The sequence below is a fragment of the Martes martes genome (genome assembly GCF_963455335.1).
Source record: "Martes martes genome assembly, chromosome: 7".
In the NCBI taxonomy this organism is placed as follows: Eukaryota; Metazoa; Chordata; class Mammalia; order Carnivora; family Mustelidae; genus Martes; species Martes martes.
In genome coordinates this window covers 4805817-4949272 of record NC_137894.1, presented here as the reverse complement: position 1 = coordinate 4949272, position 143456 = coordinate 4805817, and the positions used below count along the sequence as shown (strand labels likewise).

At 49.0% G+C, this 143456-nt stretch overlaps 1 protein-coding gene across 3 annotated transcripts; it reads right to left on the bottom strand.

Moving 5' to 3' along the window:
* Positions 1–27623: 27623 nt before the first annotated feature.
* Positions 27624–123977, bottom strand: CRTC3 (CREB regulated transcription coactivator 3). 3 transcript variants are annotated; one of them, XM_080809288.1, is made up of 15 exons: positions 123732–123977; positions 113638–113736; positions 66499–66618; positions 58035–58096; positions 56587–56649; positions 54429–54529; positions 48060–48095; positions 46243–46328; positions 44182–44231; positions 40652–40869; positions 38072–38370; positions 33303–33482; positions 33134–33214; positions 31722–31824; positions 27624–31055 (listed from the first exon to the last, which is right to left on the bottom strand). In XM_080809288.1, the coding sequence occupies exons 1-15, from the start codon at positions 123861–123863 to the stop codon at positions 30847–30849; spliced, it is 1839 nt and encodes a 612-aa protein (XP_080665414.1). In that variant the 5' UTR covers positions 123864–123977; the 3' UTR covers positions 27624–30846. The 3 variants fall into 3 exon arrangements, with proteins under 3 accessions (XP_080665414.1, XP_080665416.1, XP_080665415.1); XM_080809289.1 differs by having other exon boundaries at positions 28107–31052; XM_080809290.1 differs by lacking the exon at positions 48060–48095.
* Between the last annotated feature and the right edge of the window lie 19479 nt (positions 123978–143456).

Sequence of the window (143456 nt, the reverse complement as noted above, 5' to 3'; positions counted from 1 at the left end):
GAGGCCTAGGGAGGAACCAGGAATTCTGAAGTCAATTTCTGCAGGAGATGTCTGCACAGTAGAGTGCAGGGGGAGAGGCAAGGTGTGCTTTTTCTTTTCTCAGATCAACCGAGGGGGGCCATCTGCAGGACCTGAAGGGTGGTCCCTAGAGCAGGGGACACACAGGGGTGCCTGAGGCATGCCCGGAAATCCAGGGGAGGCTGTGGCTGTGGGCTTTCACGAAGGGCTCTGTTTGAGAGGTAGGTGAAGGTTGGTCAAATGTGTGAATCAGATGTGTGCCCCGAGTGTGAGACAGAGTGACCGGTGGTTGGTCTAGATCAATGAGTCTCACCTGGGGAGACTCTACACCCCCAGGGACATTTGGCAAAGTCTGGAAACATTTCAATCATCATGACTCATGGGGGTGGGGCAGTCATCTAGTGGGCATGTAGGGGACGCAGCTACACACCCTGCGGGGCACAAGCTGGGGCAGCATGGAGGGGAAGGAGTGCAGGTTTCGTGTTGGCAAGATGAGCGAGTCCCTGTATGATGGTCTAAACTTTTTCTGTATGAGTAAAAAACTCGTCTTCTGCTAGAAGTGAAGGCAACGTGGAGGCCACGGAGGTTGGAAAGAATGGATAACGGAGACAGTCATTTTAGGAGGGGGAGGGGGAGAGCTAGGTGACACAAGGCAGGACTGTCAGACAATAGGCAGGAGAGAGCAACAGGGGACCTGTAAGAGAATGGAGGGTCCAGAGACAGAGTCAGTACAGATTCCCGGGGTGGGGGTGTGGCCAGCACAGCGCGCCTGGCCCTGGAGTGGCACCGGGGTCCTCCCTGCTAGCAGGCTCGTTTTCTCTTACTGCCCAAGGCCTCTGTCTGATGTCGGCATCCCCCACCGGCCACATCCTCAGCCCGGCATGACGTGCTAAGTGCAGGGAGGTCTCCCCCTCGGCAGCTCCCGCTTTGCCTTACAGAGGGGAGACCTCCTAACTTGCACCTTGTAAATGTCATCGAGCGCAGTTTGAGCCCCACATGCTCTTGGCGCGAGGCGCCTTTCGCAGATGGCCTCAGTGCTGTGTGGTGAGCGACAGGCACTGGCCCTGACCACGGGGGTGGGGTGGGGAGTTCACGGCAAGGACACGGCCCTCACGAAGGAGGGGGTAAGATGAAGAACCTGCTCTGGAAGGGCCAGAAAGCAGGGAGGCCTTGGGGACCCAGAGAAAGCAACAGACAGCCTCTTCTCGGCTTTTTCCTCCTTCCATTCAAGGCTCAGAGTCCCAGGAGAGAGTCTCTGGGGGCGGGTGGGGGGAGCAGTGTCCTCGGCCCGCAGGGAGGGCAGACACGGGTTCCAATGCCCACAGGCCAGCATCTGGGGAAGTAGAGGCAGGCTTTCGGGAGAGTGGTCTGGACGCTCATTTCCTGGAAGGCCCCCCACAAGCTCCCCAGAGGCCCGTCCTTCCTGACAGAGTCTCGGATGGACACAGAGCTGCTCCTGGGGGTCGCTGGACCCCCCAGTCCAGACTCGTCTCCTGCCGCAGCAGGCCTCATGCACTGTCTCGCAGGGGGACACGCACTCCCCCCTTTCACACCCATGGACACGCAGGTTGTGCAAGCGGAGCCCTAAGCCCGTTCTTGACCTCGTAAAAAAAATTTTTTTTCTTCTAAAAGGGAAAAACACTATTTTAGTCACTGTTTTGCAGAGAGGAAGAAAGTCCTGTTTGTCCTTATGATTCATGTTGGTGGTTTCTGGATGATGTTGTATTGATTCACGACGACTCCCTCGGCATCTGGTGTGAATTAAGTGGGGCTTTCTCTGGGTGACAGTAAAATGCGAGATCTGAAACAGGGCTAACATGAAAAGGAGCCTGGTGGAAGCTCAGAGAGTTTGAGCAATCCTTGGGGCTGGAGACGGTCCTGCTGGATGCTGCATGGGCTGAGCAAAGTGAGCAGAAAGCGACATGTGGCTTCAGCGTGGGGCGGCCCATGACGGAATGTCTGTTCCTCGCTTTTGCGCCGATGACTCCTTGCGGGTCAGATGGCTTCCCGTATCGTGTTGCTTTATCCTGTCGCCAGTATCCCGACTAGACCCATGGGGGGAGCAGAGGCAAGAAAGCTGTCATAGGTGTCCGATCAGGGGCCCAGGCTTTCTCTGGTTGGTCCATGACGCTTCCCGGAGAATCCTGGAGCCTATCCAGCGGTTGCGAATGGGAGATGATCTGGCCACGTGTGGAGGCATTTTTGGCTGTCGAGGCTGGAAGGGGCCTCCCAGCCTCCAGTATGTAGAGAGCTGGGAGGCTGCTGAACATCCTACAGAGCACAGGACGGTCGCCACAATGAAGAATTTTCCAGCCCCAGATGTCAACAGAGCTAAGGTTAAGAAACTGCTCTAATCCAAACCAACCCTTAAGCCCAAGTGACTTGATGGTTTCAGGTCATTAACTGACTTAATGAAAAGGCCTCGAGTTATGGTTAAAAAGAAAAAAACAACAACAACCAAACAAACAGATCTTATGAAAATCATGAAATTTCTGTGTTTAAAAACTATACAGTTGACCCTTGAAGAACATGACTTTGAACTGTGTGGGCGCCACTGATACACAGATTTTTTCCATACAGTCCAGTCCTGTAAATGTATTTTCTCTTCCTTATGATTTTCTCTTTTTTTAAGATTTTATTTATTTATTTGACAGAGAGAGACACAGCGAGAGAGGGAACACAAGCAGGGGGAGTGGGAGAGGAAGAAGCAGGGAGCTGAGCAGGGAGCCCGATGTGGGGCTCGATCCCAGGACCCTGGGATCGTGACCTGAGCTGAAGGCAGACGCTTAACGACTGAGCCACCCAGGCGCCCCCTGTATGATTTTCTTAATAATGTTTTCTTTTCTCTAGCTTACTTGATTATAGGAAAATAATATATAATACATATAACATACGAAATGTGTATAAATTGTGTTATCGGCAAGCCTTTGGTCCCCAGGAGGTTCTCAGCAGTTAAGTTTTGGGGGACTCAAGTTATGCATGGATTTTTGACAGCGCAGGGGTCCATGCCCCTAACCCCTGCATTATTTCAAGGATCAACCATATATATCTTGTCTAGATTTTAGTCTTTTTTTTTTTTAAGATTTTATTTATTTATTTTAGAGAGCGAATGAGCAGGGAAAGGAGCAGAAGGAGAAGGACAGGCAGACTCTGTGCTCAGTGTGGAGGCCAGTTCAGGGCTCAATGTCACAACCATGAGATCACGACCTGAGCGGAAGTCGAGTCGGACGCTTAACCGACTGAGCCCCCCAGGGACCCCAAGAACTTAGTCTTTAAGTACCATTCTCTGCTGAAAAAAGCCAGGGCTTCTGAGAAATGGCTCTTCCACGACTGGAACGGGCAAGCAAGGAAGATAGCAAAGACTATGATGTGGATTTAAGGACACAGGAGGCAACCTGAAGGAGCTGTCTCTGCTCGAAAGTGGGATGATTTGAGCGTCGAAAAAAAAATGCCAATATGCTGATATCCATATCTGCTATCCTGTGGCTTCTAGAATTTTCTTTTGTAATACAAAAAGAAATGGTGCTTCCATTGCCTCTCAAACCTAGGTGTTCTCAGTTTTCTTTAGCGTTATCCACAATGGCTGGAAGGAAGTTTGCCTCATCTGGGCTCTGCTCCAGAAAGGGAGCCAGAATGAGGTACATGGTAACCACACAGTCATCATCAAACAAACCAGGACTGCACACTACTCTGGGATGCTTGTAGCTCTTGTGTGGGGGAGGGCGAGAAATGTGTTAACGGGTGACTGCAGAATAGATGGGTATGTCTGTGGGAGGGTACTTTCGCTGGAATCTTCCTCTTCCAAAAACCCAACTCCAGTAAGTTTAAACAATAAAAAGAAGCTATGGGCTCATACAATCAAGACATGTAGACAGTGCTACTCAAAGCACGGTCCATGGACTGGAATGTTCCACGAACTGCTACAATCCCACAAGGGGGTACAACTATACAGCTGAAATGACCATGTGCACAATCCTCTTTGTACCAGCCTCCTTTCCTCTGTTGTTGATAATAATAAGGAATAATGAGGGGCACCTGGGTGGCTCAGTCGGTTAAGCATCTGTCTATGGCTCAGGTCATGATCCCAAGGTCCTCGGATCAAGCCCTGCATCCGGCTCCCTGCTCAGCGGGAAGCCCTCTCCCTCTGTCCCTCCCTTGTTTGTGCTCTCTCTCTCACTGTCAAATCAATAAATAAAATCGTTAAAAAAATAATAAAGAATAATGAGAACACCTAGATTTAAGAGGCAACAGAAGTGCCACTCTTCAGGAGGGAAACTTCTTGAAATCACACAGTTCATTTTTATCATATGTTACAAAGTATTTCATAAGATAACAGAAACATAAACTTGAAAATAAAAAAAAAACAAAAACAGAACTGCCTTCGTTACAGTTTGAGAAACACTAGGCGAGTGTGGTAGTGATTCACCATCCCAGCCGTCCCTTAAGCCCACCTGCTGAGTTTTGACAACTACTCATCCTGCAGCTCATTCCCAAAGATTTTGTCTTAATTGGCCTGGGGTGGGGCCCAGGCATGGGTGTTTCAGAAGTTTATAGGGCGGATCTGATGGGTAGCCAGAGCTGGGGACCAGTGGCCTCAGATGAGACTTGACCCAGGGCTCAAGTCATGGGCTGTCATCAGAGACCTGTGTCCTCACAGCACTAAATGCTTATGTTAGAAAATTAGATGGATGGGCGCCTGGGTGGCTCAGTGGGTTAAAGCCTCTGCCTTCGGCTCTGGTCATGCTCTCAGGGTCCTGGGATCGAGCCCCACATCGGGCTCTCTGCTCGGCAGGGAGCCTGCTTCCCCTTCTCTCTCTCTGCCTGCCTCTCTGCCTGCTTGTGATCTCTGTCAAATAAATAAATAAAATCTTTAAAAAAAAAAAAAAGAAAGAAAATTAGACGGATATCACATCAGTGACCCCAGCTTCTACCTTAAGAAACTAGAAAAAGGAGAATAAATTAATTTCCAAAAGGAGAAAATGAAACGAAACAGTAAAGATCAAAGAAGATATCATCAAGACAGGAAAAAGAACAATAAAGGGTATCAATGAAGCCAAGAGCTGGTTCTTTGAGAAAAATCAATGAAATTGATAAACCTCTAGTCAAACTGGCCAGGAAAAAAATAGAGAAAACACAATTCACCAATATCAAGAAGGAGAGAGGGGACACCAACACAGATTGTATGGATGTGAAAAGGCTAGTAAGACAATACTATGAACAACTTTATGTCAATAAATTCTGTAACGTAGATTATATGGACAATTTCCTTTTTTAAATAATTTTTAAATTAACATATAATGTATTATTAGCCCCAGGGGTATAGGTCTGTGAATCGCCAGGTTTACACACTTCACAGCACTCACCATAGCACATACCCTCCCCAGCCTTTTTTTAAAAAGATTTTTTATTTATTTGAGAGAGAGAGAGAGAACATGAGCAGAGGGGAGGGGCAGAGGGAGAAGCAGGCTCCCCACGGAGCAGGGAGCCCGATGTGGGGCTCAATCCCAGGACCCTGAGACTGTGACCTGAGTGGAAGGGAAATACTTAACAGACTGAGCCACCCAGGTGCCCCTAGACAAACAATTTCCTTAAAAGACTCCAACTACCAATGCCAACTCAGAAAGAAAGAGGTAACTCAAATAGTCCTATATTTATTGAAGAAATTGAATTTATAGCTAAGAAACCTTCTCAGAAAGAGAACTCCAGGCCCAGATGGCTTTACTGTTCAATTCCATCAAATCTTTCAGGAAGAAAGAATGGCAGTTCTCCACAAACTCTTCCAGAAAACCGAAAAGGAGAGAACACTTCCCAACTCACTGTTTCTGACCAGCTTTCCCTTGAGACCCAAACTAAAAACATTACGAGAAAATATATATGGAGATCCTTCAAACTTACCATTCTTGAGAAAGTCATCTCTTGTTGCCTTCTCCTCCATAGCTCTTTTGAAAATGGGTTCTTCTAACCCAGGACCTGGCCCATACGTAACTTCAAACTGTACAACATGGCTTACTTCTTTCTGCTGTAGATGTTTGGGCCCAAGGGCAGCCTTTTCACCTACATCGGGACACTGACTCAAAAAGGTGTGCTGGGACCCTTCTTGGGAGGTTGACCTAAGAGACACAAAGGGAAGGAATAGTTGATGGTAGTAGCTGAGGAGGGAGACTCATACTGACCCAACAGCTGTGGCAGCCATACTGGAAACACAAAGAGAAAAGAGAGAAAACGGGTCCAAAGACTGAAGGGGGTAGATACACCGGCATAGGCAGAAATTGCCAGAGAGAGGGGGAGACTGAGAGGGAGGTAGAGAGAGAGAGACCAAGAGGGAGAGAGAGACACAGAGAGACTGAGTTAGCAGTGAGGGAATATCCCAGTTTCTGTCCCTTGTGAGGTCTCGCTCTTCAGATTCTTTTGGATTCATGGAAGATTCTTTCTACTTGACACAGTGAGTAGACTTCCCTTTCCTATAGGCAGAACTACCCTGACAAACAAAATGCCCAATGAAAGCTAAGATCCTTCCATTCCTGCATGTTAAGGCCTTGGTGTCAATTCCTAGCCTAAGGATACCATGGGCCACCTTCTTCATTCCCAAAGTCTTCAGGGATTTAATTGGATTCTCTTCTCTGTGTGCTCATTAAAATTGAGAAAAAATTTCAAGTGTAACATACATATAGCAAAGCATACAATTCTTAGGTATATACCTCAAATAATTTATACACACACACACACCCCTGTATAACCACCACACAGATACAGAACGTTTCTAACACTTACAGAAAGTTGACTCTATTCTCTGTGGAGTTGCAGACCAGATTATGAGCAGTTCTTGGGTGTCTATGTGCAATGGACTCAGTTGTGCTCTTCCATAATGCATGTCTTAAAACCCTAACCCCATGGGACTGTATTTGGAGATACGGTCTGTAGGATGTAATTTAGATTAAATGAAATCATAAGGGGGGGGCCCTAATCTAACACAACTGATGTCCTTGTAGGAAGAAAAGGCACCAGAGCTCACTCTCTCCTTCCCCTGCCCCTCCCTTACACGCACAAAGATGAGGTCCTGTGAGCACCCTGAGATGGTGGCCCCCTACCTACACGCCAGAAGAGACCTCATGATGAAGCCAACTTGCCGGCACCTACATCTTGGCCTACCAGCCCCCAGACCTGGGAGAAATACACTTCTATTGTTTAAGCCACTGGGTCTATGGTATTTCGTTTTGGCAGTCTGAACAGATTAATGCACCATGGGACCCATACAAAGGACAAAAAGAGGAGAAAGACGTCTTGAACAGAAAACTACCCCTGATAGGAGCTCAAGCAAGTGATTTCACAAAACAGGCAGGTGGCCCGTGCCCAGCGTGGCGGGGGAGGAGAGGGCAGGCAGCACAGCCGGCAAGCCCGCAGCCCCTCTGGCCACCGGGTCTGGTCCACCTCTAGGCTGGCTTGGACAGACTGCACGGAGACATTTGATCAATTTGGAACTGTAGTTAAATGTCAACCAACAGCCTCTCATTCATCTGTCCCCTCGGAAGTGCTCCAAGACAGCCCAACAATCCAATAGGGCTTGTATTTGATTTTCCCGAGCCAAACATGAGCCTGGTGGGTAGACCCTGCTGAGCATTGACTTGTAGGAAACACGGAGCCCTCACCATGCGACGGCTGAGTGCCCTGGGCCAGCCGGACGGTACTGGGCCCCTCTGGAAACAGCTCACTCTCTGGTATGAACTGGGAACACCTCCGCCCCCCAGAACTCGGTGACACCTTACAACGGGTCACTGGGAGGGTCCATCCTGGTCCAGGTCCTGTTACTCTGTCATTGACCACTCCCAGGCTTCTGTGTCATCAGATGGCCACTCACTAAACTTGTCCCTCCTGTCGGAGCTGATTATCAGTGACAGAGAGCTTCTGGTCTCTCTCTCTTCTGCAATAACTATATTTCTTTCTTTCTCTCTCTCTTTTTTAAAAGCTTTTATTTATTTATTTGACAGAGTAGGTAGAGAGGCAGGCAGAGAGAGAGAGGAGGAAGCAGGCTCCCCAGTGAGCAGAAAGCCCTATTCAGGGCTCGATCCCAGGACCCTGGGATCATGACCTGAGCCGAAGGCAGAGGCTTTAACCCACTGAGCCACCCAGACGCCCCACTTTCTCTCTTTTTTTCAGTATTTTATTTTTAAATAATTTCTATACCCAACGTGGGGCTCGAACTCACAACCCTGAGAGTAAAAGCTGTGTGCTCCCATGATTAAGCCAGCCAGGCGCCCCATGCAATTGCTTATTTCTGTTGCTAGGGCTTTCCTGCCCCCTTGTCGCTGCCGTGATTTCTCTTCCTTCTTGTTCCTGCAATGCTGAGAGGCAGCCCCTTCCCCCACAAGACTCACCGCACGAGGCCATCCTGTCTGGGTTGCTGCAGCGGAAGGTGCTGGAAGGATACATCCCAGACTCACGGTAGCAGATGCCTCGAGGCACGGGGAAGGGATGCAGTCAGAGAGACCCGCTCTGGGGCTTCTGACTCTCTTGGTGATATTTTCTTTTCCTTACACTTGGTGATGGGACATGAGCATTCTCTATTAGTTTTAATGCCTTTTTGTATGTCATATTTCATAAAAAGCTTTGTAAAAAGATTACCACAAAGCTGAGCACCCTACTTCCCTCCCAACGGAGCCCGGAGACCAGCAGTGGTACCCCTCAGACTGGGCCCATCGATGGTGCTGGAACCTCTGTGCAGGCCGGGTCCAGGGTCCTGGGAGATGTTGCCCTTGGTTCCGAGAATGAAGCAGCATTTTGTGGGCGCTGCTCAGGCTGCAGAAAGCACAGACTCCCCCAGGAAGTGGTTGGGCTTCTCGTTCATCTGAGAGGAGGAGGCGGATTATGATGGACACGGCCAAGCGGGACAAAAACCAAACAGGCCTATGAACAAAACCGAAATCCTGACCCTTGTTTCTGGTCCTGGGGTGACTGTTGGACATTCTGCCATCATAAGAAAGGGGAGCAAGAATGGGGGGCCCCCCGCTCCCCTGGCATTCCACCCCAGTAGATCTCCCTGGGTAGTTCTTCCCCCCTTTACTCCTTTGCCCACAGCAGCTTTATAAAACTCCCTCTTGTCTTGACCTTTTGGGAAGGCGGCACAGTGCCCACAGCCAAACAGCCCGCTTCAGAGGGACGGGGTCTTCTGGACCCTTTGATAGCCTCTTTTGGGAGCAAAAATGCCTTCCAATCAAAGCACTACCTCCCTGTCAAGGCAGGCCCCTCTCTGTCCAGCAACCGGCACCCTTGGGGGATAAGAGTTTTCTTGGAATTTATGAAAACACTCCATATTCATTTTGTACCAAAGATGTAAAAGTGTGTCTTTGTGTGAAAGGAGAATGCAGATTTTGATGTTTTTTTTTTTAAGATAAAAAAAACATTTTGTTTATTTGAGAGCGCACGTGTGCGTGTGCCAGCTGGGGGGCGGGGAGGAGGAGCAGAGGGCGCAGACCCCCCACTGAGCAGGGAGCCTGACTTGGGACACAGTCCCAGGACCCTGGGATCATGACCTGAGCAGAAGGCAGATGCTTAAGAAGGCGCCCTTGGTGGGGTTTTGAATCATAAGCAGATATTTTTTTCTTTCCAGAAAGAGAAGCAAACGATACAGCTGCATGGTGGTATTACATGGTTTTTCCGCCTTCGGAGGAGAATTGGAACCACAGGGGCTCCTGGACCATCTTCAAAGCCAAGTTTCTAGGAAGCACTGTTTCTACCCTGACTATACTTTCTCACCTATCTCTCCCCGTTCTGTATTCCCACTTCTGTCATTTCCATCCACCCACCGAGGCAGCTCTCCCCCGGGACCTCACCAGCATCCTCGCCACTGTCACCCAACAGACTCCATTTGGTCCTCATCGTTCCTGGCTTCCCAGGGCCACCGGACATCTGGGGCATCTTCTTCCTTGAAACACCCGTCCTGAGTGTGTGGGACATCACCTTCCCAGGCCCTCTTCCCTTTGTGTCCCCCCATCCTGGGGGCCTTGGTCACTCCAGGTCAGCCGGGGATGTTCAGCAAGGGGCTCTCTTGAAATCTAGGTGAACCACCTACGTCACAGTTGGTAGAACTCAGAGGCCTCCCCCAGGCCGCTTCTGATCTCCAGACACCCTCGGGACTCTAATCTTGGGCTCTGGCTTCCTTGCATGTTGTCTCTCTGTCCGCACTATGTAGACACTAATGAAAAATGCAGCCTCCTCTCGGGTTTCCCATGCCGCTGTGGGGTGATTAGACTTTGCTAAAGGTTTTGGGGTGTTCCAGGTCAGGGGTCACGCTAGGCCTTGCACAGCCTCCCACCATCTTGCCCACCTGCTTTATCTTTCATTTTTCTGTGGCAAATCCCAGACCTTCCCACGTCCTGGAGTGTCTTCTGGCCTCTGAATGCTGAGGGCTGCTGACTCCTAGGCCCTCAGGAGTGGGGGTCTCACCTTCCAAAACAAATGCTTAGCACGATTTGTAACAGAAATTCTGCAGTAGACTGTTTAAGCGGGTACCTGGGTGGCTCAGTCGGTTAAGTGGCGGACTCTGGATTTCCACTCAGGTCATGTTCTCAGGGTCCTCTGCGCTCAGCTGGGAGTTCGCCGGAGACTTTCTCTCGCCTTCTGCCCCTCCCCCATTCACACGCTTTCCCTCTAAATAAATAAATAAAATCTTTTAAAAAATAATAAAATAAAAAATATATTTCTCCACCTTGTTCCAGCCTTGCTGTCTTCTCCTCACTCCAGACCCACACATCCTATGGATACCTCAGACTCAGGGTGTCCAAACCGGAGCTCATCATCTCCCTTGGAAGCCAGCTACTCCTCTCTGTGCTCCCATGATTGGTGTCCCCACCGGGTCAGGTGCCTGGGTTTCCCAGATTGCTCGGCCCAGCCCGGGGTCCAGGCCTGCACCACGCCTCCCCCAGGGAAACGGCTTCGGGCCCGCCCCTTCCATCCGTCCTCACAGGGCGGCCACAGGCGCGGTTCGATCCTTAACACTGCTCTGTGCCCAGCGCCCCCGTGGATCCCAATGTCTGCTGACACCCCGGCTTGTGTCCCACCGCCCCGCAGCCCCCCAGCCCCTTCTCCAGCCCACTGGCTCCCAGGGTCCCGTCCCTTTGCTGTCTCAGACTTGTTCCTGAACTCCCACTTTCGTCTCTTACTTCTTCCAGAGATCTTTCTGCACCCCCCACTTGCGGTTAGGTGCCCTTCCTATGATGGGGGAGGGGATTAATAGCTGCTTCGCCAGTCAGAATATCGTAAACACCGAACTCTCTGGGGAAGGTAAGGGAGGGGGAAAGGTGTGTTTATGTGTGGACGTTGGAGTGTGCAGGGGGAGAGACACAGCCTGAGGTGGAGAATCAGGAGAGGATGGTTCAAAGAGAAAAACCAATGAATAATCATGGGAGCTTATCATTGAAGATTACGGAAATAAATACCAAAAGAACTAACTTAAAGAATGTGAACTTTGCGGGGCTAGATCGGGAAGTGTTGCTGTTGAGCCAATATTTATTGTACCACTGACCAAATAAAAACTGAATTAGGAAAATAATTGAAACAGATCAACTCCAAGCCACTGAACTTGGGTGAGGAGGGCTGATCTGGTCCCAACTATCCCCGGGACTTTGACGGTACATTTGGAAACTAGACCAATCACGGTTTCAAGAAATGCCCAGGAAACAAGGAGGAGAATCTCCAAATGCCTTAGATAAGACGCAGCCACTTGAACAATGAGTCTCTCCGTGATTCAGGATGGCAGAATTTTACTCCATTTCGTTTCTGTAACGCAGACGTCTCTCTTTTGCAGTTTGCTGGGCATCCGGATCTAGAAGAGGCTGGAGTCTCCCCCCAGGCTGTTTTCCCTGAAACCTACGGACTGTCATGGCCCCACATTTAAGAAGCTGTGTTTATTGGGTGGTTTCTCCTGGCGGCACGGGTGCCTTCCCAGTCCTCTGCAGAGAGGTGAGGAGGAGGAGGGCTTGCACAAAGCGGGGGTGGGGGGGATGGGGAGCACCATTCCCAGAGCTGTCTTGGACAATATGTAGGATTTTTTTCAGATGTGATTCTGGCCGTTTTAAATCCAGGAAACCGCATGTTTTGGTTTGGTCCTTCCCAGGCCAAGTTTCTACACAGATTTTCAGCAATGTCAATGCATGATATATAATTATAGTATCTTTAAATTAGGAAGAGGCTGCGTGAAGATGCTAATACAGCTTGCTGCATTTAGAAAAGCTTTCAGCCCGAATCGTGTAGAACAGGGACCTATTTTACTATTTTATTTCATAGTCACATGTGAAATATGTCTTTTTTAAGCCTTAAAATTTGTATGTATTTCTAAAGCCTGCAAAAGGGAGCATTACCCGTGTGGCCCGCCCCAGAGATTTCCAAGAACACGTCTTCTGTGGGGTTTGTAACACAGAAGACTTCTTGGAGGTGTAGCTCCAGGGTTTGCCCCCGTATCTGAGAACTCTCACACCCACCACCGTTCCCGAGAGTGGGGTCCTGCTGTCCCCGGCCCCATGTCCAAGCATGCATGCTCCCAGAGCCCTAGGACAGTGGGGAGGGCTGGCCTGATGGAAGTGCTCCCTCTGGCCTTCAGATTCGGACCCGGGACACCTGGAGACCCCATCAGCTGGCAGAGGCACCAAATGTGTAGGGTCATGAAAAGAACCGTCATGGTTCAGCAGAGATGAGAAAGCCGCTCTGCAAAGAGAGGGACAAAGGAAAAGCAGATGCTCTGGGCAAGCAGAGAGGAGAGATCTCATGTCCTGAGAGAGGCCAGCCGGCAGACACCTACAGGGACCAGGAGACAGACAAGACAGCAAGACAGACAGACACATAGACGGAGGAAACAAAGGGACAGAAGATTGGCCTTGGCTCCCCACACATCCCCCTACCCTCCCCGCCTGGCTACTCTCCGCCAACATCCCTGGGCTGGCCCTGCCACCAAGAGGCTCATCATCCTTTCCTCTTAACCTAACAGACGGGACTCTGTCCCTTCCAGAAGAGTCCTGGGTGAGTCAGTCACCAGACAGTGCTTGGCATGGAAGGGAGCTGGGGCTGCTGTTTTGTGTCTGTTCTGGGAATCTATTTTCATCCTTTTTTGGGGGGAGGGGGAGGATGGGGGAACACTTGGTGCTTTCTTTCCCCCAGAGGGCTGGGAATTCAGTATGTCAGTCAGTATAATAAAATTCCCCAAATACGTCTCTTTGTCCAGACAATGGTATTTTTTTTCCTAGTCATTAAGTCATTGCTGCTGTAAGAGTGACACTGAAGTGACTGGGTTTTATTTTTTGTCCCCAAGGTACAAAAAGTGCTGCTTACTTTCTTACTGTGTACGGGGGGCGGGGGGGGGGGGTGATGTGTCCAAGGCGAAAGTTCCGGAGCTTCGGAGGGCTGGGAATGGTTGATCTGTGGGGAAGATCTGCCTTAGTCATGACCTCTGCGGTGTCAAAAATCCCACAACGGCATGTTGAGACGTCTGCCCACCAGCTCGTAGTGCATAGTGGGAACTCAGCAAACACACTGGAAAGCCTGGGCGAGGGACGCACACGTGAGTGCTTTGGACAGAACGTGGCCAACAGCCAGCAGGGGGGAAGGAAGGAGAGCAGGGGGCCGAGGATCTGGGCTTCAGGGGCGCAGGGGGCCGAGGATCTGGGCTTCAGGGCGCTCTCTCCATTGCCGCTCCTGCCCAGCAGGCATGCTGAGGTTGGGTCGGGGGCAAGCACCTGCTTGCCTCTGGTCTGGCTTACCTGGAAGGACATAAGGCTTTTCCAGGTCCACAGGCGCCGAGCTCTGGAGGGCGGGGCCACAGGGGTGTCCAGGAGAGGAACCGAACTGCCTGTTCCACACCACAATAAACACAAACACGCCAGCTGGCCTCCGAGGACGTCATCCCCATGAAGCCCTCCGTGGCCTCCAGCGTCCCTTCCCCAACTCTCCTGGGGGAAAGGGGTGCCCAGCCTGAGCCCACCCAGGGCACAGCGTGATCATAGGTTCTAGGAAGATGGTCTTGTGGGTTACCCTCTGGGGCCAAGAGGCCTGCAGGATCACAGAGCCGAAGCTGCCAGGGATGGGTTGGGCAGTGATCTGCCCAGCGGACTGCCAGGGAGGGTTGAGGCCAACCCTGCTCTGAGCGTGGACTCCGTCTTCCTTCCCTTGTCACTCCAGGCCTGGGAGAAAGAACAGGGTGGGCAGGGCTCAGAAGGTGCTCCAGAAGTGTTGCTGGAGGGAGGAAGTGCTCTCCCTCTGCAGGTGGCCTTTAACCTCTGCCTTCGCCAAAGGCCCCATGAGGCCAGTTGTCCTGCGTTCCCCACCAGAGATTTCCTTCCATTGTCTTCTGGGCTTCAGGAGTCCTGGGAGCCTCTCATTCCCTCAACTCTGCGGTTTTCATTCCATTGTCTCAAGACTTGACTGTTGCCCTGCGAACTTCAAAGCTGTCTGCCTTATCAAGATTTTGGAAAGTTATTTAACTTTGTATTTTCTGCCCAAAATTTGGGAGAAGTTTTTAATTTTTTTTTCCATCAAGTTTAGGGATCCCACCAAGTTGTTATCTTAGGGTTAGTGGGCTTCTCATTTTAATTAGTGCAAGATGACCCATCTCAGTTCATTATAAAGTCTTCCATTCATTTATTTGACAAATATTAAAGGCTTACTATGACCTAGGCACTGTTTTGGGTTTTGTTGGTTAGATTTTTTTTTTAAGATGTTATTTATTTATTTATGAGTGAGTGAGTGAGAGAGAGAGAACACAGGTGCAGCAGGAAAGGGCAGAGGCAGAGGGAGAAGCAGGCTCCCCACTGAGCAGAGAGCCCGATGTGGGACTTGACCCCAGGACCACGACCTGAGCCAAAGGCAGATGCTTAACCGACTGAGCCCCCTAGGTGCCCCTATTTGTTTTTTTAAAGTACGCTCTAGGCCCAACACGGAGTTTGAACTTGGCACGTGGAGATCAAGATCATGTGTTCCAGGGGCTGAGCCAGCCAGGCACTGCTGGACGAGGCACTGTTTTAAGTTCTGGCGAGACAGCCGTGAAGAAAACAGACAAGACTCTCTACCTGTGAGTGTGTGCATGTGCGTGTGTGTGTGTGACAGACAGTAGGTGGGGGGCAGAGAGAGGAGGGAAAGGAAGGAGGGAGGAAGAAAGAGGAAGAGGAGAAAAGAGGAAAAGGGAGAGGAAATATAAACTTGTTTTGATGACTGATTCTGTTCCACTTGATTTATTCTGAAATTTCAGGGACATTTTTGTCACCCTGTATGTTCACACTTTTCTTCTGGAAGTCTGGCACGGTCCCCAGCTTTCCTTTCCTCTCTCAGTGATTTCCCCCACGTGCCACACAGGTTTCCCTGTCGCTCCTCTGTTTAATCATCCAGCCTCCTGTAACCCTGTTCACCACAGCAAACAGTGACAAGTGGAGGTGACAGGCCCCCCGTTCCCCTGCCCTGTCCTTGTCTTGTCCCCCAGCCCTCCCAACAATAGGTAATAACTGTTTTCTCAAATCTTTTTTCCTTTCAGTTGAGAGATCTATTTCAGAGAACAGGATCATCAAGATTTCACTGCCTTCTCCTTTTACTTTTGTGCTGGGGCTTTCTCACTGGGATCAGATTCATTTTCTTCCTCTTATATTCAGACTTCCTAAAATTCATGTGTAAATCCAGTAAGAGCAAGTGGATATTTAAAAAAAAAAAAATCACCGAGGGGGCGCCCGGGTGGCTCAGTGGGTTAAAGCCTCTGCCTTCGGCTCAGGTCATGATCTCAGGGTCCTGGGATCAAGCCCCGCATCAGGCTCTCTGCTCAGCAGGGAGCCTGCTTCCCCCCCCCCGCCTTCTTGTGATCTCTCTGTCAAATAAATAAATAAAATCTTTAAAAAAAAAATCACCGAACCTAGCAGTATATATGTGCTCAAAAGGGAAGAGAAAGAAGAAAACAGAAAGAAGGGGGCAGGGGAGGACAATGGAGGTCGGGCTGAGGTTATGCCTTTCACACCTCACGGTGGGTGACCCTGAGGGAGCAACAGGAAGAAGGTGTGGTGGCATCTGTGGCTCTCTCAGTGGGTCGGGTCCCCTGTGCCCCTAACGCTGTGAGCGTCTCACGTGTGCTCTCCACACCGCATGACCCATAAGGCAAAATCCAGCTATGCCTGGGGCTTCACCGGAGAGACAGTCATCTGCCCCCACTTAGCAGGGAAACCGGCTGAGCTGGATTTTTCTAGGTGGTACTGGAGAGAAATTCGTGGTAACGTAAGGGACTTCCAGGAGTCACTGACCAGATGGCATAGCGTCTTACATGGAGCGTTGAGAACCCCATCCTCAGGGGAGAGGTGACCCCGCTGTACCAGACACGTCAGCACCTCACGCCCATTGGGGATCTCGCAGGCCCTTCTGACAGGCTGACATCGGCAGACACCCCTCCCCTTCACAGGCCGTCCTGACCATCGGTGGCTTGGTACAAGTAGACAAGATGACCAGCAAGATTCCTCCTGTCTGGAACCTGAAATTGGGCCTAGCCCACGGATAAGGGGCGGTTAGCTGGAAAAGAGCTGAGGTTTGGTCACGCACTGTCGTTTCTGCAGGTCAGCCTTATTCACCGTGGCAGGGGACATCGTGTATCCGGTGCATTAACTTAACATCCACGGGCTCTCAGGACGGGCCAGGCACCATTTTAGGTACGGAGGATACAGAGATAAGCCAGGTCCCAGTTCTCACAGCACTTACCCAGAGGCAAGCAGTAAATACATGAGCAAGATGGCCAGAGAAGGGCAGAAAGCCCTCAAGTGTTGGAGCAGAGCCGTGAACTCCTTTCCCAAGTAACCATTTTCCTTTTGGGAGATAGCTCTCAGCTCGCTACTGGGTTTTGCTGTTGTTTCTTTTCTTTTCTTTTTTTTTTTTTGCTGTTGTTTCTAAGTTGAAGTAGGAAAGAAGGGTTGACGGAAACCATGGATTATTCTTCCTTGGTTTTGAGAATTCCCCATCCTCTGAACTCACAGCTCCCGGGGTGGGATCTGATAAGTTCCTGGTCTCGTGTGCAGGTGGAGCAGAGCATGTGACCCAAGATGACACCAATGAGAGGCACTTGCACAACACTAAGGGACACTGAGAAGCGGGTTCCAAGGAATCTTCTCTGGAGAATCCAGCGGATCCACCTGGCTCCCAGAGGCGGCGGTAGCAGGCATTGCAATGGTGATCTTCATCCCAACGGTGGTCTCTGCCCACCCAGGCAACAGCGGTGTGTGTGTGTGCAGTGGGGCTCCTACAAGGAATGATCCCCGCAAATGACCCCCGAGCCTGGTTCTCTGCCCTCCCTGATGATTTCTGAGGTGCTTACTATCCTTTAATAAGTTCCTCTTCAGCTTAAACTAGCTGGAAAGGAGTCTGTTGCTTAGAAGTGAGGGCTTGCATCGACACGGGAAGGGAGAAGGGCAATAACCCGATACACGAGGACAAGATCGGTTCAGCTACAGGTCTGTGCTGTGCTGGGAAGAAGTGAGCACGGGGTGATGTGACGGGCCTCTCGGACGGAACCAAAGGAAAAAATGTAGCCCAACAGCATGATATTGGTACTGACTGCATGTCTAAATACATCCGATCAGAAATTATGTATCATCATTCATGCGGGATCTACACATTTGTCATAGTGGGGGGAAGAAAGCACGCAAGGTGATGTGAGACAGACACAAGCAGGGGTGGGGGCTCTTTTTGACAGGTGCTCAGGGAAGCCTGTCTGAGGAGCTGCCATTGAGCTGAGACCTGAAAGGTCAGAGGGAACCAACCATGCAAAGATCTGGAAAGAGACTTGTAGGCAGAGAGAGCAGAAATACGAAGGATGAGCTTGGGAGGTTGAGGGATGGAGGGAAGGTTGCTGGGTCTGGAGGCCAGTGCAAGTGGGCCAAGAACATGATGAGCCTGGGATGTAGGCAAGGGCCAGGTCATGCCAGGCCTCCCAGGCCAGGGGCAGGCCTTCGGGTTTTGTTCTAAGGATGGTGGAAATCCATGACAGGACTTCAAAGAGGGAGCAGCCTCCTGAACGTCCCCCACCGAGCCTCACCTCCTGGTATTTACAGCCTTGCGCAAGCCCTTCCACACGAGAGGATGGCTGGTCTGTGCACCCACCAGGACACTGCAGAAAGGGCGATGGGTGACTTTCGAGACTAGCTCAAAAAAGACCGTCTGACCCTGCCTTGCTCTTTTGGATCACTTCCTCTGGGGAAGCCAGCCACCATGTGGTGGAGACGCTCAAGCAGCCCTATGGAGAGGTCCACCGGTGGGGCCCTGGGGCCTCCTGCCCACAGTCCTGGGACGGAGACAGCTCGGAAGCGGATGCTCCAGCCCCGGTCAAGCCTTCAAATGACCACAACTTCCTGAGACAGCCTGAGCCGGAACCACCCAGCTAAGCAGCTTCAAATTCCTGACCCATAAGTGGGTGAGATCGTAAATGTTTGTTGTTCTAAGCCAGTGAATTTAGGGATAATTTGCTACCTCTTTCCATTGTTCACAACTGGTGTCTGTTTTGCCTGCGGGGGGTGGGGGGCATGCTTTCGTAGCTGTTCGGTATTTGGATTATCAGCGTGAGCAGGAGTCATCACATAGAGGGGAGTCAAGAGTGAGGTGAGACCAAATGGTAGAAGCAGAGAGAAAGGCACACTGTCGGGAGGGCTGAGTCACCTGTGCTGGCTGGAAGAGGGTAGAGCAAAGGCCTGTCACCCGCCCGGCCTGACTAGCGTCTTGGCTCTTCCTGTACCCAGGTTGTTCTCCTGGGCTCCTGAGCTATGAGACTGAGCTATGATGCCCCAGGACTTGGGGTGATAGGAGTTCCCCTCCTTGCTCTACTCAAGCAGTTTTGAACCTGACTCTGGAGGGTTGGGTTGCTGTTCTGGTTTCTTCTCCTGGGCTGGGGAGAGTCCTCAGGCCAGGCACAGGTCAGTGCCAGGAGCTGCTTCTGCCTCCATACAGTTAAGGTCACATCCTGACCTCACACCAGCCTCCCCAGCCAGGTGGATAAGGGGTTGTGCGAGGGGAATCCGCTTCGTCCTCTCTTCCCATTAGGAGGGGCTGGGTCATAAGGACCCTGCATTCTGAGCAAGGCTCCCCCTCTCTATGCTGGCTGTGTCTTAGAGTTCGTTTGGGTTGATTTCAAGGACACTCAAATGGGTTTTGGGACAGGAGGTACTGGAATTTCAGCTCACTAGAATAATTTCCGGAAAATCACACACAGCATTCCCCCCAATTGGGGCATTAATTTAAAAAATATTAAACAGAAAAACTTCTGATATGAAAACATAAAAAGGGAGCCTGTCTTCCTCTTCCACTCTCTGATTCTTTAGATCACGTCCAGTATTTCTTGAATACAAACAGTGTTGTGATGACCATACTTGCTCGCACAGGCACTACCCTGAGTGGGTTTTTCCAAAGAATAGATTCCTGCAAGTTTATCTAAACGTTTTACATGTTGGTAGGTTCTCCCAATGGCCCATCAACAGACTCTACCAGCATATAATGACCACAGCATACAAGAACACCCCTTTCCTTTTGCCAACACTAGATGTTACCAATTTTTAAATCTACATTTCTGTGACCCCTAGCGAGCGTACTTGTCCCTTCTCAACTAGCGGCCATTTGAATTCTCCTGTGAGTTGCCTGTTCTTGTCCTTTGACCATTTGTATATTGGAACATAAAGCTCTGTATTTATTATGAAGGGCCCCCCTGTATTTTAGGGTCATTATGCACATTGCACCTGTTGTCTATACTTTGTATTTTAACTTTGATGTGGTCTTTAGTGTTACAGAAGTTTAAAATTTTTGAGGCTGAATCTGTCCATTTTTCCCTTTAGACTTTCTAGATTTTTGTATCTTGCTTTAGGAAGGGTTTCCCCACTCCAAGAATGTAAAAAAAAATATATTTTATCATATTTTCTTTCTTCCGTTTGCTTGCCAATGTCAAATTGTCCTCCAGAAAGGTCGTGCTGATTTACATCACATCAGCCTGTCTGCCCACACCCTCACTAGCCCTGAGCTCCGCAGTCTTTTCAAATCTTTGATAAGAGTGAACCACCAGTAGCTCCTTATTTTAATTAGCATCTCTTTAATTATGAGTGAGGTCCAGGACCTTCTCATATGGGCATCAGTTCTCAGTATTTCATTCGCTGTGAACTGCCTGATCCTATCTTGGTCCCAGTTTTTCAGTTGGGTGTTGGCCTTTATCTTACTGATAAAAGGCTCATTGTTTACAAAGGAAATGAGCCCTGTGTCCCACCCGTCCCCCCAGTTTGTCTTCTGTCTCTGCTGTCCTGCTGTCCCTTAGAGGCATCTGTGCCAGCTGCTGGGTGCCCTGGATGGGGTTGCAAGCAAGTCCTCCCCACATGGCACCTGTCGCCTGGTGAGCTGCCTGGACCTTACTCTCCCTGCACCTGGCACACCCCTAGATCCAGCTCCCTCTCTTCCTGGCGTCTTTTCCTGAACATTTCAGGCTAGATTTTTACCTTCCACTGTCCTTTATTTCTCATCATCTCTGACACAGAAGGATATCGGCTTACAGTTTCTAGTCCTTTGGCAGAGGCTTTAAACACATACCTTCTTGGGGCTCCTGGGTGACTCAGTCGGTTAAGCCTCTGCCTTCGCCTCAGGGGATGATGCCGGGGTCCTGGGTTCGAGCCCCGCATTGGGCTCCCTGCTCAGCTGGGAGCCTGCTTCTCCCACTTCTCTTTGCTTGCGCTTGCTCTTGCTGTCTCTGTCACTCTCTCTCTAATAAAAAGATTTAAAAAAAAAAAAAAAACCAACCCAAAAAACTTTTCAGTCACGTTGAGAGGGCTGGGTTGGAGCGCAGAGGCCATACCGGGTCCTCCAGCGGCCATCTTGACGCCCTCGCTCCCCGCTAACGCCCACGCGCTCGCTTCCGTGCTCGGTCAGCCGGGTTCTCCTCCCGTTCCTCGTGGGTGTCCATTTGATGTTCTCTTGTGTGTCAGCGACCCTAAAACATGTACATACATATACTCAATGTTCTCCAGGTTTTCGGGTCTAGAATCACGTCACCTGGCAATAATGATCATTTTATCAAAAAACATCTTCATAAGCCACGCGTGCATTGGCCAGGCAGACATTCTGAATTGAAGAGAAAAAAAAAAAAAATCAACTTCTGGGCCAGAGGCTGCTGGTCGGCACGTCCGCGGGGTCCTGGGGACCGGGGCCCCCAAGTGTGTAACAGGAGTGGGGCTGGGGCCGCTCTTTACAGGCAGCGGCCCCATCTCCGCCCCGGATTCAAGTTTCCGGTGTCTCTTTTTGCTGTCACTCGTTTATATTAATGCTAGATTCATAATCATTTTCCCGATGGGTCAGGGGCATCGCTCAGGCTTTCCTGACCTTGAGCCCACAGGCACGGCGACAACTGCCTTTTCGTCCTGCTCTGCGGCTCTTTCTCTTTGGTTTGGTTTTTTAGAGCGCGTGCGCGAGAGAGAGTGCGCGTGCGCGAGCTCGTGAGGGCGGGGCCGGGGGCAGGGGTGCGGCCGGGGGAGGGGCAGAAGCTCAAGCAGGCTCCGTGCCCAGCACCCAGCCCCACACAGGGCGCTATCCCAGGACCCGGAGATCCCAACCTGAGCCAAAATCAAGAGTCAGACGCTTAACTCACTGAGCCCCCGGGCGCCCCTTTCTCGGTTTCTGATTCATCCTTTCCCCTCCCCCCTTTTTGGATCTTTTCTAAGTCCCTAAGACTCCCCGGAGCCTGCCCTCGCCCATCCCTCCCTGCTTCCCTGCCTTCCTCAGCATGTTCCACCGAACATCTCACAAGGGGGTCCCCCCAAAACCGACTTGGGGGTCCACTCTGTTTCAGAACCGCTGCCTTCCATCTCGGCCTCCGGGAAGCCGTCCAGGAGCCTGCGGGGAACTCAGTGGTGTGTCCCTCGTGAGCATTCTGCTGGCCGGTGCCTGCCAGGGAGGCGGCGAGAGGTGTGAGAGGTGTGAGAGGTGTGTGACGGTGCGACACTGGGATTCCCCAGAGCTGGGCTGGGGACAGCTATCTCCAGGAAGAGCCTGGAGCGGGAAGGGAGGTGTCTTGCCAGCTTCCACCACCACCGCCTGATCCAAGGTAGTCAGGGGAGGCGAGGACAGCCGCGGGAGCCCGGGTGGCAGGGCAGCCCCCCAGGCTGGGGACCAGACCGTGCTGCAGTGGTCCCCACAGTGCTCTGTGTGCTGAGAAAACTCTGGGCCGTGCTCCCTTCCGAGCCTGAGCTTGGTCTTCTCAGCAAATCCTTCCACTGTGTTTCTGAAGTCTAGGAAGAAAGGCCCAGTTTAATAAAATGAGTTAGAGCCAACATGACAGATAACGGGTAGGAAGCGCTTACCAGGGCGGGTGCAAGCCCGTGAGGTGGGTCTCGCCGACCCTGTTTCCCTGTTGAGGAGACTGAGACCAGCGCCTTCGCACCCAGGACGGGTGGGGACATGCGTGAAGCCAGGTGTCTGACTCCAGAGCCCATGCACTTGGCCCCAGAGCAATGCTGCCTGTAGATCTCGTCCTCGTGCACAGGCTGACCATACATCTCTGCTTGCCAGGCCCCGTTTATGCCCAGGGAGTGGGCACGCTCTGCCACCAAGCCCACATCAAGGCTTTGTCCCGGCACAGTCACTAACGGCGCCTCCTTTCACTCTCACAAAGTGTCCTGGTTTGGATGATAACTTTTAAGGAAACTAGGCTAGCTGGAACCTAGAATATCCTAGCAAGATGCTGGTGGGCAGAGCTTGGAAAACTGGGTCTGCAGCTGCCTCTCACTAGCCCAGAACTCTGGCTCCCGTGCTCAGTCTCCTGGGGCAGACCTCCATCGCTGCCCCCTGGATATCTGGGCACATTTGCAAACTGGGTTTCCATGATTTCTATGACTCCAAGCCTCTTTGTTTATATTCTCTCTGTCTCCACCCCTCTAATGCGAACTTACCAGATCTTCTCCCTGTTTTCTTTTTTTAGCTGTGAAAGAAGCTGTGTGGTCCCAATACTCCCAGGAAGGACAGCTGTGCTCTGAGTGTGTCCCCCCCACCCCAGCAGTGGATACCAAAGCTTGGGGCTTCTGAATCTTCTTGTCCAAATTTGCAGATGTGTCGTAGAAGCAGACACTCAGACCGAGTCATCCTGGAGAGGGTGCAGAGGGAAATGATGATGTTGGGTGCCATTTAGTTGGGCACTGGGTTGTCAGTACTGGTTAAGACACAGTCTTTGCCTCAAGCTTCTCATAGACCGGAGGGAAGGCAGAAGGCAGACGCTACAACAAAATCAGCCCTACAGTTGCGACAGTGAATCTGTGGGACAAAGTACAACTCAAGCCCCAAAGAGGAAACAGACCGAAAAAGTGAACTGGTCAGCTGTCACCACAGTGGTGTGTAACAAATGACCCCATCGTTCAGTGGCTTACCTTGTGAGCACTTACTTCTAACTCCCATGTCTGCAGATTGCCTGGGGCAGCCCTGCCAACTTCAGCTGGGCAGCTAGATTGGCTCCTGGGCAGGGGTTTGGTTGAGGTCTGCCTCGTCTCTTTCTTTTGGACCTGGTGGGCAATGCAGGGGAAACTGTGCCCATGGCAATGACAGCAGCCCAAGTAGTGGGCATGCTGTTCCATCAAGCCCATGTCAAGCTTTGCTCCGGGCCTGATCTCCAAACATCTTGTTGACCAAAGGGGGCTGGAGGTATACTACTCCCTCAGTGGGAGTGGAGGGAAGCACATCTTTGCCAAGTGATGATCGAAGCTTCACAGAAGGCTGCATGGAGGAGGTGTCATTTGTCCTAGATCTCGAACAAGAAGCTGGATTTTCCCAAGTGAAGGTAGGATAGGGCATGGCTGTCCAAGGGATGAAGAGTATGGGGGTGGGGTGGCGATGGGAAGCGTGGTCATGGAGGTTCCCCTGGGCTCGAAGCCTGGCATGTGCTTTCCTTGAACCCCATACTCTCCCACCCCCACCCACCCATCAGTTCCCTTATTTCCAGAGTCTGAAACTTCAGCCACGTATCAAGTTCAAGACTCGGTTTTCGACATGGAGTTACAATGGAAAGTGTAGTGGCCGTCCCCAACGGGGGAATTGTGCCAGTTCCCCCCCCCATATAAATGAGCCAATGTTATGGTCCCCTACCCCCATTATGGAGCTCAGGTCTCCAGTCCTGCAGCCCAGAAGCTCCAAGCCTGAAGCTGGGACCAACACAGCCCTCTCGGGGAAGGGACTCCTCGAAGGCCAAGTCCAGGCAGCAGGAGGAGCACCACAATAAAGCAAACTCAGCAGTGGGACTGGGAAGGCCATTTGGAAAGGGCTGGCAGGGAGCAGAGGACCCCTGCACACACGGAACTGGGCCAGACAATGGTGGGAAGGATGGTTACAGGACAGGATGCAAACAGCACAAACCTTGACCATGTAAAAATAAGAAGTCACAGCTTCTGGGAGGGGAAGGAGATAGGAAGTGGGTGAGCTCATTTCCTCCTCCTAAATCCCAGGCTGTCAAGAGATGCCATCTACAGGGAAACGTGCTTCAAGAAAGGAATCCAGCCTCTTGGTATTTTTCTTCCCTTTTTGGGAATAATTTAGAAACATAAGGAGCACAATTATTTGCGGTCCGGCCATTTCTTTGGTTACATTTAGGCTTCCTTTCCTTCTGTGAAATTTAAATACTTTTCCCAGAAGAGCATGTATTGTACGAGAACCCTCTACTCAAGAAACCTTTCTCGTTCCATCTACCTGGCCTACTTTCCGAAGATGGACGTAGAAAGGGGTCCCCGTCGGCGTTCCTGGGGGTGCTGGCTTTTGGCTCCTCCTGGACATTTTCTGTTTGTACTCCTTAGTGTGACATGAGTTTCTTATAATGAGCGGGCACGGCTATTATACAAACAAAACCTTAAAAAACACAACACATTTCCGGAAAAGAGACAATCCCACAACGGGGGCGGGGATACCCTCCGAGCTCCCCAAGGGGCCGCCTCCCCGTGTCTCCCCCTCCACGGGGTCCCCGTGGCTTCCTGAGTTCCGCAGGCACCAGCCACAGGGAGGTCCTCGCCCGGGGCTCAGAGCAGGTGACTGAGCCTCCCCAGGGCTGCGTCTTCCTCTGTAAACCTAGAAGTCACCCTTGCCTTGCCTCGCTCTCAGGTGGCAGTGAGGGACACGTGAAGAGCAGGGCCCGTCCTCCGTGGCTGAAGGGCAGCGAGACAGACTTCTTAGCGTCCTCTTCAGCAGGGGATCCAGCTGGAACCAGCACTGCCTGCAGCCGGGTCTGAGGGCTGCCTGTAGGCCGGTCAGGGGGCTCTCTGCAGCTGTTTCTGGGTCCGAACAGCCACTCTCACGGTCTCAGCTCCATCTAGTGTCCACACTGGGACACGGTCACTTGCGACAGACTTATCCTCATTTCTACACTTTCGAAGGTACAGCATTCACTGGGCAAACAGGATGTACATAAGATCAATTTAAATCATTCCTCCCTGTGCTGAGATTTGGTATTTCAAAGCAAGCTTTATACAAGTTCAGTACTACTAAAGGTTTGTGCCTCTGGTCTTTGGAAGGATAGCACATTCACGCGACAAATACTACTTATAATAATTGACATTTATTGAATGTTTACCATGTGCTGGGCACAATTCCAGGTCCTTTAATTGTGTGAGTTCATTGTGGTGGTGGGGTGCTTATTGTCCCATTTTATAGATAGGAACACCGAGGCACACAGGTAACAGTAAAATTCATCACTCTTGATTTGTGAGGGCAGGTAGAGGCCATGCCATGGGGCTGGAGATGAGGAGGGAGCCCGATGGGAAGCTCCTCCAGGCTGAGTAGAGAGAGAATGGGGGCTGAGACAGCCCTGGGACTTGGGCTAGGTCTGAGAGGTGAAGGGGGAGGAGGGTGGGGGATGGCTCACGTCCAGCATTCGTGTCAGGAAGGAGGCTGTGGTGTGAGACGGAGCACGCAGGGGTGGGCAATTAGAGAATGTTTACTGAGCACCCAAGTGCCAGGCATGGCTCCTGTCCTCGCAGGCCAGAGCCTCGTGGGGAAGGTGGGTGTCAAAGGCTGATTCTGAGTGCTTGCTGGTGCACAGACATCTACAAAGGACAAGGCCAGCCGGCGACACGGCCTGGAGTGCAGGTGAACCTGAGCTAACAGGCAGAGGGGTATGAGGCTGAAGGTGGGGGTCGTCAGCTTGGAGGACTGGACAGTTGATCTGACGAAGACGGAGGAGGGTATGCAGCGGGATGGACGTGTGAGCCGAAGGAACAAGAAGGGGGTTTACTGGAGCCAAAGAGAGGGTTTGGGGGGAAAGTGAGTGGCCATAGGGCTTGAGGGTCAGGAAAGGGGCAGGGAAGGGGCAGGAGGAGGACTGGAGGGGTCTGGGGGTGTACTGCGCAGAGGGCGCTGGGCTGTGGATGCGAAGAGAAGGGAATGAGTAAAACATGAGCAGCTCTTCCAGGAGGGAAAGCAGACAAGGCTGTGGTCCAAGGAAGGAGAAGCCGGTCGAGGAAGGGTTGTTTCCTTCTCTTTGTTCTTCGCAAGGAGGTAACAAGGCATCTGCGCGGGCTGATGGGAAGAACATGGAGAGGGATGAGGTCCGGGGTGGGCAGGACATCCTCGAAGGTCAGTCACACACGTGGTGAGCGAGGACTAGACAAGGTTGGGGGAAGGTGCCGGGAGGGACAGAGATTCGGGACCTTTTGGGAAAGGGGACAGGATGGACAGTGGGTGGGAAGCCAAGGGAGCTGCCCCCGGGGGCCTGGGATTTCTGGGCCTGAGGAGAGAAATGAGTGTGCTTCGGGACAGGCCGGAGCCCCGGGCATGGCAGGAGGGTCGGTCAGCAGACAGAGTGGGGTTGCTGGTTCTCTCCTGCGGAGCCCCCAGCAGGGAAAGGCCGAGGGTCAGAGCAGGAGGAGGGCTGTGACCCTGCTCGTGGAGGCCGCTGGCCCAGTGGACTAGGCCAGGGAGAGGAGGGAAGCCAGGAGAGGACAAGGAGGCTGAGAGCAGGCACCACGGGCGAACTCTCTGTGGGGTCAAAGGGCGGGGTGTGTGTGGACGGGAGTGGACTCGGGGGCTCGGGAAGTTGGGGTCAAAGATGGGATTTCTGAGGAAGACTTCGGAACAGTCACCTTTGTGACAACCCTGGGTGTGGCTCATGGGTCTGAAGGCAGCATGGCTGTGGGAGGGGAGGGGACAGGCCCGGGAACCCTGCGGAAGTGGGGAGGGGACAGGGCTGGGGCAGAAACAAAGCCAAAGCCCTTGGTGAAGAGGGGACGGCTGGAGGCCAGTACAGGGCGGCAGGGGCTGAGGGAAGGCGCATCCGTTGCCTGAACCTCAAAAGGGGAGGTGTGTGAGGTGCGGGCTGGAGCGGGGGTCTGCTCGTGGGCAGCAGGAAGCGAGGTGCCGCCAGGCTGCCCTCTGTCCTCGGCCTCCTTGGCTTTGAAGGAACCCTGTGCCCCAACATCTTTCTCTATAGTTTCTTGGACATGGGCGCGATAGCACGTGTATTAACAACACTTGACAGGTGGGCCCCAGGCAGGACCCGCCAAAGCCAAGGACCAGAAGCCTGCCTGTGGCCCGAGTGGCACTAGGGGTGGGGGGCGCGGGGACAGCTTTCCACCATTTCATCTCACCTGAGGCCGAAGAAAAACACCAGGTGCAGATACAACCTTATTGTGCTGCTTTTAATTACGAAAGATGTAAAACGACGTATTATAAAACCTGGGAGCTACTTTATACAAATTCCAATCTTTAAATATTTTTTTTAACAGGGGACCTGGGAGTTAGGGCACTGGCGGGAAGTCTGATTAGTTGCTGTGATGGTCCCACCGCAAAGTGAAGGAACCACCGTGCGTAACAGAGCCAACGAGCGAGTCAGAGTCGGAAGGGTCTTCAGATACGCAGGTGGGCTGGAACCCACGAGGCTTCAGCTCGGCTAATATACAGTAGACTTAGGAGAAATGAAACAGGACGGGGGAGAATTTATGGTCGTCGAGATGTGATCAAAAAAATTTTTCTCCTAACACCATGTGTCCTAAAAACCACAACTGTATGGAAAGAAAAAGTAGAACACAGGTAGGTTTTTAGTTCTATACTGTTTAACTGCTAGTAAATGAGAGTAGTACAGCCATCGCTTTCTTGTAACAAGACTAAATATTGGAAGATCGTTTATTCTGATGCATGTAGCTGCTTCAGATGCCGAGGACCACGCCTGGTTTGTTGCAAAGGCAGCAGTGAGGGCAGACTTACCCGCTGAAGGTCAGAGTGACACCCGCCCATGGGTGTCCTTGATGCCATGTGAGCAAAGTGGGTCGGATAATGCCCAAAACCTTTTCACAGGAAAAGACTGGACCGGTGGACCTAAGGACAAATTTAATTCAGTGCTAAACCTTACTGTCATCATTATATGCCCCCTGGGACACTGCACCGTTCCTTGGGAGCCTCCATTTCCATGAGTCACTGGGAGAATGCCCCAGGGCAGTGTTCTTTCTTCACTGTGTAGGTCCCGGGGCTCCTGCTGTGCAGACAGAGCTGGGACCCCCCCACGCCGCTGACCCCCCCGGGGTAAGGCACTGTGTGAAGAGTGGGTTATGCTGGGGCCTCCACTTAAAAAACAACAACAACAACAACCAAACTTCTACCATCAGCATCATTCCCTGTCTGAAAGGCCAGGTCAGATTTGGGGGGCCCCTGACCCAGGCAAGGTAGCGTGGAGCTAGCTAGCTTCATTCTCGGCACACCAGGGAGCTGTGTGCCACGAGGAAAGGGCTTGTACTTGAACAGCGAGAGTCACTCCCTCCTGAGATCCTCAGGATAACGGGATCTGAAAACTCCCCTGGGACGGGGGCTTGGCACCCAGGCGAGGACCCTGGCTGGATTTCCCAGTTCGACAGCTGAGATTCGGGGTGACTGTGAGGCTCAGGAGTTGGGCCCCACAGAGGAAGCAGCAGTGGCGCGCCATTGGGGTTCTTTGAGAGACCGGAGGTGAGGCGATCCCTCTGGAGACAGGAATGGGATGAGGTCTGGAGAGGCTGACAGCCCAGCATGCCGTTCTAGACTCTTCTTGCCATGTGGCACTGACCAGTCCGATTCAGACCTGCAGTAGAGCCTTGCTTCTTTGGGTGGGGGCAGACTAGCGAGCTTTAGCCACACTCCTGGGGTCTCCTGGAAGGGCAGTGGCTGTCCAGGCAAAAGTTGCAGCATCCTTTATCTCTTCTTCAGCACTCCTGTCCTCTCCGTCCCATTTTTCCGTGCCCACACCCCTCCCCAGAGGTGCTCTTCGAACCCAGCGGTCAGGCGTCTGGTCGGGGCTAAGCAGAGGAGGCAAGCGATGCTGGAAACCCAGTCATACTAGTTTGCGCAAAGGTACTGATAACTAAGGATGGCTTCATGAATTAGGTCTTCATTTTACTGTCGATTTTTTCTTCAACTTCAAAGAATAAATCTCCTTTAAAAGCAATTTAGAACAAAACACAGATCTGAAAGGGAAGATCTTTTCAGCTGGGGGCCTGGCTGGGATCCCCGAGGTCCCAGCCCTGAGCCCCGAGGCCTCAGCATGCCCAGCCATCCTGGCTGCGCTCCGAAGACGGTCTCCACCGGCCTGCCCTGGAGAATCCCCTTGAGGAGAACGGGGCCCCGGTATCACCGTGGAGCTGGTCTCCTAGCGTCAGAAGCACACGAAAGTGCGGGCCTTGCTTCCCTACAGGCACAAGTGTTAGAAAGGCTGAAGCTCCGGGATTTGGCAAGGAAGGGGGCGAGCTGAAGATGGGGCTGCCGGGGCACCCGGGCACGTCCGTTCACTTCTCCGTTCCTTGTTCACGCCTTCGGGGTGCAGTTCCGCAGCATCTCCCCGGGGCCCACACCTGCTTGCTGCTGGGGTTTGGAAAGAGTAAGGCACAGTCCCCGCGCTCAAGGAGCTTATGGGCTAGTGGGGTTCCAGGACCACTCCCGCTCCACAGAGAAACAGCCTCCCCCTGCCGCTGTCGTCGGCCGGACAGGCTGACTCGTCCGGCTTCCCCGCAGCCGGCGGGTGGAGAGGGCGGCCCGCACGGGTCGGGAGCTCGTCTGGAAGACATCGTGGGTCTGGAGATGCTGCCCCCGCCACCGAGAGGAAGCCCTTCTCTCTTCAGGCTCATTCATCACCGGGGGATTTTTTTTTTTTTTCAGTGACTGAATATAACAGTCCTCCTTTTCCCCTTGTCCACAGGAAAAGGTGTCCTGAAGCAGCAGAGAGATCGCATACTTGGAGAAAAGAAATGAGCACTCATTTTGCTTAACTCAAATCTGTTCTTGACATCGTGGTAAAAATTCTTCATATTAGAAGTAAGGCATCGGGGTGATTGTGGCGCGTCCGGTCCACGGCGGGCGGCTGCCGGGCCGGGCCGGCGAGAGCAGGGAAGGCGTCGTGGTGCTGCGGGGCCTCGGCTGGCAGCCGAGTCAACCCCCGAAGGCCCGCAGCCCCCCAGCGCCTCGCAGGCCGGGCCGGCTCTTCAGTGTGGACTAAGGTCAGTGGTTCTGGTGCTGCACGTGCTACCGCAGCCCGCGGCACACTTCTGTTCTGCTTCTACGCGCCGACAGACTAGACGGCCCGTAAGCTGACGTCCCGGTCCCGGTGCCACCCCGCCCGAGTCGTCGGAAGCCCCGAGGAGGCCCACCTGTGGCCGCATCACTGGGGCCGTGGGCCCGAGAGGCAGCGCGCAGCTCTGTGGTCTCAAGTGAGCCATGGGGTGTGAGACCGGGCCTCGTCGCAACGCTGGGACTCACGGAACCCGCTGCTCCCATGCCAGAAGCCCAGGACCCCTCCAGCCCAGGGGGTGTAGCTGGCTCCATGCTGTGCCATTCTAGTTCCACTCCTTCAGCAACACATTCTGGCCCATTCCATCCTGTTCACAGTCGGTCGGCTCGAAACGTCTCTTCCACAGAGGGGTCGAGCAGGCCCATGCTGGAGTCACTTAGCATGTTGAGTCCGTCCAGGCTCAGGGGTTCAATCTGGAGCTCTTCTTCCAGTGGAAACGGAGTGTCTATGTTCAGGCTGACCTCGGGCATGCCCGCCAGTGCGCTGCTGAGGTCCTTGAATAGGCTGGTACTCGAGTCTTCTGGAAGGAGCAGTGAGAGGGAAAAACAGTGCAGGTTAGGAGGCATGTACAACAGACGACAGCCCCACAAACGCTGGCCCTTTACCTTCTAGCCAAGACAGCGATGGCCTACATTCCCCCCCACTCCCAGGGTCCAGGCAGGACAGCAATGGCCCATGTGCCCCCAACACCCAGCATCGAGGCAGGACAGCGATGGCCCATGTGTCCCCCTAACTCCCAGTGTCCAGGCAGGACAGCGATGGCCCATGTGTCCCCCCCACTCCCAGTGTCCAGGCAGCACAGTGATGGCCAGCGTCTCTCTGACTCCCAGCGTCCAAGTAGGACAGCGATGGCCCACGTCCCCCCCACTCCCAGCGTCCACTCTGCTCTGGACTCTACAGTCTTTTCCCTCAGTTCCACCACTCCCCATTTTTGCAGGTTTTCTCCCTTTGAGCAGTTGTCAATCACTAAAGCTAAATTCTTGAGAACAGGCTTGGATCACTGGGCCCTTTCCCCACCGTCTCATGGTCTCCGGGGCCGGACACCTGCCTTTCGAAAAGCTAAAGTTGAGCCAGGGGACTTTCATTTCTTTGCTTTATAGCATGTTGTTTAAACTCTCTTACAATGGTGATCTGTGAAAACACAGCAAAATACAGACAGCAGAGCTGAGGGGTGGCCCGCACTCACCCGTCAGGATGGTGTTGGGGAAACTCCCGCAGTTGGAATACAGGTTTGGTCTCACATGAAATGAGTCCTGTGGTTCCCGGGGACCTTGCTGCACCAGGGGCACCTGGAAGCATCAGGGGACGCACGGTAAGGAACGACCTCTGCTTCCCAGGCGTGAAGGACACAACACGCTCCCAGAGCAAAACCAGACATGGAAACTGTCTTGGGGCCCCTTCTCTCTAGGATCCCACACAGAATAGTCCTCTCAGGCAGGCAGGTGCTGGGGTGGAGGAGAGCTCCCTGAGGCGCAGCGTGGGGGACTCGTCCCTGCTCACACACAGCCCGGCCCACGAAGCCATCCAAGGAGACACCAGCAGTCGTGGTCTCTGTGGCCCCCTGGTCTCATACACCCCTCCCTCCCAGCCACACCGAGGCCTCTGGAAACACCATCTGTGGGAACCCCTCCAAGGCTCCATCTATAACCAAGGAAGTGTTAGGACCAAGGGGCTCTTCTGCCTGCTGGTTTCTAGGAAAGTGAGGCAGCGAGACCCTTTCCCTCTTACGCTCAGAGGGAGGAACCTCGGGCCCCTCTCCCTGAGAAGGCCTCGGGGAGGCCTGGTGAGAACTGGGTCCTACCTTAGGTGCCTTTCCAGAAAGGAATATTCCAAACAATTGTTTTAAATCTTACAAAAATAGGCATTTCTATCATTTTTCAGGGAGATATTGACTCATCTAAACTCAACGGGCTTCTTCAGAAAACGAGGAGGCAGAGACTACTGGTTTATGCCATGAGTCTTCACTGTGGCCTACTCAGGAAACATCTGTCTTTATTTTACTGTTGTGATTATTATTAAGATCTGTAAAATGCTCAAAACCCTTCCTTCTCTCCTTAATCTATCCTAGGACCCAATCCATACTTAATGGACACTACAAAATCTAGAGCTATTTTAAATGGTCCACATTAGGGAGAACCTACAAAGCAAAAGTTAGGGGTCGAATGAAAGTATCTTAGGGAGGGACGTCTGGCCCCACCTGGACTGAGCTCCCCTGGGAGGCCGCACTGGGCTGGCTCCGGCAGCTAGGCCTGTGGGCTGAGCCCCTCCTGCATCTCTGTCTCCTCTGCAGGACAGACCCGTGGACTGCGGTGGCCCCTTCCTTCTGAGCCATTCTACAATTCTAGAACTGGAGTGTCACCAGAAGTCTGCTACCACTTGTTCAAACAATTCTTCTGCAGAAGCCTGACACCACATAAGGCAGCCAGCACCAGGACTCTAGGGCCAGGGGACACTGCAGGGTCCCTCAGCCACTGGGCACATCTGAAATCTGGGCCATGGGGCACCTGGTCGGTTTGGTGTCGGGGGTTCTATGCCCTGAGCAGCCTGAACGGTGCAGGTGCTGCTCCGAGGAAGAGGCCTGACTGGACGCCCGCTCACCTGTTGAGGAAAGGCCGGGCCTGGCCTCACGGACTGCTGGTCAAAGCTCACATCTGGGAAGAAGTTGGTCAAAGATGAAGCCTTCAGGGAATAAGGAAGGGAACGTTTAGCTTGGAATTTGGGGCAAAGTAAGTGTTCCCTTCTGACTGGTGTCCCTGCTAGGACCCACCTGGGCTGTGAGGAGCGGGAAGCCAGATGGAGGCAGGGATGAGGCGGCCTGGGGCTCCTGGGCAGGGGGCTGCTGTAGGAGGGGCTGGGAGAGGTCCTGGGGGGCGGGGTAAGGGGGGGGCGGGGACACTTGAGCTTCCGTGGGCAGGAAGGAAAGCGGGCTTCGATCTGAGGACACCATCTGTAAAACAAAGCCTCTAGTTAGCTTCGACTGGAGTTTCTAAGTGGTAAATCCTTTAGAATCAGGAGGTGTCAAAGTGAGGGAAAAGCGTGAGTCCTTCTTTTCTGGGGTACTCTGTGCTATGCTCCCCAAAGCTTACTTCTTACTTCTGCTCCTTCAAAGTGACCTTAAATCTCACTTCCCCAACAAACATTCCCTATTCAACAACAATTTCTATTGTCTTAAAACACAAAACACCCGTCAATTTAGCGGTGTCCTCAGCGAAAATCATGTTTTTTGGTTTTTTTTTAAAGTCATACCTTCTGTTTAAGATGGAAGATTGAAGGAAAAAGAAAAAACCAAACATAGCTCTGTCTCCCAAGTCTCGACTAAAAACATTAAACAACAGGAGACATTAATGAACAACACCTTGAAAATAATAAGACTAAATGGATAATAAACAGCACAAGGACAGAGATCGCGGCAGGGAAGGAAGTGGCAGCACAATCTGGAAAATGAAAAGCGACAGACAAGCCGCGACTGGGTCAGCAGAGCTGAGAAAGACAAGAGGAGGCCGGGAGCGGGAACAAGCCGAGAGGCAACCGGACTTCCATCACAGGGTCCCTACGGGGCCTGCGCGACAGCAGTGGGCAGGGGACAAGAGCCAGGAGGAGGCGTGGTTAGGGTTCACAGCTCTCGCCCGCGTGGAGACTGGGGGGCGGCACGCTGGAGAGGGCAGAGCTCAGGGTCTGCGGGCGGCACACAGCATGCCCGGTGGGTGAGGCGCTCTGCTGGAAAGAGAGGTTCAAGCGAGCTCACCACTCAGTCTGGAGGCCTCCACCTTTCTTTCCCACCCTGACTCTCCCCAGGCGGCAGTCCAGGGATGCCAGCATCCTCTGGGGATCGGACCAGCCGGAGAGAAAATCCTGAAACTCAGGGCGCCCGAGGCTCCCCAGGGAAATGGCCGAGCCGGGTCGGTCTACAGTGAGGACCACGCTCAACAAGCCCGCCCGTCTACGCAGCTTCTGTGTCCTGTTCTTGAAGACGAGCGGAGTGCCAAAAGTCACCAGACTGTGAAGAAAGCCTCTGAATGGAAATCAGAGACCAAGGCAGACATACAACGAACAGAAACTTGGAGAAGTCCGTGCGGGAAGAAATTGTCATGAAAAACAAAATTATCGGGTGCCTGGGTGGCTCAGTTGGTGAAGCGTGTGCTTTCAGCTCAGGTCGTGACCCCAGGGCCCTGGGATCGAGTCCTGCACCGGGCTCCCTGTTGAGGAGTTTGCTTCTCCCTCTCCCCACCTTCTGCCTGTGCTTTCTCTCTCTCTCTCTCTCGAAAAAAAAAAAAAAATCTTTAGAAAAACACCAAATTATTATTATACTATTTAAACTATAAAAATCCTTGTTAGATCTGTTAAAAATACATAAAAAATATACGATGTGTATCTCTATATACATTTTTTTTTCAAAGTGGGGATGTGGATGAAACAAGATTTCAAAAATGTTGATAATTGTTGAGGCTGGATGACAGGTATAGGAAGATTCGTTCAATTATATTCTCTACTTTTATGCAACTTGGAAAACGTACGTTACCAAAAAAAAAAATAAAAGCACAAACTAGAATGACAATTACCACTGAAAACCTCAGAGAGATGAAAAAATAATATTGCATCCATAGGACGAGTCCAACGCTATAAAAAGGAACACTCACTCGGAGGACAGAAGAGAATTCTTGGGAATTTAAAAGGATGAACTCAGAAATGAAAACTCGACGTAACAGCGGGAAGATAAAGGGGAGAAGGAAGCTCTCCCAGACAGCAGGGTGAAAAGATTAGGAGAGAGAAGAGAAGGGAAAAAAGAGGGTATGAGAGGGAAAGTATGGGCTGTCCAAGATTCAACAATAGGTGTTCCAGAAAAAGCGCACAGAGAAATCAAAGGGAAGAAACCATCCAGGAAATAATTAAGGAAGACTTCCCAGAAATGAAGGATGATAGGAGTTTCCAGATTGAGGAAACCCACCAAATATCCAGACTCATGTGACCCTGAAGCTTCAGAACTCTGGGAAATAAAAAGAAGATCCTACAAGCCTCGAGAGGGAAAAAAGGACATTTTGTTCAAAGTATTAAGAATTGGAGGGGCACCTGGGTGGCTCAGTGGGTTAAGCCTCTGCCTTCGGCTCAGATCACGATCTCAGGGTCCTGGGATCGAGCCCCGCATTGGAGCCTGCTTCCCTTCCTCTTTCTTTCTTTCTTTTTTTTTTTTTTAAAGATTTTTTTATTTATTCATTTGACAGAAAGAGATCACAAGTAGGCAGAGAGGCAGGCAGAGGGAGAGAGGATGGGAAGCAGGCTCCCTGCTGAGCAGAGAGCCCGATGTGCGGCTTGATCCCAGGACCCTGAGATCATGACGTGAGCCGAAGGCAGAGGCTTTAACCCACTGAGCCACCCAGGCGCCCCTCCCTTCCTCTTTCTCTGCCTGCCTCTCTGCCTACTTGTGATCTCTCTCTGTCAAATAAATAAGTAAAATCTTAAAAAATACATATATTTAAAAAAAAGAATTGGAATGGCACTGGGTTTCTCATTAGCAACTCTAGAAACTAAAAGGCAAAGAATTAATACCTTCAAAATTTTAAGAGAAGATTACTTCAGATTTGAATTCTGTATCTGGCCAATTAGCTAAATGACGGGTAGAAGGAGGACTTAGTTGAATCATGCCAGGCTCACACATCCTTCCTTGGAAATCTACTGGAGGGTTTATTTTTTTCCTTGTTGTTTTGTTTTGTTTTAAAGATTTTATTTATTTTTTTGAGAGACTGAGCGAGTGCACAGGCAGATGGAGAGGGAGAAGCAGATTCCCCACTTAGCAGGGAGCCCTATGCCACATGGGGCTCAATCTCACCACCCTGAGATGAACTTGAACTGAAGTCAGACGCTTAACCGACTGAGCCACCCAGGTGCCCATGGAAGGCTTGTTTTTAAATCTACTGAGAGGAGATCTACCCGACTCCAAGAGGTGGGGTTGGGATAAGAAATACATACGTAGAAAACCAGACTAACAAAAAAGTAAGACATTTATTAACTCCCAGGAGAAAAATATTTTCCATTTTGTTATTTCATGGCATATTAAGTGGTTCAACTCTGCACTATTATAACTGGGAAAACACTAAACACCGAATATTGCTCTTATCAAAAAACAAAGCACAGTGCAAATGAGGAAGAAACGTGTGGGTGGGTGGGTGGAGAGAGGTGAAAGAGAACCATGTCCTAATGGAGGATATCATCAGAAAATACCTAACACTAAAAATCCAGAACAAAACAAGCATGAAATAATATGGTTATATCAAAGAGATTAGCTAAAGTGTTGAAGGCGCCATCTCTAGGGAGTGAGAAGTACAGGGAGTCGGGGAGGGGAAGACAATGTTATTCCATAACAAGCCCTTTCTTATGAAACTATGTGCATGGATAACATTGATTTTTTAAAAAATCTTAATATTAGGCAAACAAAAAAATGGAAACATCTGGAAAAGGATGCTCTCTATGCCTATAGCTCTCCTTAAAACGTAGCTAGAAAGCAAGAGTTACATTTTTTACACCCTATAAAATAATCTTGCAAAAGAAAATTAAAGGCAATCCAATAACATAAAAAGAACCATTAAAAAAACAATTATGAAATACCCTCTCACCCTCTCCCGAAAGGGATTACTCATGTTAAGAGTGAGTAATGACTAGATCTGCTAAGTCCTTCCGTTGTGTTCCGTCAACTCTTGCTAAATCATGACTCATTTATGGCGAGGTGGGGAGTAAATGATGTCACAGTGTATCTAGGGAGGGACCAATAGGTTGAAAATATATTCATTGATGATTATAGTAAGAACCACCCTAAGTGCTCAGAATAAAAACAAAGTCAACAAGACAAAAATATGATGTTTTGACATCTGAATTTCTGTAACAGGCTTGTGATTTCAAAATGGGCCTTTCTCCTTTTCTTTTCCCCTTCCTTCTTAATTTTTGTCTTACTTTACTTTTTAATCTCTACACTCAACATGGGGCTTGAACTCACGACCCCAAGATCAAGAGTCACACACTCTACCCACTGAGCCAGCCAGGGGCCCCAAAATGTGCCTCCTTCTGAACAGACTTCTTTGGGTCCTTCTGTGGAGGACCGTGATCTCTACTATACCCCGATCATGCCGCGAGCAGTAAAAGCACGGCTTCTCACATCTGTACGCGTGACTAGGGAAGAGGTCTCACCCAATACCAAAGCTTCAGGGAGGTATTAAAGGTCTTTGGCTTTCCCCCGTGGCTTAAAATACTCACAGACTCAGTTACTGATCATTTTCCACACCAATTTTAAAGCCCGGCCTGGTCTCCCCGAGCCACATGAGACACGTCTGGAGCGCATTCTCCACGCCCTCCCGGGCCCCAAGCCCAGGGTGGTTGCTTGCCCACCAGTGATCATCACGGCAGACGCCGGGAGGACACGGGCAGGGCTTCCCGAGGTATTCACACCGGCTCCCCCCGATCTCAGGGGAGACCTCGCGGCCTCACCTGCTGAGGGGACCCCGATCAGGCCCCGCATGCCTCCCCGTCGGACCGTGGCTTGGCTCTCACCTGCGCCGCGGGATACGGGTTCAGGGGGCTGGTGGCCGAGAGCTGCCTGCCGAAGGCCGGCTGCGCCTCGGGGCCCGGAGAGAGCGTGAGTGGGCTGACCGGGGGCTGCCTCCGCCGGGCCGGGCCGCTCAGGGCCGTGGTGGACAGGGACGGGTTGCTGAGGGAGAAGAGCCGGAGGGAAGGGTGAAGGGCGGAGGCGCTGGGGGCGGACGTCTGCGGGGGGCTGTTCAGGGAGGAGGACAGGGCCGTCTTATTGAGCGTGGCCTGGATGGAGGGGTTGCTCCGCGAGCTCTGCAGACCTAGGGACAACAAAGGCACAGGTCACTTGCCGTAACGGCAGGACAAAGCTTTCATTTTCCAAAGACTCAAGAACACTTAACTTCCTTCTATCGGTATCTGATGCTGATTTTGTGAGTGGGCTGGCTCCGGGGCAGCTGTCCTCCTGTGCACACAGTGGAGAAGGGCTGGGCCCACACTGAGGGCTGGTGGCAGCGGGGTGACAGGGAGTCTGACTCACGAGGACACGTGTACACAGCCGCCTGGGCAAGAGACCCCAGGGCTGTGCACACATTCTGTTCAGAGCCCCCCAATGCCTCTGTCCCGGAACCCTGCCCGGACCCTCTGCTGCCTTCCACTGAGAGTCACGGCTCTGGGGCGCCGCCTCGGGGACCCTGAAAATACCCTGAACGCCCCAACAGTCACAGAAAGGGAGCCCCCTCTCCCGTCTCCTGTTTTCTCTGTTTTTCTGGCTCCTGAAAAATTGTCCATCACAATCTATTCCAATTCATGGAAAATGAAGGTTTTGCTGGGGCTCTGCTTTATTTGGGGGGAGGGGCTGCGATTTTTAGCACAAGTCGGAGAGTTTGGGAAAGGCATCTCCACGACATAGGCTGCCAGGGCACAAGCCCCGTGAGGCCGGGGACCACGTCCTGTGTCCTGCCAGAGCCTTGGCACCAGGCCAGGCACGGAGTGGCTTTGCTCTGTGACTTAATGATGCTTCTGTGTATCTCAGAAGGCAGTGCCTGTGTTTCAAAGTTCAGCCCATTACTCTGGGACCAGCAGTCCGGGTGCGTACAAATGTGTGTTCTTTTATGTTCATAAAAAACTAAGTGTTCGGTAAGAGTTACTGCAATGGAACAAGGACAAAATAAAGCTTTTTTTTTTTTTTTTTCTGGCAAATGATTTTTCTAAACACAGGAAAGAGGTCTCTGGTAAAACCCTGTGTAGCTCCACGGAAAGCCCAGAGGTCCGCTGACTCGAGTCCCAATCAGAGCTAAAGACGTGAGCTTTGGTTAAGAAACAAAGTCACTCATTCAGAAGGAAAGCTCAGACATGTTTGTATGACTTTGTTCATCATGCATTTTAAGGAATGCCTAGAAACTATAAAATCTTGAATCCAGTTCTGGACAAAATGATGTTTTGAGGAAAATAACACACAGTGATAAACACAGGATTTTCAGTTGAAGCAAAGCGTCAGAGGCTGCCCTGGAGAATGCCAGCTTCCCCAAGACCCCAGGGAGCTAACCGCCGATGTTGCATTATTTGTGTGACCTTGGATGTCCTTGTTCACGCAGAATTCACCAGGACACTTGGAAGAGCAGCAGATTAATAAAATGACCTAAGTGAGTAAGTAGAGGTTATCTCTAAAATCAATTCTTCAAACCTAAAATTATGTGGGACAATGGCAGCACCTTCTGCAAGCTTTAGAGAATCTTCCAGATGAGTGCTGTAACGGGGACCTCTGTCAGGTGAGTGGTGGATTCTGATTTGCATGGACAAGTCCTGTTGAACCCAGAGTGGAAACCAGCAGGCATGTCCCCCACTGGCGGACCACCACTGGGGACCCCTTCCTAAGGAAATGGTCCACACCACACACACCTCTTCGGACCTGGACAGCCAGGGGCTGGATCACAGCCCTGGGAGTAAGAGACATCGACAAGGGTGTCTGTCGAGGTTCAGGTAAACATAGACAGGTTTCAAGATGGGGTCTGGGCTGCGGGTGCTCACACATGGTGCAGGAAAACCCAGGTCACACCATGGGCAGCATCCATACAGCCTCATGCGGACCTTTAAGCGCTTCTGAAAATCTGAACCAATAAACTGGCAGATTCCTATCTACTATGCATAGCTCTGGAGTATAAAACAGTTTCATCATAGCCAGTATAAATGTTCTAAAATTCAAAATATTCTCTTCTGAAATCCGGTGGGAAATGAGAGGGTTCTAGAGAGATAGCTGTAATGATAAACCACCGTAGCATGTTCATAAGTGCCACCCATGTTGTTCAGTGAACACGGCATGGAATGGACACTTTCTTCTTGGCTTTTGCATCTTACTCTCCAAGTCCCAGGACACCTGGGCTGCTGAAGACAATGAAGCAGGAGGTCTAGCAGAGCGTTCCAGAGCTCATGGAATCCAGCAGAAATAGACCAAAGGGAAAAGTCAGTAGGGTCAAGAGCTCCAGGAACAGGTATGTCGCTATCTCTAACTCAGATGAATCATTCTCACTCACTGGGACCACCTGTGATTAAGCCACTGGTGCACATACGTGGGCACGTCCTCACTGAGCGGGGGACACTTACCAGAAGAGCTCCGTAGGCCCAGGTGAGTCATGGCAGCTGGCAGGTTGCCCACGCTATTCCCCACACTCATACTACCGAAGACGTGGTCGCCGGTGTCCAGTGAGGCTGGCACGGGCGCGGAGTAGTGGAGGTTGGTTAGATCTGGCAATGACCCCCCCGTGTTCAGGTTCCCCAGAAAGGGTGAGAGGCCTATGTTTTGACCATTGTGTGGAAAAGCACTGAAAAAAAGAGAGAGGAGTGTTACTTTCTGAAGTGCATTTGGTGGCTAGAGAATAGGAGAGACTTGTCAGGGAAAGGCTGTGGTTTCAGACACCCACGTCCTTACAGAAGCTGAGACTCCGCCGTGTTCTGAGGACCTGCCTCCTCGGCTTAACTCTCTGAAGGGCAACGGCCTTACCCGTTCAGTCAGACTAAGGATGTCATCTATGCCTACTCTGCAGGAATATTTTCCAAGACCAGATCAGACGATGGGTGTAAAAGTTCTCTGAAAACCATAAGGCCCTATATAAAACGGGAGGCACTACTTTATATTTGCATGCTTCTTTTTGCTAGATTTTAAAAGTATCTTTCCTGCACACACACACACACACACACACGTCTCTCTGCATCGAGCAGATACCCTCCAAGATATATTTAGTTACAGTTTTCATCAATTTTAAAGTGAGAAAGGGATGTTAGCATTCGCTTATCCGCTGTGTGCCAGGCGCTGGGCTGAGCTGGTGGTTCAAAGACCAAGGAGCCGAGCGTGTGGGTTCGCCGTCAGGCCCGCCCCTGACATCCACAGGCCTGCAGCGAGAGTGCACGTGGAGGCCCACGTACCATCTGTTTACACGTCTAAAAGTTATGAATCAAATTAACACACCCTTAACTGAACTATGTTCTATGTTTCTGTCCTGACAAATGACACTTCCGTAAGAGCCTGGAAGGTCAGATTCAAATTCAGAATCCTCCGGCTCCTGGAAGTTCTGCCCTGGGACATACGGGAGGTGGCTGTGGTCCTCAGCCCGCCCCAGCCTGCTCTGCAACCACAGGGACCCCACACAGCTCTCCCAGCCTACAGGCCAAGCCCTGGCCATACTCTACGTCCCCACGACTGCATCCGTCAGGCAGGTGGTGTGGTCCCCAGCGGCCCCTTGGACTCCAGACCCCATGAGAATGGGGTCTCTAAAGTGTGGGGCTCTGGGAGGGGCTGCTTAGCCCTGGTCTGAGGGGCACTGCTCTTGGGGTTCATGGGCAGACAGGAGAGACAGAACGGTGGTAAAGCAAGCACTTGCAATGTAGAAGGAAGCACAGGGCCAAGGCTGATGGGGGTGGGATGATCATTAGGGACCTGAATTGCAGGAGCTGCTGGGCTGGGAAGGGAACGCTTTACCAAGCACGTGACAGGGTGCTCAGGCATCCGGGAAGCCTGGCGTGGCCAGAGCGAGGCAGGGGTGGGTAGCAGGAGATGAGGTAGGAGGGGAGAGAAGTGAGCAAGGGTCAGACGACACGCTGTTCTCAAGAGTCTGGATCAGGGGCCGTGGGAGGTAGGGAGCCCAGTGTAAGCTGGAGAATGACACTTCAGAAATGCCACTGCGGTCACAGCTTGGAGGACGGCGTAAGGGAGCAGAGAGTGAGGCAGCGACAGCCCAGGTCTGACCCATGAGGCTGCAGAGGAGAGGAGCTGGAGGAAGGAGACGCTAGCGGGGAGCGGGGGAGGGTGATGGATTCCGCCGGGGGCGCTGCTGTCCAACAGCACCTCCCAGGGACCAGCCCCGGGCAACAGGGCCACAGGAGACTCAGACAAGGCAGGGAGACAGCCACATGATCCAAGTCTGTAGTGGCGTGAGGTGTGGAGGGGCTAACCAGCGGGCTGGGGGGCTCCCTGGAGGGCTCCGGGCTGAGTTCCAAGACCCAGAGGGTCTAGGTGGGAAAACCAGTTCAGGCAGAGTTCACGGCATGGGCAAAGCAGGGAAGCATGAAACCACACAGCGTGCCTGAGGAATTTAGATACAGCAGGAACTACGACAGGAAGGTCAAGTTCAGGAGAGGTGGTGGTGAGGGAGGCGGGGCTGCACAGGTAGGCAGAGAGCACATGAGGCTCAGACTGACAAGAAGCCGGTGGGAGGTGGGAAGCGGAAAAAGACATAATCCCACTGAGGACAAGGTGGCTAACAGATGGGGGAGGAGGACTGGCATATGGAGCAGAGCCTGGCGGCAGAGGTGAGAGGTGGCTGGTGCGGCTTGCTAGTCAAGGGAGACAGCGTGAAGACAGAGCGTGGGGACAGACTCGAGGAGACAGAAGGCACTACTGGAGAAGGACTCCCGACTTTCCAGCGTGGGGACACTGAGGTGTATGAGCAGACTGGGGTGGTGGGCGTGTGCTGTGGGGATGACAAGGAATTCTGTCTTAGACACCGAGTTTCCGCAGGACGAGAGGACGCGTACTAGGGATGGCTCCTGAGGACAGGTCCCTGGGAAGAGTGCGGCTGGAGGCCAGGCCACGGTGGGCTGCAGAGTGGACAAGCAGTCAGGGGAGAAGCCTCAGGAGTAAATACTCGTTCAAAAGTGTGGCTAAGAATTCTGGAAACGAGCAGGAAGGAAGTAACTATAAGTAACTACAAGGGAATGCAGGGCTAAGGAAGGAGTTTTTCCGTGCAGACTCCTTAGTGAGTACATTTAAACACAGAGAGAAAACCTACTAGGGCAGACAAGGCTGAACACCCAGGGGAGGGCAGGACAGGCAGGAGGGAGAGGCCTCAGAAAGGCCAACGCGGACAAGGACCAAGGAGTGGGTAAGGCGGTCAGTCTTGGCCAGGAGGACAGCTGTGTCTCTGAGACTAGGAGGAGAGAATGGCCAGGGGTATCCGGGCCAGGAGGGAAGCTGAGCCTGCCTCCCTGGGGGCCTCCCTCTTCCCGGTATAGGTAGGGGGATGGATGGAACCGGCAGGTTTGGGAGGACGTGGGGAAGAAGGAAAGGTGTCCAATTTGGCGGATGAGGAAGAAAGATTTCGGTTGTAGGAAAACTGAATGTGGTACCTTGTCTTTCCGATAGGCTGGATGTAGGGGAAAGGTGATAGGGTCAAAGGTCAAGGACTAGAAAAATGAACTTGAGAACCCAGGGTGGCTCACCCTGACAGTGGACAGGCTCTCTGACTGATGGGTGGCAGACGCTGATTTTTAAAAACTGGTAAAATCTACCTGCCGGGAGGTTTCGAACGTCTAAGTGTGAGGCTCGGCAGCCGGAAGTGCGCACAGACAGGCTGTCCATCTGCGTTGGCGTGTGTGTTCACCGACACTCGGCTGTGTTCTTCTCAAGCATATTTATGGCACTGTCGCTTGCTAGGGCTGTTCGGCCACTGAATTATTTGAAACAAATGAAATGTGACTACCGCAGGAGCTGCTGTTTTTGTGAACGTTCAGCTGGCTTCCAAGTTACACCTAACAAGGGAAGTTGCTCAGAGTTTTGGGACAAAGTCCCAAGACTTCCCTTAGGGACAACGTTGGGTACAGTCGGTCTCTGAGCCTTGAACAGGAAGAACATGACTTACTTGCTGCCTCCAACATCACAGGATCGAGGGCGCCCTGACAGGGACTGAATCTGGGGAGAGACACAAAAAACCTGGGATTACTCACTGTAAAGTCAAATTCAAGTTTTTGAAAGTGTCTTTGTAAGTGTCTTGGGCTCCCAGCACGATAAGGAGCACCACACGGGGCAGCCATTTCAGTTCGGACTGGACTTTTCCTGGCACAAGGGGGGCATGACATTAGTGAGTTTTCTTAATTTTTGCCTTGTTAATTTATCTCCTAGGTGAATACTATTTCCTTCAAAAAGGCCAACGTTTTGGGGTGCCTGGGTGGCTCAGTGGGTTAAAGCTTCTGCCTTCGGCTCGGGTCATGATCCCAGGGTCCTGGGGTTGAGCCCCGCATTCGGCTCTCTGCTCAGCGGGGAGCCTGCTCCCCACCCCCCGCCCCCCGCCTGCCTCTCTGCGTACTTGTGATCTCTGTCTGTGAAATAAATAAATAGAATCTTAAAAAAAAAAAATCCAAAAAGGCCAATGTTTTATAGAGAGAGTTTTTAAATCAACATTTTTCCAACTGGCCTCAGAGGAAAGGAAGAAAACAGAAAAAGAAAACAGGGTGAAGGAGGAGGAAATTAACGTCAGAAGGAAACACGTATTTCCGCTAGAACATAAGCTTCAGGAGGGCAGGGCTCGATAAATAGACTGTGGGTAAAAATGAATGTACCACTGACTCAACTCTTCTCCCAGAAATGGCTTACGGAGTGCGGCAAAGCCCTAAGAAGTAGGGTGAGCTCCTCCCTCCAGAGACAGCAGTCCCTGACACCTGGGGAACACTGGGTGCTACCACCCTGCCCGCTGGAGAAGAAGGTGTGTCCTCCAAAACCACCCGTGCCTCCCATGGCCACAAGGACAGTATGGCCCCTCCTCCTGTTTGGTATGTTCATTTTTTATTTAGTTTATTTAAGTCCCCTGTACACCCAACGTGGGGCTCGAGCTCCTGACCCTGAGATCAAAAGTCTCGCGTGCTCTTCTGACTGAGCCAGCCAGGTGCCCCGAAGTACGTGCATTTAGAATGATATCTACCCCTCTCCTCCCCAAAAGATGAAACATCATGTATATCTTGCTTTTATTTAAAAAAAAAATGCCCTTTCAAGCCCACCCTTAATGCCAATGGTGACTCTGGTAGATCTGGCAGAAGAAACTGGAATCTGACCATAAGGCAGTACAAGCATCACTAACGCCCTTTCTTTCAAAGGAAACACAGCTTCCCTACGGGAAGAGAAGCCACGTCAGGTCCCATGGGGCCTCGCTCCTTCCACAGCCAGTGAGGTTCACGAGGGCCGTGGTGGCAGGCAGCTGCCAAGCTGTACACGCAAATATTCAGAGGCTCCCAGAAATCACAAAACAGATGACCGACTTACTGACTCCAAGGACTCAGGTCAAACACCCTTCATTAAAGAAATGGGTATCTGGTGAACCAACCACGCACAGAAGCTGGTGATGGGGAGAAGGTTTGGCTCTAAAACGGAAAAATCTGCCTACGACTAGTCACCAGGCTTCGGAGCTTCTAGAAACACAAGTGAGGAGTGAAGGATGGATAGGACTTTCTGAATGAGTAAATTCGCATGAAAACGGTGTGAGTTGCGTGAACAGTGTCAAGAGATCCCTGTCCTGGGACACCTGGGTGGCTCAGTTGGTTAAGCAGCTGCCTTCGGCTCAGGTCATGATCCCAGCGTCCTGGGATCGAGTCCCACATCGGGCTCCTTGCTCGGCAGGGAGCCTGCTTCTCCCTCTGCCTGCCACTCTGTCTGCTTCTGCTCACTCTCGCTCCTCTCTCTCTCTCTCTCTGACAAATAAATAAATAAATAAATCTTTAAAAAAAAAAAAAAAAAGAGATCCCTGTCCTAACTCATCAACACAGTTGTGGTCAGTTTCATTTAAACCATCGTTCCCTAATACACTCTTCCATCTCTGTCCCCTGACATCTTCGCTTCCTTTTTTCTCAGTTCTTATCTCCCCCACCGCAGGATTTTAGTGACCTCGTAAGTGTAAATATTCAGTGATAACAAACACAGACGACTCCCCTACCTCCTTGGTCTCCCACAGTTGTTTTGGCAGTGGCTTGGGAACGTTTAACAGATTCTCTTCTTTCAGTGGGCCCGGGAAAGACAGCACTGAAGGGGGTAAAAAGACATATTCACCGCGTTTAGAAGGCAGCCATCCCACCCTCAGCCAAATCATCCTTACAAAAAAATGAGTGATATGGCACTGTGTATTGACCGGGGAAGAGCTGGTATGGGCCTCTGCAGCCGGGCACCCAGCAAAGGCCTTTGGAGACACAGGAAAAGGGCATTACTGTGATGGAGAGATAAGAAAAAAAGGCCTATGGCGCCTGGGTGGCTCAGTTGGTTAAGCCACTGCTTTCGGCTCAGGTCATGATTCCGGAGTCCCACATCAGGCTTCCAGCTCCACAGAGAGTCTGCTTCTCCCTCTGAACTTCTCCCCTCTCATGTTGTCTCTCTCAAATAAATAAATAAATAAAATCTTTTTAGAGAAAAAGAAAAAGGAAAAGAAAAAAAGGCCTAGAAACGAGGACGGACTAGAGGGCAGATGACTATGGAGTTGAGCTGCTCTTCCCAGTGGAGCGTGGCCTAAGTAAAGGAGTGGCAGGAGATCCAGTTTAGAAGGTCAAGGCCAGATCGATGGGCCCCCAAGCTTGGCAAGGAGATCGTGGAAGCCGATGCAATGGGGATCACACAGTGGTCCAGGAGGGATGAAATGAAGATAACCAAGACAAGAGAAACACCATAGGGAAGACAGGGCGGCCATGGGGGTGCCTGGTGACGGGCTGGGAGAGGGGAAGGGAACTGAAAACCCAGAGGGCTTGAGGCAGAGCTGTGGGATGGCCAGCTCTGTGCTGAGGGACCATCCCACGGTTTTCTGCGTTATCGCTCTCAGTCTGGCCAGGTGAAACGGGGACCATGTCATCGGATGTCAGGAAGGGGATACATCACGAGAGACACTGGTGACTGCTCGAAACTAGGGATGCTGTCAGGTCTCAGTGATGGTCACGGCTGCCCCGTCTTAGCCCCACACAGGACAGTCTCCGAACCCAAGAATAACAGACCCCAGAAAGAAGTCACTTGAAACAGAGACCAAAGTTGCAGAGGAGAGTCTGAGATGCAATGCTCTTTACTCGGCGCCAGGAAGACGACGGTCAGGTCTGCTCGGCTCCTCGGGCCTGCCCCAGCGCTCCCAGGGGTCTCTCTTAATTCTGGTATTCCAGCCACTCTCTTTTGAAGAGCTTATTTGGCCAAGTTAAATCTCGGGTTATAGAGATTCAGAGAAAGAAAACAGTGCCTGGTTCCGAATGAATAGAAGAACCGTGTCACTCTCTCCTTTGTTAGTGGCTTCGGAGGTCATCTCGGTACATCTCCGACAGCAGCTGGCTTCATGAAGCTCAGTATCTCCTGCCAGATCTGCAATTTCGTTTTGCAACCAATTTGCCTTTTTCTGGCATTATTTACTTACGTGTGTCAATTACCGACTTGCAAAACTTTCTAAGTAGGAACAGACAGCTGAGAAGGAAGGGGTCTTGGGATAATTAATGGTCCGAGTGACCGACTCATTCCTACTTTCATGTGGATACAATTTTGCTTCCCTGCACAACCTTGTGACCATGGGACTGTGAGGACTCAGATGACAGGGAGCCTTTGTGATCTAAGTACACGGTTCCTCCCCGTGCCCTTGATCGTGGCTAGCCTGGATTTTATACAGCCTCTCAGAGAAGTGAACCGAGCAGCTGCCATGGGCACTTGGGAAAGTCCTGAGAGCAGGAGTCTTGGGAGTGTGAAGGGAGCCTAGAGATGCTGTGCTCAGCGCTGGCAGGTGAAAGCAGGTCATACCTTCCCCATGTACGTCGTTCTCACCATCACAGAAACCTGGTGGGAAAGGGGAAAAAAAAACCCACACTTTTATGCGGTGCTTTCAATTTTATTTATCTAAGAATTAGTGACTCTTTCTGATTTGAAATAGAAGCGTGAAAATTCCAAGGTGATTTTGGTACACTGATGCTCATCCAAGGTGCACTAGCGTTTCTACTAAAATTAGAATAGGTATGGCCCATTTGAGTCTAGAGTTGGCTCCTTTCTACTTTCCCTTTAAAACGATCTCAGTCTTAATTTTTTTTTAAACAGCCTCTGTCTTGAAAGAACAACGTACAAAGTCTGAGAACCTCTATTCAAATCACAAAATAAAGAAGTACAGCTCAAAACTCTTGCAAGTTGCGGGGGCGGGGGAAGGGCTGATAACTCCAAAAGTGTATGTGACTGGTTCACACGTACCATGCATGTCTAGAGGGACAGACTGCAAGTCCCATGTTGTACGTTGTTATATATATATTTCTTGCAAAGAGTCAAGTTATTTTTAAAAAAATTATCTGCAGTCTCTGTCAATTTAAATAGCATATATGATAGCTATTTACAAAGCTTTAAACATTTGACTTGGAATAAATTCTGGCTGAATCAAATATTTTTAATCCATAAAATATACTGCAGATACCAACCATAGTATTTTCCATTGTTCTAAGCTAAAACCCATGAATTAGGTGACCATCCTCCTTGGAGCAAATACACTAAAAGAGTTTTCTTTCTTTTTTTTTTTTTAAGGATTTTATTTATTTACTTGACAGAGAGAGAGAGAGAGAAAATGACAGAGAGAGCATGAGACGGGGAAGGTCAGAGGGAGAAGCAGACTCCCTGCTGAGCAGGGAGTCCGGATGTGGGACTTGATCCTGGGACTCCAGGATCATGACCTGAGCAGAAGGCAGTCGCCCAACCAACTGAGCCACCCAGGCGCTCTTAAATGAGTTTTCAATATAAAATCAGGACAAAGTTTTAAGTTCTGAGCCTTTAAATATACTCAAATGCTTACTTAAAGTTTAGATAAGTTTCTGGAGAACCTGATAAGCCTCTACAGCTTCACCACCAGATCTAATGATCACTCTTTCAACATGGATTCCTCAAGTTCCTGCAAGGAGGGAGTGCTAGGCGTGGCCAGGTGGGAGAGGACCAGTGAGAAGCCGGAACGCTGAAGCAAATTCTCGAAACAGGTAGAAGACCGACTATTTCAGTAGAGCCTGGGGCAGGGGCAACACTGAGAATCCCCAGGAGCACTAACAGGCTGATAAACCCAGCACGCTCATAAAGACAGAACTTCTCTCTGCCCACGGAAGCAGAACCCAGCTTAGTAATTTAAGACTTTATTTTAGTGCACAGAAAGACTAGGGTAAAATCCTGTTAAAATGCAGCTTTGTGGGCTCAAGCCTCTAAGACTGATTCGGAGGGAGTGCGAATGGGCCCAGGAATCTGTTTTTAACGATCACCTCTGAGGACTGTCCGCAGACCATCCTTGGCCCACTTTCTGAGGGACCTGGATGAGTCTAGACCTGAATTCTGATTTGACGTCTCCGAAGAAGACAAGGTGAGGGCCGCCCGGCTGGCTCAGTGGAAGACCAGGCAACTTCTGATCTTGGGGTTGTGAGTTCGAGCGCCACAGTGGATGCAGAGATTACTTTAAAATCTTAAGGGCAGGGCGCCTGGGTGGCTCAGTTGGTTAAGCATTCCACTCTTGATCTCAGGGTCATGAGTTCAAGCCCCATGTTGGGTTCCACACCCAGCATGGAGCCCCCTTAATAAAAATAAATAAAATAAAACCTTAGACAGACGAAAAACAAAGCAAGGTGAGCAGAGCATCAGAAAACAAGGTGCAGAGAGACGGAAGGTGAAGCCCTACAATGGGAACAGTCAGCGGGATGAAAAAGAAACTTCTGATGCATCTTTTGACTTCCTTGGGGCCCTCGTCTTGGGAAGGGGCTGGGAACGTGACCATTCTGACCACTACACCGGGATTATCCCATTGCAAACAGACTGGCCTCACTCTGCAAGCTGGCGTGATATGAGGCTCTATCGCTTCATCAAGATCCCAGGCCCCCCATGCTCCCCTAGCACAGCTGCCCTGGCCTCGGAACACGAAGACCCGGCGGAGGGCTACCTGATGAAACCGGGTGGCAAGCAGACACCCCACCTGCTCTCCTGTTTGTGCCACCCCTCTCCTTCAGATGGGCACAGAAGGAGGGCTTCATGGAGGAGGTGGCACCGGAGTTAGGCCCTGAAGATAATGATGAGGATGACCACAGTGAGAGCCAGCATTACGGCTCACGTACCACGGCCCAGGCTTCACAGCACTGCGAGGCAGTCCGTGTTGTCCTCATAGCAGCCCTGAGGCACGCACCGTGAGCTGCACCGCTAGTTCCAGGACTAGAACTCTGGCCTGTGTGCCTCCAGGAAGTCCAGCTGCTGTAGTGGGAGGGATGTGGACACTGGGGAGTGAGGCTGAAGGGGACGCCCCAGTGCAGAGATGGGAGGAGGAGGACAGGGAAGGGGACGTGAGGCCGAATGTGTCTGGCAGGGGCAAGAGCGGCGTTGGGCTGGAGCAGGAGACGGGGGGGCACGGCAGATGGGGCTGGACTGAAGCAGTCTGCCGCTAGCCCAGCAGGAGGCACGGGAGGGGAGCGACAGGATTGCAGCTGAGCTCTGGACAGAGTGTTCCAGCAGCCCGGGTGAGACGGACAGAGAGGAGAAGGCCCAAAGGCAGGGAGATGGTGTGGGAAACTGGGAGGCCGGTCCGGGCAAGAAGAAAGTGGGGGCCAGGCACTGAGGACAGGACAGCGGCCGCTCGGAGGCTCGCCGCAGGGCGGGAGGGCGGGGACCCGGCTGCTGAACGGCGGCGTGAGGGCTGTGGGAGGGAGGGTGAGGCTCCCAGGTTCAGCGTCCAGGTAAGCGGAACAACGGTGGCGGTCATGACTGGTTTGTCAGAGCCAAGCTAACGCGCAGAGCCCACATATCCGCGCCCGGGTCTGTATTACTGGATGACAAAATACCAGAGGATACAACTAGAAATAAAGCACTGAGCCTAACAAGGGAACGCTTTGTGACTGGACATCTGGAAACACAGGAAACTCACTCACGCCCACCCCACAGGGCTAAGGGACGGCTGCGGCCAAGGCTGCATCTGTGTTCCGGGCACCCAGGAGGCCTCAGAGCCGCTGGGCGCTGACCTCCTGAGTGCAACACAGACCACGTGCCCTCTGCCCGCTCCCATGCCAGACGGATCGAAAGTCCTCCAGCGGCTGGATTTGCACAGCCGGGTCCCCTCACAACAAGCCTCTGGGGCTTCAGCCTCCCCATTCGGGCACTCCTGCCATCTGGGTGACGCTTTTTGCCCCTCTTTAGGTCTGAGATGTTTGTGCCCTCCCCCTCTCTGTGCAATCAGGGGTCATTAACAGGCTCACTTCCTTCTGGGTTGTTTGCATTTTAGATCTTCTTAACTGTGCAGGTCACAGTGTTTGCCTGCGGACAGGGGATCATTAAAACACAGAGGTCCAAGACATGCCTCCTTCCAGGAGGAGGAGGTCGGGGCTATGGTTCCCAAACTGGTACAACTCAGCATCTATCTACAAGCTGTGGGTGCAGAGAAGACCATTCTCCCACACTCTTTGGTCCTGAGCTCCAGACTGCTCCTGGGAAGGACAGGGACCACTCCAGTCCCCATGTCCATGACCACGTGGGAGCAGGGGGCAGTTAGGGGACAGGCCAGGGCTACAGGACACAGCCAGGGTCCCAGTGAGCCCTAATGCTTGCCCAGCAGTGTGCATGTGAAATGGCGAAGCACCCCGGCCGCCAGGGAAATCTGGTCATGGCTTCTCTTCGTAGATTCTGAATAATGAAAAGAGAAGAAACTAAAAATCTCATCTGGTTGTAGACGCTTATTCCTGTCATTTACATCACCCATTTACCACTGACGCCCAATTGTCACACAACTCAATAACCATTGTGAAAATTACTAAGCATGCAGGGTGCCTGGGTGGCTCAGTGGGTTAAGCCTCTGCCTTCAGCTCGGGTCATGATCTCAAGGTCCTGCTCCCTGCGGGGAGCCTGCTTCCCCACCCCCCCGTCTGCCTCTCTGCCTACTTGTCACCTCTGTCTGTCAAATAAATGAATAAAATCTTAAAAAAAAAAGAAAGAAAGAAAGAAAGAAAATTACTAAGCATGAACAGACCAATGGCTTCATTCTCTGGGGATACACAGTCCTGCTCACGGATGTACCAGTTTATTGCTCATGTGGCTAAGTTAGGAGCAGGTGCTCCCTCATCACCGGCTTGCAAACAGACAGACAGACAGTGGGGACATGGTGGCTGCATCACTGAGCTCAGGAAGGATTCCCAGGGAAAGAGCGGTTACTGCTACTTCTGCTACAGAGCCTGAATCCTGGGCTTCAACTGCATTTTCCCATCACTTTTTAAATCCTTACTTTATTTGGTTGGTTCTATAATAAATACCTTTTTGCCAAGCTAGCTGGTATTTTTAAAATCCAAAGGGAAAGAAAATGAAAAACTTTTAATGAATTACAGGGGGAAAATACACAGAACTCTTTAAAATAGCTCCCACCGACAAATATAATTCTCCAGAAATAATCCCCACCCTTGGAGACTTGAATAATATTTTAAACACACTGGCTTTCCCATGTAAACACATCCATATTTGGCCGTGTTTCTGAGTTGTGCTGTCCTCGCACGGCAAGTGTGCACAAGCAGGCCCACAGCTCGGACGCTGGGGCTGGAGGCCCCCCCCCCACGCCCCCCCATGCCCGACAGACGCTGTGGCCCCACAATCTCCAGCCGCTGACTTGACAAGGAGTGACCACCTCGATTCTCGAGTCAGCCCAGGAATTCTGCTCCCGGATTTCTTTCTTGCTCCGTCTGCCAAGAGCAGCTCTGACACAGTTCTGCCTGATTCCTTCTCACTCACCCCCTCTGACATCTCTCATCTCTCCCCTCACAGGCCCGGCGGCTCCCGGTATGAAGACTTCACCTAGTCACTCCCTTTCTGTGCTTTCTCTCTCTGCGTGCAGGCCTCAAAGGATCTTTATTTAAATTATCTGCAGTTGCCTTCTGGTCTCTAGGCCTCTGGCCCTTTCTGCAGAAGCATAAACTTTGCAGAGAAGACAGGAGACACGAAGGAACAGCAGAGGCCGAAAGGCGGCTCTTGATCGGGGGCTCTGGGGTCAAACCCCATCCATCTGGTTCCCTCCCAGTCCAGGGAGACCAGGATGTTGCTGTACTTCCTGGCACCTCCACTGATCACAGCCGCTGCCTTTCTGGCCGTTGTGTATGTGGTCCCATCTCTGCCTCTCCTGGAGCTAAACTCACGCGTCTCCCCATAGACCCTGCTCCTCTGAGCAGTGAGCGGCGGGCTCCCGTCCAGTTCCCACATTCCTGCCAGCCTGACGCTCCCATTCCCATGGATGGAAACATGGCTAGATGGCCCAGACCGACTCTCAAAGATCTCGTGCTTGAAACGTAAGGGAATGTTTAGGCCAAGGCAGTCATCTATGAGTGAGACCAACGGAACAAACACAGCAAAGTCATCACTAATCCCACCTCTACTATGTGCAAGGAAGGAAGACCTTGAACAGTCTCCAAACAGAGGCTATTTGGGGTTCAAATGGTCTGAAAAATAAAGAAAACCAGAAAGGCTGGGATTATCTTGACCAAGATTTATTTTTTCCCCTGTTTTAAGACCGAACACCTAGCCCTAAGTGTTGTGGATAAGAGTCAACCTGCATGGGAAGGAGATAATGCAAGACCATTGTTCCCATTAGATTATCACCCCCGGAAGGAAAGGCAGGCTTGCAGTGTGTCTTAGTGAAGCAGGCTGGGTTCCTGGCAGATGAGATGTCAGCCCCTAGAGTGTTCTAGCAAGGGCTCTGTGCTTGCAAGCCACTATGTAATTTCTCCATCACTGAAGGTCACTCCTCTGTGCCATGCACCATGCTGGAGATAAGACCATCAGGATGCTGACTTTTCAAGAAATCTACACCAAGCAGAGGGAAAGAAGGCAGAAGGCAACCAAGTGGCACAGGTGCCAAGATAGGCCTGAGCCCAGAGGAACTCCGGGCTGTGACAAGGACACGGGTAGTTCTGGGTTGGCAAAGGGAGGAAGGTTAAGGATGGCCCCAAGGAAATGACAACATAGCCAAGGGTGTTGGTCGGGTAGGCTGGGGTAGATCAGAGAGGAAAAGACGGGGGCAGGAAGACACATCAAGAGTGGTTGTTGTGGCCGACAGAGGTGACTGAGGGCCAAATCCCGGAGCTGGAGTCGCTCCAAACAGAATGAGAAAGCAGATGCTGTGAGCAGTGGGCCTGTGTGTCTTACCCATGTATGGGGCAGGCCAGGTGGACTGGCCCCCTCCTCCGTAGGGGTCCTGGGGCTTGGCGCTCAGAGCACTCGTGTGAAGCGCAGAATCAGAATTGGTCCTAAGGGGAGGAGGAGAGAGTCTGACTGAAAATCCATTTTTCCTTAGGAAGAATGCAATATCCTTTGCTCAAAGTTATCAACAGGAGAGAAGTCAAGCACCCGTAAGATGAGGAGTCAGAACCTACCTGAAGTCCCTCACCGCGGTAACAGCCTCTGAGGGTCGCACACACCCAACAAGATCTTAATCTGTACGTGTATAGTCTCATGCTTCAAAGCTAATGGCATAATGCTCTGTTTCAACAACGCAGAGCTTGGATTCATGGCCTCCCCCAAGGGGCTCCCCATTCTCCCTGCGACACAGAAGACGGCTGGGACCAGTGCATTCTTTGCTCCAGATTCTCTCCACGTGAGAGTTAAGTCCTCCTGTGTGAAAGGTTCCCCACAGCCGTGGCTCAGGGGGCATGCAAGGTCGAGACGACTCTGAAAATAATACTAAATGTTCTTTCCCTTCTGCTCTCATTCTCTTATGAGCACAGCAGTTTCCAGCAGCGGCCTGTGAGGTCACTACGGACGGAATGCATGAACCGAGAACCCAGCTACCTTCAAGAGGGTCGTGAAAGGTATAACAGCACCCCCTTTTCGGTAAATTCTTCTTTGTTTTAGAAAATATAACGCAATTCCTAAAAGAAGGCATCTTTTATGTTGACATGTAATGAGTCTATTATTGCTATTCTTTAATTTTTAAATTAACAAGTATCTTTTATAAACAGATAAATATCAACAGACCCAGCCATATATGCAAACACTCTTTGAGGGCCTCAGTGGCTTTTAAGACTGTAAAGGGGTCCTAAGACAAAAAGGTTGGGAGCCCCGATCTACAGCAAATTTTGGAAATTGCCCCCAATGGCTCCAATTTCTACATAATCTTAAGTCTAAGGGATGGTTATTTACTTTTTCTCATCCACGGGTCAAACTATCTGCCATGAAAAGAACTTGTGAGAGATGTCAGATGAGCGGAAAATGTTTCCTGTGGTCTCTTCTAGGTGACAGCCTCAGGTGGCCATTAAGCTGCGTGGCCTGACTGTGCCCCGTGGCGGTGCCGCGTTCAGACAAGGGTATGGGGTGGGAGTGGGGGCGGGGAGGGCAGGTGGGAAGCTGCATGAGGCAGCAGAAAGAGCATGGACCCTGGGATCTGAGACCCCTGGGTGTGGATTCCAGCTCCTTCACAGATGCAAAGAGGCACAAGAGAATATCAATCAAACGCAGAGAGACAACTGGGAATATCCGTATACAGCCCGGCTTTGGCTAATATGAAGGACTCGCTATTAATTTTGTTACGTGTAATAATGGCATTGTGGTTGTGTTTTCTTTAAAAGAAGTTCTTATCAACCTTTCCTGTTAGAGACATTTACAGGGGCAGTAGTCTATCTGGCAGGGGTGGGATGGGGGTGGGGGTATACGGCAGGACATGGATGAGGACCAAAGCTGAGGGGTGGGCACAGGGACTTCTGGTCATGCTTTTCTCTTCTGTGTATGTTTTATATTTTACACTATAAATGGTTTAAAAAAAATAAGTCTCAGTTCCATCCCATGCTAGCTACATTGCCTTGGACAAGTCCTTTAGTCTCTTAAAACAGAACGTAATATTCGTTCTTGAGGGCAGCTGTCAGGATCGAAAACACTGACCTCCACAAAACACTCAACCCTGGCACTGGGCCGAGCGTGATCATGACAGGAGGGAATGCTGGCTGGATGCTAACACTATCCCTGTTTCTCACAGATCTTATTTGATTCTCACACCACCCCCTTGAGAGAGGTATGATTATCTGCCTTTTCCAGATGGGTAAACTGGGGGGCAGAGAAGTTATACAACTTACTCAAAGTCACCCAGTAAGACCCAACCCTGCAGTCCCTCCAGGACCCATTCTATGGATTTGGTACTGTTTGTGCAGACTTTCAATAAATGATGGGAGATTTAGGCTTTTTAAAAATACTTCCTACAAACACATGTGACAGGCATATCCTCTAGTAACTGGATAATACATAAAGAACATCAGGAAAATCAAATCAATTGGTCTTTTTAAAATTTCTTTCTACGAGTGACCAACCCAGGTACCTGTTAAGAGCAGATGTCAGCCTGAATCCAGGGTGCTTCTCTTCTTTCCAAGGATGCTGCTGCCTTTAAAAACCAGAATGACAGAAAAAGTAAAGACGTTCAATTCACAGGAGCAAAGGGGAGCCTCGGGGCCAAGTTTGAGAACTGGCTCTTCTACTCACCCAGGGAAAGTCACCCCGCATGCTTCATGCCTCGTTTACTTTGCTCGACATTGTTAAAATGAGGTCAGACTGAGGGATCTCTCCGATTCCTATGATTCCTGATTTCCATGATTAAAAACCACCACAAATCCATAAGCACAGGATTAGCTAGTGGGGCATATATGGAGGTTTGGTTTGGTTTTGTCTTAAAAAGGGCCAATAAGCACCTTTGAAATAGTTCAAAATCCATGACCGTCTCCTCTCTAGGGGATATGAGGTCTCCGTCCAGATGTGGAAAAAGTCACCGCTCAGCACACACCCCAAGAGTGCGTGTGGGGGGCACCCTGACAACCCTACAGGTGGAAACCGTCTTCCCTCGGAGACACTGTGAGAAGGAACACAACTGGCACGGGGGTTGCACTCACAGAAACGCTTCTCACACTGCTCGCACTGCTCTGGGCAGCCGTGGACATTTCTTCCTTGGACACTAACTTTCAAAATATCGGTCTGGAGATGTCTTTCTCTGACTGAAAATACAATATTGTATTTATCCCATGACCCTGGAGCCCGGGATTCTTGAGGGCAACTGAAAACCGCCTGGAGGCAGGAGCCCCTGTCACCCATACGGACGTCGCGGGTCCTGACTGTGTTAATCACCATAAGTGCTCAGTCAGGATTTCCCCAAAGAACAGACAGAGAGTCAGCCTCAAAGCCGAGAGCACTCTGAATGCCTCTTTTCTGATGCGTACACTTCAGTGTCTCCTGATTCTGACTTGGTGATCTGGGAACGTACCATACAAGCAATGGGTACACCCGTCTTTGCAGCTGGTTTTAGATTCCATCACTCTCTAGACCCCCAAACACTCAATTTTGGGGGGCACATATCCTCTGTATACAAAAATACTCAGAGACCCTAAATCGAACCCACTAAGCAAATCACATTTTGAGAAGCTTATTAAATCTTTCACTCCTTCCAACAGCTTACTAAGACACCCCGAGCAAAGGTGGTTATTTTCCCATGTCTCAAACACAAGGACACCGCACCAGGGTATCCTCTTGGTGGGTGTAGTCTGAGTGTGTTTCCATTTGATTTTAAATATGAAGATCTAGATTTTTTTTTTAATGATTTTTCATCTTAGACTTCCAGATCAGCCTAGGATCCTACCTGAAAGACCTAAGTCTTCTAAGAGAAAACAAGATTCTATGATTTATGTCAGAAATTTCTAAAACAATACTCGAGGTGGATAAAATAAAGTGAAATCATTGACAAACACCACGTGCCCGCTTTTTAAAACACGGCTCGCTTACCTTGGCCAGCTCTCATCCAGGGGCTGTGAGGAGTAATTGGCTCCGAAAGTACTACCATCGAAGTGAAATTTTTTAATAAAGGAAAAATAAAATTAATGGGAAGTAGAAACCGAATGAAGGCGGCAGAATTCAGAGTTAAACACCTGAGTTTCTGGTTCTTATCCCCCTACACCGACAGCTCTTCCTCCACGCTTTCTCTGAAAAGCCTATTGGAAAATTGCCCCTGGAAAGCCTATTGCTCTCGCCAGTGCCCTCTTCGTGTCATTCTTGTGGGGTCTTTTGCTTTTTGGTTTTGTTTTTTTTTTTTTTTTTGCCTGCGTAGCATCTTTTGATTTCGAGAACTGCCCTGCCCTTCACCCCCAACTCGGTAAGGCCGTCCTTCTGTGCAGGCCCCTCTGTCCCATGGGATAGGTCAGGCTCAGTATTTCCGGTCAAGGTACCTTATAGCCTCGGAAACAGTGACTGGCTCAGGGACGGGCTCACGACACAAGCCCGAAGAGTGCGTCGGAGGAGAAAAGGGAGTGCCGTCAGCTGGTGAGCCTGAGAGTCCTGTAAAGTTCTGCAAGAAGAGAAAGCCTGTCCACATGGGAAGTCAGCAGAGATGTGGCACCTCGCAGACAGTCTCGATGCTATCGGATGAACCCCCGGATCGAGCCCTTGGGCTTCCAGTGACATAAGCCAGTGAGCGTCCTTTTCTCAAGCTGAGGATTCCCATTACTTACAGCCAAAAGAGAGCTGCGTTAGATTTGTGGAGAAACGCTAAGCTCCTGGGGTTGTCAGGGGCTCCACTGTATAAATTCCGTGTTCTTCTGGGGGTCTAGCATGCCTTGGAACACATTCCAGAGGCACAGAGAAACAGACGTGATGCTATCTATCCGTGTGGAGGGCAGGAGAGCTGTCTGGTTAATTAAATTAATTAACCACATAGAATAGTCTTCTTAAAACAATTTCCATCATGGGGCACCACCCGGGAGGCGCAGTCGTTTAATTGAGCGACTCTTGGGTTTTGGCTCAGGTCGTGAGCTCAGGGTCGGGAGACTGAGCCCCACGTCAGGCTCCACACTTAGTGTGGAGTCTGCTTGGGTTTCCCTCTCCCTCTGTCCCTCCCCCTGTTCTTTCTCTCTCTCCAAATAAATCAATAAATCTTAAAACAAATCTTTTTTAATCATAATATTCTCCTGCTAAAAAATCTTTAATGATTCTCTGTAGAAGCTGTCATGTGCTTGGGCTCAGGATGGAGGGGAGGGGCCTATCCTGCAGGCCTGGGCTCGGCGTCCCAGAAATGCGGCACTCGTGTAAGGTGGCACTCAGAGCTTCCCAGTGATCTGGTGTGAGCGGCCTCCTTTGTGAGGAGAGGCGTCATGAGCCCAGTTTCACCTTCCATGTATCCGTTTTGCCCTATCCAGCTAGCTTACTCCTTCAGCTGACTCCAAGTCAATACAGCAGAAGAGATGATTTTCAGAAGAGAACCATTTCTTCAGCATTAACTGCCAGGCTTCAGGGTGGCAAGTGCAGACTCGAGCCGCAGGAGACAGGAGAGGTGCAGGTGGTCATGACAAGCAACCCCCCTGCAATGGAACACTCCAGCACCTTCGCCAGCAGAGCCATTAGGGAAGGGGGCACGGACGCCCCCCTCCTGTGGTTATCTAGCTTTCCCCTTCCTGCAGTTGGATGAATCTCCATCCAGAAAAGCGTCATTTCACGAAGCCAAAGCTTACTGCTTCCCTCGGTACACGGCTGTCCTCAGTCCCTGTCACTCGTCCCACTAACACTAACAGCGAGCAGGGACACAATGGGAACATCGTGATCAAACACCAATTACTTTGATCAAATACCAATTACTTCAATGTGGGGGTTCCTGTTAGCATTTCAGACTTTCTGATACGTAGTAACGACATGAACATGCAGCGATCTCCTGACATGTCTTTCTCATGGGGGCTGGCTCTGCTGCCCGGGCTGGAGCACAGCGGCTACCAACAGGCTCGATGGCCCTGCTGACCTGCTCCGCTCCGCCCGGGTCAGGTTCATCCCTCCTTAGGTAGCTGGGTGATCCCCCACTCCTGCAGGTCACTGGGTCAGTGAGGAACTTAGCTTGCACACCTGATGGGCATGGCTTACTCCAGCCCAGAACTCCTGAGCTCAAGCCCTCCCCTCAGCCTTCCGAGAGGCCGGGGCCCAGGCATGCCACTATGCCCAGCTGGGATTTTTTTTAAGATTTTATTTATTTATTTGACAGAGAGAGATCACAAGCAGGCAGAGAGGCAGGCAGAGAGAGAGGGAGAAGCAGGATTCCCACCGAGCAGAGAGCCCGGCACGGGGCTCAATCCCAGGACCCTGAGATCATGACCCGAGCCAAAAGCAGAGGCCTAACCCATTGAGCCACCCAGGCGCCGCCCCCCGCCGCCCCCCCCCCCCCCCGCAGCTGGGATTTTTAATATGACTGAGCTGAAGCATCAAACATGAAACGTTGTGACCTCTGAGCATTCTTAATTCTGTCACATCTCACTTACTGCAAATTAAAAAAAAAAAAACAAGAACTGTTGGCATCAAGAGAACCACTACTGTTATTGGCTTACAGTTAGTCAACCAAAGGGTGGAGCTCCTGGGGGGGGCTCAGTCGGTGAAGCGTCTGCCTTCAGCTCAAGTCATGATCCCAGGGTCCTGGGACAGAGCCCCACGTCAGGCTCCCTGCTTAGCGAGGAGTCTGCTTCTCCCTCTCCTTCTGCTGCTCCCCCTACTTGTCCTCTATCCAAAAAAATAAATGAAATCTTAAAAAAAAAAAAAAAAAGCCAACCTAAGGACAACCTAGAAAAGGTTCATTTCTTCTCCTGAAGATTTCAGAAAAGTTCATTTGGGTGGCTCTGACGGCTCCACCAGACTGAGAGGTCCTACAGAACAACCTAAAGATGGGGAAAAGAGCCTATTTGTAAACCCGAATTTATCATTAATTCAACAAGCATTTTTGGAATGCCTACCAGCTGCCAGCAACCAAACAGAAAAGCAGCTGGCAACAGGGTTTTCAAAGAGCCAGCCCAGTTTCTCGGCCATCCACGCGTCCCACCGCCCCCCCATCAGTTAGCGAGGTTGAAGATGGTCCCACCTGCACCTCTGTATCTGCCCCCACCCCCCACCCCGCCCCAGGGCCCTCCTCTCCAGCTCCTTGGCTGCTTCCTCGCCTCCCTCCAGTCCTAATGCTTCCCGAGTTCTGCGGCTCACAGCCGCTCAGCCCACACTGCTGGCAAAGGGAGCTGCCGGGGAGAATGGCCGCAGAATTGCCAGGTGTCCCGCTGCGGGGAGCAGCCCCAGGGGGCTGGACACACTTGGGGAAGCGTGAGCTGGGCCCACCCTGGCCTTTGGCCGCAGGTGGCCTGGGAGCCCAGGAAGTCACAAACCCAGACCCCCGGCTGCCAACAGTGCACGGACTCCAAGTCCAAGTTTCCTGCTGCCCCTTCAGCTTCGCCACCAAACATACTCTAGACTCCACCTGAAAACCTCCTCCTCCTCCCCCTTGGCACCTCTGCCCCTTTTGTAGTCCGTGCACCCGTATTTCACCGACTGAGGTGCTCCCCAAGTGCCTACAGCTCGGAGAGGAAACTCCTCCTCGTGTTCCTGCCTCAACCCACCGACAAAGGGGCGCCCTTACTCCTTCTCCGCACGGGCAGCGGCAGAGGGAAGCTTCTTACTCACTCTTCCCCAGAGGAAGGGGAGTAGCTCTTCTGCTGATAAGACAGGACATCTGTTGGCCCACGTACCCATGGGTGGGGTCACTGAGCCACAGAAGCGCCAGAGAGTTCCACCCTCTCTTCTGGGCTGCCTGCCTCGTGGCTGGAGAGCACAGCCAGGCTTCTCCTTTCGGCTTCCTGGTCCCCTGTGGTGAGGGCACCTGGGGCAGGGCTCAGGAGCGGCTTGCTCCAGGCAGCCTGGATGCAGGCCATGTTCTCTCCCAGTCTCAGGGACTCTGGGTCCTCCCAGGGCCAGCGTTTGCGGGGCAGGCCTGTGACCTCCCGGGGTGACGGATCTCCGAGCCGGCTTAATAGAACCCACCACCGAGATGAGTTCCAGGGTCAGATTTAAGACCTAAAGCTGGTCACAGTTTGGTTCCTTCCTAATTTCTCAACCATGTCTTCACCATCGTGCTACTTCCTCTTGCCCTTTCTGCCTCCTGACTACGTCCTGCTAGAATACACCTTACGTGTATTAAATTAAAAATTAATTAAATTAAAAGTCAGATGTTTGGGAAAGTGTCTTAGTGGGATCCTCTGGAGTCCTTGCGTGCATGAGGGCGACCTCCTGTTTCCCCCCGTGCGTGAGAGACAGCAGGGTGGCATGGGGAACCCTGAACTCTGAAAACTCTACACTCCACCCCCATTTCCTTGTCCTTCCCAGTGGAAATCCCTGATGGGTATTAGGTAAAAACTCAGTGTTGTGATCAAACAGATTTTGTTAGTCCCGGCGAGAGAGAACGCTGCTTAACCCCCTGGCTTCTTGGAGCCCTGACTTCAACGGTGAGGCTCGGGGTGGGGGCAGAGAGAGCAGGGCTTCTCAAACCAGCAGGCCGTGTGTGTCAAAGAAACAGTGTTCTATAAACCAGTGCCCTAAAATTCTCATCTCATTGTGTGAGAAGAATCAGAGCAGAGCCTGTTCCAAAGAGGAAAGCCATTCCGAACTGTGGCCGGTCCTAATGCCTCTCCTCACGACTGTTCGTGCTGGTTTCCCAGATACCGTATGCTCTTGAACCTTGCTGGGAATATAAGTCAGAAATTTTCCAGACATCTATTATTTTTCCCTCTTTCTAAAAATACATTTAGAGGAAAGCATTTTCTATGATTCTTCAGTGTGTCCCCTTTTTTCTCAATGTGTTATCCACAGGGATAATATTATGTTAATTGCTCAGAAATTCAGCAAGATGGTGTTTGGGACCTGTGTCTGGGGCCCTTGAGGAGTGAGGAGGGTGGTGAAGGCATGAGCACTTGGGAAAGGGTAGAAGAGCCTGTATTCTGAATTCTCAAGTCCGGGACCAGGCAGTGCCTCTCCTATGCCTTGAGGGTGGCCCCAGGCCAGAGCCCAGCTGGACAGCGTCCTGGTCTTTGCCTTTGGTGGCTGCCCACGCAGGCAGCAAAGCCCACAGCACTTGCCTTCACTGAGGCCACGGTCACCCACTGCAGAAGGAATCTCCCCATGCCAGAGCTCTGCCTGCTGTGGCTGCCCACTCTGGGAGGAAGCCGGAATATTTACTAAACAACGTTCATTTTATGTATCATAGGACTGAACCCTTGTCTAGGCTGGTCTGCCCCTTCTAAAATAACTTCCAAGCCAAGAAACAGCTGAAGGAAAAGAATTCTGAGTACAGTTTCTCTTTTTGTTCTAACAAATGTTCAAATCAGTGTTAATGCTTGCAAAGGACAGAAGCGGGAGACAGACGTTAGGGAGGTAACAGACACATGTGAAAGGCCACCATTTTAAGCAAATTATTTCTTTTTATAATAGTTTTTTATTTTATTTTATTTATTTATTTGACAGAGATCACAAGTAGGCAGAGAAGCAGGCAGAGAGAGAAAGAGGAGGAAGCAGGCTCCCTGCAGAGCAGAGAGCCCGATGCGGGGCTCGATCCCAGGACCCTGAGATCATGACCTGAGCCAAAGGTAGAGGCTCAACCCACTGAGCCACCCAGGCGCCCCTTAAGCAAATTATTTCTAAATGAATGTAGCCATGAAAGGAAAGATGGAATCTTTCCCTAACTTCTCCTGACTCTATTAGCATCTTCAACATAAAATCATCCCTCTCTTGTATTTCATGGGAGCTCACGGTCCCTGCAGGAGAGACACGCTGTCCATTTACAGACAGCCCCAAGCTCAAGAGGCTTTTTTTAACCAGCAAATGTCCGGTCCCCAGGCCTGGGTTAGGTGCACGGGAAGAACATACAGAGCGACGTCTCAGACCTGTGCTGTGATGAACTTTAATTCATCTGCATGTTTGACTTTTGCTTCCCCCCCCTTTGGAGATGACCGGTTTTCTGTGGTTCCTCCCACAAGGTGACCCGTACATGGGGTCAAGTTACACCCTACGGTAGATCACCTAGCAGGAGACGGAGTCCCCTGAACATAGGTGTAGTCTGCGACTCTGCACAAGACATTCCCTCTACCTGGGGCATTCCCTCTCCAGCAGCCTTCCTCTCTCCGTACCACTTACCACCAGTCATTTGCCTAAATCATTATTTTACCTGGTTGCCTCTGTCCCCTCCCCCAGACTATAAACTCATGAAGGCAGGGGCACGTCTTATTCACCACCGAGTCTCCTGTGTTTAGAACAGCACTAGTACAGGGGGCGCCTGGGTGGCTCAGGCAGTGAAGCATCTGCCTTCGGCTCAATTCATGATCCGAGTCTTGGGATGGAGCCCCGTGTTGGGCTCCCTGCTTTAGTGGGGAGCCTGCTTCTCCCTCTGCTTCTCCTCCTGCTCCTGCTCTCTCTCAAATTAATAAATAAAATCTAAACAAACAAAAAAAGAACAGTATCTGTACAGAGAAGGGACACTGTAGATATCCCTTCTGATCCCTTCTAATCTCTGTTGAATACAGGACTGCATTATCCCTTCACTTGTGGCTTCTCCTTCTAGCCTCCGATCTGCCTTCTCCGGGTCCAGGCTGCCCCTCCTATGAGCTCATGCAGCCCTCGCGGTCTGGGCCACAACTCACCACACTGCGCTGGGAGCACTGTGAGCACTGCGAGGGCAGGGGCCGGACACTGGTGAATACTTAAAATGTTTTCCATCTGTCACTTTCCTTCGATCCCCTCCTCTTCTACGTTATTCCTTTGGTTAAAAAAAGCAGTGAGCGTATGTATATCCTTCGACCACACTTGCTGCAAAAAGGATCTGAGATAGCTACAAATATGTATTTATAAATATGCCACACACGTACTACAATATTCAAAGAGAACACTGACAGGAGAAAAAGAGAATTGAGAAATTGGAGAAAGACATATTTAAATCAAGCAAAGACACACGCAAAGCCTCTGGCTTGAAAACTCCCCGCCACCTAGACCACGGTCAGATGCGCTTACGCCCCCCACGCATGCGCACCAGCGGGAGACTCGGCGGGCTTCACCCCTCCCTCGAGGGAGCGTTCTGTGAAAGTGAGGACACATTCCAGAAGAGAACCTGCAGGCTCAGTCATCATCTCCACCCTCCCTGACAGTGGTCACAAAGTACACGAGGACTACAAGTCAGGGTCTCTCGTGGACCAAATGTGCTGCGTCCCTGCGGGCGAAAGAGGGGAGAAACGGTTCCCTCTGTGGGTCCTACACCTCCTCCGCCAGGGCCTCTCTTACGGGTGTGTGAGTGTGTGTGTGTTGGCGGGGGGCCCTGGGGCTGACCCAACGAGTGGTGCGGGGAGGGGAGAGGCCCAGGCACGGGCTCAGCTTGCCCAGGGTTGAATTTGTGCCCTTTCAACCTCAGCAGTGGCATCTCAGACAAGTGACTCTGGACGCTCAGTTTCCTCCCTGGAAAACGGGGGTTAAAAAGAAACGAAAATTCAGTAGTTTTGAGGACTACGTGACACATCAATTGCCCAGCACAGTGCCTGGCCTGGGTAGGTGCTCAGCAAACATGCGTGCCCTCCCCCCACTTCCTGGTTTCTCGAGAAGCCGGCTCTGCCATCACTGCCAGGAATTTGGCCCCGCAGTAACACTCACCCCGCCTTCCTGCGCCTTCCTCCCCCCCGTGAGGAGCGTGCAGGGAGAACTCGGGCTCTGCTGGCACACTGCTTCTCCATCCTCTCCCACAAAACCCGGCTCAGTCCTGTGTCCCCAAAGCCCTGAGCACAGAGCTGGTGGCCCAGCAGTGACTGCCCCCCCCCCGGGGGCCCTGGCCCCGATCAACAAAATTGTCAGGGGAATTCAAAAGCTCCTTCTCCTTATTCCTACTTAACAGCATAGCATTTGGGGTATGCAGTGCTTAAGAATTTTCCTAACTATCAGCTTCTTATTTTAGGTGTCATTTGCTGAGTTTGAAACTCCATAAATAGAAGATCCTATGAAATTTCCTCTTTAAGTTCTAATAGCAGGTCACCAGGTCAACGGAAATAAAAATCAGTCACATACCTGTTTTAGCTAGACTAACTCTCTACCTTGGTTCAAAGTCAGGTGTAGCTCTGACCTGGCTGCTTTCTGAAGGAAGAACCGAGGAGGCCTTGCAACAGGGCTGAATTACAGCTTGTTTACGTTCCTTTCCTTCACTCAACTCAACTCTATCTGTGTTTTCATCAAGTAAATACCCACGATGATCTTTCCAACTTTTTAGCTGTGGAGATGTTTCTAGTTTCCAACTCACTTATTTTTATCGCCTCCATTCATCAGATAAAATGAAGGTTTTGAGGCCAAAGGGGAACCGTGGGGAAGATAAATCCCGAAAACCTTTCAAACAATTCAAAACTCACACTCCCCCCCACCAGACAATGAGAAAGGATATTTGTCGTCCTGGTTTGTCCCCGGACCTTCGGTGGAGGGGGTGGAATCGGGTCCTGGCTGGCCTCTCCACCAGCCCGTGGTGGCGGGTCCCGCGCACGCTATCAGCCTGGTGAAGGGAGGGCTGCAGAGAGAAGGGACAGGAGTCAGCCCGTGACTGTGAAATTGTCACCGTCAAGAACAGCAACAGGTAACAACAGCAGATGAAAAGACTGATTTCAGCTTTCTACAAGTGTTTATGACTAGGCCTCGAGTCAAGGCAAATCAAATCATGTAGCACATGGGGCTGTTTCCATAAGGTTACAGAGCAATTTAGAACAGTCTTCAGTGTGTTAAGGTGAAAGCTGAAAGAATATTAAAATTAAAATTTTAATATTAATGGTAATATTAAAATTTTAATATTAATGGTAATATTAAAATTTTAATATTAATGGTAATATTAAAACCCGAGGCAGGACCACGGGTTCATACATCACACCCCAGACAACTCAGAAATACCCCTGAAATGTACTAATCTAAGCCAGAGAAAAGCTGGATACGAGAACTAGAATGGGACACCAACAGACCGTGGACTATCTGTCCCGCACAGAGTCTCTCTACATTTTTGACTGAATCAACAATGTTTAAAAATTCAGGTTTGAGGCTTCCAGTGAAAAACCTGAACCCTTTGACCACACCAATCCCGCACTCCCACGTAGCAGAAAGGACAGAAATCGAGAGCGGCTGCTCTCTCTAGGTGGGACCCTCATTCTCATGCTTTTAATGCTTACACCAGACCACTGGATTGACGTACTGTGTCAGACATCTGAGTCTGTAGTCCCTGAGTTAAGCAAAGAGAGAAGAATACTACCTTAATACAAGTTGAAAATACGCAACTCATTCCCCAATATAGCACAGGTGAAACAGAAACAGATTCAGGGTAAATCCGTGCTCAATAAATCCAAAGTCCTTTGTTAAGGGAGGCTTGGGGTACATTCATAACATTTTTGAGCCTGGCATCATAAAAGGCAATTTTTTGATTATCAAAGACCAAACACCAGGCGGGCCGATTATATCGCGCGTGTGACATGCGTGTAATGTGTACACACTATTCTGCAAGGGCCGTGTTTGTGAAACAGCTAAAAACAGATTTTCTTTTATGTAAATGGAATTATATATAAATAGTGAGCTTACTCTGAAAGGAATCACACAATGGAATATGGTTTTCTAAGAGAGCTGCTTTTAGCTACGAATGGGTCATTAATTTTTTTTTTGTTAAACATACGGATTTTCTCATGCTGGATTTGGGGATGACTCCTCTTTCCCTTCATGGGCTAATAAAATTTCTAGGCTAATGGAGTCTAACAGTTCTACTCTATTTTTACAACCCAAATCTGTTAACTCTTAAAATAAAGAGATCTTAGTGAGCAACTTTTTCTCACAGAGTGAAACAGCCACCGTGATGGGTAAGCGGGGCGTTGTTCTCGGGGGATCTGCACACCCCTCCAGGGAGTGACAGGCTGAAATCCTTTTGTTAATCAAGAGGAGGCTTGCCCACACTTTTTCAGAGCCTGTTTACACAGCAGACATAAGGGACAGATGACTTGTTCCAGGATGAAAGGGAGGATTCTCTGGTAATGCAGCCGATGTTCACGACGGTGATGTTACATGAACCTGAAGACGCAGCATTTTCACTGAGGGGTCTCAGAGCACAAACACTACCACACTGGGCTCTCAGAGGCCGGCCTACAGAGGTGGGCCGAGAGTCTCCAGAAGCAGTTCCGAAAAAGCAGAAAGTTCTTAGAACGTCTTAGAGACTTCCTACGACACGCATATGCGCTATTTACACTTGTGCCTCTTTTGCATTCGTCCCCATGGGCCCAAATCCTGTAACTGCTACTTGGACTTGGCTGGGGGGTGGGGAGAATGGCCTCTGCCACCATTTAAATTTTCTTCTCTTCCTCACCGTGGCACTACTGCAACTCTCTATCTCCGTGGGAGCTGATCCCTCCAAACGATATTGGGCTATTTAGCCTTTTCGACTCACAGGGACTGGCCTTGCTCATGAAACGAGCTCATGCTGGTGTTCAGTCAGGGAAGCTGGGGACCAAAATGGACTTGGAGCAAGGAAGCCCGTGAAACGCTATGGTGTGATGCTTGCTGAGAGCTAAGACTCTGTTATTTAAAATGTATTTCTGGGTCGCCTGGGTGGCCCCGTGGGTTAAGCCTTCAACTCTTGGTTGCTGTACTCAGTGGGGAGTCGGCTTGGGACTCTTCCTCCCCCCTCCCCGTGCTCTCGCTCGCTTTCTTTCTTTCTCTCTCAAATAAAATAAGTAAAATCTTTAAAAAAATGTATTTCTTAGGTCAACTTTAATACAAAAAAGAAACAGAGCCCGGACATGCTGAAGGCCAAGTACGTCATGCTTTCTGTTCCTTTTCAAGTTTTATTCAGCTTCTACGAGGCTCAGACCCACAGAGCACATCTATTTTTGTGGTCTGTAGTCTGTACTCAACAGTATTTTGTAAACAGTTTTCCATATACTCGGTAACCCTTACAGTTCCTAATTCAGCAGGTGCACAGTGCTCTACTTCCAACGTTCCTAAGGCCCTCCATGTTGCAGTTCAAAGACCACGTGGAGTCAAACCATTTCAGCCCAGAGCCTTTCCTTACTGGCAAGTCACTTCACCTTATCTGTAAAGTGGAAATGATGCTGCCGATAACTTCCCACGGGCTTGTGGAGAAAACGAAATTAGATCATGCACTTGAAAGCTGCCTTATCCCAGGGATCCTGGGCATTACCAGCTGAAGCGTCCCCTCCCCCAGCCCAATTCACACCGCCCAGTGTGGCTGTCTGTGGACCCAGAACCTTCAGGAAGGTAATGAAGGTGAAATGAGGTAATGAGGCTCTCATCTAACAGCTCTGCTGTCCTTATGAGCAGAGGAAGAGGCAACGGGAGCACATATGCACGTATGCACAGGAAAGGCCGTGTGAGGACAGGAAGAGAGGCCTCACCAGAAACCACCTCTGCTGACACCTTGATCTTGGACGTCCAGCATCCAGAGCGGTGAGAAAATAAATGTCTGTTGTTTAGGCCACCCAGCCTGTGGTATTGTCAGGGAAGCCCAAGGCGACTAAGACCACTGGGCATGAGCAGACGACACATGCTCGGGGCAGGGGGTGGACGTGGGGAAGCAACTTGTCAAAGGTGAAGCCATCCTCAGAGTCCCTTTCGGGATGGCAAGAGCAGCACCACGGTTAGGGGCTCACCCAGTATTCTGAGCCTCCCCAAGGATCCCCGAGGGGCCCAGATCTTCGTTAGGTACCCATGCCAGGTCACCTCTGAGAGATGCCACCTGAGGATGAAGAGAATGTCGGCAGGGCCCTGTGACTGGCTTTGGCCGAGGGCTCATGAGCAGACGTGATACACATCTGTCCAAACAGAAACTCTCATACTTTTTTCCTCCTGCCGTGAGAATTTCATGACCCAGCTAGGGATACTCTCTCAGCCTCGGCGCTGCAGAAGGAGAAGAAGCATGGAGGAGAGCCACAGCAGGTGCTATCACCGGCAGCAAATAGGAGTCCAAAAAAAAAAAAAAAAAAAAAAGAAAAGAAAAAAAGAAAAAAGAAAGAAAAAGAAAAAGAAGAAGTTTGCTCAAAGTCCCAGAGTTTCAGGAATGGCTGGTCCACAGCGGAGCCGACTACTGTGGTAGTGACAGCTGAGAGAGTCTGCAGTGAGACAGAGAGTCCTGTTTTTGTTGAAGAGCCCCAAGAGGGGTGCAAAGGCCAAAGGGCCTGCAGATTGGCTCCTGCATGTTTTGAGGATGGCCTCAGGCTCAAACTCTGGCCAGTGCCATCCTGTTTCGGAACACGGGAGCCAGACACCAAAGGAAGAAGAGAAGGCTTCCGTGCCTCCATCTACAAGAGTTCCTCTCCCTTGAGGTCGGGGTGGCACAGCTGGACCGCCCGCAGGGAGACCACGCACATGCTTAGGGCAGCAGCAGGGCAAGGGCGACACAGAGGAGGAAGGACCGATTTGAGAGCACGCCCGATGACGTTCCAAGAGCCACTGTGGGAAAAATCAGAATTGAGCTGGATTTCGTTTCCTTTCTGTTTGTCCTGGGATGGTGCACTGGTTTTTACTCTGAAATACAGGTGCAGACGGGAGGTCCAACAATCTCTGCGGGGCCCGTGCGAGCACAAGTCTTCACTCGGCTCCCCGGGCGCGAGGGAGCAGATGGGAACGGCGGCCGGGGAGGGGCCCGTGTCAGCGGCCTGACGACGGGGCGTGACACCGGGACGCTCACCCGGGACCCTCACTGCCAAACTCAGCTTCGCATTGTGATCTAAGCGCCAGGGGCCGAGTGTGGGAAGAAAGGACGGCATGGTCACCCGAGACAGGGGAAAGTGCCCAAATCTGAGAGAAGGCAGATGGAGGATGGCGCACAGCCCACGGACCTCGACAGTGAGGGGCAACGAGCGGGGCTCGGGGTGGGGGGCAGGGGTCAGAGTGACTCCTGAGTTGGCAAGTAGACAGCCACAGCCAGTTCTTAACTAGTCTCTGTGGGTAGCTTTGGGCGGAAAGAGGCAGGTCTCGAACGGTTCAAGGTGCTGCTGAGAACTGGCTGTCCAAGTGCACACAGCCCTGGTCTCGGGCTCCCGACTGTTTCTGAAGGTGTCTCCGTGGGGATGGCGACTGGTTTCGGTGCGCAGGGATCAGGACGGCTGCTGGGGGAGGCGGAGGCATGAAGGGGCCAGTACTGATGGAGAATGCTTTCTGGGATGAAACAGGACGTAGGAACCTTCCAGGGGAGCAGAGTTGTGCATTTCTGGGGAGAAGTCCAGAGCCGATGGCAGAGAGGACCGAGTGCTCCAAGCAGCCCCCCAGGGGACCCAGATCTCACTTAAGCATCTTCGCGTGTGTGGGCGCCCATCTGCTGCCCTCCTCACATCCCCACGGAGAGCAGCGGCCCGGCATGAATGTTTGAAAAGCTGCGCTGACTTTCCTTACCTTTCCTAGAGGGAAAGTACTTCCTTGGATTAGCACTGCTGATGTAGCGACGTGACCTGTATTCGAGTTAACTTCCAGCAGATGTATCACATTGTTGGCATATCAGGTTGTGGTTTATTAGAAACCCCAGATCCTTCCATGTGACTATTAAGCCATAAGCAGATTCCTACTAAGCCCTTGTTACGAAATGAGCTCAAGTTTGAGAGTGGGAGAGCTGTTTATTGTCATCTCCAGGGGAAGAGCATTATTAAAAGTAGCCTACAGTATATTCTACATATGCATGTCCTGTTTATGCTATAGCATGATTTTTCTTTTTTTTAAGATTTTATTTACTTGAGAGGCGCCTGGGTGGCTCAGTGGGTTAAGCCTTTGCCTTCAGCTCAGGTGAGGTCCTGGGATCAAGTCCGGCATCGGGCTCCCTGCTCAGGGAGCCTGCTTCCCTCTCTCTGCCTGCCTCTCTGCCTACTTGTGATCTCTCTCTGTCAAATATATAAAATCTTTAAAAAATAATAAAGATTTTATTTACTTGAGCGAGAGCATGAGTGGGATAAGGGGCAGAGGGAGAAGCATACTCCCTGCTCAGCAGGGAGCCCACTGTGGGGCTTGATCCTAGGACTCAGGGAATCAAGACCTGAGCTGAAGGCAGACGCTTAAATGACTAAGCCTCCCAGGTGCCTGGCTACAGTATATTCTTTTTTTTTAAATTTTTAAAAAGATTTTATTTATTTATTTGACAGACAGAGATCACAAGTAGGCAGAGAAGCAGACAGAGAGAGAGGAGGAAGTAGGCTCCCTGCTGAGCAGAGAGCCCAATGAGGGACTCGATCCCAGGACCCTGGGATCATGACCTGAGCCGAAGGCAGAGGCTTAACCCACTAAGCCACCCAGGCACCCCTACAGTATATTCTTTACCCGTGAAGGACCGAGTAGCACTTTTTTCTTGCCACAAAGATCAATTCTAGCTTATGATGGCATTTCTATACAATGTTATTAAAAGAGGGAGAACTGGGGTACCTGGGTAGCTCAGTCGGCTTTGGCTCAGGTCATGGCTCTGGAGTCTCGGTATTAAGCCTGGCATCGGGCTCCCTGCTCAGTGGGGAGTCTGCTTCTCCCTCTTCCTGCTGCTCTCCCCTGCTTGTGCTCGCTCTCTCTCTCAAGTAAATAAAATCTTTTTTTAAAAAGGGGAAAAAAAGACCCCCAACGGGAGCACTCAGAAGGGAGCCCTTCAGGTCCCCATCACATCTTACCTGAACCTAATAAACAACCACCCCGTTTTCGTGGGGATGAGCAAGAGGAGGGAAGAGGGGCTGCTGGACCACTAGGGTGAGCTTCACAAGTGACGACAAAGGGACTACTGCCCACACCGGCCCCCCAAGCTCCATGCTTTCTGCCAGATGAGAAACTGGGATCCAGAATGGGGAGGGATGTTTCTCAGGATGACCCAGCCAGTAGCAACAGAAAACTTGAACCGTGGACCCTGAGCCTCATGCAGTGTTGGCCTCATCTCGCCGGTTTTGCCTCCTTATCTAAGGAGCCTACATAAAATCAGATACTTTTGAGATTGTGAGTGATTTTTGCTGGCACACCATAGACAGAAAGTAAAAGTGAGAAATTTTCCTGAAGAAATTACGTTCTCGTAAATCTACTACAGAGCTCAGGTTTGAGGGAAAGACACCAGCCCCGCTGGGATCTCGGACTGTCCTGCGGTGGACCCCAGGGCCATCTGCAGCAGGTGTCGAACCTCGTATTTTATTAAAGGTGAGCTGACAAGTCCCAAGGCCATTTACTGACCACCCCACGCTTCCTCCCAGAGAATTAAGGTGCTTCCTCAATCATTCTAAATTGCTCTGTGTGCTGGAGCTCGCATCTGTGCCCCCCTCCCCATCAGGGCGGGCTGGGACAGCTGACGAGCTGGAAGTTTAACTGGAGAGGGCGAGCTCACACGTGGCCTGGAGGCCACACTCACACTCACTCTTGCGCTCCACAGCACCTCCGGCCTGCCCGTGACGGCGTTCTGCTTTAGTTCCCTGCTTCAGCTCTTGGGAGGTTATGAAAGACGGGCCACAGGGACTGAATGGACTGCTCTCGGGGAAGAGTGTGGGAAGTAAGGCAGGTTCCTTGAGCTTCAACGCAGACTCTAGTTAATGGAAGCTGCTACCGGCCCCCTCTTTGTCAAAGGGCAAGTCTAACAAAGGGACAACTGTGCCCCTCTTGGGAACCCAGCCGGGGATCATTCCGGCCACAGCCTGTATCTCCTTTGGTTCTCATGATGCGTGCGGAGAGGGAGTCATGAGGACCTGCCCACAACAGAAAAGAGCTATTAACTCACTGCCTTGGGGTTACACGGGCCATTTTCATTCTACCTTATAAACTGTGCAGAAGAAAAAGGATTTCATAGCTGGATTAGAGACTCTGTCATACCACCATCAAAAGAAAAAGATCTTAAAAAACCCCATAACTCCTTTACAATTCTCCAGGGTCAGACCAGCCCTTGGCCTGCTCTTCCTCCCTCCCTGCGCGCCGCAGGCTCTTCCTTTGCCGACTGTGGGTCAGGACCGGGCCGGGGCTGGCGCTCACACACCTGCCCGAGGGCAAGGTCTTGGCTCCACCAGACTGTAAAGCTCCTAACTCCTGGGAACCAGGGGAGGCTTCTCTCTCAGCCCCGTGCCAGTGGGCACTGTCTGCGGGCCAGGCTTACTCCAGCCTGGCAGGGGAATTTGGCCCTCAAAGCCCCTGAATCACCACAGGGACGTTTTGGTTTTCGTTTGTGGATTTTTTAACCTGGAGAGACTCTGCCCTTTTGACCAAATGAATTTGGGATGCGATCTCCAAAGGACCAAATGAGCCCTACCATGAAGGTGCAAAGAAGTTATGAAGAACAGAGCAGGCCTGGGGGTTGGGGGCGAGGCAAGGGGTTGCTGGCCCCCCACTTTCCGCTGGACACCTGTCCTGTTACCACATCTGGGGCCCTTATGTTCCCCCTTCCTCCTCCTTATTGTAAACGAAAACTAAAAGGGAAGTAAAGTTAATGAGATAAACTAAGATAAAAGATTACTCTGAAAAATGAAAGAGATAAAAATTTGTTTTTTATGGCAGCAAAAGTCCAAACACACACACACACACACACACACACACACACAAAGAAAGCAATCAAAATGACCTCAGAGGGCCAGGAGAAATAATCTGTCAAAACAAGAAATAACAGCAAAGTGGGGCGCCTGGGTGGCTCAGTCAGTGAAGCCTCTGCCTTCGGCTCAGGTCATGATCCCAGGGTCCTGGGATCGAGCCCCACATCGGGCTCGCTGCTCAGCAGGAAGCCTGCTTCTCCCTCTCCCTCTGCCTGCCACTCCCCCTGCTCGTGTTCACACTCTCTACCAAATAAATAAACAAAATCTTAGAGAGAGAGAGAGGAAGAAAGAACGAACAGCAAAGCATAAAACACGCCCAGAGTGCGGGGCCCAGGGTTCACCCTGGAGGCTCCCGTTCAGGAAGAGGCAGACGGGTCAGCATCTTGGGCCGGGCTGCACCATTTCTTATCTGGAGAGGTGGGGATGGCACCCTCGGGTGCAGTGGGCTAGAAGCAGTGAGACCCATCGTCCTGCACCCAGCACCTTCCCTCTCAGCACAGCACGTTCTCATACATGTTTGCCCTAATATTACGTCTCCAAATAACCAGGCTCCAAAGCAGAGTGTGCGCCTCTCAGGGGGGCGTACAAGAGTGTATGGGGTGTAGAGAAGACACTAGAAGCTCTGTTTCCACTCAGTTTTTTCTCTTCTTTTTCCAAGATTCTATTTATTTATCTGACAGAGAACGCGCGAGCACAAGCAGGGGGGAGGGGCACAGGCAGAAGCAGGCGCCCCACTGAGCAGGGAGCTGGACGCAGGGTTCAATCCCAGGACCCCGGGATCATGACCTGAGCCAAAGGCAGCTGCTTAACAGGCTGAGCCACCCAGGCGCCCCTCCACTCAGCTTTCTACTTCTTGCGCACACGATGTAACAGCAGAGTGTAAATGTATGTAATTTATAAACAGAGGTATGCTGAGTGGGGATACAAAACTCTATTTTGCTGCTAGGGTGCATTATCAGAAAGTTTAAGTGACCAAATGTTGGTAATTATTGAAACTGGTGACACCCATATGCGAGTTTGTTATTCTCTTCCTTCTTCTTTTGTGGACGGCTACCATTTTCCATAATAAAATGATGACTCTCCCTTTCAGCACCTCTGGGACGAGCGTGAGCACGGCAAGGCTAGTGCAGACCCCCAGCCTCTGCAGGCCTCGTACTATCTTTCCAGGAAATGACCCACGAAGGGAGAAGTCTGAGGCTGCCCATTCCCACCCCGTCCTCCCGCCTGGTGTGGTGTGTTTGGCGGAGAGGGAGGCCTTCTGCTGAGCGCAGTCTGACCTTGAACTCTGCTGCTATGATCGTGACCCGAGAGATTAGTTCTGGGTAAACTGGGTCTGCCCGGTTATTTCCTCCAGAAGAAGCTGATTTGCCTCTTACAATGACGACAGTGATGTGAAGGAGTGTGGAAGCAAAGAACTGGGGTTTGTGAGCCACAGCCAGAACCGTAAGAGGGCAAAGGAGGCCGGCCCGGAGGCAGGCTATACAGGACAGCAGGTGGCTGGCAGACTGAGGCCACAGGTGGCCTCGGAGGCCACAAGGGTCAGGTGGGTTGTTCAGATCAGGCAGAAAAGGGGCTCCGTGCCTGAGCCCAGCTGCATCCCAGCACCACTTTCTTCCTGCAGTAGCTACGGGAGGTGAGAAACGCCCCCCACCGCTGCCGACCACCCTTCTCCTCCCTCTGGCTGCACTCCCAATCACACCGCCTACACCACTGTGACGGGACTTGGTAAGAAACGTCACCGAGTCCAGAAGAAATCTGTAATTTGGAATTAAAAAAAAAAAAAAAGCAAGGGGGTTAAAGAAAACAAAACTGACAAAATGTTGAAAATTACTGGGGGATGGCAGGTGGGGAAAGTGGGTGAAGGTGGTCCAAAGGTACAAACTTCCAGGTTAAGGTAAATAAACTCTGGGAAGGTCATGGACACCATGGTGGCAGTTAACTATACTGTACATCGGAAAGTTGCTGAAGAGTAGATATAAAAGTTCTCATCATACAAAAAAATAGAGCTGTGAAGTGACAGATGTTAACTAACCTTACTGTGATGACCATTTCACAACATATACATACAGCAAATCATTATGTTGTACACCTTGAGCTAAAGTAATTTATATGTCAACTGTATCTCAATAAAACTGGAAAAAATATTGAAATTGGTGATGAGTATGGGGGGGAGCGTTCATTATTCTATTCCTTACTTTTGGGTACATTTTACATTTCCAAATGTAAAGCTTAATTTTTTAAAAAGATTTATTTATTCATGTGTAAGAGAGAGAGAGCGGGTGTGAGCATGAGCAGCATGTGGGGGGTGGGCAAAGGGAGAGGGAGAATCTCCAGCAGACCCCCACTGAGCACAGAGTGAGGGGCAGGGCCTCGATCTCACAAATCCCGAGATCATGACGTGAGCTGAAATCATGAGTTAGACATTTAGGACGCCTGGGTGGCCCAGTTGGTTAAGCCACTGCCTCTGGCTCAGGTCATGATCCCAGAGTCCTGGGATCGAGTACTGCATTGGGCTCCCAGCTCTGCGGGGAGTCTGCTTCTCCCTCTGACCTTCTCTCTCATGCTCTCTCTCTCTCTCAAATAAATAAAATCTTAAAAAAAAAAAAAAGAGTTGGATATTTAACTGACTGAGCCACCCAGGTGCCCCCAAAAGTTAACTTTTTAAAAATTAAAATTGTGGCACTGTAATAAATGAAGGGTGCCTTTTTAAGCTTTACCCCAATAACTTCCAAAGACACGTGAAAGGGGAGGTTTTCTACCACAGAGCCAGCAGAAATTATGACTAAAATACTTTTTTTTACATGACTTTAAAAGACAAAATCAGGGGCGCCTGGGTGGCTCAGTGGGTTAAAGCCTCTGCCTTCGGCTCAGGTCATGATCCCAGGGTCCTGGGATCGAGCCCCACATCAGAGAGCCTGCTTCCTCCTCTCTCTGCCTGCCTCTCTGCCTACTTGTGATCTCTCTGTCAAATAAATAAATTAAATCTTTAAAAGACAAAATCAGGGTATCATTTCTCAAAGGAGCTAGAAAAGTATCATGAGAAAATGTTTTTGGGGGGAATAAAATAATCTGGTCTATTTAGTTAGCTACAATAGCACATGGCAATTCTAAATAAAGCACATTGAGTTAAAAAAAAAAAATACATCCTGTTTTCGTTTTCAAAGAGCCTAGGGTACTTTTCCTCATGTGGGTACCTGCTCAGGGAGGCACTGGCAGTCACGAGAGTGCGGAAGGCCCACGCAGGTCGGCCGTGGGCGCCACACCATCTGCACCCAGGGCCCTGCAGCCCCCCAGTAGCCGCGGGAGCCAGACCACCACTTTCCCAGGCCGGCCGCTCCTCCCTCGTCCAGCCGTGCATCTGGCATGTTCTCCCTCACATGGGGCTGGGACACGTCCCTGGGGGGATCTCTGGAGGGACTCTGCCCGGATGAGAGTTTCTAAAAATTCATCCTCATAAGAGGGTTCTTCTGCAGAAGGAAGCGAGCTGCCTCGCTGGAAGGCTGTGCTGGTGGCACCAAGTTCCTCACTGAATTTGAGTTAAAACTGCGAGTCTGGTTGCTCGTTTGGAGACTCTGAGTTCACTTAGCTGGGCATTCCTCTTGTCAACCAAATAGAAAAACGGGCAGAACTCCCAAAAGGAAGCCTTTTTCTTTTCTTATCCGCAAGGGCCCACCTCTGCCTACAGACCGGGGAGGGGAAAACTGACAGGAGCGGCTCGCCCTGTGTTGGACGCGCTACTGAGCTCCACGCCTGGGGCAGCACCGGATGCGTGTCGGTTCCCAGCGGTCCGGCCGGGTCTGTCCCTTACAAGGGAGGTGGGCCCTTCTCCAGCTCTGGCCTGCGACCGGAGGGATGAGCCAGGTTGGCCCTGCCTAGGGAGGCTCAGGTGGCCTCACTTCTGAGAAAAGGGGGAGGAAGCGGGGGCCGGCGGTTGTCCTATTCTGAGCCCAGGGCCCAGCTCCATGGAGCCTGGGGAGCTACTGAGTGGCCAGGAATGAAGGTCATAAAGCTTATGATTTGATCCTGTGTTGGGTCCCCACCAGTGTACCCCAAAAAAGAAAACGGTCACAACCAGCTTCCTCAGCTGTAGGAAGAGTGAGAGCTCAGCTGGCTCAGATTAGGTACTAACACAGCCCTAACATCAATTACTCCTCCGTACCTGGTACCCTAAAGAGTGGAAAACTAGCACTGGTGAACTTGGTTACGTCTGTGGGATTTCAAAACTTTGCAGTGATGTTCCACGGTGGGGTAGTGATCAGTGTAGACTATAAAACTAGAGATTAAAATATGTTTAACCTGTGCAATAATTCAGATATTTGGTCTGAAACCACAATGAAACACTCCTGAGTAATGCTAAAGGTTTTTTCTTTCATTTTCAGTGTATTTTACTTGTCTGTTCTTTGGAAAATTTCTGAGATCTTTTGAAAACTTTTGGAGTTCCAGGCAATAATTTTTTCCATTTCTACACTTACCTTTTTATTGAATAAATTTGATACCTAACACTGTGTAAATTTAAATTATATAGCATGTTACTTTAATACATTTTATATATTGTAATATGATTGCTGATACAGTGCTACTTGTCACATCAATAAAATTACAATATATTCATCATGCTGCCCCTCACATCTCTATGGCTTATTTACTACTTGTAACAAGCTTGTATCCCTAAACACCATCACTCCTCTCCCCTCACCCCCATCCCCTGGTCACCGCTGTTTTACTCTTTTACAAGTTTAATCTTTTTAGATTCCACATGTAAGTGATAATGGTACAGTACTTGTCTTTCTCTAACTTATCTCGCTTCCCCTTAATGAGCTCAAGGTCCATCTGTGGCGTCATAAATGGCAGGATATCCTCCTTTCTCGGGCCTGAATAATATTCCATTGTGCATATGGACCACATCTTTTTTATCTACCCACCTGTTCACGGGCATTTGGGTCGTTTCCATATCTTGGCTATTGTGAATAATGCTGCGATTAACATAAGAGTGCAGATATCTTGTTAAAATCCTGTTTTCATCTCCCTGGGAATAATTTATAACCATCATGGAGAGACGGAAAGTCACAGGACTGTCACTGGGATGTGCCACAGCCAGGAAGGGGAGAGCCCGTGTGAAGCTTCTGCCTGTGTCAAGGTAAGGACGGATCCCCTTTCACCTTTCCTTTCCCCACAAACCAGCTTTGTAACTGATACTGTAATTTATAACAAATACTTTGGTTTTCATCCCTGTTTCTGGCACAGAGCTCCTAAAAGCCTCTTAATTTCCTAAGTGATGAGAGCAACAAAGATGTCTTCTATTATATTAATTAGGTGACTTCTGGAACACACCTAAGGGTGAGGGCTGGTTGTCAGAAGAATCAACCTCATGGTTAGGGGACTGGAATTTTCAGTGCCCCCCACATCTCCCTGGAGGGGAGAGGGACTGGAGGTTGACTCAGTCACCAATGGCCAATGATTTAATCACTCATACCTAGTAATGAAGCCTCGGTACAAACCCAAAAAGATGGGGTTCAACACACAGAGATTTGGGGAGAGTAGAGAATGCATAAGCTCGGTGCCCCTTCCCATATACCTTGCCCTGTGCCTCTCTTCCATCGGGATGTTTACCTGCATCTTTCATTATAGCCTTTTATTACAAATGGGTCAACGTAAGTACTGTTTCCCTGAGTTCTGTGAGCCGCTCTAACAAATTAACTGAATCCAAAGAGGGAGAGGTCGTAAGAACCTCTGACCTGTAGCCAAGTTGGACAGAAGCTGTAGGTAAGCTGGGGATCTAAAACGTGGGCATGTGAGGGGGAGGGGGGCAGTAGGTGGCACAGAGCCCTTGCTCTGTGGGAGGGGATCCTGTCTCCAGGCAGACAGTGTCAGAACTGATAGGAGGAGAGCCGCTCCCCGGTGCCCATGGTGGGATGGGGTGCGCAAGAGGGCCATGCAGTGCCAGGCCACGGTCCTCTTCCCTGACCCCAGATCTGGGACTATCCACTTCCCCAAGGGTTCTGGTCTCCCATGGGGAAGAGGAGAGAAAAGTTGAAGATCCACACGTCACCGCGTAAACCAAGGGTTTGCTTCTTAGTGGCCCGTGGATGCAGAGAAACAGAGAAATCAAAATTACAGCTATCACTAACTAAAACTTCTGGCTCTGCCAGCCAGAACCATGGCTTTTAGAGATAACCAAGCTTAGACCAAATGATTTGAATAAGTAATACGTTTACATTCTTAAATAAAAAGATATGCAGAGGACAGTGGAGAGGCGACCTCCCACGCTTGTTTTCCTCCTATCTGGTTCCCACTGCCCAAAGGGTGACTTGATGACCAGTCTCTTGGGAGCCCTCCCAAACATGGATTATGCATGCACAGAAAATAAGACTATACATTACTTCTGCTCCTCTGTTTACACAAATGGTGACAGACGAGTACACTTCTCTGTCCTCTGCTTTCAAACTTAATCCCCAATTAAGCTTCTAAGTTCTTAGTTCTTTGGATTCGAAAAATGTAAGAAGAGCCAAACAAAAACATTAGAAAACTCCACAAAGTTAAAAGTCAAAACTGTCAGAGAACACACACCAACGTCCTAACGGGATCACTCTCTTCTACCGTTCTCACCGGCCAGCTTCTCTAAGTCCCTATAGCCATCCCAGTGTTGCCTCCGTCTCAAAGGGGATCCCAGTCCTCCAGCCCTCCACTGGCTCATCCGTCCACGTCGCTCTCTCGTCTCTGCAGCCAAGCTTCAAGATGAAGGGGGTTCCCGCCAGGACTGCCTTACCCCCCACTCACCACGCAGCCCCCTACGCCTCTACTCTGCTGAAATGTCGCCTCCCAAGATAACTGTGGACCTTCCTTGTTACTAAAGCCAACGGGACATTTCAGCATTGAAGTTATTTGACCTCTCAGTAGTGTCTGAAATTAGTGACAATTCACTCTTTTAACTACGTTCTTCGGGCTTCCAGACTCCTCCCGCTTCTCTGGGTGTTTCTTCTCAGTCTTCTCTGCAGACTCCCGACTTCCTGCTCATCCTCCCCACAGCTGTCCTACAACTCTCCCTCCCCAGCCCAGAGCCCTCGCTAACGCTTCGGAACCGGGTATTCCACAGCCCAGTGGACGACTCTTCTAGGAGAGCCCGCAGGCATTTCAAACTCAACATGTTTGGAAGTGAATTTGTCACCTTCCTCCAAAACCAGCCCAATTTCATCTGTTTTGAATATCTGGGAATGGCACCACCCAGCTGCCTAACCCAGGATGTTTGGGGTCATCCTTGAGCATTAACCTCCCCCAAACCTCCCCATCCCAGGCATCTCCAGGTCTGGCCACTCTGACCTTCTAAGCGCCTCTCAAACCCACTACTGTCCTCCATTCCCTGTCTATCCACTCTCCCCAGGATTACTGTAACAACCTTGTAATTGGTCTTTTTTTATCTCTAATCTTGTTTCCTCCAACCCGGTTTCCACACTGCAGTCAGAGTAATCTTCCTAAAATACCAATCTGATCACATTATTCAGCTGCATAAAACCCATTAATGACAGGATTTTTAAAAAAAGACCCGAGCAAGCCGATTTTAAAGTTCACCCGGAAAAATAAACATGCAAGAATAGCCTGGAAAAATCATTGAAAAAAAGCCTGAGAGTGAATTAACCCTACCAAAGCTTTAAGACATAACATAAAGCGACAAAAATCAGTTAAAACTGTGAGATTCTGGTGTATGAATAGACACATAAATCAATAAAGGGAACAGGAAGTCTCAAAATATAATCAAAACACGTGGGAATTAGTGTATGATAAGAGGGCGTTTTACATTAGTGGCAAAAAGATGATTACTCATAAACAGTGTTGGGCCAACTGGCAAGCGAAGTGAAAAAAAAAAAATTAAGTCAGATCCACACCACATGCCTTACATTAGCATAAGCTCCTGATGGATCAAAGAGTTTAAATCCAAAAATGAACCCATAAAGTATTACAAGAAACAAAGAGAATATAGCGTGACAAAAAACCTAGAATCCACTTAAAAATATTAAATTTTGCTGCAGAAAAAAATGTAGATGTCTGCATGAAAAAAAGAATCCATCTTAAAGAAAGCCAAAAGACAAATATCATAGATAAATGTCTACTTTTACTAATACATAGAAAGCTCCTAAAAACACCAAGAGGAAAATGATCAACCACCCAAAAAAATTAAGGTCAAAAGATACAGATTGCTCACAGGAGAGATAATACACATGATTCATAAACATGGAAAAAACATAGCTCACTCATCATAAGAGAAATGCAATTTAAAAGTACACAGAAGCATGATTTTTCATCTACAAGACTGACAAAGATCCAACAGTTCGATAAAACACTGAGCTGGGGAGGATGTGGGCAAACAGCACTCTCATACATGGCAGATACGGATGTAAATTGGTATAACTTCTGGAGGGACAGCTGACACTATCTACCAAAACTTAAAATGCTCCAGAGAGTCCACTTCTAGAAATTCATCTTGCAGATGTATCTGCGTGTGTATAAAATTATATGTCTATAAGGTTGTTCATTGCAACACAGTGTGTATATCTTTGGAAAGTATGTTAAATAACTTAAATGTTCATAATTAGGGAACTGTTGAATAAATTATGGTAGAACCGTAAACAGAATACTACTGAGTATTCAGAAAGAAACACCAACAAGAATAAAGATGTTATTTGTGAGCTGATATGGAAAGATCTCCAAGATCTATTAGGTGAAAAAAAAAAAAAAAAAGAAAGGCACAGAAATCTGTATGGTTAGCTACCTTCGGGGAAATGGGTAGGATACAGTGGATTACACATTCCTATCTGCCAATATCTACATAAAATATCCCTGAGAGAATAAAGGGACAGACAATACTGATTGCCTTTGGGGAGTACATCGAGTATCTAGACTAGAGAGGGAAGGAATATTTATCACCGTGTAATCTTTCATCTTGAATCCTGAACTGCACGAACATATATATATATGGAAAAAGAATCCGTCCTAAAGAAAGCCAAAAAACAAATACCACAGATAAATGTATACATATATATGTAATATATATATTTTATACTATTTGTTTTTTGAATGTATACGTTCATATTAAAATCAAAACCCATCACAAAGTCACAGTAGAAAGCCACATGCGGAATGCGGAGAAGAACAGGTGGCCGTATCAATGGGACAAAGCAAGAAACCAGAAAGAACCATCTCTGTCTCTAATCTCACATCAAAATAAATTCCAAAGTGGGGCCCTGGCTGGCTCCGTCAGTAGAGCATGCAGCTCTTGGTCACAGGATTGTGAGTCTGAGCCCCATGTTGGAGGTAGAGATGACTTAGGAATAAAATCTTTTAAAAACCCACAAATTCCAAAGTAATAGTATCAAAACAAAATATGAGTTGAAAAAAAAATTGATGAATGTTTAAGCAATCTTACAGTGATGAAGGCCCTTCTAAAACATACTACAACTTGTAACACAGAAGCCACAAAAAAGGCCAATACATTTGTCTCATCAAAATTGGAGCAGAAAACTCCCAAAACGACTAAATGGAGAGAATTTGCGGGATACACATGGCAGACTGTGGTGGACAGACTCTAAGGTGTCACCCGATGAGCCCTACGTCCTGGTGTTCACATTCTGCTGTAACTCCCTGCCCGTGAGTGAGGGCGGACCTGTCACCTGCTTCTCGTCAACAGGATGTCATGACAGACTATTGCTCCCGCGATCATGTTATGTATTTGTAAGACTGTCTTGTTAGCAGTGGTGCTAGAGAGACTCTTTGTCACTGGGCTGGAAGAAATCAGCTGCCATGAAGTCAGAGGCCATGCTGGAGAAGCCCACAGGGCAATGAAGTTGGGGTGGGGGGCTCATAGGGGCTGGTGGGGGAGGCCTCTGGGAAGAAGGTGATGCTTTTGTCCTGCAAGCACAGCGACAGCAATTCTGCCAACCACCTGGAGGAGCTCGGAAACATATTCCCAGCTCAGCCTCCAAGGAGACCACGGCCCCAGTCAGCACGTGGACTGCAGCTGGGGAGACCCGCACTAGACAGCCCAAACAAGCCGCAGCCAGACTCGGGACCTGCAGAAACTGTCAGATAATAAAAGGTAATTTTTATTTTATTTGTGGTCATTTGTTATACAGCAATGGAAAACCAACACACAAAGAGACAATTACCCTCATGTACAACAAATACTTCTTGTAGGCCAAGAAAAAGATAAAGTACTCAGTAGAAAAAGAGGCAAAAAGGGGCGCCTGGGTGGCTCAGTCAGTTAAGCATCTGCCATTGGGCTCAGGTCAGGATCTCAGGTCCTGGGATCAAGTCCCACATCAGGCTCCCCATTCAGTGGGGAGTATGCTTCTCCCCTTCCCTCTGTGTGCAGGCGCCCTCTTCTCTCCCTCTCCCTCTCTCGCAAATAAATAAAAATCTTAAAAAGAATAAAAGTGCTATGATTTAAAACGAAAACAGGCAAAAGGCTTATGAACATAGTCTACAGAATAGGAAGTACAAATGGCCGGAGAAGCATAAAGAGAGGCTCCCTCTGGGTTTTGAGTTACGTCCTTAGAGCACTACCCCACGTACAGGGGCCACTCAACGTTATCTGCTGAATACATTAACACATGTCCCTCATAATTAAATGCCAAATAAAATGAGATACCAGTTTTTACCCATCAGGCTGGCAAAGACAGAAAAGATGGGTACAACTTGAGCAGACAACAGACACTTCCCTAAAGATGACACACAAACGGCCAGCGAGCATCACTGAGCATTACGGGATTGCGAATCAACCACAGCAAGGTACCACCCTGCGCACACACTGGGATGGCCACTACCCCCCCAGTAATGGCGTTGGTGAGGATGTGGAGAAATTAAACCCCGTCTGCACTGCTGGTAGGAACATGAAGTGGGGTGCTACTGTAGAAAACAGTCCGGTCCCTCCTCAAAAAGTGGGAAACAGGATTCTCACATGATCCAGCAATCATGCTTCTGGGTATACACCCAGGAGAACTGAAAGCAGGATTTCAAAGAAGTATCTGCATGTCATAATAACCAAGACATGAAACCAACTCAAACGTTCACTGATGGAAGAAGAAATAAACAAAATGTGACAGATACATACAGTGGAACACTATTCAGCTTTAAAAAGGACAGACATCCTGTCGCACGCTTCAACAGGGATGAGCCTCGAGGATATCCTGCCAGGTGAAATGAGACAGCCACAAGAAGACGACTACTGTACGAGTCCACCTACATGACTTACACAGAGGAGTCAAATTCAAAGACAAAAAATAGACTGGTCGTTGCGGGGGTGCGGGGTCAACGGGGAGCTACAGTTTGATGGGTACGAGTGTCTGTTTCGTAAGACGAAACTGTCTGGAGATTGGCTGCACAATGCTGAGAATATACGTAACATTCCTGAATCGTACGTTGAAAAATGGTAAAGATGATAAATTTATGTTTCTTACAAGTGTGACAATGGGTATAGATCTGGGATAGAGAACAGGCACTCTGACGATACTGATGGGAGCCAAAAATGTTATCTCCATAGTGAATAACTTTACAATATCTACCTTAATTTTAAATATGCAAACAATCCTAACTAGCTGCTTTACTTCTAGGAACATATCCCACCGATACCCTGATAGAAATACTCAAAGACAAGTGTAACAAGAACGCTCCCTGCAGTGTTGCTTCAGTGAAAATGTCTAAATGTCTGAATGTCCCTCAATAAGAAACTAGTTAGGTAGATAATGGAGAGCGAGATGAAGGTGTACGATACAGCCACAGAAAAGAATGTGTATCTTTATGTACTAATCAGAAAAAACGTTCAAGATGTTCAAGTTCCCTTCTTAAGGTGGGAGTTACTTAGCATGGCGTGCCTTCAGTGGTGTGAAGAACAAGTATGTGCATATGATATATGCCTGCATTTACGCAGGAAACTTCTGGAAGGGTCCTAAAGAAACAGGAGGTACCTCTGGGGATCACGATTGGGGAAGGATGTGAAGGCAAGTGAAACCTGTACTTTCACTTTATATGTTTCTGTATTATCTGAGCTTTTGCAACAAACGTGTATTACTTTCATATAAAAATTACTTTGGTGGGGCACTTTGGTGGCTCAGTTGGAAGAGGCTGCAAATCTTGGCCTCAGGATTGTGGGTTCGAGTCACACATTGGCTGTGGAAATTACTTAAAAATCTTTAAAAAATTTATTTGGGGGGTGCCTGGGTGGCTCAGTGGGTTAAGCCTCTGCCTTCAGCTCAGGTCATGATCTCAGGGTCCTGGGATCGAGCCCCACATAGGGCGCTCTGCTCAGCGGGGAGCCTGCTTCCCCCCTCTCTCTCTGCCTGCCTCTCTGCCTACTTGTGATCTTTGTCTGTCAAATAAATAAAAAAAATATTTTTTAAAAAAATTTATTTGGAAGAATAAGTGAGCCAGCGGTCAAGTAAATAAGTATTTTCCAATAGCTTTACATTGCCTCTAAGACAAAATCTAAATGAGAAAGTAAGGTCTTCGTGATGTGGTTCCTACTTCAACCTCCAGTCCATCCCTCCCCACCACACCTCACACTCAGCTATACTCCGGTCTCGCCCAACTTCCCATTCCTCAGACAGGACAAACTCTCTTGCCTCTCAACTTTGCCAAACACTGCTGCTTTTGCTCAGGTCCCGGCTCAGACGTCTCTTCCTCCAGGAAGCCTTCCCTGGTATGCCCCCAGCCCCCACCACCCCCGGGGCTCAGTCAGGCAGCACTCAGATGCATTCAGCCCAATCTCTGAACTCCTCTACCCTGCGTCTTTCACGTGGTCCTTCTCATGGTGACTTGTACAGACATCTGCCTCTCCCACTGAAGTTCAACCATGCAGTGACCACGCCTGTACGGGTCACAGTCCTATCTCCAGCAGCAAGCGCGGCGTCTGACATGTAGATGGTGTTCAGTAATTATTTGTCAGGTTGGACTTTTACTACAAAGGAAATACAACCACATCGTAGACAGTTGAGGAGTCCAGAAGGGGGAAGGTGGAATTAAGATCCTACCATCCAAATACAACCACAGTGTTCCGCCAGGAGTTACGTTCCCTGGCCCCATTTTCTCATAGCTGTATTCCCAAGCTAGACATTCTGACAAGACCCTTGGGACACAGTCATTTTGGTTGGAGAACATTTTGCTGCACCCTGTGAGAACATGAGGCTTTCATAAGCCAAAGTAAAGATTACTGTTTTTATAATCAAGTAATATGTACAGCAGCCTACAGGCATCCCAGACCCTTTCTCACCACAACCTACCTCTCATCTCTGGGGACTTTCGCTGCGTACTTACTAATTAGTTTACAGCCTAGTGGGTTGTTTTGAAAACTTACTGTTATACCCCCAAAATGATCACTGTAAAGAAGTATTAGAACATTAACGTAACGTATGTGTTACTGAAGAAACTGTTAAGAATTTCACCGAGGACACCACTAGCAGTGGTGAGGAAAGAGTCAGAGATCATGCCGACGTGCGCACATCCCTTACCGTCTCCCTACTGAGGCTCTACCCCAAGAAGGTCAAGTTGGAAGACGAAGCCACATAAGATACAGGTGAATCCTCGGAGCCCTGCCTCATCCCTCCCTACCCCCAGCCTGTACCCCCAGCCCAAGGTTAGAGGTTGGCAAGAGGGATGAGATCCAGGCATGGGATTAGGTTCTATGGTTTGCTCATTATTCGATTTTTTTTTTCTTTTTTCTTTTTCTTAAGCCTCATGAAAAGAAAAAAGTAGTCTCAGAGTGGCACCTGTCAGAAAGGCTCTGGAGACAAACCAGCTATGTCCTAGGAGCTGTGTAGAAGCTTCACATGCTCCCGTAATCGCCGGGACATATGATCTGTACCTCCTTTTCAGTTTTTTGCTCAACGCCTCCTCAGGTAGCTGTAGGGGCTTTACAATCAAAATTTTACACTGTACTGAGCAGGTGTATGATATATTTTTTTAAGATTTTATTTATTTATTTGACAGACAGAGATCACAAGTAGGAAGAGAGGCAGGCAGAGAGAGACAGAGGAGGAAGCAGGCTCCCTGCTGAGCAGAGAGGCCGATGTGGGGCTCGATCCCAGGACGCTGGGAACATGACCTGAGCTGAAGGCAGAGGCTTAACCCACTGAGCCACCCAGGCGCCCCCAGGTGTATGATATTTTACTCAAATCAATGATTTGCAATGAAATACAATCCTGCAACATTATCAGGCCTCAAGTTTTCTTTCTTTGCCCTGGAATAGTTTCTCAGGATAAAGTATCATAAGTAAAAGTCATCAAAAAGTAAGAATACCTTAGGGGTGTCTGGGTGGTTCGGTTGGTCGAACATCTGACTCTTGATTTCAGCTTAGGTCATGATCTTGGGGTCACGAGATCGAACCCCATGTCAGCTCTCTGCTGGGCGTGGAGCCTGCTTGGGATTCTCTCTCCCTCTGCCCCACCCCCCACTCATGCACACTTTAAAATAAATAAATCAATCTTTTAAAAAAAAAAAAAGCTATCTCTATACTCTTCACACTAAATATCTTCTCTTCCTTCCTAAACCGCTTCCAGAAAGATGTGTACCAGCTGACAGCAACAGCTAGAATGCAGACAAGAGCACGTTTCATCAGCTTCGAGGATTAACTCAAAATTTTTTTCCTGATTTAATGAGCAAAAAGGCTAAACGGTCACTTGGCTAATAATTAACCTTCACTGGCATCTATAATGTTCCAGGTACCGAACCAGGCCCTTCCGACCGTCATCCCATGGAAGCATCACTACGGCCCTGTGAAATGGTCCTATTACCATCCCCATATTATGCTCCTGAATGCGTAGCTTACAAAGGGTGGAGAAGGCTTGGAACCCAAGCTGTCTAAACCCTATGGCCATACGCTAACCACTCCTGCTTCCGGCATCTCCTTACTGTTCTAATGTGTGTGTCATGGCTTAGAGCGACAGCAAACACACTCCCAAAGGTTTCTTTGCTGGGTGGGTTTCCTAGCGCCTGATTTTTCTGTCCCTGGCAAACACCAGCAAGTCCAAAGGCTCAGACACAGCTTGAGAGCTGCCATTTCAGAGCCACGGTTTTGACAATGAGCAAGACAGGGTTTACAGTGAAAGCGGATGAATGAATGAACGAATGAATGAAGAGAAGAACGTTCGCAGTAGCTACACAGCCGAGTCTCGGGGCCTTCGGCAGCCCGTCTCTCCCGAGCGGCTGGGATGGGGAGCTCCGCCGGCTTCAAGGCCATGTGCAGAACGCACAGAACCAAAGAGGACGGTCGAGTGCCCGAGCCCCCGAGCAGCTTCAGAAGTTCTACAGAACTATTCCCACTTCGGTCTCGTATGTGAGGGCGAGAGAGCAGCTGGTACCAGCCCCTAATGACATCCTGGGGCTAACAAATGAAGAAATCAGGAAATGATTTCTTTTTTTCTTCAAGAAACACGCTGGCTGAATTTCCTCAACAGGTTTCAACTTCTGCATTCAGAGAAAATAGTTCTGTTTTAGTAATTCAACCAAAGAACAACAACAAAAACAACCAAAGAACCTGCCAGAAGGAGGGCTGGGAGTTACGAGTGTGGACTGCAGAATCAAAGAGCCCTGACTTGAAATCTGCCTCTAGTCTGCGTGTGTGACCTAAGGAAGTTGCTTAATCCTTCTGAGCCTCCACCGTATCCCCCACAAACGGAGACAGTAACTGCCTAGCTCTGGGAGTACCAGGAAAATTACATAATGTGGACAAAGCACTGAGCCACAGTACCTCATGCCAATTCAGTACATTTTCACCAACAGTGGGAGTGGAAGAAGTAGCAGCAGCACTTACACTAATAGAGGTAATCCTGTCTGGAGGGAGGGAAGAAAGAAAGGAAGGAGGTAGAAAGAAAGAAAGGAAGACGTGAGTGAATTTCCTTTTCCACTGTGCTCAGAAACAAAGCGCAAATCCAATGGTAGGAAGTGGCTGAGAATCTCCACACGTAGTGAGCAGATTTTGATCCTAGCACCAGCCACTTACTATACTAGCAGAGTAACATTAAACTGATTACCTAATTTTTCTTGCTTTCAATTTTCTGACCTATAAAGTGAGAGTATTACGTCAAAAGAGCTACGGGGTCTATTCTGGTTCTAAGAATTCTAACTCATCTGCCAGGGCAAGTAGTCCCGGAAAGATCTCTGTTCCAAATCAGAGCCGTCCATTACTGGCAGAAGCCCAGGCGAGACTGTTTTGCTTCCCATGAATGTTCCCCCTTTAATATTCTCTCCGCTTTGTTTTGAATTACATTTTAACTTACAAGCTGCTTCAAACCTTTTAAATGATAGTGCTAACTTAATTAATTCTAAATTAAAGCCCAAAACTACTTAGAGACTGAACAGGCACAGACTAGTTGGAAGCATCTCTTGGGCAATTTCATGAAGGGCAAGATGGGAGATACCGGGAAGACAAGACAGTCTCTCATGCAGCAATCGGGTCCCCGAGCTCTTGAGGCCACAGGCGTCCGGGCAGCCTCCGTGGAGGACGAGTCACGACCTGTGTGGCTGCGTCTGCTCTGGCAGACAGCCCCCCACCGGCTCTAAGGTTTCGGGGCTCCATCGGCCCGCTCCTTCCTTGGCTAACCGATTCCCTTCCTCTACCCTGGCTTTAGCCTCCCGGGGCTGGCCTTCCCTGATCACGTTCCAGGGTGAAAATCCTAGTTCGGAGGGAAGAAGACTCATCTAAGGAGAGACTTCCTCGATAGTCAGGCGAGGGCTGAAAGGAGGACTCAAGTAGCAAAAAGCTGTCTCAGGTAGCTGAGGGAGTGAACAGAGTAGAAGCTAAGAGGAACCAAGCAAGGGTCACACTGAACTGTGCATCTGAGGGCCCCTGGGGACCAGAAAGAGGCAGCTCCCCAGGCCGAGAAAAAGGAAGACGTTGACACTTTTCCTAACTGAAAATGAATCGGTTTTGTGTGTCTCTATTTGTTTCATGTGCAAAATACAAGCAAAAGCCTGGGAAAGATAAATCTGTTTGATTCCTGACTCTGTCACTGAACTTCTGCGTGACCTTGGGCACATGACTGTGGAAGCAGCAGTGAAGGGGGGTAGTACTTGCGTCGGAGGGCTCTGTGAGGACAGGATGAGGCCGGGGCTCTGACTGTACTCTTCTCCCTTCCGCTGTGGCACTAACGGCCGTCCCTGGGGAGGGGTTTTCCCCAGCACCCCAGCAAACCAGCACGAAAGCAGGTGGTTACCGCGGTGACGGCCCCCGGAGAGGCTGCAGGAGAAAATGGGCAGGGGAGCAGAGCGCTTTCTGCACTCGCGTCCCGAGAGGCTGGGGGTAGAGACAGAGAAGGGCTCAGGCATCGTTAGCTAGCTGTTGTCCCGGCAGCCAATTTCCATACCCGAGGAGTTCCTGGAGGCACAGACCGTTGCCTTTGAACAGGGAAACCACTTTGGTATCTGGCTTCAAGGCCTGTGTAGAATCTTCCACAGATGTTATCATGACTCCTGGAAAATGTCCAAAGTAATCATAAACAAGCAAAAGCTTCATTTTAAAGTTTAAAGTATGAAAACTGGCTGTTTCATAACACAGGGACTGATTTTGACTCCCAACTATTGTGAAACTGCAGGGAACGGGGACAAAACTTTGGCGGGTTCCACGGCCAAAAAAATGTGAGAACTTGAAAGTTCAGTTAGAGACGGCCATGGCTCTACACGCAGTGCTTCTCCCTCTCTTTTATGACTTGGCAGTCCAAGGATGGACTGGGAAAGGAAGAGGGGAGGGCTGCTTCACATTAATATGACTTGAACTGCATGGGAGTCAAAGGGCGAGGGAATCCAGGGCCCTGGGTTGGGTCCTGGTGCTGGCTCTGCTGTCCGCCAGCCCTGTCCGCCCTCTGGGCACTCCCTCCGCTCTCCCCGAGGCTGCACGGGGTCAGGGCATCGGCGCACAGCCCGGCTGACCCCAGGACAGGCCCAGGAAGACTTTCAGTGAAAGTGGTTTCATCTAGGCAGCAAAGAACGAGTAGGATGTAACCAGCCTGTCTGGAAGAGAAGCAGCTTCATATAAATAGCTAAAGCTTCGGTCTCTAGCCCCGAGGGGGGTCCCTGCAGTGAAAGAGAGGACAGGGTGCCTGGGGGTGCGCAGTCGGGTGGGCAGCCGAGTCTTGGTTTCCACTCGGGTGGTGGTCTCAGGTTCTGGGGTAGAGCCCCACATCGAGCTCCACGCTCCGCAAGGAGTCTGCTTGGGATTCTCTCTCCCTCTGCCCCTCCCCCTGCGGGCTCTCTCTCTCTCAAATAAATAAATCCTAAAAGAGAGAGAGAGAGAACAGTGGTGTCAACCATCTGTTGAATCAAACTGGAAGGCAGGGAGGCCCAGCTTCGGGTACTTCGCTCCGCGGGAGGAGAGCACAGAGGCCGCTGCACGGCATTTACTGAGCAGTAACTATGTGCTGGGCGCGGTTCTAAGGTTATACATGGATTAACTAATTTACTCCTCACACCAACTTTCTAGTAGGTCCTATGGAGCAGGCCCGTCTCAGAGGAGCGGGCGGAGGCACGGAGAGGTTAAGGATTGCGACGAAGGTTGGGACACTGGTTAGTGGTGAGACCAGGAACCAGGTCCCTGGCGGGACTCCTGATCACCGTGTTGCGACACCGCGGCCCAACATGAAAACTGGGTTTACTCTGGCTCGCTGGGGGCGTGGGTGTAGAGACGTAGGGAAGAGACTTCCCAAAGCTGAGTTTTCAGAGCAGGGACTGGGTGTGGTGTCTAAGGTTTGCGAGGGACCTGAGGGACCCGTGTGGCTGAGCTCCCAGGTGGCTGACAGGACGGTTCTCCACCGAGACTTTCCCACAGGCTCACGCTGAAACCGGAGCACAGGTGACTGTCAAGGTGCTTCCAGGATTCGGACTCAAACCAGACCCGCGTGGCGGGCAGGCGGGCTGTGGGCGCTGCGCCCGCTCCCCTCGGCTGCGACACCCAGCCTCGTGGGGCTCCGCAGGGCTTCTGTCACACAGCTGTGGGGAGCCTCTCAGGCTCGGAGCAGATAAGCTGTGCGCCCGGTTTCTGGGGCTACCTGTGCGGCTCACCCCACAGGGGATGTCCGAGGAATCTGTCAGCCGCCCTGTTCGTGCTGCGTCGTTGCACGAGGCTGGGGTGAGCTGAGAGCAAACTGCCCGCAGAGAAGACGACGTATGCCTGACCATCGGGAGCCAAGCCCACAAATTCCAGAACTCTTTTGAAATTCCTGGTTATGTGGCCAAAGTCTGGGAAACGTTTGGGTCTACTTGACTCTAAGAAAACACATTCTCTTTCAAGAATCTGCTAAAACCGAAGTGGAGAGCCACCATCAGTGACGCAGACCGAAAGCCAGGCTGGAGAGCTGGCCCAGCTGAGAGAAGAGCCCACAGAGTTCTAGCACCCAGTAAATACCTGTTGAATGAATGATCTGTATTCCCACTGACCTGACCAGTCGCGAAGACCGGACTTCTAACCATACGAATAAAGGAAGATTCCAAAAACACCAGAAGACAGATGCTAGCGTGGGAGAAGCTCTTTGTAACACACGGGACCACCCGTACCTCTAACACTCAAAGAACTCCTGCCACTTGAAAAGAAAGAGAGAGAAAGAAGAGAGAAGAGAGAAGTGTGCGAAGCTTATGGACAGGAAATGGCCAGAAGAAATGCGAACGGCCAATAAATATGTGAACAAAATATCAACCTCTGACCCATGATCAAGAAAATAATGATATGAAAATCACAGAGCCACGATCTCACACAGTCTTACCAAAGAGATAGAATCACTGCCCATATTTCATAACTGAACTTGAGCCCAAAGAGGTTTTAACTCAAACAATAGTTGACAGTCTCATAACTCTAATAACAAAGTGTGTGTTTGTTCCAACGTGCTGCCCTCTCCGAATATTCGTGTCACAGCTCGGATCCTGTTACTCAAGTCACTTAACCTAAGACTCGGTTTCCTCACTGGCAAAATGGGAATCCCAGAAGGACCATCACCTAAGCGTGCTGGGAGGGCTGATGAGAAAACGCGCGCCCAGTGCATGGGGCAGGGCTGCCCCCTGCACCCCACAGACACTCAGTGAACTCAGACCCTGGCCAGGCACCATGCCAGGCTTTGGAAAACAAAGCAGTGAGCCCAAGTGCCCTTGCCCGCAGTGAGCTTGCTTTCTAACGCAGTCTAACGAGGACACAGAATATGAGCAAGATAAAGTAGCAGAAACGTACAGTATGGCTGGAGGAGCCCGTTCCTGGCGGAGATCCTAGGGACGGCTCAAGGAGCAGAGAAAATGGGGAGTGGCTGGAGCGGAGCGAGGGAGGCAGGAGCTAGACAGGTCACTTGGATGGCAGTGTTGAGGATATCTGGAAGGGACAAGGACAGAAGCCAGGAGGGCGTTCAGGAGGCTGTCTGCAGGAATCTCGGGCAGAGATGACGGGGGCTCGAACCGAGGTAGTCAGAATCGGGATAGAATTTTAATGTAGCACTGAGAATTTGCTGAAGGCTCAGATGTGGGACGGGGCACGCCAGGGGAGCGTTAAGAATGACTCCAAGGTTTTGGCCTGAGTCACTGAAGAATGAAGTTGCCATGTGCTGAGATAAGTATCCAGAACAGAGCCTTCCTGACTGCAGGCCCCGCAGAACAATGAGAGATCTGGGGCACTCTGGAATCCCGTCAGAGAGGCAAAATCAGGAAAGTGCATCGGTCAGTGTGTTTGAGGGCAGGACTTCAGTCCCTGGGAGGGAAGCTTATAAAAAAACACAGCACTGGGATACCAACAGGTTACCATGGGATTCTGGCACCCAGGAACCAGACTAGAGTCCAGTTATCAGAGCTGAGGCACAAGGCCAACACGGTGACTTGAAGCCAAATTACAGAGTGTGAGGAGGCCTCAGGCCCTCGGCCTCAGATGGGGCCGGGTCCTAGAGACGGGCGACAGGCTGGCTCGTCAGGGGTCAAGTGGTCCCGGAGCCTGGGAAAGGAGACTAGCACAGAAACCAGGAACCAGACAGACCTCACTCCATCCCCACCCACAGCCACATCATCTGGTGACGTCGGTGTATCACAGACCGATTCTAGGCCTTTAGAACGGGCAGGCCACAAGGCCAGTCACTCCGTGAGAGGTCCAGGCGTGCCAACACCCCACGAGGAGGCCCCATTTTGCATGTGTCTGAGATCCTCATGGGAAGGAGGAAAAGGCAGGTCTTGGGGGGAGAGGGGAGAGGAGTCAGGGGTGCCGATTTCCCAGCGGACAACAGAACAAAAGAAAGAAGTGTTCTGGGGGCCAGCTGGGAGGCAGCCATAGCTACCGCCACCTCCCTGTCCCCGAAAGGAGAGAAAGCAACCTCAAGGAGCAGCAGCTCAGACAACGGGGTGAGGGGGAGCTGCTCTCAGACTGCGGCGTGGAGGGCCGGCGGGACGGCTGTTTTGCTCAGAAGGGCAAGGTTACGCAGATTAACGTGTGATTGGCCCAAGAGAGGTCTCTTCTGCTAAGCTTGTTCTCAGACTCCTAGACATGGATGAAATCATTTTCCCCACACTCTCTTCCCTAGCTAGAAGACAAGATATCCCCCCCAAAATACAGAGAACTTTGTTTTAAAATTAAAGCAAGCAAGGGGACAGTATCTATAGCAGCTCATTGTCTGATGATTTCATCTGAGTATTTATTTTCTTATTTTCTTATAAAGATACATATTAATCATCTCATAATTCATTATAAAGAGAAGAATTTCTTCAGGCGGCACTATAAATGAAATTGCACTTACTTTCCAGAAATGACAGGTTCACACAGACTACCAAGCAATTAGTAACGCAGACTTTTGTAAATATTCACTCTTGTTAATATGTGAACATCTGTATCAACCCCTGGTTTGCTCTTGGGTCACACTTCTCTGACAGAGATGTTCTTTGCATATTTGTACATCATAAATCAGCAGCCATTTCAGTTTTCACAGAAGTTCTCCATATTAAAGAAATAACTTGGTTTCCAAAGCCATGTATGGGAGCTACTGCAGAGAATCACGAAGCCCCAGGGAACAGGTGCCAGGCAGCCTTAGTCACTCATGGCCAAGGGACCCAACTGTACACACACCAGCCGCAAGGCCCATGTGATTAATTCTGTGCTTCAGTAAATATGCAAACGACTTTATGTCATGAACTTTGGAGTCATTCTCGAATAGTCGACACCTGGAATGCTCCATGTGCAAAGGCCCTGGATCTCTTATGGTTAAGGTAATAAAAATCCAGAGTGAAACTAAGCAATTCTGTAGGTCAGATATCTGTGCCGAAAGGCAACGAAGCCACGTGTATTCATAACCTTACGAATATTTCTACTCTTAAAAAGAGAACACAAATATTTCTACTCTATGGCTGGAGAATTCTGCCTATGGAAATCTGTGATCAGAAATACAGATGACTCATACACCAAGGTGTTTATTATTACATTGCTCTTAGTAAAGAAAAACTGGCATCAACCAAAACGTCCAACATATGGGGAAGTGGTTATAAATCATATATGAAACATCTTGCTATTAAAATTATATTTAAAGGGGTGCCTGGGTGGCTCAGTCTGTTAAGTGTCCAACTCATGATCTCAGCTCAGGTCACAATCTCAGGGTCCTGACATGGAGCCCCACGCTGGGCTCTGTGTTCAGTGTGCAGTCTGTTTGAAGTTCTCTCTCTTCCTCTCCCTCCCGCCTTCTTTCTCTCAAAAAAAAAAAAAAAACACCCTTTAAAAAAAGTAAAATAGGGCGTCTGGGTGGCTCAGTTCATTGAGCGACTGCCTTCGGCTCAGGTCATGGTCCTGGAGTCCCGGGATCGAGTCCCGCATTGGGCTCCCAGCTCCATGGGGAGTCCGCTTCTCCCTCCGACCTTCTCCCTTCTCATGCTCTTTCACTCTCTCTCTCTCAAATAAATAAATAAAATCTTTAAAAAAAAAAAGGTAAAATAAAGTTCTGCTTGTACAATATGTTAATAACATAGGGAAATAATGATTATATAACGGCTGAAATGAAAAAGAAAGCCCAGTAGGGCAGAAATATGCAGAATATCACCTATACATGAGGTGCATGAAAATTTTTTACAAATTTCCATTAAGTGGAAATTTTTGTCGATGAAATATAACTTTTTCTGTTCCTTTTAAAATTTTATGTATTTTCCAAATTGTACACAGTGAGCATGTTATAATGAACAACAAAGAACTATGGAATAATTACTTTTCCTGAATGTCAAAGTCTAAAAATGGAAGCTGAAGGAATAGGTTTTCACCTGCAGTTCTTGTGTCTACGACCTGTCGTCCATCAAGCTTAGTTGTAAGCCTCTTAAATGGACGTTTTCTCAATAATCCTCTTAAACCCAATACCATCTCGTTCATAACAGGCACTCGATCAATATTAATTAATGAATAAGAAGTCAGGGCAATTACAGGAGCTGTTTACTATAGTGAAAAATGACTTCAGCAGTCAAACACGCCTTCTCCTCACGTGGACGTACGTCTGGACAGGAAAGAATGGCTCGGCTTTGGGGGCCGCCGCCTGGCAAGCAGTGGGGGAGGAGGGCAAGCAGGTGGGCCACGTGGAGGAGCGTGGATGTGGGAGTGGGGGTTGTGCCCTCTGTGGCGGAAAGCGCCGCACTCCACCTCCAGCGAGTCTCTAACATGTTCTCTGCCCCCACACGGGACGCTCAGCGTTCTGATGTTGGACCCGTGTGCTCACCGGTGTCCCCGGGCTGTGCCCAACCCTGGGGGCACAGGCCTGCTTTCTACAGATGCTCTGCACTTCCCCAAATAGGGCTGAACAGCAGTAATGTTATGGTGGGGATAACTCTGTCCCAGCTCTTTTTTTTTTTTTTTTAAGATTTATTTATTTGAGAGAGCGAGCGAGCGAGCACGTATGTGTACACGGGAGGAGGGGAGGGAGGGAGAGAATCCCAAGCAGACGCCACGCTGAGCGCGAGCCCAGCTGACGGATGGATCCCACCTCCCTAAGACCGCCACCTGCGCCCAAACCAGGAGTCCCACGCTTAACCGACTCTGCCACTCAGGAGCCCCTCTCATGACTTTTTAAAAATACATTTTACCCGTTAAAAAAGGACAAATTAACCTACGACACAACTTGCAGTGGAGGGCACCGTCCTCGCTGAGCCACCTCGGTCACGAGAGGGACGTGGGGGCCGGCACCTGCTGCTCCCCCGGTGGGGCACGGGGCCTCCCTCGTGCTGTCTGTGGACCTTATTCACGCCCCTTCTCAGAGGCTGGCAGGCTTGAGTAGCACACCCAGCTGCCGGGCGGCAGGGCCAGATCTCAAGCCCGGGGAGCAGGAGCGGCTGCAGAGGGGACTATGGTGCAGGGGAGGGTGTGTGTGCAACAATCCTGAGAGGGAGAGACTCCCCCACCGCGCTGCCCCGGGCCCGGCTCTGCTCAAAGAGTGTTAGACACATTAACTCATTTACTCCTCACGACAAAACTCCGATCTTAGCATGACCACCATGCCCCCCGCACAACTGAAAACTGAGGGCGAGGCCAGACCTCAAGGGACTGGCCAGAGGTCGCAGAGCTGGAAGCGACAGAGGCTGGGTTTGAATTCAGAGTCTGATCTTCTAGCCAGTGAGCCTGGAGGCCTCTGTATTACCCTAAAGCCTTAATTTGAAAATCAAACTTATGCTGGTGCTTTAGTCCTCACGGAGCTTCTTTCCATTGGTTTCACCCGAAAGACGGACTTTGCAGAAGTTCCCATCTCTTGCAACTTTCCCGGCATTGAAACTTTATATTAACGGAATATAGGTCAGCTCTAAAAGCACTCTTTGGCGTAGCCATGCTGTCCCTGACCCTCCAGTGCATGAATAATTGGGAGCACGTGAAAGGCAGAATGAACGTGACAATATTCCAGTCCCCGTGCTCGCGTTCCCATGGATGCAGATGTTCCTAATTCGGTGTGTGGGGCCGATGTTTTCCTGCCCCTTGTACGATTTCAAAGACCTTCATTCCCGACTGCTAGAGATTCATGAGTTGTCTACTTTCCTCTTTCATTTCCTAAGTCTTCTACTCAACAGGTGAGGTAAAAACAGAGGGGGAGGGGCGCCTGGGTGGCTCAGTGGGTTAAAGCCTCAGCCTTTGGCTCAGGTCATGATCCCAGGGTCCTAGGATCGAGCCCCGCATCGGGCTCCCTGCTTGGTGGGGAGCCTGCTCTTCCCCCCTCTCTCTGCCTGCCTCTCTGCCTACTTGTGATCTCTGTCTGTCAAATAAATAAATAAATAAATAAAAAGATATCTCAAGCAAAGAGCTTTGATTATAAAAAAAAAAAACAAAAACAAAAGAGGGGGAAAGTACTACCTAAATCCGTATTAAAAATACGACTATTGGGGTGCCTGGGTGGCTCAGTTGGTTGAACACTGGACTCTTGATCTCAGGTCAGGTCTCGATCTCAGGGTCATGAGTTCAGGCCCTGTGTTGGGTCCACACTGCGCATGGAACCTACTTAAAAAAAAAAAGACTACCATATTCTTGGTCACAGTTCCTATTTTGGGACAGATGCACATTCCAAAGCTATTAAATAAGCCCCTTTCTGTGCATCTCACGATTTCCTCAAGCAGAAGAGGCGAACATGTGGCTAGAAGTCAAAGTCAAAGCTGAACCAGTGAGCAAGTCAAACACAGAGACAGAAACAAAAGAAAAAAGAAAGAAAAAAAGTCACAGTTCCAAAGTGCACGTGGATTAGGAGGTACGGACTCCGAAGCATAATTTGGGGACAGGGTCAGAAAAACGTCATTCTCTGAAAAAGAAACTAAGACATAACATAAAACAGCTATTAGTAATCAGTGAAAATCCTTCCCTAAAACATGCTAAGATAACGTGAGAATGTCTTCTACATCTCCTGCAGGAGGTCACTGCCCGATCTCATTGTATCTACTAGTATTTGGATAAAAGGGTATTGTTTCGTGCTGGCAGAGAGCATGCTGTACCCAAGCGCAGGGCTGGCGAAGGTTTACGACCTTGGGAACAAAATTCCCTCTCTCTTCTAACTTGAGCGGATGACTACGCCACGGAAGCCAGGAGCTGTGACGAATGAGCACACGCAAACAGGGCTTAGGGAAGGCTTGGGAAGGAATCAGTTACTCTGCATCCTCGCTTCTTAACTTGCTCTGGTTCCCACCGCTCCTGCTCAGTGCCTCCGTGTCTCCCATCCCCTTCGCTTCCCCTACGGGTAACTATCGCTGTTCTTACTTTACACGGAACAGACGGGCCGTGAAAGGTAGAAGCGGGGCCCAGGCTCGCAGAGTGAAACAGCAGGGCCAGGACGCAGGCTGGGGCAGCGGGACCCCGAGACCCTGCCTGACACCACAGCCTCCTCCTGGGCAGCACCCGGCAGAGCAGAGGCCTGGGGCCAGCGCAGCCCAAACTCCAGGGGACAAAAGAACCGTGAGGGGCGCTCAGGAAACATGAAGCGGTGGGGGCTGGAGGCAGAGACAGACAGAACGTCTGAAGAACATCAGACGGCACAGGAGGCAGCTTTGAGACCTCTGTGGAGACTCGGGAGCTCACTGCTTGGGGACAGTTGGATGCGGGCCACCAAACCTCAGGACGTGAAGCTGGCGGTGTTTCGAGAGGATGAACTGGGCCGCCGTGTTCTGGGAGAGGCTGGCTTCATGGCTTCTGTCTCCCACGCCTCGGGCAGAAGGGCCAGATTTCTGGCACCATAGCAGGCGCTTAGGAAATGGGCGCTGAGGGGGGCGCCTGGGTGGCTCAGTGGATTAAAGCCTCTGCCTTCGGCTCAGGTCATGATCCCAGGGTCCTGGGATCGAGCCCCACATCGGGCTCTCTGCTCAGCAGGGAGCCTGCTTCCCCCCCCCCCCGCCTTCTCTTTGCCTGCCTCTCTGCCTACTTGTGATCTCTCTCAAATAAATAATAAATAAAATCTTAAAAAAAAAAAAAGAAATGGGCGCTGAATTGATTTCTGATTTATCTATCGGTCAGTTAATGAGAAGCAAAAAAGAAGAGTAGTGAGTTCTCTTAGAGGAGGGAGCAGAACACAAAGCCGTATCCGGATCGGTCTGTTCATTTAGATGAACACCTACTCGTGTGTATGTGTGTGTGTGCACGTGTGTGTGCGTGCGTGTGTGTGCGGATGCGTGCGTGTTTAAAGATGAGCCCGTCCACACAGGCTTTCAGCTTAACTGCCACCTTTCACTGTGAGACATCCTGCTCACTAGAGATTTGATTCTGCAAAGCATCCTCTTCTGAAACGCATGCGCTACAGAGGAGGCAAAATTTTTTTTAAGATTTTATTTATTTGAGAGAGAGAGAGAGAGAACAAGTGTGGAGAGGGGCAAAAGGAGGTGGGGAAGCAGACCCCCCGCTGAGCTGGGAGCCCAACAGGTATGGGATTGATCCCAAGATATGACCTGAACTGAAGGCAGACGCTTGACTGACTGACCCACCCAGGTGCCCTGCAAAAATTTTTTGTATTAATTTGTATTTAATCAACATGTTCTTCTTATCATCCAAATAAGCACTTTAGCCAGGACACAGGAATCGGACTGGCTGAGGAAGGAAATAAGGGAGGGGAAGATGATCTTCAAGCACCAGCCAGGACAGGAAGGGGAAGCCTGGGCCGGTTGGGGCTGAGACTGGGGACGAGAGCTGGGCACGAGAACGCTCCCTGGCTGGAGCGGCGCTGCCCAGGACCGTAGCCGTCAGCCATATGTGGCTACTGAGCACTTGAAATGGGACCTGTGTGACAGAGAAACTGAATTCTGAATTGTATTTCATCTTAATTAATTTAAATCTAAATAGTCACATATGGCTAGTGACTACCACACCTGGAGAGTGTAGTCATGGGGGTACAGGGGAAGGAAATAAAAAGAGTGCAGATGAGGCGCCTGGGTGGCTCAGTCGGTCAAGTGTCTGCCTTCCAGCTCAGGCCATGATCCCAGGGTCCGGGGATCGAGTCCCGCATCGGGCTCCCTGCACAGCAGAGTCTGCTTCTCCCTTTTCATCTGCCTGCCACTACCCCTGCTTGTGTGCTCACTCTCTCTCTCTAAGACAAGTAAATAAAATCCTAAAAAAACAAAACAAAGGGACGCCTGGGTGGCTCAGTTGGTTAAGCCACTGCCTTCCGCTCAGGATCCAGTATGGTATCGGGCTCCTTGCTTGGCGGGAGGCCTGCTTCTCTCTCCACCTCTGCCTGCCACTTGCCTACTTGTGCGCATGAGCGCGTGCTCTCTCTCTCTCTCTCTCTGATAAATAAATAAATAAAATCTTAAAACAAAACAAAAAAGAACACAGACAAAAATGAGTAGAAAGTGGTAAATACAACCTTCCTACTTCAAAAGTGTTTCTAAGCAGTATTTGTGTTAGCAACTGCTGGTTGCTTCGGCCACCAGCTTCCAAAGCCCTTCTGCTTTTCTTCTGCATTCATTAAGTCCTTAGAACAAGGACTCACTGTCATCTGTCATTATCACCATAAAGTTCAGAGACTTCTGTGATTTGCTTAAGAGGACTCAGCAGGAGGGTGGTCTGCAGCCCCTCCAGAGCCACCCAGGTGGCATCAAGGATCCTCAGTTCTTGCTTTCAGGCAGGTGGACCGCCAGATGCACAGGGGTGTGGGTGACCTTGTCGTCGCGCCCCACGCCTCTGTGGGGATATTCCGGGAGAGTCGTCCGCTCCTGTCTCACTGCAGAGCTTCTCGCCTGCTCGGAACGTACCTGCTGCGGCCGGGAGTGTTCTTTGTGCCGTGGGGGCACAGCCCTCCGTGGCTCCCCAGCCCGCTTTCAAGCCCTCACGGCCTCACGACAGGAGCCGGCAAAGCTCTGAGCGGGGAGCTCTGGCTGCAGGAAGTGAAGGTGTTTCAGATTGTGCACGCCGATACCTACATGCTACTTACAATATTACTCTGAAATTCAAAGACGCAGCTCTCGAGATCTGGCTTTCACATATACATCCAGGACTGGGGTGGGGGCACCTGCTTGGCTCGGTCGGCTAAGCATCCGGCTCTTCGCTTGCAGCTCAGGCCAGGATGTCCTGGGATCCAGCCCCACATCAGGGTCCGTGCTCAAGCTCATGGGGAGTCTGCTTGAGACTGTCACTCCCTCGCTGTCTGCCCCTCCCCCTGCCCCTCACACTCTTTCTCTCTCTCTCTCTCTCTAAAATAAGTAATTTTTAAATGAAGATATTAATTATTTCTATGACAGAGAGAGAGGGAGAGCATGAGTAGGCAGAGTGGCAGGCAGAGGGAGAAGGAGAAGCAGACTCCCTACTGAGCAGGGAGCCTGATGTGGGGCTTGATCCCAGGACCCTGGGATCACGACCTGAGCCAAAGGCAGACGCTTAACCAACTAAGCCACCCAGGAGCCCCTAAAATAAGTAATTAAATATATATATATATATATATATATATATATATATATATATGTACAGGACTGGATTTTCTGCTTGAGGACAGAGGAGGTATCAAAAGCTGCTAAAAGGCTGTTTGAGGATTAAGGGAGCAAAGGCAAAGATTTCAGATAACTCCCTTTCTGCCCGGCCAACACTGTCCACAATTTTCTTTGGATGCCTTTTACAGATTCAGAAAAACAGGCATAGGAAGATAAGGAAAGTGATTTTTTTATATTTAATACAAACTTATAAATAAATGTAAATCATCTTAGGCCAACAATTCTTCATGTGGGATCAAAATACATGCAAATACGAGTATAATATGTTTGAAATTATCCCTAAAAAAAACTTTAAAAAAGTGAACGAGGGGCTCCTGGGTGGCTCAGTCAGTCAAATAGCCAGCTCTTGATTTCAGCTCAGGTCACGAACTCAGAGTCCTGGAACTGAGCCCTGAGAAGAGCTCTGTGCTCAGTGGGGAACCTGCCCAAGATTCTCTCTCCCTCTCCCCCGCAACCCCTCCTCCCACTTGTACTGTCTCTAAAAATAAATAAATACATCTTTAAATATAAATATGTAAAAACAAAATAAATAAAATCTTTAAAAAAAGAAAACGAATGAGACCAGGTGCACATGTGTCTGTATTTTTCTCAGGTGGGACTCATAGCTTCCATCAGATTTTCAAGGTAAAGGCTACCTTTTAGCTCTTTATATAGTCTCTCGGGCTTTACGGATTCTTTTCATACAGTTCTTATAAGTTTCCTAAGTAAAACAAATGTTTTCTACACATACACATATTGTTAAGCTATTACAAATGTGATCTTTTTTTCCCTTTATGTATTCTAACTTGCCATTGACAACATATCTAATAATTTTTTAAAGGATTTAAATGTTTGATCAGTTGGATTTTTTTAAATAATTGCTTACAATTTTGTCAATTTTCTTTGAATTCAATTTCTCATTTTTTAATTTACTGATAATTTCTTTGGCCTAGTGCACAATTTATACACACACACACACACACACACACACACACACCATAAATAAATAGTAAAAACAACCTAATGTCCAATGATTAGGGGGCAGTTAAACTAAGGGACATCCATGATAGAATATTCTTAAGTCACCAGAAATTATACTTTTGAAGACCATTTAAACATATGGGAAAATGTTTACGATGTAAAAAAATAAGATATGAAATCATATATGTAGTAAATATGATGCTGATTTTCTTAAAAATATTTGTGGTCCTGGCAGAAACTATTGAAAGAAAGGAGCCAAAGGGACGCCTGGGTGGCCCTGTCAGTTAAACGTCTGCCTTCTGCTCAGGTTATGACCCCAGGGTCCTGGGACTGAGCCCTGTGATCAGGTTCCCTGCTCAGCAGGGAGTCTGCTTCTCCCTCTCCTTCTGCCCCTCCCCCTGCTTGGCCTGCCCCCCCCCCCTCAAAAAATGGATAAAATCTTAAGAAAGAGAGAGAGAGAGAGAAAAAATAAAGCAGGGTTGGGGGTAGAGAAAAGAGCCAAAATGTGAACAGGGATGTTACCTGTTTTCTGTGGATCCGGCAACTATCTGGCATGATTCGAGTTTCATGTGCTGAAGCAACATAGAAATATATCTTTTTTTTTTTTTTTAAGATTTTCTTTATTTATTTGAGAGAGAGAGAGAGGTAGAGAGCATGAGAAGGGAGAAGGTCAGAGGGAGAAGCAGACTCCCTATGGAGCTGGGAGCCTGACTCGGACTCCGTCCTGGGACTCCAGGATCCTGACCTGAGTCAAAGGCAGTCGCTTAACCAACTGGGCCTCCCAGGTGCTCAGAAATAAATCTTGAAATGCAAAATGTCCTAGAAAAATGAGGAGACTGGCCCCTGGCAGTAAGAGTCCCAGAGGGTTTTTGTGAAAATTAAATAATCTACGCAGAGAGTGTCAGGAAGCATCTGGCTCACAGCACCTGCTCAATAAATGCTATTATCCACGGTACTCTCGGATTAATGCTACCATAATGTTTTCCATTTACTGGAATTTGACTCATATATCTTTTGCCAATCTTTCTTCTTCTTCTTCTTTTTTAAGAATCTTATAAAAATTTGGAGGGAAAGCCATAAAAATTGAACTAGGAACCAGACTTGATTTTTAAGTTCTGGTTTTCTCCCACACCTACGGCGAAGACTGTGGGCCTCATTATCCGCTCTGACGCTGGCTGCCAGCAGGCCTCGAGAAAAATCACTGGCCTGGACCTGGCCCTCCCCGCCTCTACTGCTGTGCAACACGGCTTTCTCCCTTTGGCTACCAGACTGTTCCCTAAATCAGTTAGAACTTACAATCCCTCAGTTATAAACAAGATGACGCAATTTTGTTAAAATGCAGTCATCAGAAATATAAAAAGTGTCATTAGATTTAGTGGTCGAATTCAAAAGGACAAGGTAGGTTGCGTGGAGGATCTGAAGGGTCAGAACTACACCCAAATAGCCCTACACAGACAGCAGCCCTCTGTCCCTCTCTCTGTAGCGGCCACACAACCAGCAGGTGCCTGAGCTCTCAGGCAGGCTGGGACATGCCGCAGGACAGTCCACTCTCCCCTGTGTCCCCGAAGACACAGCCCTAGCTTTCAGAGAAGATAATGCCATTTCCTCCTCTCTGTCTTCAATGTACACATGCTGGGCCCTGCCTAGAGACAGGAGGACTGTAACCCTAGCCACCCCTGACTGATGACCCACCCCTCAGGGAGGATTATCAGAAGGCAGCCTGAAAAGCTTGCTTTGGCTTACTCATCTGATAAGTCCCTGCTCTCTGTGTAAGTGCCCAATGGGTGAGAGGAGAAGAATGTGCTTTGAGATCCTCCATTAGGATAGAAAATTGATCTTGAACCAATATTAAAACAGTACTGTGGTTACCAAACTAATGTTGTAGTAAAGATCAAGTAAAATAACAAGATGTGAAAGTATTTGGTAAACTCCGAAGGGATCCATAAACCTAAGAGGAAGAGGACTGTGTTTAAATAAAAAATTACAAGCAACTTCACTTGAATCCCAATCCGTACCACGTTTATGGATTGGGAGACTCATTGTTACCGAGACGTCAATTCTCCCGGACCTGATCTATGGATTCCACACCACCCCACCTAGAATCCCAGCAGGCTTTCTTCGTAGAAATCAGCAAGCTGGTTCTACAACTGTGTGGATAAGTAAAGGAACTAAAGTAAGCCACACAACTTCAAAAAGAACCAAGCTGGAGGACTCTCACTCCCTGATTCCAAGCCTTCCCGTAAAGGGACAGCACTCAAGATAGTTTGGTGTTAGTAGGATCTCATTTATATGTGGAATCTTAAGGGGGGGGAGATAGATGAAATGGGTAAGGGGGGTTAAGGGGCACAAATTTCTAGTTATAAAATAAAAAAGTCATGAGGATATAATGTACAGCATGGTGACTATATTTAATAAATGGTATCGCCTACTTGAAGGTTGCTAAGGGAGTAGATCTTAAAAACTTCTTATTACAAGAAAAACAATTTTTGGTAACTGTGACAAAAGTTAACTAGTATTCTTGTGGTGATCATTTTGCAATACATACAGATATTGAATCATTATATTCCACGGCCGCCTGAAACAAATACATCGTTATATGTCAATTACACCTCAACTTCCTAAAAATGTGCGGTATTAGGGACACCAGGCTGGCTCAGTCGGAGGAGCGTGCAACTCTTGATCTCAGGGTTGTGGGTTCAAGCCCCACGTTGGGTGTAGAGATGACTGAAAAATAAAATCTTTTCCAGGCAGATAGATAAGAAGTGTGGTATTAGCAAAATGAGAGACCTGGAGCTCAGTGGAACAGAAGACGGAGTCCAAAACCAGATCCACACATACATGGTCAGCTGACTCTGAACAAAGGTGAGAAGGCAATTCAATAGGAAAGAAAAGTCTTCTCATATATGGCGCTGGCACAATTTAACCTCCATATGCAAAGAAAGTGGTCCTCAACCCATACTTTGCATGACATAAAAAAAAGTTAACTTGAAATTATCTCAGTGTACAACGTAAAACTATAAAACTTCCCAGAGAACACACAGGAAAAACTTCTTTGTGACCTTGAGTTACGCAAATAACTCCTCGATAAGACGTGAAAGGCACAAATCATAAAGCAACAAAACTGATCAACTGGGCCTCACTGAAGTTAAAAACGTCTGCTCTTCAAGACTTTGCTGAGAAAATGAGAAGATAAGCCACAGACAGGGAGAAGATATCTTGCAAAATACATATCTGATAAAGAAATGGCATCTGGGGCACCTGGGTGGCTCAGTCCGTTGGGCGCCCGACTCTTGATTTCAGCTCAGATTTCGCGGTCTCAGGGTCACGAGATGGAGCCCTGCCTCGGGCTCCGCACTGGAGCGGAAGATTCTCCCCCCCTCTGCCCCTCCCCCCCAACCATGGCGCCGCGCGTGCACGCGCGCGCTCACCGTCTAAGAAAAAAGAAAAGGAAAAGGAGAGGCATCCAAAAAATATGAAGAACTCTCACAACGTAACCGGAAAATGAACAACTCATTTACAACACTGGGCAAAAGCTCTGAACGGACATCTCACCGGAGAAGACAGGAGGTAATCATCCCACAGGAAGGTGTCCAACATCATTAGACATTAGGGAAACGCCAATGAAAACCGTAATAAGACAGCGCAACACGTGCACCGGAACAGACATCTTTTAAACTGAGCCCCCACCGCCTCGCACCCATTCGGACGGCCACTATGAAACCAACAGGGACCCACAAAGATGACAGGCGCTGGCGAGGATGGGCACGAGCCCGAGTCCTCGCGCACCGCTGCGCGGAGCGGACGGCGGCGCAGACGCAGTGGAAAACCGTACGGCCGGTACTCGAGTATTTAAAGTAGGGTTACCGTATGACCCAGCAACGCCACTCCTGAGCACACACCCGAAGAACGGAAAGCTGGATCTCTAGATGTTTCCGCACCCGCGTCTGTAGCGGCATCATTCACAAGAGCCAGGTGGAGCCGACCAGGGATCCGTGATGGGTGAAAGGACAAACAAAATGTGGTCTACACATTCCGTGGAATACTATTTGCCTTAAATAAGGAGGAAATCTTGCCACGTTCCATAATATGGATGAGTCTTGCGGCCCATGCAAAGTGAAACGAGCCAGTCGCGAGAAGACAAGCAGCGCATGAGCCCACTTACGTGAAGTGCCTAGAGTCGTCGGCTCACAGAGGCAGAACGCACAGCTGTGGCCAAGGGGCCACGGGGGAGGAGGGCATCAGGAGTTGTTGTCTAAAGGGTACAGAGTTTCACTTTTGTAAGATGGAAGAGTTGCACAACAATGTGAATATACTTAACACCACTGAACTATAAGCTTACAAATGGTTAAGATGGTAAATATTGTGTTATGTTATTTTGCCACAATTAAAAATGGGGCGCCTGGGTGGCTCAGTGGGTTAAAGCCTCTGCCTTCGGCTCAGGTCATGGTCCCAGGGTCGTGGGATCAAGCCCCGAGTTGGGCTCTCTGCTCGGAGGGGAGCCTGCTTCCTCCTCTCTCTCTGCCTACTTGCGATCTCTGTCTGTCAAATAAATAAATAAATCTTAAAAAAAAAAAAAACCCCAACCCTGCAATACTGGGATATGAAGAGATGTGCAGAATCACTAGAACTTTCTATACTGCTGGTGGGAAGGTTAAACAGTACAGTTGTGTCGTAAAACAGCCGGCAGTTTCTCGTAAAGTTAAAGATACACACGTGATCCAGCCATTTCACTACTAAGTACTTACACAAAAACCACACGTGAGTGGCTTTATCACGACTGCCAAAGCGTGGAAACGATCCAAATGCCCGTCAACTGATGAACAGATAAAGAAATGACAGTACCCCCCCACTACAGAGCACTACTCAGCAATAAAAAAGAATAAACCATAGATAAATGCAATGCAGCGAGCCCCCAGCACCTGGCCCCCAGCACCTGTGACTGGGATCTTATTTGGAAACAGAATCTTGACAGAGGTATAATCAGCTTAAGAGGATGTCGTCCGGGATTAGCCAGGGCCCTCAGCCTAAGGACTGGTGGCTTTCAGGGACAAGGCGGGGAGAGCTCTGGACACAGAAACACAGGAAAGAAGGTCCTGCAGAATGGAGGCAGAGGCTGGAGGGAGGGAGCCACAAGCCCGGGGCGCCGAGGACTGGCAACAACCAACAGAAGCTAGGGAGAGGCAAGGAAGGGTTCTTCCCTAGAGCCTCCAGACGGCACCCTCCTACCGACACCCGGATCTCAGCCTTCCAGCCTCAGGACTGCGAGAGGACGAATTTCTGCAGTTGTAAGCCTGCTAGTTTATGGTACTTGGCTAGGGCAGCTTTAGGAAACGAACACATGCAGCAACCCAGCGGCATCTCAAATGCGATGTACTAGCGAAGGAAGATCTTCCAAGAGTACACACTTTCGCCTCCCTTTACAGGGCACAATGGAGTAGGCCAAGCTGCAGGTCAGTGGTCTCCAGAGCCTGGAGGTGGGGGGGGGGGGGAGGAAGATTACAAAGGGACATACAGCCACTTCAGGACGGGGGATGACGGAACTGTTCTGTATCTTGACTATGGCAGCGATTATACAACATAGAAGTGGACCCCTAAGAAAGGTCATCTGAGGGGCACATCCGACTCTTGATTTTGGCTCAGGTCCTGGGGTTGAGACCCTCATCAGGCTCCACGCTCAGCAGGGAGTCTCTGCTGGAGATTCTCCGCCCCTCTGCCCCTCCCCCTGCTCATGTGTAGGAGGTGCGCACTCTCTCTCTCTTTCTCTGCCCCCCAACAATAAATACATAAGTAAATCTTTAAACAAAAATGTCAGTTGTATTGTTGGTAAATTATACCTCAAAAAAGTTTACTTAAAAAAAAAAAAGCAAAGATAATGTGAGCACCAAAATCACAATACTAGTTCTAGATTATAACCCACTGAATAAAATCAGAAGCCACAAAAACCAGATATACAGAAATAAATAAAAGGATGCATGAAAGTCTGATGAGGGTCAGGATGGAGTATCTCCTCAGAGAATACCTGTTAACTACAAAGGGGACGAGTGACTCCAACATGAAGAGGCCTGACACACACCAGTAACCAATAAAAGTGAGCACCACTGGTAACAGGACAAAAGAAAATCATCCACTTATGGGGGACACAACAGCATCATTCTGTGCTCTTCCTGCCAAAGACACAAATCTGAATCAAATCATGAAGAAGCATCAGACAAACCCCAACTGAGGGATATTCTACAAAATACCCAACTGGTGCTCTTCAAAAGTAGCAGATGAAGTGAAAAGAAGGGCCATCTGTACCCCAATGTTCATAGCAGCAATGGCCACAGTCGCCAAACTGTGGAAAGAGCTGAGATGCCCTTCAACAGACGAATGGATGAAGAAGATGTGGTCCATATACACTATGGAATATTACACAGCCATCAGAAAGGATGAACACCCAACTTTTCTACCAACATGGACCGGACTGGAGGAGATTATGCTGAGTGAAATAAGTCAGGCAGAGAGAGTCAATTATCATACAGTTTCTCTTACTTGTGGAGCATAAGGAATAGCATGGAGGACATTAGGAGGAGAGGAGTAGTGAGTTGGGGGAAATCGGAGGCGGAGACAAACCACGAGAGACTGTGGACTCTGAGAAACAAAATGAAGGTTTTGGAGGGCAGGGGAATGGGTGGATGGGTGAGCCTGGTGGTGGGTATTAAGGAGAGCACGGACTGCATGGAGCACTGGGTATGGTGCATAAACAATAAATCTTGGAACACTGAAAAAATAAAATAAAATAAGTGGCTAAGGTCATAAATGTCAGAAATAATTTCTTTAATGTCAAAAGACTGAAAAACTGTTTTAGACTGAAGGAGACTACGGACAATAAACACAGGTGATTCTGAACTGGATCCTTTTGCTGCAGAAGACGGCAATGGGCACACGGTGAAACCACACACGAACGCCCGTGGCTCAGATGGTAATAACATTCCACTGTTAACTTCCTGATTTTGATGGCTCTGTTTGGGTTATGAGGGACAACGTTGTTGCTTGTAGGAAAATACACAGTGAAATATTTGGAGGTGAAAGAGCACCATGTTAGCAACTTATTTTCTCAAGGGGGAAAAAAGTTATTTGTACTGAACTTTCAACTTTTCTGTAAGTTTGTGATTGTTTCAAAGCAAAAAAAAAAGTATTCAGGGGTGCCTGAGTGGCTCAGTGGGTTAAGTGTCTGCCTTCAGCTCAGGTCATGATCCCAGGGTCCTGGGATCAAGGCCCGCATCAGGCTCCCTGCTCAGCAGGGAGTCTGCTCCTCTCTCTCCTCCTGTTGGTGCTCATGCACTCTTTCTCAAATAAATAAATAAAATCTTTAAAAAAAAAAAAAAAGGAGGTTAAAAAAAAGGTATTCAAAGAAAGAATCCTGGGAAGGTCAAGGGCTATTAGTTCATTCCACCCCCACCCCCCACTGCAACAGGACAGGGGCAGGATAGTAAGTTCTACCTACAGTCCTCTGAAGTTGACTACCAAATACCACAAAGTCAGGATCTCAAACACAGCACACGTTGGCAGTGTTCTGCTTTCAGAAGCATGAAATCTAGCATAAAACAGAGACCTGCTTTATGTGGATACTGAATGATCCAGGAGGCCAATGCAGAAGATTATCTGGTCTACCGAGGAAGGGCTCTGATACCAGCAGCAGCACAGTGGGATTCCAACATCAACATAGGAAAGACAGATCCAGTCTAACAGGGTATAAGTACGTCCACATTTTGCCTTTCCTAATAGCCGTTTTTTTTAAGAGCCCCTGTTAGCTCTCTCAAATGGAAGTCTGTATTTTAAATAATACTTTTGCTTTATGGGACCATCATCAAACAAGTGAACACAGCTTTTACAGCAAAGAAAGAAGACAGTGCTTTTAACATAGACAGGCATCCAAATAAATCAACTTACACCTTGTCTTAAAGTTCCCAACTTCAACACCAAATCTTCAATTGTTCAATTAGAACTATGTGAGGTACCTTATTTTTCAGAGACTGGGGTGTCTAATTCGGATCTTAACAACAATATCCTATACCATTGTCTGAAATATCGATTCCATGCTATTTTGAACAAAGTTCTTCAATGATATGAATGATTGAGGTACTAACCTAAATGCAAGAGGCCATGTATCCGAGCCTTAGATCTGCACTGTCCAATATGGTAGAGACCGACACATGAAGGTACTGAAATCCGGCAAGTCTCAACCACTACAAGCTCTAAGTGTACAATGTGCACCAGATTTCAGGCTTAGTACAAGTTTCAAAAAGAATGCAAAATACCGCATTTCTGTTTGTTATACTGATTATACGATGAACTGATAATATTCCAGGTCTACAGGGTTAAATAATAAGTTATTTGAATAATATTAAAATTAATTGCACCTGTTTCTTTGTCTTTACTGTGGCTACTAGATTAGTCTGATTACGTACGTGGCTCACGGTACATTTCTCCTGGACAGTGCCACCCTAGCCGGCCCACAAGTTAATACTAGGCCAGGATGTGGAAACTAGGAGAAGGAATGATGGGCTTCCCAGAAGAACACCGAACCGTATTTAGGCCCAGTTTATCCTTCAAGATCCCATCTTTCTGAGGACAACGGCTGCCTATCCTTCCACACTCGACTGGGCCTGGAGAGAGAATTCTGGAGGTACCTGGAACTCCGCGGCGCTGCCCCGAAGCTGGCTCACGTTCGGTAAGGACCCGCCATGGTACTGCGTGAGACGCAGCTGCTGAAGCTTCTGAAACTGGACCTGGAAACAAAGAGATTTCCAGACGGTTGAGAGATGACAGCAAAGATCTGAGGGAGGCACTGAAGTATGGGTACTGTGTAGTGAAATGGTTCAAGAGTGAAAGTCTTGGTTTCGGTTTCTTTTCTACCTAAAACCTGCAGGTTTCCGGTGCCTTCTGATTTGTGACTAGTCTATTTTTGGAAAGAATTTACCCATGTTCCAAATGTCCCAGGCGCGGTGATAGTGAGGTCTTTGCAAGGTCTCTGAGTGTGTGTGTATAGGTGGGCACAACCTCTAACAGCAGTAAAAGAGTCCCTTAAAGGAAAACTAAGCCATTCTCTATGACACTAACAGAGGTGCCTGCTCCCTTCCGAGGTGCCTGTCCAGACTCCGCTCACACGTGTGTGTAACACCTGCAGGACAGTAATCACAACTTGGGTGCGATCTCGCAGGCTTACATCTTAACTCTTTCCTACAGTATTGATCATCTTTAATGGCTATATGACATTCCTTCTTCTGAATTATTTCCAAAGAACACATTCCAAAGAGTGATTACGAAGTCTCTGCATCCAGGCCTTTCAATGGCTCTCAATACATAAGGCCAAAATGCGATCCCAGCAGGTATACTAAGTTTATATGAGAAAACGGTTTCAGGAGAGAATTCTCACTAACACTGAATATCATCCTTAACTGGGGAAAGGAGGAGGCTAACTCAACAGGGATCAAATGGCATCCCACTGCTTTCACGTGCCTTTCTCCTGCAAGTGCTTCCTTGCTTCATTTCTCAAAAGGCAGTAAACTGGTTACAGTTCTTGTAAACCCCCAAGTGGTCCGATTTGGTCTTTGAGAGTTCTCTGTGGTTACGTAACTCTTGGCACTTATATTCACGTGGGGAAGGAAGAGGCGATGGGAACCCTGAAGTCTTTCATTATTAGACCCTTTGTCTAATAATAATAAAAGCTACCAATAGAAGCCCCTGAGATGAGCCAGATGCTATTCTCAGAGGCTCTGCCCGTTTCATCCCTAACCCTCACCACGACCACCAAGGGAGACCATATCATCCTGCCTTTACAGACCTAGAGACCCAGACTTAAGGAAGCTCAACATTTGCCCAAAGTCACACAGCTGGAGGAGACCAAGCTATGGCTACCTCAAAACCCACATTCTTCGGGCCCTGGAGGCCTCACTGGTTAAGTATTCGACTCCTGATTTTGGCTCAGGTCATAATCTCAAGGTTGTGAGATCGTCTCTGCACTGGGCACGAAGCCTGCTTAAGATTCTCTCTCTCGCTTTCCCTCTACCCTCCCACCCCCCTCCCCAACCCTTCCCTCTCTTAAACACACAGACACATCACTCTTATATCTGCCACGGTCCTTTCCTTTGTTCCATTTCTCTCTTTTTTAAGATTTATTTATTTGAGAGAGAGAACACAAGCAGGGAGGAGGAACAGAGGGAGAGGGAGAGGCAGGCTCCCCGCTGAGCAGGGAGCCCGACATGGGGCTCGATTCCAGGAATCCAGGATCATGATCTGAGCTGAAGGCAGAGGCTTAACCGACTGAGCCACCCAGACGCGCCCCCCCCCCATTTCTTTCAATGGTCATACTATTTACAAGCTCAGAGAAAAATGAAGTTTCGTTGACCAAAAGCATTGCTGGGCCTATGCTGATTTTATTATTTTTATATTTACTATGAAAAATTCAAATATATACAAAATAGAGATGAGTACAATGAAACCCCATCTAACAGCTTCCAGCTTCCACGATAATCTCATGTCCAGTCCTGATTCATCTTTACCCCCGACGGCCCACGGCACCCCACTGAAAGAAATCCAGGCGTTGTATCATTCCATATTTCAGTATGCATCTCCAAAAGATAAGAGCCTATATCTGGCTGGAGGTTTTAAAGGCATACAAAACCCCTTGGTAGCCTTAACTTCCTTGTACCCACAGTATTTGATTTCCCAAACACACTGCCCTGGGAGGCAGCTATAAACTATTCATCAGAACCCAGATCCAAGAGTCAAATATGAGAAGGAGGACAGAGTGAGCCGTTTCCATCTATCAGCTGAACTACAACAATGAAGTCTGAGCTTTTGATCTTAACACTCTCAAAGCACTTACCAGAAGCATTTGACTCTCCGTCCTTGAAATTCTCTAGACAAAATTCTTGGGCCCCTTGATCTCAAGCCTTTGATTCCTTCTTCCATCAATCCATCCATTTACTCACTTATATAAAACATTTAACTGTGGGGCGCCCGGCTGGCTCAATCAGTTGAGCGGCTGCCTTCAGCTCAGGTCATGATCCCAGGTTCCTGGGATCGAGCCCTGTATTGGGCTCTCTGCTCAGCGGGGAGCCTGCTTCTCCCTCTCCCTCTGCTTCCCACTCTGCCTACTTGTGCTCTCTCTCTCTCTCTCTCTCCGTCAGATAAACAAAAAAATAAATAAATAATTCTTTAAAAAAACAAACAAACAAAACAAAAACATTTAACCGTGTATGTTAGGTACTGTGCCAGGTGCTGTCTTGCTAAGATGAACACATGCCAAGGTTCCTGCCTTTACAGAGTTCTCACACAGGCTTCAACTTTTACCCAAAGCCTTGACACTTCAACCAAGTTCAACCAAGTTCTATATCTAGCTGGACACCTGCCTTCACCTGAGCCTAAGGCCCTCCCACCGTCTCCCATACCTGCTCTCCCTCCCCAAATGCCCATTCTAGAGTCTTCAGAGACTGCTGTGCTTTGGGGAGAAGAGTCCTGCACTCGGAGCCGGAAGACCTGCCCGTGTGCCTTGAGGCTCCCACGTAGCTGGGGAAATTACTCTGCCGTCTGCTTCACAAAGACAGCGTGAGGATTAAAAGAGAGAAAAGACATGACAATGGGGTGTAAAATGGAAAGCTGTGGACAACTTCTCGAAGTATCATCATCATTGTTGATACTCACCGCTACCTCCCAAACCCCCGAGTAACTGTGATATCTTCCTCTTTTGAAATCTAGAATCGATGAATTGGAAAGAACCTTAGAGACTCGTCTTCAACACCATCCTGGTTCCTGATGATCAAAACGGGCACTGAGCGGACATGACGGGTTGGCAGGCCGGGGGCCACATTTAGAGAGTTCTGTTTGACCCATAAATATGATACTGACCCACTCAAGGCTTTAAACTTTCATTCTGGATTGGAAGACTGTATACAAATCTGGACTTCCAACATCTCTTGACTGCAAGATCAAGCAAGACTGGATGTATGTCCCCGCGTGGCTGTTGCGTGGAGCTGAGAAGAAGCTGCCCCGCCCCCACCCCGCCCACAGCCTGAGCTACCATTTGCCCAAGACCTCACTGCGCCCTATTATTCCTCCACCACGGCCTGAGATTGGCTACCATCTACTCATCCTGGCTCCTCCACTCCTTTTCCCTATGTGCCTCATGCTGGAACTTAAGTTAGCAACCTCTAGCCTGTAGCCACACACTTTAGTGGAATGTCCTTTAATGTCTGTATGAGATGAAATCCAAGCCTCACTAACTCCCTTTTTAAAAAGTCTCACAAGGGCGCCTGGGTGGCTCAGATAGTTGAGCCTCTGCCTTCGGCTCAGGTCATGATCTCAGGGTCCTGGGATCGAGCCCCGCATTGGGCTCCCTGCTCAGTGGGGAGCCTGCTTCTCTGTCCCTCTGCTGCTCCCCCTGCTTGTGCTCCCTCTCTCTCTGTCAAATAAATAAAGATAAAAAACCTTTAAAAGATCATTTAAAAAAATAAAATAAAAAGTCTCACAGCGGCCAATCCCAAACAAAAATCCCAGTAGGCCTTTTTATAGAAACCGACAAGATCATCCTAAAACCGACCTACAGTAGTCAAAGCGATTTTTAAAAAGAGCAAAGTTGTAAGGCTGTTATCTTTCTTCCAGACTTACTCTAAAGCTACAGTAATTCAAGCAGGAGCAACTGTCATAGAGACGTGGGGATCAACAGGAAAGAAGAGAGAGTCCAAAAATAGACCCACACCATATCTTGCCCAATTGATTTTTGACAAAAGTATCATAGTAATGCAATGGGGAAAGTGTCTTCAACAGATGCTGCTGGGATAAGTAGCTATCCTGGGGGGGAGGGGAATAAAAGGAGTCAAGTACACAGACATGCAGGGGCACAGCCATACTCAAACTCCAGCTCTGCCACTAATCAGCCATGCAACCGTACTTCTCCAGCCTCAGTTTACTCATCTGCAAACTGACAAGTAATCTAGATACACATTCCCTAGGGGCACCATGAAAACCCCAGGAGATAATGGATGTAAAGGAGTCAAGGACAGCATCTGGCAAAGAGACCGTGCTCAATATTTAGCCCAAATCCAGTATGTCTTTTCTCCTCTCTCTCTCTCTTTTTTTTTAAAGATTTTATTTATTTATTTGTCACAGAGAGCGCATGTGTGCAGAAGCAGGGGGGAAGGGCAGGGGAGAAGCAGACACCCCACTGAGCAGGGAGCCCCATGTGGGGGTCCATCCCAGGAGCCTGGGGATCGTGACCTGAGCCGAAGGCAGACACTTCACCGACTGAGGCGCCCCTCTTTCCTCCTCTCTTAGAGGTCTCCCTGCTACAGAACACATCTAATATTTGTTTGTTTTAATATAAAAATGATTCTCCCCAAATATTCAAGCTAATTGAATGCTCCAGGCTGATGTGCTATGTTTACGCCACGGTTTCTCAAAACTACAAGTTGTTCTTCAAAGTTGAACTTCTAGAACAAGCTCCCAATCCTGTCTCTCTCTCCTTCCATTTGGTCCTGGCGGCCTCGCAACCTCCATCCCCACCAGGTCGCTGGGAACACAGGGGCTCTCCCCCAGATGACCAACGGCCTCCACTTGGCTAGACCAAAGGACACGTCTTTATCCTGTCAGACCGAGTCTGCAGCATTGGGCTTAGCTGCTGGACATGCTCTCCTTTCCCTTTCTGGTTGCTCTTTGGTCTTTCTTGCTGGCTCCCTTCCACTGCCTCCCCTTTCCATGGTGGAGCTCCCTGGGCTTCTCTTGGCCCTCTCCACATTTCACTCTGAAGCAGGGCTCACAAACTCAAATGTCTACAGGTGCTAAGTGCGGAAGAGAAGTAACGGAAGCCCCTGGAACCACTGTGAGGAACACCACAGGGAGCGGTGGGGACTGAGGCAAACTGAACACATACATGCACTTTCCAGGATGGGGGAGCCACTATGGGAGCTCCAGGCAACTGCTATCATGTGGAAATGGAGTGAGTGTTGTTAGACGATTTCATTTTTCAAAAGAAGCCAGAATCCAAACTTTAATATAAAATCCCAGTATTCAGGCGCCAGGGTGGCTCAGCTGGTTAAGCAACTGCCTTTGGCTCAGGTCATGATCCTGGAGGCCTGGGATCGAGTCCCACAACAGGCTTCCAGCTCCACGGGGAGTCTGCTTCTCCCTCTGACCTTCTCCCCTCTCATGCTCTCTCTCACTGTCTCTCTCTCAAATAAATAAATAAAATCTAAAAATAAATAAATAAATAAAATGCCAATATTCACTGTTGGTCCTAATTAAAAACAAACAAACAAAACACATTCAGGCATACCCTGCATCCCCTACCCCCACAAGAACCAAATTAGAATTTAGGTCACCAATTTGCAAGGTATGTTCTAGAAATTCTTCTTAGGCAGCTGAATCTACTACCACAACCACATACCAAAGGTTCCCACATTTATATCACTAGCCTAGACTTCCCTCTTTAATTGGAGATCCTTATATGTTTTCAGGGCCATATAAACAACTGCCTGCCGGACCATCTCCACTGAAATGCCTCACAGGCACCTCAAACTCAGCATCTCCTGACACTGAGGCATCTGCTCCCACCAGTGCTCCCCCTCTTAATGCAGGACACCTTGAAATGGCTCAAGTCTGAAAGCTGGGGATCACACATTCACCCAGTTTGGTCATTTCTAGCTCTGAGTATTGATCTGCTCACCTCTCTGCCTCCCTCTTGCGACCACCCCAGTGTCAAGGCCATCATCACATCTCCTGGACTACTACCTCATCCTCCCTCGGGTTTCTCTGCCACCTCCCCCTCAGTTCTTTCCACCACTCTGGAGCTACAGGCATCCTTTTAAGACACAAATCTCCCTTATTTCAACCCCTTCCTGTCCTTAAGATCGAGTCCCAAATCCTGTCTCTACAATATGATGCTTGTGAATGCGTCACCTCAAACCACCCTCTTTGTCCCCTTGCCGAACCTCATACCCTCAAATGGTTTCCCCACCCCATGGTATGAATGGTAGGACTCCCTACCATTCATTTCCAGAGCTACATCTGCTTCCCCTTTTGTAATATTCATTAAAATGTGTCCTTACTTGTCAAAGGAATATCTTCTCCATTAAATCCTAAAATCTATGAGGAGACTGTGTTTTGCTTGCTCACTATTATAATCCCCAATGTCCGTCCTAACCTGGACTCAGTAAGTATTTGATGAACAAATTAATAAGACCTTTGAAACACCATGTCTTCACCTCCCCCTACACACAGACCCCACTAACCACAGTGGGCACTCCAGTACTGACAAATGAATGAATGAACAAAGGAACAGCCTCTTTCCACTTTTTAACCCTTCTTACCATCCCAGGTACCACCACTTAAGTAACCCCACTAGCACTGTCTTCCCAAAATATTCCCACTGCTTCTTAATAAGGCTGAACCCCTAAAGCTAGAGTGAAAAATTCCCCATAATCTAGTCTCTCCCACCTACTAGGCAAATAGGATTTAACCAGAACTCTGAAGGATTGACTCTGATTATGTAGAGAATGCCTTGGAGCCCAGCACAGGCTCAGAAAGAAAGACTGATTATCAATGTCTGATAATGGAAAATCAGTATATCTGCCATCCAGTGACCAATAATGAACTAGTTGGGGGCACCTGGGTGGCTCAGTGGTTAAGCATCCAACTCTCGATCTCAGCTCTGGTCATCTCAGGGTTGTGAGACTGACTTCACACTGGACACAAGAGACCACTTAGGATTCTCTCTCTCCCTTCCCCTGGCTCTCATTAATTAATAAGTAAGTAAATAAATAAATAAATAAATGGAGCTCTCATCAGTTAATTGTGAATGAATTAATGAATGAATGGATAAAATGAGCTCGATGGATTCTTCTCTATCTGGGATCTTTGGACGCTTGCAGGTTTACAGATACATGCTGGGGAATCTACGCGTTATCTATGAGAAGTGCTCAGTTCTGTAAGTTGCATTATGAAAATAATCCTTGACATTTTTAAATAAGAAAACACAACTCGGCAAATGCAGTGTTCTCATTTGCCTTTGTTTTTGTAGATACACTGGACCCTGGAGCGCCTGGCTGGCTCCGTCAGTAAGGCACGTGACTCTTGATCTTAGGGTTGTGAGTTCGATACCCACGCGGATGTAGAGATTACTTTTAAAAAAACTGAAAATACATTAAAAAATATAAACACAGTAGACCAAAGTAGTAGTATTTTATCGGCAACTGGTAGCAGAGAAAGAACATAGAAGGAATTAACACATAAATGATGTCCTGTACCGGGTGAAGGGCAAAGTGATATCCTAATTTTGTAGTAATTAGAACTCAGAAAATGATGGCTGAACCCCGTGGGGCATACCTGATCAGCCTTACTAAACTCAAGAAAACCTAAATTATACGGCTTCGCATCATACCCATCCTGAGAGCTTCAACTGAGTTCAGCAAAACAGCATATGTCGTATCAAATTAATGATGTGAATTTGAATTTATTGCTTTTTTTTAATGTTGAGTGAATTTATTTTGTGCCTATCTTCTAGTTATGGTTGTACCACAGTTATAATCAAAGGACTTTATGTACAGTGGATGTTTGAGTATATTTAAGTAACATAACCAAACTCATTTAAATAAACATGAAGGATCTGTGAAAAAATTTTGCCTAAAAAGAGTCCACACAGCGGTGCCTGGGTGGCTCAGTGGGTTAAGGCCTCTGCCTTCGGCTCAGGTCATGATCCCAGGGTCCTGAGATTGTGCCCCGCATTGGGGCTCTCTGCTCAGTGGGGAGCCTGCTTCCCTTCCTCTCTCTCTGCCTGCCTCTCTGCCTGCTTGTGATCTCTGTCCGTTAAATAAATTTTAAAAATCTTAAAAAAAAAAAAGAGTCCATACATTACTCATGGCTTTATCTACCAGGGATGCTTTAAAGAGGGTTTATGAATTGGGTGAGAGACTGGATCAACTCTAAGGGTATAGACAAACAGTGCCTGTATTTGTACACACACTTTATCTAAACAACACGTAACAACACACCTCCCAGCATTAGTCCTCAGCATTCACCCAACTGTTCTCAATGTTCTCTGAGCTCATCACATTCATCCCTGAATCTAACCAAGGTCACACACATAATATGCCTGTGGACAGGCAGATAAATAAATGAGTGAAGCTATTTAGGGCATGAGGATAAACTTTTATTGAAATTCTCAGCTTTGGGCGCCTGGGTGGCTCAGTAGGTTAAGCATGTGCCTTTGGCTCAGGTCATGATCTCGGGGTCCTGGAATCGAGCCCCGGGTCTGGCTCTCTACTGAGTGGGGAGTCTGCTTCTCCCTCTGTGCTCTCCCTCTTTCTCTCTCAAATAAATAAATAAAGTCTTTAAAAAAAAAAAGAAATCCTCAGCCTTTCTATTTTTACTTAGCATAAAAATATAAATATATAAGAAATATTTCATTTCCTGTTCATTTCATGAAAGGAAAACATCGAAAATATGATAAATGGCCAATGACACCTAGCTTCTGTGTGGGAGCTCATGACAGGGTGTGTGAACTGTGGCCAACTAGAGAATCCACGTTCCAGCTGAGGGGGCAACCACCACCCAGCTCCGGGCAAACGCTGTCATATGGGAATTCAGGATGACTGCTACCGGGTCTCCCAATTTTAAATACGGATCTAAAGATAGGAAAAGAAGAAAAAGAGTGGAGAGACCGGGGAGGGAAGATGGGGGGTGGCGGGTAGGGAGGGAGAGAAAGAGGGAGGAAGGAAGGAAGAGAGAAAGAAAAAAAGAGGAAAGTTTTTTTATGAAAATCTCCCAATTAAAAGGCAGTAGATTCACGGAAGTTTTCCCAAACCCCGTACTTGGCCAAAATAAAAGAAAAAAAAAAAAAAAGTGTCTGCAGCTGAGTGAGCGGGGACCGCCGCGTGCAACTCGGCTCCCAGCTCCCCTTCAAGCCTGCCCCCTGCCCAGCATCCGCATATCCTCCCCCGGGTTCGCGATGGTCCTTCAAGGTCAGCATTCGGGAGCCTCAAGGCCTGGCCCGCTCCCGCTGACCCTCCTCCCTGCAGCCCTGCGCGGACACTCCTCTTGGCTCTCCATCCTCCACTGCCTCACTCATGAGTTTCCCAACCTCCGGGTGTTTGTCCCGGCTCGCGCCTTACTCACTGCTCCTGGACCCTCCTCCGTCACCAGCGACGCCGTGCACCTTGCCAGTTCTCGTTAAATCTCCGCGCTGAGCGCAGTAAAGCGGAGAGGAAAGCCTCCCTCGGCTCGCAACGCCTCCCCGGTGCCCCCGAGCTGCCCTCGGCCCGCGCCGGCCCCGCGCTCACGGTGCACCGGGCTCCCCCCCGCCCCGGGCCCCGCGGCCCCCCTCGCCCCCGCCGTCCAGAAGGGCCGGCTGGCGGAGGATGTGCGGAGCCACGAGAAGCCGCACCGCCCGCCTCCGAGCTGTTTGTGATTTCCTCCCGGGGCTCCGTTCGCCCTCCCCCTCAGGCCGCCCTCGCGCCGCCGCCCCGCGCGCCCGGCCCGGCCCCTTGCCTCTCCCCGCTCGCCGGGCCCCGCGACCCTCCCGCCTCTGCGGGCTGCGCCGGGGGCCGGCGGGCGGGGAAGCGCCGAGAGGCCGAGGCTGCGCCGACCCCGCTCCCCCGCGCGGCCCGGGCCCGGCCCCGCCGCCGCCGCCGCCGCAGCCTCGGCCCCGCCGTCTCTCGCCTTCCGCGGGGGCCGCCCCCGCCCGCCCGCCCGCGCCCCGGCCCCGGCCCCGGCCCCGGCCCCGGGCGCTCACCCGCGACAGGGTGAGGTCGGTCATAAGCTGCTCGAAGGCCCGCGTCTCCTCGGCCTGCCGCTGCGTGTGCAGCGCGATCTTCTCACTGAACTTCCGCGGGTTGGCGCTGCCCGAGCCCGGCGAGGCGGCCATGGCGCGGGCCCGGCCCGGTGGGAGGGGGAGACGGCAGGCGCGGGGCCTGGGAGTCGGCCCGCGCGTCCGTCCGCAGGCCGCCCGAGCCGCCGCCCGAAGGCCCGTCCTCCGGCGCGACCCGGCAGAGGAGCCGCCGCGGCCCCACAGCCAGCGAGCGGCCGGGAGCGCGCCGAGGTCCGCCCCCGCGCGGCCGGCCCCGCCCTCGGCGCGGCCCTCCCGCCGCCTGCCGCCCGGCCCCGGCCCCGCCGCCCGGCCCCGCGCTCGCAGCCCGGCCCGGGGCCCCCGGGGCGTCGAGACTCGCCGCGAGCCCCGTCGGCGGAGCACGCCGCCTCCGACGTGCGGGAGCCGCCGTGTGACTGACGGGCTCCGGCGCGGGGGGCATCCTGGCCGCGCGGTTCGCGTTACGACTTTCCAGCCGGCGTCTGGCCACCCCCTCGTGCCTCCCCGAACCCCCCGGGCCGCCGCTTTGCTCCCGGGGGAGAGGACTGGGCGCCCGGAGCTCGAGCCTTCCCTCTCGCGGCTCCCGCGCTGCCGGGCCTCCGGCCGCCTGCCCGCCAGGCCCGCCCCCGGCCCGCGCCGCCCTCGATGGGCTCAGTTCACGGTGAGCCGGGGCGCACGCAGCGGAGCTTCCCAAAAAACCACCTGGTGAGGGGCGCACCCGGGAGCCGCCATCCCCGCCCTGGTGCGAGCTCTTCGCTCCTCAGCCCCGGCCCCTCGTCCAGGTTCTCGCCGAGTCTCCCCGGGACCTCCGCAGAGCCCGGCTCCGGCCGGGGGCCGGTCTCCCCGCCGTCCCCCTACTTCTGCAGCCCCGGAGCCGCTCTCCCACGACGGCGCCTGGACCGCGCTCTGAGCGGGGCTGTGTTTCGTCAACTAGACAACACCAGAGACGCGCGGACGCGTCCAGAAAAGTCCATTGACGACACCCACGCCCCCCACTCGAGATTAAACAGAAAACATGCCGCTTCGTTTACTTGGTGCTTATTAAAGAAATATAAAATTAGACCTAACTAAAGCCCCACCCTTAGTTCTCCTTCCTCCCTCGTCACTGGGCTCAAGTTGGTGCATATCATTCCTACTCATGTTTTTATAGTGTTATTACATATGATGTATGGAACTGCCGACTGTATAGAGCACCAGTTGTCGATTTTCAGTTTTTCAAAATGACATCATGCTGAGTAATCTTTTGCAACTTTTCTCATTTCCTATTATGTTTCTGAGATACATTTGTGTTTATGGCTTTTAACTACTGTGTAGTGTTTCGTTGTTTTTCATGTGTCTCCTAGCATCCAGCTGCATTTTTTCGAAATTTTAATATGAGAATATATCTCTGTTAGCTGGAGTTTCGCTTGTTCTAGTAATTATAATTGGGTTTATTCTCGTTGTAATTGAATTCTCTTTTATTTTGGGGTATTTAACATATTTTTTCTTTATATTTTATTTTCTGCATTCCTGTTATATCATCTGGGTTCAGTTTCAGAGAACAGAATTCATTCTAGATAGATTAGGTACAAAGGACTCATTATAGTGTATAAAATGGCTAAAGGGCTTCTCTGAAGGGCGGGAGAAGTAGGTTCTAGGTTGAACCTTCAGGAGTGCCGTGAAGAAGCCTGCTGCAGGATCCGCCACCAAAAGAGCCACTGGCCCTTACTGGCCCAATCTGGAAGCCACTTAACTGAATGGCTGGCTAGTGAACCCCATGGCTAGTGTCCTGACTGGAACCCACCACGGAGAAATGAGACACCCCCAAGGCAGTGCTCACCCACAAAAACAGCACACACCCACACTCTGCTTCACTTCCACCTTACAAATCAAGTAAGAGAAAATTTGATCGGAAGAGCCAAAACCGAATCCAGAATCCTAGCTTTTGAAATACAGGAAGACCCAGGAAGACACAGGAATGGGTAATGAACTAACTCCACCATACTCATCCAGCGACTCACCAAAGCATTTATCTACCATGCCTGCATTTTATTGCATTGAATGACTGGTTTTTACTTCCGCATTTCCAGATCTGATTTGGAAGATACTCATTCCATTTCTATTCTTATTATGGTTAGCCTGATCATTTTCAATTTTTAATCAAATAAATACATGCAAACTGTTTAACAATAGTGTTACAAGGCCCATAATCTTATTTTTTAAAAAAAGATTTTATTTGTGCACACGAGAGAGAGACAGAAAGAAACACAAGAAGGGGGGAATGGGAGAGGGAGAAGCAGGCTCCCCGCCAAGCAGGGAGCTGGACTTGGGGCTCGATCCCAGGACCCTGGATTGTGACCTGAGCAGAAGGCAGACGCTTAACAACTGAGCCACCCAGGCACCCCAAGGCCTATAATTTTAAAAAGAAGTAATTCCCATTTCCCCCTATAAATAAGCTTGTCCTGCTGTTTTGTGATTTTTTTTTTTCAGTTTTAGATATTGACTATTCATTTTCTACAGTGAAGAAGGATGCTCTGGCTATTTTGTATCCTCAACAAAAGTATGATCTTCCCTGCTCCCATTCTTTCAGTGTCATTATATAATTATTTTTGGTAAATCAGTGGTAAGTGCTTACATAGCATACCACAGTTTCATTTTTCTACAGTTGTGGGGACAGGGGAAGTTAATTACTGCCTCTGATTTTTATTTGCTTAGATTGCTCTCAACCCGTTACAAATCCTTTTCTCCCCCTCTCCAGCAGAACATCTGTGAATGGTCAGTCTGGGGGGACCTTCCCTTCCAGGGCACTTTGACGTCTTGTCCCATCCAGACCGGTTGCTATGTGGGCCGACTGCTGCCCCCACCATCATCCTGAGGGGTCCCTTCTCCCCCGGTCCATCCTCTAACCTGCTTCCTGCAAGCCCTCCCCCACACCCCGGCCCCATTGTGCTAGAGCTTCATGTACTTCTTCACCGTAGTGGAGAACATTCCCCCCTAGTTTCTTGAGCAAAGAAGAGTATATAAAACCCTTGCAACTGTGTGTGTGCGTGTGTGTGTGTATTTTACCCTCATATTTGAGTGATAATTTGGCTAAGCATAGTCTTCTTCATTGGAAATCCTGTTCACTTAGATCCGTGAACACATTGCTTCCCTGTTTTCTCACTTCTCACACAGCTATTGAGAAGGCCATTCACATTCTGTTTCTTTTGTGGGTGACCCGGTTTTTGAGGGCCTTATTGTTTATTTTTGTTTTGTTAACCCCGTTCTCTGAAGGCTTAATGTTCTGATGTTTTATGATGATATGCCTTGGTGCGGAGCTTCTGTTGTCCATTGTGCTGGGCAGTGATGTGTATGTAGAAACTAGACACTCGTGTTCTTCAGTTCTGAAAAATTTTCTTATTTTTTAAAAGATTTATTTATTTATTTGAGAGAGAGCGAGAGCATGAGCAGGGGGAGAGGCAGAGGGATAGGGAAAAGCAGGCACCCCATTGAGCAGGGATCCCCACCAGGGGCTCAGTCCCAGGACCCTGAGGTCATGAACTGAGCTGAAATCCAAGGTCAGCTGCTTAACCACCCAGGGATCCTAAAATCATCTTATTTTTTGATAATTTTCTCTCATTTACTTTGCTCTCTCTTTCTGGAAAATCTACCAGTCAGTTAACAGATCTTCTAAATTGCTAATTGCTAATTTTCATAACTTTCTCTTCTATTTTCTATTTCTTTTTCTTTTCTTGTCGCTGTTTCCTGATACATTTTCTCAACTTTATCCACTGACCCTGCTATTGAACTTTCATTTCTGCCATATTTTTAACTTCTACGAGCTTTTTCCTGGTTTCTGAATATTCTTTTTTTTAAGATTTTATACTTATTTGAGAGAAGAGAGAGAGAGAGTGAGACTGAGCAGAGGGGAGGGTAGAGGGGAAGGGAAAAGCAGACTCCCTGCTGAGCAGGGAGCTTGACCTGGGCCTCGGTCCCAGGACCCTGAGATCATGACCTGAGCCAAAGGCAGAGGCTTAACCAACTGAGTGGCCCAGGTGCCCCTGGATATTTCTTTTTTTTTAATAGCATCCTGTACTCATTGCATGAATGAACTATTAATTACAGATTATTTATGTCTTTACCTTTTCTTCTACTCCTTACATTGTCTGCCTCTGTTTTGTCTGAGTTCTTTTTTTTGGTTCATTTTGACCTCCATCTAGAGGCTTTCCCCAAATCTCTGGTGATCCTTGACTCTAAAATCATAATTAAAACAGAGATGATAAATATGTATAGATTCCTTTTTTCTGGAAATAAACACGTTTTAAATATATATATTTAAATATTCTGTAGTAGAGATTGCTAGTTGTCTTCCCATACTCATTCTCTCCTCCTACCTTTATTAAAAGTAATCTAGAGATTTAGCTGCGTTCATCATTGCCCAACTAAAGCCAGCTACAGACTACATTTCCCACTCTCCCTTGCAAAAAGGTATGGTCATGTGATTATGTTCCACCCAATAGGGTATCCTTTGCAAATAAGTATGGTCATGTGATTATGTTCCTCCCCAGAGGGTGTGAACAGAAGTAGTATAGGCAACTTTCTCAGGCAGTTGCATGAAAAAGGGGAGTGGCCTGTTTTCTCTCCTGCTCACTGGCTGGAATATGGATGTTGTAACTAGATCGGGAGCAGCTCTCTTAGATCATCAGATAAAAACTATGTGTTGAGAATGCAGAAGAATGGTAGCAAAGGGACCTAGGATCCCTGCACTGTGTAACCACAATATTAGCTCTGGACTGCTTCTAGATCATTACATATCTGAGAGATAAGCATCGATTTTGTTTAAAGCCCTGTTATTTTGGCCTTTGTTACAGGAATGAAACCAGGATCTTTTATACTTAAATAGAAAAATTTGTGTAAACATATCAAGATATGGTTAACAATAGCTCCCTTTGGGGATGTAGGGACTGCTGGGAAACTTTTATTTTCTGCTTTACACATTTCTAAATGATTTGTATTTTTAAAAAACAAGTATGTATTATTATCAACATCACAAAAAAGTAAGAAAGAACAAATACCACTTAGTTTTAAACTGACTGTAAGCTATGTGTGCATGTGTGCAGCTGTTTTATTTTTCTAAGTAGGCTTCGCACCCAGCATGGAGCCCAACATGTGGCTTGAACTCGTGACCCTGAGATCAAGACCTGAGCTGAGATCAAGAGTCGGACACTTAACCAACTCAGTCACCCAGGGGCCCCATAAAATCCTGACTTTTAGTTGGGCACGTGACTTTCTTATATTTAGATGTGCCCATGTAAGTTCTGTTCAATGGCACAGATATAAAAAGAAGTTAATGTAACAGCCTCTGAGAACCTCCCTTAAGAGACATAGTGCATCTGCTCTTTTCCCTAGTCTCACCTTCCTCTGTCTTGCTGCTTAGAACGTAGATGACCATGAAGTTGAGGTTGTGAATGGCAAAGCAACAAGAAAAATACCTTGACTTTTTTTTTTTTTTCTAAGTGAGCTCTACACCCAATGTGGGGCTTGAACTCACTACCCTGAGATCAGGAGTCACGTGCTCTACAGACTGAACCAGCCAGGTGCCCCAGTAATACCTTAACTTGTACATGAGAGAGAAATAAACTTTCATTCTGCTTAAGGTCCCTTTTTGGGAGGTTTTCTGTTATAGCCAAATCTAATCCTCACCGATATACATCTTCAGATAGAAGTATGTGGAGTTCCAAACAAGATAAATAAAACAAAATCCACAACTCAACACAGTATAACAAAACTGTAAAGTAACCAAGGACAAGAGAAAGATTACCTATGGAAGAACGGTAATTAATCTAACAGCACCAGCAGCCAAAGAGGCCAGAAGATTTTTTTTTTAAGTCTTCAAAAGGGGTTCCTGGGTGGCTCGGTCATCAAGCATCTACCTTTGACTCGGGTCATGATCCCAGAGTCCTGGGATCGAGCCCCGCATGGGGTTCTCTGGTCAGTGGGAAGCCTGCTTCTCCCTCTCCCACTCCCCCTGCTTGTGTTCCCTCTCTCACTGTCTCTCTCTGTCAAATAAATAATTAAAATCTTCTTTAAAAAGTCTTCAAAATTCTACATTTAAAATAACTGATTCCCACAAATACTGAGCAGTTCTCTTACAATCTTTATCAAACATGAAAAGTTCTCAGAATAACTTAGCCCACGGGTCAGCCATCGGTAGTCAATGGGCCAAATCTGTCCCCCTGTCTGGTTTTGTAAGTGAAGTTTTATTGGAAAGCTGCCATACCCATTTATTTATGTGTTGTTTGTGGCTACTTTCCTGCTACAATGGCGAAAGTGAATAGCTACAAGGAGATAAGACCCTATGGCCTGTGAAACTCAAACTATTTACTCTCTGGCCCTTTACAAAAAGGAGTTTGCCAATGCCTGACTCAGACAAAGGAGACATATTAGTAAGTGTGAATTCCTGTTTTTTTTTCCTTCTGCTCTTCATACAGGGATGCTCAGGGTGGTGGTGGTGATGGTCAACAGGCCTGAGGAGCTTTGAAATAAAGTTCCCAGGTTTGATTCCACGTCTGCTGAAGTACCAGTATCAGCACCTGGAAAGCAGCTTGGGTCATCTGGGTGCTGAGTCTGGCTTCAGGTTCAGGGTCTTGAAATTGCTGGTGTGTGCAACTTCTTCAAGCTCTCCTTGCCTATGCCTTAACTTTTCACTTTGTCCAAGTAGGGGCTTTCTGCTGGAAGGCCTAGCTATGGCCCACCACACAGGGACCAATGGTAAGTGCCAAAGCAGAACAAAAAAAGCCGAAAACAAAATGCCTAAGAACGAGGGGAAGGGGAAAAGCTAATAAGCGGCGAGATAATTTGCATCAAAGAACTTTAGAAAGTGGACCAGAGGCAGCAGAGGAGGGAAGGGAAAGGCCTAAAAATACAAATATTGGTCAAAAATGTGTACAGGAGCAGTTAGACCTGACTCTCAGTTTGGGCTCAGGTTGTGATCTCAGCATCATGAGATCGAGCCCTGGGATGGGCTCCATGCTGCTGAGTGTGGAGCCGGCTTAAGATTCTCTCTCCTCTCTCTCTCTGCCTGCCTCTCTGCCTATTTGTGATCTCTCTCTCTATCTCTGTCAAATAAATTAATTAATTAAATTAAATAAAAAAAAGATTCCCTCTCTCCCAGGATGCCTGGGTGACTCAGTCAGTTAAGCGTCTGCCTTCAGCTCAGGTCGTGCTCCCAGGGTCGTGGGATCAAGTCCAGTGTCAGGCTCCTTGCTCAGCTGGGAACCTGCTTCTGCTTGTATGCTCTGTCTCTCTGACAAAACAACAACAACAAAGATCTCTCTCTCCCTCTCCCTGTCTCCCACCCACTCATACTCTCTTGTGTTCTCTCTCTCTAAAATAAATATATACAATTTTAAAAATCAGGATTCTATTGTGATAGAACAGTGGTTCTCAAACTTTAGCATTGATCAGAATCATTGGAGAGCTTGTTAAAACACAGATTCCTGAGCCCCACTTCCGAGTGTACGATTCAGAAGGTCTTGGATGGGGCTGAGAATTTGCAGATCTAACAAGCTGTCCGGTGAGGCCGAGGACCATTGCATTAGATGAGGGGAGAACAGATCCTGCAGAAACTGGAAGACTCTGCCTCACACCTTTCAAATGTCCTAGAAAAATTTTAAAATTTCTTCAACTATTGCTTCTTCTCCATATTCTCTATTCTTTCCTTCTAGAAGTTCAGTTAGATGCATATCAAATGGTTCTCATTCTATTTTTCATTTCTTTTTACCTCCCTTTCACATTTTTCCACTCTAGTTCTGTGCTATGTTCTAGGTGATTTCCTTAGATCTATCTTCCACTTTATTAGCTTCTCTCATCAGCTCTATCTAATCGGCTGTTTAACCTGTCCACTGAGATTTTTCTTCTTTAAGAATTATGTTTTCTGGGGTGCCTGGGTGGATCAGTGGGCTAAGTCTCTGCCTTCAGCTCAGGTCATGGTCTCAGGGTCCTGAGATCGAGCCCCGTATGGGGCTCTCTGCTCAGCAGGGAGCCTGCTTCCCCCTGCCTCTCTGCCTACTTGTGATCTCTCTATCTCTGTCAAATAAATAAATATTTTTTAAAAAAAGAATTATGTTTTCCTAGGGGCATCTGGATGGCTCAGTTGGTTGAATGGCTGCCTTTGGCTCAGGTCATGATCCCAGGGTACTGGGATGGAGTCCCCCGTCAGGTTCCCTGCTCAGCAGGGAATCTGCTTCTCCCTTTCCCTCTGCTTGTGCTCTCTAGCTCACTCTCTCTCAAATAAATAAACAAATAAATAAATAAAATCTTTAAAAAGTACTATGCTTTTCCAGCTAATCTTGTCAAATCTAGCCTGATCTTTACTCAGAGTCCTTTCTTACTTTTCCCCCCTTTCTTTTACGCCTTTAGTTATACAATTTTATATTCTCTTTCAGCATGTAGTTCTATTAGCGCGTGTGGGGAGCTCTGATCTTATTTGTTGCATCTACTGGCTCTTGCATATGGTGAATTGTTTCCTAAAGTTTTTAACTATGCTTTCCTCTTTAAGGGGGCTTGATTTGGTGGGGGGGGGGGTTCCTGTGGTAATCCTGGATAGTGGGAATATGACTCAGATGTAGTCATGCTTTGTTCCATGAGCTACAGAAAAATCAATTACTAGACAAGAGGATTTTTATTACATGGATATTGTGAATGCAGACCCTAAACCCAGGTGGGGCCAAATTTTTGGTTTCTCAAGGATTCCCTCCCTCCCAGAGCCCAGCCAGACACAGCCAAGCTTCTTTGTTAATTTTGTCAATGGGCAGATTTCACTATTTCAGGCTGAAATTTTACAAGTTAATGCGTGAATTGGTTACTGATTCATGGATTCTAGGAGGAGGCAAGAGATTCCTGGGTCAGAGACACCACCCAGCAAGCAGCAGGAGCATCATTTCTGTGTCAATTCCCTTTACCCACCAAGTCTCACAGGGGTAATGCAGAAGGGCCCACACGGATGCCTACACATGCAGTAGGTTCGGTTACAGGAGAAGAATGAGCCTGTTCTTTGTGCCAGAAAAAGGCATTACCTCATCCCTCCAGGCTGCCTGCTGCAACACAAGCCTGAGAAATGGCCCAGTAAAGAATGATCAGAGATCTGCGTTTGCAGCATAACCAACCAGAACATCCGAGAATGCTCAGGTCCCATAGAGGACTGCTTCTCCCCACACACCTGAAGTCCTGGCTTGGGTTCCAGGTCTAACTCTCTGGGCCTTAAAAATTGAAACTCCAATCATCACAGCCAAGAGGAACCTAAGGGGTCATGATGACTAAATGTCATGTGGAATCCTAGAACAGAAAAAAGATAATAGGTAAAAACCAAGGAAATCTGAATAAAGTATGGAGTTAAGTTAATTTAAAAAACAAACAAAAAAACCCACAAAACTTGAAGCTCCTAGATTACTGGAAGAGATAACTACAGGCTTATGATTTGATTTTTAGTCACTTGAGGATTTTCTTTTCTTGTGAGTTCAAGTATGCATTACAGTTTTTGTTATGTCTTATCCAGTGTTTCTAGGTGTTTTACTATTTTCCATTTACCTTTGTCCACAACTTTGCTGGAATCCAGGTGTTTGTTTAAAATTTATATTCCTGGGGCACCTGGGTGGCTCAGTCCACTAAGCAACTGCCTTCGGCTCAGGTCATGATCTCAGGGTCCAGGGATCAAGCCCCGCATTAGGCTCCTTGCTTGACGGAAAATCTGCTTCTCCCTCTGCCTACTACTTCCCCTGCTTGTGCTCCCTCTCACTCTGTGTCAAATAAATAAATAAAATAATAAATAAATACAGTAATTAATTAATTAATTAAAATTTATATTCCTGGCTCCCATCCTCAGAGATTATGAGTTTTGCAGACTGGATTATAGCCCAGGATTCTGCCTTTATAACAAATGATTCTGTTACAGGGGGTTTGGGCACCAAACCTTAAGAAATGCTGCCATTAAGAATGGAATCATAGGGGTGCCTGGGTGGCTCAGTGGGTTAAGCCTCTGCCTTCAGCTCTGGTCATGATCCCAGCGTCCTGGGATCAAGCCCCACATCAGGTTCTCTGCTCAGCAGGGAGTCTGCTTCCTCCTCTCTCTCTCTCTCTCTGCCTGCCTGTGATTTCTATTTGTCAAGTAAATAAATAAATAATCTTAAAAAAAAAAAAAAGAATGGAATCATAGGGGGCGCCTGGGTGGCTCAGTCGGTTAAGCATCTACCTTCAGCTCAGGTTATGATCTCAGGATCCTGGGATTGAGCCCCACGTTGGGCTCCCTGCTTAGCAGGACCTCTGCTTCTCCCTCTCCCCCTGCTCATGTGCTCTCTCTCTTACTCACCCTCTCTCAAAAAATGAATAAAATCTTTAAAAAAACCAGAATGGACTCATAGGGTGCATCAAGAATTAATACATTCTGTAGTTTTCTTGCCTTTAGATTTTATCTATTTGTCAGAGAGTGAGAGAGAGAGCAAGTGAGTGCACAAGCAAGGGGAGCTGTGGGTGTAGGCAGAGGGAGAGAAGTAGTTTCCCCTGAGCAGGGAGCCTGATGCAGGGCTGATATGGGGCTCGATCCCAGGTCCCTGGGATCATGACCTGAGTTGAAGGCAGATGCTTAACCGACTGAACCACCCAGATGTCCCCAGTTCCTTGTTTTCAACTTAAAATTATTCAACCTCTTAGCTTGGTAAACACTCCCTCCAGTGTTCTGTTGCAGAGACCAGGGAGGCAGATGTCACCCCCTAACCTCCCTCATCCAGGAGGTTGGCAACACGGCCAGTTTGGTTACTGAGATGGAAGGGGAAGCCTTCTGGGAAGCTTCCAGGAAAACTTCCGGTCTTCAGAGACGAGGGACACATTAGCTGCTGCTTGCCCCTTCCTTCAGTATACTTTGAATACAGAGGGGACGCCTGGACCTCTGGAGCCATCTCACCACTGTGGAAAGAGAAAGCATAAAAACAAACTCAGGGGCACCTGGGTGGCTCAGTTGGTTGAGCGACTGCCTTTGGCTTGGGTCATGACCCCAGGGTCCTGGGATCGTGTCCTGCATTGGGCTCCCTGCTCGGCGGGGAGCTGCTTCTCTCTCTGCCCCTCCCCCTGCTTGTGTTCTCCTATCCCCCATCAAATAAATAAATAAAATCTTAAAAAAATAACCCTCAGTATTCAGAAAGATAAAAATAAAAAAACAACATTGCCATTGTTGAATAGCTGAACCAATACTTATTTTTCCTCTAGATTTATGCAAAATAAATTTAAGTCACTAGAAGTCATTTTCATTTCTTACAGCCAAAATCATTCCTGTTGCACATAAGGATCCGCATTTCTTTAAAGCTTTTTAATTTTACATAATTTTAGTCTTCTAGAAAAGTTGCAATAATTTAAAGAATTCTTGGTGTGCCCGGCTGCCTCAGTCAGTGGAACGTGTGACCCTGAACTCAAGGTTGTGAGTTCAAGCCCCATGTTGGGTGTAGAGATTACTTAAAAATAAAATCTAAGGGGCACCCGGGTGGCTCGGTTGGTTAAGTGTTGGCCTTCAGCTCAGGTCATGATTCCAGGGTCGTGGGATCGAGCCCCAAATCGGGCTCCCCGCTCAGTGGAGAGTCTGCTTCTCCCTCTGTCTCTGCCCATCAACCAACTCAAGTCTGCTTCTCCCTCTGCTCCTTACCCTACTTGTGCTCTCTCTCAAAATAAATAAATAAAAAATTTTTTTAAAATCGAAAAAAAAAAAAAAAAGAGGGTTGTCTAGGCTGCTGTTGATTAAGTGACTGACTCTTGATTTCAGCTAAGGTCATGATCTCAGGGTTGTGATACGAAGCCTTGCACTGGTCTCCACAGTGGGCATGGAGCCTGCTTAAGATTCTCTCTCTCTCTCTGCCCTCCCCTCACCCTCTTGAAAAAATTTTTTCTTAATTAAAAAAAAGAATTCTCATATACTCTTTATCCAGATGGCTCAAATATTTTACTTCACTTGCTTTATCATTTCTTTATCTCTCTATTTTTTCTTTTTTAAAAAGATTTATTTATTTGTTTTAGGGAGAGAGAGTCGGGGGGCGGAGCAGAGGGAGAGGGAGAGAGAGAATCTCAAGCAGACTCATCACTGAGCACGGAGCCCAATGTGGGACTGGATCCCATGGTCCTAAAATCATGACCTGAGATCATAATCTGAGACAAAATCAAGAGTCAGATGCTTAAACTGACTGAGTCACCCAGGCACCCCTGCATACATTTTTCTAACCATTTGAGAGTAAGCTGATACAGTGCCCCTTTCCCCCTAGATACGTCAGTGTTGATTTTACAAAATCAAGGATATTCTCTTACATGATCACAGTGTAATTATCAAAATCAGGAAATCGACACTGATACAGTATTGCTATCTAATCTAAAGATGTTATTAAAATGTTTGCCAACTGTCCCTGTAAAATTCTTTATAGCAAAAGAAAACCTGAAATAGCTCACCACATTCAGGTGACATGTTTCTTAGCATCCTTCAATCTGGAACACCTGTGCAATTTTTAAAAAAAGATTTTATTTATTTGAGAGAGATCGAGAGATCACAAGCAATGGGGAAGGGTAGAAAGAGAAGCAGACTCCCTGCAGAGTAGGGGAGCCCGACATGGGACTTGATCCCAGGACCCTGAGATCAGGACCTGAGCCAAAGGCAAACGCTTGTTTGACTGAGTCACCCAAGCACGCTCAATTTTATTTTTTTAAAAATAGGCTTTGAGCTCCACACAGGGCTTGAACTCATGGCCCTGAGATTAAGACCTGAGCTGAGATCAAGAGTCGGTCACTTAACTGACTGAGCCACCCAGGACCCCTCAATTTGTATATGGTTTTCATGACTTTGAAAATTCTTGACGCGACAAGCCAGTTATTTTGTCGAATGTCCGTTAGCTAGGGTTTGTCTTGTATTTCTCACGGTTTGTTTCAGATGATGCATTTGGGCAGGATTAACATAGGAACAATGTTGTGTTCTTCTCAGTTTATCAGTCAGGAGGTAGACTATGTCTAGGTGTCCAACGACTGATGGTAAGCTTGGATCATGTCCGTAGGCTCTCTCCACTGTGAAGTTTCTGTTTTTCCCTCTAATCAGTAAGACCCTTGAAGGGAGAGGCTCTGAGGCTAAGTAAATATCTTGTTACTCAACAAACGTGCATCCGGTAATTTTAGCACCCGTCGATGATTCTTGCCCTTTCCCTATTTGCTGTATCAGAATGGACTCACAAAATCTTATTTTATCCATTAGGATACGATCCATTACTGTTATTATTTTTGTATTTAAAGTATCCTGGACTTGACCTTCAAGCTGGCTTCCCTGTCCTTTTAATATGTCTCCGTCTGTTTTTTAGTTGTTTTTTTTTTTTTCTTCTGGATGCAACAAGATGATCGAGGCTCATCTTGTACTGCTGTGGTCAGCCCCAGAATCAGCCATTTCTCCAAATAACCTGGTTTCTTTTCACGTAAAAGGGTTGTTTGAGTACTGGTTTTCTTCACTTTTGGAAGCTAGCTCTTTCTTAGTTAGTCGGCTTTTTAGAAGAGGAGTTATCCTTTAGTTCCTATCACATCCTCCTTTCTAGTATGTGTTCTATTATGTGTCTATCTGCAGATTTTCCTTCGCCCGCCAGACCTCAGTGCCTCTGGGAATGTGTTTCTCCAGAGACAAAGGCCAGTGGCTATGAACAATCTTTATCAAGTACACATGCTTACATTTTCATATCAAAACTATTTCCCAGACAGGGCGCCTGGGTGGCTCAGTGGGTTAAGCCTCTGCCTTCGGCTCAGGTCATGATCTCAGGGTCCTGGGATCGAGCCCCGCATCGGGCTCTCTGCTCCGCGGGGAGCCTGCTTCCCCCTCTCTCTCTCTCTGCCTGCCTCTCTGACTACTTGCCATCTCTCTGTCAAATAAATAAAAATATGTTTAATTAAAAAAATGTTAAAAAAACACAAACTATTTCCCAGACAATTTGGGGCAAAATAGAGAATACACATCTGTAACTTAAGGCCAAACATGTTTAACAAATAATTTTACCCAACCCGAAATGTAGACTGGAATGCAAAATTCTTTAGCAAACGTGATACAAATGCCCATCTTTGCTCGTTTCCTAAGTAATATTTACTACTTATTGAAAGCTTAAGATCGAGTTGATTGCAGCTTCCCCGCTCTCCAGCATTTCAGAGTGTGTTTCATGGAACGCAGAGCCTCACAGGTGGCTGACAAGAGTTTCCTGCAAAGTAAGGGGTGGGATTGCACTGTCCAATCCATTTGGGGAAAAAGCTAGGTAATCCGAAGTTAGGTTTCCCGTGTGACTTCTAAGGCTTCTTGAATTGCTGATGCCTGCTATGACTCGCGTGTAGAAAGATGGAACATGGGGCTTCCCGAACTTTCTTAACGGTAGAATACCTCCTGCTGAGCCCTTCCCTGGCCGCGTTGCACACGGTTCCACGGCTCCCAACAGCTAGCACACCGACTCCACTTCCCAAATACCCCCAGAATTCACACACTTCTGTCCATCCTAACTATCTTTATCTACTTCAGCCGCCACCCTCCCCCACCCGGAACTCTCACTCAGCGAGACATTAATTGGCCCACCGGTGTATGAGCGTCCCAGCAGGAAACAGATGGGACACTCAGACTGGTAATTTGAAGACAAGGCAATAAAGAAAGAGGGCAGGATTTAGAGATGATGCTCCCCCGGGGCTAGTTACAGCAGTTGGCACTGTGTGCCCCACGGCCGTGGGGAGGGACTGCTTCCTGCCGCAGGGAGAAGGCCGTGTTGGGTGAGAGCCACCCGCCCCGAGCTCTGGCCTTTGGTAGGGAAAGGCAGACGGCGCAGCAACCTGGAGAAAGAAATCTGAACGCTGCCTTCCCCCAGACCTCCAGTCTCCCTGTGATGCCTGCCATTGGCCAAACGCAACCAAACACGGCCAGCGGCCCTGGGGCACAGAGGAAAGTGAGGGTGGGCAGTGGGTCCAAAGGGACACACAGAAGACCTTAGCACCCGTTGTCCTGAGTCCCCCCCTGGTCCCCATTCTTCCTCCCCATGTCCAAAGCCCAAATCTGAATATTTCTTGTTCTTCTTGAAATCCATCTCTGAGGGGTGCCTGGGGGCTCAGTCGTTGAACGTTTGCCTTCGGCTCAGGTCATGATTCTGGGGTCCTGGGATTAAGCCCCATGTCGGGCTCCCTGCTCAACGGGGAGTCTGCCTCTCCCTCTCCCTCCGCCTGCCGCTCCCCCTGCTCATGCTCTCTTCTCTCTCTCTCCCTGCCAAATAAATAAATAAATCTTTTTTTTTTTTTTTAAAGAGAGAACTTATAGATGAAGATTTAGAAGACCTATCAACCAGATGTGATATGTGTGCCTTGTTTGGCACCTGATTCAAACATATGAACTGTTTGAGGAATCACAAGACACTGAAGAAATGAAAACACTGGCCGAACGTCTGGTATTTTTAAATGAGTGTTTAGGTGTGATAATGGTTTGGAGATACTTTTCTTAAGTGCTTCTATGGAAAGAGGGGGACTTCTCACCCCGGTACTACTGACATTTTGGACTGGATAATTCTTTGTAGAGGAGACTGTCCCGTACATTGTAAGGTGTTGATCAGGACCCCTGGCATCTACCCACTAAATGGGTAGCACGCCAGCAGCACTCCCTTACTTGGGACAACAAAAAATATCTCCAAATATTGCCAAATGTCTCCTGGGAATATAACTGCTCCCTAATTGGAAACACTATGCTAGAGACACATACTGAAGTATTTACGGGTGAAATGATACTGTATCTGGGATTTGTCAAAACAACCTAAGGGGGCTTGGGGTGGCGTTCGGGAGGAGAACAGTTTGACTATGTGTGCATAACCACTGAGGCCACATGGGAGTTCATTATACAATTCCTTCTATTTATATGCTAGTTGTCCCCAATAAGAAAGTTTAAAAATTGTAGTGCTGAAGGCATATTAAAATATTCCCATTTCCCCCAAGCATCTTTAGCATATTGGGTTAAATAAGTTGTCTCTAAGTCAAAAGGTTATGACTTTAATTCAGATATTTATTAAATCTTAGTGAAGCCCCTTGTCTACTTCCCAAGTCTGGAGAAAGTGGATGATCTCATGACTGAATAATAAATTCAGGTAATTTAGACAAACCATAAAAGACTCAATCTCAAAAAACAGACTGAGGGTTGCTGGGGGGAGGGGGGACAGGAGAGGGTGGTGGGGATATGGACATTGGGGAGGGTATGTGCTATGATGAGTGCTGTGAAATGTGTAATCCTGGCGATTCACAGACTTGTACCCCTGGGGATAAAAATACATTATATGTTTATTAAAAGAAGATAGAATTGAAAAAAAATTCAGGTAATTTTTTTTTTTGGCTTTTAACAAAATTGAAATACCTAATCGTGTTCTAATTATGACAAATCATAGAGATTCTTTGGATCAACTAGGAGTTTCCCAAAACGGATGACATCATTCTAACACAACACCCTCTATTGCCATATGCTTATTTGGCAGCAAAGGTTCTCAGAGCTTACATTTATAAAGATGAAAAACAGAAGAGAGCTGGCCATGAGTCCTATCTCATTCTAACAAGCAGTAACGTTTATCCATAGGTTTCTTAAACCTTCATTTAAAAACTCTCCATTTATCTCACTAAGAAATGCATTTCAAATATCTTATTTATACAACTGTCCAGACAATACAGGCCTTCGATAAAATATTCACTAAAGAAAACTATAATGACACAAGTATCTTTCTGGATGTCATTAACAGCCTTATAGTCAAAGGAAATTAAACAAATTTTTTAAAAATATTTTTTAAGATTTTATTTATTTGTCAGAGAGAGAGAGAGAGAGAGAGAGCGAGCGCAGAGCACAGGCAGACAGAGTGGCAGGCAGAGGCCAAGGGAGAAGCAGGCTCCCCGTTGAGCAAGTAGCCCGATGTGCGACTCGATCCCAGGACGCTGGGATCATGACCTGAGCCGAAGGCAGCTGTTTAACCAAATGAGCCACCCGGGCGTCCCAAAATATTTATTTCTGTTAGATAATCATGACAGACTAATAAAAAGTAGGATTTAAGTTTTAAATATTACATTAGGATAAAATTCTCAGGGACGTGGAATGGAAACATGAGTTTAAAGAGGAAAAAGATATAAGGGTACATTTAAAGTGTACCTTTAAAAATGGATAAGGGACAAAAATAGACATATGGATCAATGGAATAGAATAGAGAACCCAGAAACAAACCCACACTTCTTTGGTCAATTAACCTACAACAAAGGAGAAGAGAATATACAATGGAGAAAAGAGCCTCTTCACAGAAGAAAACATAGGCAGTCATCTTTGACACCGGCCTTAGCAACACCTTTCTGGATATGTCTTCTTGGGCAAGGAAAACAAAAACCAATCATTGAGTCTATAATCAAAATCAAAGCTTTTGTGCAGGGAAGGAAACCATCAAGAAAATGACAAGGCAACCGACTGAATGAAAGAAGATATTTGCAAATGATCTATCTGGTAACAGGCTGAGATCAAAAATACACTAAGAACTTATACAACTCGGGGGTGCCTGGGTGGTTCGGTGGGTTAAGCCTCTGCCTTCATCTCAGGTCATGATCCCAGGGTCCTGGGATCGAGTCCCGCATTGGGCTCTCTGCTCAGCGGGGAGCCTGCCCCCGCCCCCCCTCCTCCCCACTGCCTGCCTCTCTGCCTGCTTGTGATCTCTCTCTGTCAAATAAATAAATAAATAAAATCTTTAAAAAAAATAAAACTGATATTAAAAAAAAAAAGAACTTACACGACTCAAAAGCAAACAAATTCTGATCAAAAAATGAAGAGAGAGGAGCACCTGGGTGGCTCAGCCAGTTAAGCGTCAGGTCAGGATCTCAAGAGTTCTGTGATCAAGTCCTGCGTTGGGCTCCCTGCTCAGTGGGGAGTCTGCTTCTCACTCTCCCTCTGTCCCTCTGCTCTATCCCTCTCAAATAAATAAATAAATAAAATCTTAAAAAAAAGACGAGCGGGGGATCTGAATATTTTTCCAAAGAAGACTCATAAATGGCTAAAAGATACTTGAAAAGCAGCTCACCATCACTATTCATCAGGGAAATGCAGGTCAAAACGAGATTATCACCTCACATCTGTCAGTCCGGCTAAAATCAAAAAGACAAGAAATAACAAGTCTGGGCGAGGATGTGGAGAAAGAGGATCCCTCGGGCACAGCTGGTGGAAATGCAAATTGGTGCAGCCATTGTGGAAAACAGTATGGAGGTTCCTCAAAACATTAAAAATAGAACTACCCCATGATCTCAGTATTAACCCAAACAAAATGAAAATGCTAATTTAAAAAGATATATGACCCTCTGTTTATAGCAGCTTTATCTACAATAGCCAAAATATGGAAGTGGCCCAAGCGGCCCCCGATGGATGAATAGATAAAGATATGGGCTACAGTATGGGCTATGGTGAGTGCTGTGAAGTGTGTAAACCTGGTGATTCACAGACCTGTACCCCTGGGGCTAATAATACATTATATGTTTATAAAAAAATTAAAAAATTAAAAAAAAAGATATGGGCTACACACACAATGGAATATTACTCAGTCATAAAAAAGAAAGAGCTCTTGCTACTTGAGACGTCATGGATGGAACTACAGGGCATTGTGCCAAGAGAAATAAGTCAGAGAAACAAATACCATATGATTTCACTCATGTGGGATCTAAAAAAAAAAAGAACCCAAAACAAATGAAGTAAGAAAAAAATCAAATTCTTACTTACAGGGAACAAACTGACAGTTGGGGGTGGGCGGGTGAAATAAAGGGGATTAAGAGGTATAAACTGCCAATGAGTAAGTCATGGAGAGGGGAAGTACCGCACGCAGGGGCGTCTGGTTGGCTCTGTCAGAGGAGCGGCGACTCTTGATCTCGGGGTTGTGAGTTCGGCCCTCACGTTAGGTGTAGAGATGACTAAAAATAAAATCTTCAAAAAAACAAAAAAGGAAAATACAGCATAGGGATTAGTCAGTAGACTATAACGATGGGCGGTGACAGAGGGGGACTGCATTTACTGTGGGGAGCACTCAGTGTAAAGAAAAATGGACAGCGGGTTCTGCTGCATACCTTCGAAAGTGAGGAATTTTTATCTTGAAATTCACAGTATGTGGGCACTTGCACACTTCATAATTGAAAGATTACACAATTTAGACGTCGGGTTTAAAATCCGTGGGGGGGTATGGTCACCCCAATTCCTCGTCCCTTTGCACAGGCATCAAGGTGGGAGGGGCACGGCCGCCAGGGGCACTCACTGTCCGCCCACGTCACTGGGGCTCCCACGTTCCTTCCTCTCCTTTCCCCTCGTCCTGGTTTCCTTATTTAACAGTTAGGTCCTGAGACGCACCTTTCTACCTCCCTTGATTTCTCTGCAGGACAACGTAGAGCCCAAGTTGTCTCAGTGACACAGCCGCGGAGAGCAGCTCCCTGACTTCAGGAGAAAAGTGGGGTTCAGGGGGCAAGCGGCTGGGCCCGGGCGCCCACAACTCTTCCACTCACATGGAATGCCATCTCCCATTTCCCACTGCTGTTTACTTTAGAAGCATTCTGTTTTCCCTCTTATTTCTTAGTCCCTAATTTTCCAATAGAGTCTGGCCACAGTTTATAAACACAACGGGATGCTTATATACG

Excerpts from the sequence above, each read along its gene's own strand:
- CRTC3 (XM_080809288.1), bottom strand. The coding sequence starts at position 123,863 with ATGGCCGCCTCGCCGGGCTCGGGCAGCGCCAACCCGCGGAAGTTCAGT. Across the intron at positions 66,619-113,637 it reads GCAGCGCCGCGGAGTTCCAG|CCCTCCCTTCACCAGGCTGA; the intron begins GTACCTCCAGAA and ends TTCTCTCTGCAG. Across the intron at positions 48,096-54,428 it reads CTGGCCTGCCCCATACATGG|GTTTCTGTGATGGTGAGAAC; the intron begins GTAAGACACACA and ends CTTTCCCACCAG.